General features: G+C 54.4%; 10 protein-coding genes and 1 long non-coding RNA gene across 16 annotated transcripts; 4 read left to right on the forward strand and 7 right to left on the reverse strand.

Annotated features, from left to right (window-relative positions):
* Positions 1-4561: 4561 nt before the first annotated feature.
* Positions 4562-5955, reverse strand: Aurkaip1 (aurora kinase A interacting protein 1). The gene is made up of 4 exons (XM_048350070.1): positions 5828-5955; positions 5523-5600; positions 4839-5278; positions 4562-4738 (listed from the first exon to the last, which is right to left on the reverse strand). The coding sequence occupies exons 2-4, from the start codon at positions 5572-5574 to the stop codon at positions 4637-4639; spliced, it is 594 nt and encodes a 197-aa protein (XP_048206027.1). The 5' UTR covers positions 5575-5600; positions 5828-5955; the 3' UTR covers positions 4562-4636.
* Positions 5956-9434: 3479 nt separating this feature from the next.
* On the reverse strand, positions 9435-22122 carry Ccnl2 (cyclin L2). 6 transcript variants are annotated; one of them, XM_048350066.1, is made up of 11 exons: positions 21379-22122; positions 20912-20986; positions 20574-20683; positions 18218-18338; positions 14350-14414; positions 11857-11956; positions 11561-11665; positions 11332-11473; positions 10357-10465; positions 10184-10276; positions 9435-9964 (listed from the first exon to the last, which is right to left on the reverse strand). In XM_048350066.1, the coding sequence occupies exons 1-11, from the start codon at positions 21664-21666 to the stop codon at positions 9610-9612; spliced, it is 1563 nt and encodes a 520-aa protein (XP_048206023.1). In that variant the 5' UTR covers positions 21667-22122; the 3' UTR covers positions 9435-9609. The 6 variants fall into 6 exon arrangements, with proteins under 6 accessions (XP_048206023.1, XP_048206021.1, XP_048206022.1 ...); XM_048350064.1 differs by having other exon boundaries at positions 10163-10276; XM_048350065.1 differs by having other exon boundaries at positions 10357-10468.
* A 1653-nt stretch (positions 22123-23775) lies between these two features.
* Mrpl20 (mitochondrial ribosomal protein L20) lies at positions 23776-28025 on the reverse strand. Its single transcript, XM_048350071.1, has 4 exons — positions 27893-28025; positions 27699-27809; positions 26276-26353; positions 23776-24142 (listed from the first exon to the last, which is right to left on the reverse strand). Exons 1-4 carry the CDS (start codon positions 27977-27979, stop codon positions 23969-23971), a joined length of 450 nt encoding a protein of 149 aa, XP_048206028.1. The 5' UTR covers positions 27980-28025; the 3' UTR covers positions 23776-23968.
* A 7438-nt stretch (positions 28026-35463) lies between these two features.
* Positions 35464-37520, reverse strand: Ankrd65 (ankyrin repeat domain 65). Its single transcript, XM_048349993.1, has 4 exons — positions 37110-37520; positions 36765-36979; positions 36138-36684; positions 35464-35958 (listed from the first exon to the last, which is right to left on the reverse strand). Exons 1-4 carry the CDS (start codon positions 37140-37142, stop codon positions 35464-35466), a joined length of 1290 nt encoding a protein of 429 aa, XP_048205950.1. The 5' UTR covers positions 37143-37520.
* Positions 37521-42457: 4937 nt separating this feature from the next.
* Tmem88b (transmembrane protein 88B) lies at positions 42458-44583 on the forward strand. Its single transcript, XM_048349805.1, has 2 exons — positions 42458-42886; positions 44323-44583. Exons 1-2 carry the CDS (start codon positions 42611-42613, stop codon positions 44581-44583), a joined length of 537 nt encoding a protein of 178 aa, XP_048205762.1. The 5' UTR covers positions 42458-42610.
* A 9198-nt stretch (positions 44584-53781) lies between these two features.
* Positions 53782-59043, forward strand: Vwa1 (von Willebrand factor A domain containing 1). Its single transcript, XM_048350074.1, has 4 exons — positions 53782-53905; positions 55049-55606; positions 57012-57290; positions 57860-59043. The coding sequence occupies exons 1-4, from the start codon at positions 53830-53832 to the stop codon at positions 58189-58191; spliced, it is 1245 nt and encodes a 414-aa protein (XP_048206031.1). The 5' UTR covers positions 53782-53829; the 3' UTR covers positions 58192-59043.
* A 1780-nt stretch (positions 59044-60823) lies between these two features.
* LOC125354418 (fibril-forming collagen alpha chain-like) lies at positions 60824-65638 on the reverse strand. The gene is made up of 3 exons (XM_048349994.1): positions 65232-65638; positions 64296-65123; positions 60824-60945 (listed from the first exon to the last, which is right to left on the reverse strand). Exons 1-3 carry the CDS (start codon positions 65636-65638, stop codon positions 60870-60872), a joined length of 1311 nt encoding a protein of 436 aa, XP_048205951.1. The 3' UTR covers positions 60824-60869.
* Positions 65575-83842, forward strand: LOC125354465 (ATPase family AAA domain-containing protein 3). Its single transcript, XM_048350073.1, has 16 exons — positions 65575-65841; positions 67353-67429; positions 69504-69605; positions 70145-70204; positions 70915-70984; positions 72917-73082; positions 73241-73310; positions 74376-74531; positions 75535-75591; positions 75857-75982; positions 76185-76309; positions 76932-76983; positions 77687-77757; positions 78536-78703; positions 79659-79767; positions 83257-83842. Exons 1-16 carry the CDS (start codon positions 65637-65639, stop codon positions 83401-83403), a joined length of 1761 nt encoding a protein of 586 aa, XP_048206030.1. The 5' UTR covers positions 65575-65636; the 3' UTR covers positions 83404-83842.
* Positions 83843-83960: 118 nt separating this feature from the next.
* Positions 83961-90318, reverse strand: Tmem240 (transmembrane protein 240). Its single transcript, XM_048350076.1, has 4 exons — positions 90168-90318; positions 89817-89923; positions 86054-86262; positions 83961-84619 (listed from the first exon to the last, which is right to left on the reverse strand). The coding sequence occupies exons 1-4, from the start codon at positions 90222-90224 to the stop codon at positions 84471-84473; spliced, it is 522 nt and encodes a 173-aa protein (XP_048206033.1). The 5' UTR covers positions 90225-90318; the 3' UTR covers positions 83961-84470.
* On the forward strand, positions 87307-97897 carry LOC125354470. Its single transcript, XR_007211492.1, has 2 exons — positions 87307-87436; positions 97868-97897. It is a non-coding gene; the product is annotated as an uncharacterized LOC125354470 (long non-coding RNA).
* On the reverse strand, positions 91394-119104 carry Ssu72 (SSU72 homolog, RNA polymerase II CTD phosphatase). The gene is made up of 5 exons (XM_048350075.1): positions 118800-119104; positions 109149-109292; positions 94040-94179; positions 93235-93353; positions 91394-91696 (listed from the first exon to the last, which is right to left on the reverse strand). The coding sequence occupies exons 1-5, from the start codon at positions 118877-118879 to the stop codon at positions 91595-91597; spliced, it is 585 nt and encodes a 194-aa protein (XP_048206032.1). The 5' UTR covers positions 118880-119104; the 3' UTR covers positions 91394-91594.
* Between the last annotated feature and the right edge of the window lie 15064 nt (positions 119105-134168).

Consider the following 134168-nt stretch of genomic DNA (forward strand, 5'->3'; position numbering starts at 1 on the left):
CCTTTGAGAAATGATGATCACCAGATAGCTTTGGTCCAGGTTGCAGTACCTAACAGGAGGCCGCTGGGAATATTTGACCTCTTCAAAGTGCAGGTAAGTCAGGGAGGGATTGCCAGGGCCAAAGCAAGGCTGGACAGGCTTTCATTTTCCAGTATTAGACTTCCTCAGTTCAGCACTATTATTTCCATGAATGTGTTTCTATGTGCATAAATATTCTTATTGAATGACCATTTTAAGCTTTTGGCTTTCCTTAACTACATGAAAGTTATGTAATACAATGGATACGTCACATTAATGTCATTGCCCAAATTGTCTCTAGTAACAAATAGGTAGCCAGGCACTGGTGGCTCATGCCTGTAATACTAGCTACTCAGAAAGCTGAGGTCTGAGGATCATGGTTCAAAGCCAGCCTGGGCAGGAAAGTCCATGAGCTTCTGTATTGGTCTTGGGGCTTGAACTCAGGGCCTGGGTGCTGTCCCTGAGCCTTTTTGCTAAAAGTTAGCGTCTACAACTTGAGCCAGAGTTCTATTTCTAGCTCATTTTTTAATTTTCTTTTATTTTTTGACCAATTTCATGGACTTTCCCAGCCCAGGCTTGCTTGGAGTTGGGACCCTCAGATATCAGTCTCCCGAGTGGTTAGGATTAGCAGCATGAGCCAGGGGTGCCAAGTCCCTTCCACTCTCGAGGAGTCAATTACGGCTCCCCATGCTGGAGGCTGCCTGATTCTGCCAGTGCAAGGAGCTGGATGCGTGTGTGCGTGTGCCTCAGCTGTGGCACGGGGACACTCCCCTACCTCCATCCAACCCTGTTCTTCCAGCAAAGGATCAAGCTTCCTCTTCCCAGGATCTCCTCCACATGGGGCTGACTACCCTGGTCTAGCTGCAGCTCCCAGACAGTAGAGAAAGGCTTGCTGGAGGCTGAGGCCCTGCTTTGCACAGCCATGTTGCATCCTTTGTGGAGCTTCTGAGCTGGCAGTGTTCTAATTGAAGCATCGGGTGCTGGCTGGCCAAGGCCCCTCTTGAGACCTAGACACTTAAATGAGCACAGACTCAGAGGGGCTCATGAGGCCACAGTACTAAAGCCAGTTGGGCCCCAGAGCCTAGCTTGCCAGAACCTATTGCACTGGCGTCCAGGTGTGATACAGGGGTACACTCATGAGGAAGCCATCATTGAGGCTGCTGGCTCCTAACCTCGGACGCAAGAGGTACATCCCCAGCATCTGCCCCAAACCACTCTCCCCAGCTTTGGCAGAGCCCAACCCTTGACCACCCTAGCAGAGACCAAGGGTAAAGGAGAGCAGAGAATGCACCACATCACACAGGCTGCCTAGCAGGCCTCCACCCTACTGCGCTCGCCCTGCCTCTGCTCAGAGCCAAGGAGAAGGCCTATGTATCTTTTGAGGCCGGCCGGCTGGCAGGCAGGGAGGGAGGAGGCCACATGGGGAAGAGTGGCATGCCTCTTGTGGCCTGGGAGGAGCTGCAGGGATAAAAATAACACCCCAATTCTCTGCTGAGGTCTTGGCTGGGCACAAAGGCTGCTAAGCCACAAGCAGGGTGTGCCTGGCAGGAGGGGGTAGCTCAAGCATCAACCCAGGAGCATGGAGTAAGGACCTCACCAGGGTACTGATTCTCTGTGCTGTAGATTGAGCAGTAGTCAAGCATGGAGGCTCACACCTGTAATCAATCCCAGCTATTCAGGAGGCTGAGATCTGAGGACTGAGGTTCAAAGCCAGCTTGGGCAGGAAAAGCCATGAGACTTTTATCCCCAATTAACCACCAGAAAAACAGAAGTGGTGCTGTGGCTCCAAGTGGTAGAATGCTAGCCTTGAGCAGAAGAGCTCATTGGACAGTGCCCAGGCCTTGAGTTCACCCTCCTGATTAAAATTCTGTCCCCCCATTGTAACTAAACCTTGTCTCCACGTTTCTAGGATCCAGCTAAGAACCCCTGCTCTGGGCCAGGAAGGGGATAACCTGACTACTCAGCAGGTGAAGATCTAGAGGTTTCCCCAGGCCACCTGGGGAAAACCACTAAAGATCTACATCTCAACAAATCAGTAGGAGCTGGCAAATACGCGGAGTAGGATGGCATACACCTATAATCCCAGCCTCCATTGAGGCTGCCACAGGAAAATCAAAGTCCAAGGCCAACCCCAGGAAAAAACAGGAGACACTATCTGAAAGCTAAAACAAGGGAATGGGGAGAGCAGGACTCAAGGGCTGGAGTCGACCCAGTTTTACAGGAAGCGCAAGGCGAGTGACTCTGCCAGCCTGGCATCCTGTTGAAGACAGGGCAAATGGATGGCTCCACATGGGCCTCCTTGCTTAACTGGAGCTCCCGATGGCTTAACACGGCCCCCCATTCCTCCTCCCCCACAGGAAGTGTGGGCTAAGCCACAGGACAGCTCCTATGGCCAGGCTGGGAAGAAATATCAGGAGCAGCTGTCCAGTAGCCAGAGGCCACTGCAAGAGGGCGTGCTCTGCCCGGCCCAGGGGAGGGTCTGCTGCGGAGCCTCTGGCCCAAGGACCTGTCTTGTGTGCTGTGGAGGAAGCCTGGCCCTGGGAAGGGGGCCACAGCTAGGCCCTGTGTGGGAGCTTCCTGCCAGCCGTTCAGGTCCTCATCAACCAAGGTCCAGGAGCTGCCAAGAGCCTAGCTGTCGCCCCCTGGTGGCCACAGTACAGGCACAGCCATAGCTACATCAGCAGCAGCAGCAGATTCCAAACCCGTCTGCATATAGATAGGTGTGAGCCTCACCCTGCTAACACCCTGGGAGTGGGGGTGAGGATGGGGGCTCGGCCTCACACAAGGAACCATGCTCTTTTGAAAACCGCTTACTAATTTATTTACTTGGTACTGATTGCCAAGTTAAGATGGGGACTCCCCTGACTGTTGGAGCCATGTACAGTGTTCAGTGGAACGTTCTGCATTAGAAACTTCTAGGAACTTAAGTGTGCCCCCCTCCCATGTGGCGCCACACCAAGACTACCCAATGTGCAGAACAAGTTCATTGGTTCCTTCCTTCTTGTGCTGGTCCTCAGGCTCAAACTCAGGGTCTCAGGGACTGGGTGCTGTTGCACTGTCTCTGAGCTTTTTTATTTGGGGCTGGTTAGAGATAAGCCTCATAGGCTTTTCTGCCTGGGCTAGCTTTGAACCATGATCCTCAGATTCCAGCTTCCTGAATACCTAGGATTATAGGTGTGAGCCACTGGCACCCAACCCAACATGTTTCTGTAGCAAAAAAAAAAAAGCCTCCCTAGTCCTGATGAGATGGCTTGACCCTAATGAAAGTGACTGCAGCCCTGAGCCCCAAGACATGACTAAATCCCTAATGCACAACTGGGATGTCAGGTCAAAGGGCGAGGTGAGGGGCTGGGAGCGTGGCTTAGCAGTAGAGCGCTTGCCTTGCATGCATGGAGCCCTGGGTCCAATTCCTCAGCGCCCCATAAATGGAAAAACCAGGAAGTGGCGCTGTGGCTCGAGTGGCAGAGTGCTAGCCTTGAGCGAAAGGCAGCCAGGGACAGTGCTCAGGCCCCGAGTCCATGTCCCAGGACTGGCAAAACCAGACACACAGACACACAGAAAGAGCAAGGGGAATGAGAAGGCTATCTGGCATTCCTGGTGCCCCCTGGCCCAGTTACCACAGAGTGCTCAGTGATGCGTTCCTATTAGGAGATGGAGGATGGCAGTGGGGCACAACAGACCACAACCTGGGATCACCTGAGTCTCTGCCTCAAGCTACGGCTCCGAGCCTCTTCACCTCCATGAAAGCACCCTTCTTCATCAAGCCTCAACCCTGAACCTTATAGTTCTCCATGATAGCATTCTGTTTTTTGTTTTGTTTTTTGGCCAGTCCTGGGCCTTGGACTCCGGGCCTGAGCACTGTCCCTGGCTTCTTCCCGCTCAAGGCTAGCACTCTGCCACTTGAGCCACAGCACCGCTTCTGGCCGTTTTCTGTATATGTGGTGCTGGGGAATCGAACCTAGGGCCTCGTGTATCCGAGGCAGGCACTCTTGCCACTAGGCTATATCCCCAGCCCCATTCTGGATCAGCCTCCATCCACTGAGGACCCCAGGATGGGAGACAGAGCCATAAGGAGACAACAGAGGCCAGAAGGCAACTTGGGAAGGCTGACAGCCCCTGTGGCTGGACAGGACTACCACAAGCATATCCACTCAGAGGACATGGTACTTACAGGGCACCTCGTGTACTTCAGGACCTTTCCTTTAACTACTGAGCCCATCCCAACCCCCTCAAACAGAAAACAATTATTTCTCCACCTAATCTGGGAACTCCCTAGTCCCAGTGCCACCCCTGGAAACATTGCCACTTCACACACCAAGGCCTGACTCCGCAGGAATGTGGGACCAGACAGGGACCAGACAGGACAATTCCACAAGGTGGTTGTTCTTCCAGACCCAGCATATCCAGGACAGAGGGTGAAGGTGAACTGGAGCATGAGGCAGGCAAGTAGTCAATCTGCAGCCCTGGGCTCCTAAACCAGAGGCTGGCCTCTACCTCAAGTGCACTCACCCAGGCAGAAGAGGCTCTGGGCCAGCCTGGAACAACTGAGTTCTCCCACATCGTATTAAAACAAGTAACTAGTATCCATGGGGTAGAGCAGGAGAATGTGATCCCAGGCTCATTTATTCTTTCCATAGATCTTGGGGGTCTGCCATCCCTCAGGGGCTTCCTTCAGGCCTGCCTTCACCCAGATGCGCTTCAGGTCTCTCTCAAACTTGATCTGCAAAAGCGAAAGGGTTGACCACCAACTGGTTCTTGACAAAGCTATGTATACTCAGCCATTCTGCACAACCCAGGTCCAAGGAGGAGCCCACACTCACCTGCTTCTGTTTCAGACGTCCTTCCCGAACCTTGCGCCGAAGGAACCGAGACCTCTTGACCAGTTTACGGTATTTGTGGTGGTTCATCTTCCGACGGCGGATCTTCAGAACATTTTTGCACTGCATCGGAGGTGTGTATTTGTCCCCCTGAGAGATTCCCTCCTCCACCTGGCTAGATGGTGGACACTCATACAAGTGGGCGGGAGCCCCAGACACTGGGGCTCCCGCATCAAGTCTGGGGAATAGGTATCTCACAGTCAGCCAACTCTCCAGTGGGCTGATGGCCATCTTCCTGGGAACCAGCAACTCCTCCGGCTCCAGCTGGGCCCCCTTGCCAGGGAGGGAGGCAGCCCTACTTGGGCCTGCTGTCTGCAAGCTGTATGGGGACCAGCAAGCATGGCTGCCCGGCGCCCCTGAGAGAGGCCAGGGCCGACGGCAGCCTGAAGGAAAACAACACCCAGTCACTATCGGTGAGAGCGCAGGAGGGGGCAGGGTCCTCCCGCAGGCCCAGGCAGCACGCCCACCATGGAGGGGAAGACCTGCGTGCGCCTGGTTCCCGGTTAGGACTCCTTGGCAGTACTTGGAAGTGTGTGCGCCCCACGGCGAGGCACTACGGCGGGGGCCGGGCCGGGTCCCGGGGGCGGTCGTGCCCGCACGCCCCCCTCCCCCGCCCCGGCCTCTTACCTGTCCCACGCACCGCTCTGACCAGCTGGGAAGTCAGGCGCGCCAGGAACATGCCGCGGGGGTGGCAGGGCTCAGGCGCTGGAAGAGAGGCGCCGGCCGCCTGGGTCACGCGGCAGCGTCGGGCGGGCCCGGCCGCGCGACTCACCCGCCCTCCAACCCGCCGGCGGCGTCGCCCGCGAGCGACGGCGGGCCCCGGGGCGGGCAGCGCCGCGCGCCGCCGCCCGACCCGGCCCGCCCGACCCCGCAGCCGGCTCCGGCCGCCCGCTGCCGGGCCTGCAGGCCAGAGCCGGGAGACTCGAACTCACCACTCCGCAGCCGCGCCGGGCACTTCCGGTCCGTCCTCCCACCCGCCGGCGCCCGGTCACAGCGCCCCTTGGCGTCCCCGGCTCGGTCACTCGGCGTCGGTATGGACCGGGCCCGGCGAGCAGCGGCTTCCGGCCAGAGGGCCCGCCCCTTCCGCCAAGTCCCCGCTGCGCACGTCCGCTCGGCGTCCGGCCCTCACTGAGGCAAGGGAACCACACTTCCCATGATGCCCAGGGGTTCCCCGTAAGCTCGCGCGGCTTCCGGTGCCGGCGGGGAGGGCCGGACGGCGGCGGCGGCGCCGCCCGGCTGCACGGCCGTGGGCCCGGGAGCCCGGGGGGCCGAGGCTGGGGGCCCCCCTGCCCGCACCGAGGCCCTCTGGAGGACGGGCTTCCCGAGCAGTTAGAGCTTAGCGCCGCACCTCCGGATGGGGACCCGGAGCCGAGTCGGAGGACTCCACCTTCGCCCTGGTGCCTGGTGCAAAGTCGCATCTCCAGGCAGTGTGCACCGTCGTCTTTTTTTTTTTGCCAGTCCTGGGCTTGAACTCAGGGCCTGAGCACTGTCCCTGGCTTCTTTTTGCTCAAGGCTAGCACTCTGCCACTTGAGCCACAGCACCCCCTCTGGCCGTTTTCTGTATATGTGGTGCTGGGGAATCGAACCCAGGACCTCATGTATACGAGGCAGGCACTCTTGCCACTGGCCATACTCCCAGTCCCAATCTGTTAAGTCTTTACAAAGCCTTTTTCTTTTACTTTTCTTTTTTTCCAGTCCTGGGGCTTGGACTCAGGGCCTGAGCACTGTCCCTGGCTTCTTTTTGCTCAAGGCTAGCACTCTGCCACCTGAGCCACAGCGCCACTTCCAGCTTTTTCTGAGTAGTTTTATTGGAGAGAAAGAGTCTCATGGGCTTTCCAGCCCGGGATAGCTTTGAACTGTGAGCCTCAGATCTCAGTGTCCTGAGTAGTTAAGATTACAATGGGCAGGAGCCACCAGTGCCCAGCAAGATAACCATTTTTGTTTTGTTTGGTTGCCAGTCCCGGGGCTTGAACTCAGGGCCTGAGCACTGTCCCTGGCTTCCTTTTTGCTCAAGGCTAGCACTCTACTTCTTGAGCCACAGCGCCACCTCTGGCCGTTTTCTAGATATGTGGTGCTGGGGAATCGAACCCAGGGCCCTCGTCTTTTTCTTTTTTAATCAAAGGAACCTGATAATCTGAAGGAAAGTACACATAGCTGGGTTGGTGGTTCATATCTATTAATGAATCCTAGCTGCTCAGTAGGCTGAGATCTGAGGCTAGTGGCTTGAGGCCAGCTCAGGCAAAAAAGTCCTTGAGTCCTTATCTCAACCAGCCAAAAGGCCAAAGTGGAGGTGTGGCAGAGCAGTAGCCTTGAACAAAATACCACCAAGAGTGTGAGGCCCTGAGATCAGGCCCCGGTATAACACGCACGCACACACACACTTTTATTAGTTTTTTTTTTCCTCCCCAATATATCTACTTGCTGCCAGGAAACTTTAGAAACCTTAACATATCTGGTCCAGAGGTTGGAGGGACATCAGAGGTGGAATGGTCAAGAACTGTAACCAGGGGCTGGGAATGTGGCCTAGTGGTAAAGTGCTTGCCTCATATTCATGAAGCCCTGGGTTCAATTCCCCAGCACCACATATATAGAAAACGGCCAGAGGTGGCGCTGTGGCTCAAGTGGCAGAGTGCTAGCCTTGAGCAAAAAGAAGCCAGGGACCAGTGCTAAGGCCCTGAGTCCAAGCCCCAGGACTGGCAAAAAAAGAAAAAAGAACTGTAACCAGAGCCGAGGAGCCTAGCCAGGTGGGGGAACCTGTTGCTCTTTGTCTCAAACAGCTGGTGGTAGTACTGGAGACGGCTCATGACAGAACCCAGCACAACAGCATCCCACCTCCAGTACTGGGGACGAACTCTGGGCCTGGGCTCTGTCTGAGTTCTACCATTTAAGCCATAGTGTCACTTCCAGTTTTCTGGCTGTTAGTTGGAGATGAGTCTCATGGACTTTCCTGCCTGGGCTGGCTTTGGACTGCAATCCTCAGATCTAGCCTCCTCAGTAGCTAGGACTACAGGCATGAGCCACAAGCACTTGGCTTCATGCTAACTTTTGACAAAACTGACCTTAAACCTGGATCCTGCTATCTCTGCCTCCTGAGTAGCTGGGATTATAGGAATGTGTATCTAGACAAGGGTAAGGGAGGGGCACCAGGGAGAGTTTTCTTAGGCAGCCAGGGTCTAAACATCTCTTGCTGACTGACTACAGGATAGACCACAATTTTGGGCTTATGAATGTGTCATTACATTATAGTGTGAGCTGCCACCAACTGTCACACCTGTCATGTGTGAGGATAGGGAGCCATTAGGCCAGCCCAGAGCAGAGCTGGCAAGGTACCCCAAACTTACCGTCAGCCCCAGCATAGGTTTGCAGTGCTCAGGCAATGGGGATAACAGCCTGCTCAGAGCACCCCTCCCCACCCCCCGTGAGGGGGAATTGGGCTTGGGCAGTAACAGCTCAGGGAAATGTCACAGGTTGCAGCTGTCTCCCACAGGGCTGTAGCAATCTCTTAAGTGCCATGGACGTGAACTGGCTGCAGTACCAAGACATTCCCTAGGGAGTCAGCCTGAGGGTCACAACCATGACACCTGCCCCTCCTCCCAAATACTCCCAAGAATTTCACTGTCCACAGAGCCTCAAATTTTCTGCAGTTGTCCCCAGTCTCCCAGGGTCTGTTTTAGAGATATTGGTATAGTGAGGCACCCACCCACAGTTTCCATCAGGAATAGGAGAAGCCTCGGGCTATCCTTTTCACCTGTCCAACCATTCATGGCCCACCAGAGGGAGGCCTTAGGAGTTCAGCTCCTGGCTGTCCCCACATCCACACACAGATGCCAGGATGTATAAATTACCTTGAGGACATCTGAGCATCAGATTCCACATCCTCAGCACCAAGGGAGCAGCTTTTCACCTCATCTCGGGAAGATGGTTTCAGGCAGGCACAGAGGAACTTAACAATTAAGACTCAACACTTAAACAAGAAGAGACGGCAGACACCCCCCCCAAAACAGCTGAGCTGGCTGTGTATAGTTGCACATGCCAACAAGCAAGCAGAATGATGACCTACACAGCCTCTGAAATCCCAAATATCCTGAGAAGAGAATTATGTTTATTCAACCACGCGAAATGCATATATAGGAAACTTTTCTAGGAGCTGGTGTCCTGCACTCAGCATTGCAGATAAAAATATATGACTTTCAACGCACATCTAAATTCCTTCACATTTAAAAAATCAATTCTCTACACAAGTTCTCAGCTGGCAGAATTCAAGTTCTGGGTTTTCATACATAGCTTTCACTTGCATTAAACACATGTTTATTTACAACATGGATAGAGAATAGGGGCTATTAAGGCCATTTTCTCATTGTGAAACAGTGCAAAATATGTACATAGTACAACCTAATATAGGCAAAGATTCTAAAAATCATCTTTCTGGGCTTAACGTAATTATCAGCATGGGAGTGAAGACACAGCTTGTCAATAGCACCAAGCCACACGGACAGAGATGTGTGTCTTTGCCTTTCCAGTGAGCCACCTGCAGCTGCGGCCGGCCTTCAACCCGCACACCTGTGCACCGTGCCTCAGGCCAGCCCGAAGGGCACTTGCTGCCATCCCCTCAAGGTTCAGTCCAAAGCGCTTCCGGAGAAGCAGTGTGCAAGGGGCCACAGGAGCCAAGGTTAGCTGGATGGGGCGGGTCCACAGTGGCCCCAGGGTCTCTACCTCACCTCCGGTGCCTGCTGTGCCCAGGCTGGTCCCGCTCATAGCGATGACCTGTGCGCTCATACGACTCCAAATGCTCCCGCCGCTCATCTCTGTAGTAATGACTTTTCTTCTTGTACTTTCCAGAATGATCCACCCGCTCCCGTGAACGGCTTCGAGAACGGGATGAGCTCCGGCTTCGAGACGTGTGTGGCTTCTGGGCGGGGTATTTGCAGTCCTTGGCTTTCCGGGAGCCCCTCACCTCAGAGCCTTTAAGGGGAGCACCACGGTGTGCCTGCCTTGGTGGGGAGTCACTGCGGCTCCGAGAACGGCTCTGTGACTTGGACCCTCCGGAGGTAGAGCCGCTATCGCTTTTCCTGTGAAGAAAACAGTGTGTGTATGAGCACATGTGCTGTCTGTCTGTGCAAGCCAAAACCCCCCGTACCAGCAGATAGGGCTGACGCTCAGGGCTCAGATAAAAAGGCCACCCCAGGGTAAGAGCCACTGTCTCAAGGGGTAGCCGTGTCCCCTCCCCCCGTCAAGTAAACACCCTGCCTGCCAGGCCTGAGTCTCACCGGTGAGTCCCAGGCACACACCTCCTCTTAGGAGAAGCAGACTGTGAAGGGGACCTGGAGTAGCTCTGCTCACGGCTCCGGCTACCACTTCGGCTCTCTCGCCCTTTTGGCAAGCTGCAAACAGCAGTAGAACAGTTGCAGACCTGGTGTCTCTAACCACCCAGCAGTCACCTGGGCAACGCTAGGCATCTTACCCATTCACAGGGCTGTCAGCCTTGGCTTTCTTCATGCCCTCCACTTTCCTCTTGGCATTCTTCACAGAAAGTGGAGAAGACTTGCTTCCTTTAACTTCTTTCGGGGATTCTACTGGACCAAATACAATTTTAACAACAACAATCAGAAAACTGCTCCAAGAAGGAATACATTAACAGGGTAGGATAAGCAGCTTCTACACAGTTGAGGGAAACTCAAGCTAATCTATGACTTCCAGCCTGAGGCTCAGAATCTGAACACTCACAAGATAAAGAGAGGCCCTTAGTTCAGATCATTTTTAATTCAAGGACTGGGCACTGAGCATCAGTTAACTGGCATCTAACAATGCAACCTATTATCTAAATTACAGTCTTCATATAATGACAAGCTAACTGGGCAAAAAGGAAAGCAAAAGTATTTAAGAAACTATGATCCTATCACCTGACTTATATGAAGGTAAGTCATCTCTAAAACAATCCCCACCCGCCCCCAAAAGTATGTTTTTCCATTCCTTCCTAATAATAAATATACACAGAAATTTCAAGTATCACTATAGGGTTGCTACAGATCCCAGCACTTGTAGACTGCCCAAACTGCAAACACAACTCTAGGAACAAAAGTGATATGGAGCACGGTGCCAGTGGCTCACGCCTGTCATCCTAGCTACTCCAGGAGGCCGAAATCTAAAGATCACGGTTCAAAGCCAGCCAAGGCAGGAAAGCCTGTGAGACTCTTAACTCCAATTAACCATCAGAAAACCAGAAGTGGTTCTGTGGCTCAAAGTGGTAGGGCACTAATCTTGAGCAAAAGTGCTCAGGGACAGCTTCCAGGCCCTGAGTTCAAGCCCAACAACCAACAAAAACAAAAATGATCCGGAAGACAGACCACACACCCTCCAATAAAAGTTTAGCAGATCAAGACATCCACCTCTGTGGAGAGCAGACTCTAGCCCTGACCCACTCACCCAACTCACTCACCCGGCCTGGGGGCAGGAGAGAGCCCCGTGGCACTGTCCACCACTGGAGTGCCCCCAGGCAGCAGCCCCCTGGCTCTCGCCTTTGTCTCTTCCATGGCATGTCTTCTCTTCTCCACTTCACTTTCCAAATGTGTTAAATCAACCTAAAAAAACAGAATCCACTATTCAGAACCAGGTAATTCTGGCAAAACACAACCTTTAACACATTGTTAAGTGAAAATACACAGAACCTTTTTCCGAGTATAAAGCTGCAGGATTTTTAAGCAGATTTCTTGAATTTCTTCTTCAGTTGCTCCAAACAAGAGAAACCAATGTGGACGATTAGGCAAAGGAATCTGTGGACACAAACATCATCATGTTATACTTTTCTTAACTTCAACAAGACGTTAAGTCCAACAATGGAAAATGGAAACAGGACAATGGAAAACAGCATGCTGGTCACCCAAGCCTGGTACAGATGAGTAAACATTCATCAGAGGACACGGGACCAGACCAGACCACTCCGCAGCAGCAGCAGCACACCAACCTCCAGTGTCCGGGCAGCGAGGTAGATGCAGGCACACGCAATGCTCTCAGGCTGGAAACGCACAAAGACATCGGTGCGGAGGCTGTCGTTCATGTAGTTCCTGAAATCAAGAGCAGGGAGAATTGCCGCACTCGAGGCAACTTCAGGCACCATCTGTTATGCCTAAAGCCACTATTCCTCTATGTGGTCTACTGCTAGGGCTGAGAGCTAGGCAGTACTACAAGTCCCAAGAGTTAATGAAGAAACATTCTAGCTGCTTCCTGAACATAGGACAGAAAAAGAAATTACTGGGGAAAATGCTGGCTGAATGTCAGATAATATGTATTGCTATGAATGGAGAACCAATTTTAACCTTACTTTTCCCTCAACTTTTGGCCTATTATCATGCAAAGCACAATGCCTTAAAAAGAAACACTACTTGGTGGTTAAAATGTACTTGATTAAAGAAATCTAAATGCTCAAGTCCAGAGTGCAGAGAAACATGCAAACTCAAATGAACAGGCTGAGGGCCAGGCCAAGCCTAGCTCGCAGCTGTGAGGCAAGGTGTCCTCCTGCATTCCTCTTCTTCAGAGTGCACGGCCGGGTCCTTCTCCAGATGACTGAGCCGAAGATTTGGTGAGGGAGTCCACTTGGACAAGGGATTGGCCCTTGGGTGTAGTTCAGGTGCATAGGCATGTCATGCAGAGGTCAATACCCCAGGGAGTCCTCTTCTCAGGCTTAGCAAAGAACGTTTCCAAACTGTCCCATTTCAACAAGGAGTCTTAAAATGAACATTCATAAAAGCAGACAGAAGTAAGGAAATACTACAAGTTTCACCACAGTAAGTACATTTAAAATTTCTTATCCTACTTTGATATATATATAATATACGTATATATAAAACATACTTGGAAGTTTTTAAGAAGTTAAAAGGTTTTTAACTACATTTTTAACATTTCCCTTTAGAAACATTTCTCCTAAGTATTGTAAGCTTAAACCAAGTCTATTGTTAGCTTTATCAATATTGCAAAAACAAGACCGTAAGAAAACATCGGAGGGGTTCATACAGCCACGGCCTGGCCTATCCCCATCCGTGCTCGACGGCCCCTGGAGTGAGGCTGCACGGCAGGCAGACGTGGCGTGGGCTTCCCGTCCCCCACTGCCTTTGTCCTAAACAAGGGAACGCTCAAACGCACTCCAAGATGACAAATAAGGAGTCAGTTCTACAGACGCCTTTCAAGAGGCACGGGATCGGGAAGCTCTGGCTCCAGGCGTCACACCGGCGGCCACGACATGGAGAGCAGCCACATGACCAAGAGCCTCTGCACAGATGAAAAGCTCACACGTCAACCCATATCATCATCAGTAACTTTTGTTTCTAATAAAGTCTTCAGTATTCAAATACTGGCAATATATTAACTTTTATGCTCTAAAACAAACCCCTCAAAACGTGTACAAAGACTTATTGCTCTATTTGAAATTACAATATTTAAAAATATCCAAGGAACAATTACAATTTAAAGATGCATACCTTTACTGAAACGAGTCCCACTTAGCTGCTGAAAAGAGCAACTTTGAGACTTAAAATAAGATAATAACCAACAGCCTAAATTCCCATCAGCCAATTTGTCACTTTAGTTCTTAAAGCTTTCCATAGACTTTTTAAAACAAAGGTATTGCATCTTTATTGTACATGTACAGCAGTTTTAAAAGGATGATATTCAAGTGAAGACAGTTATCAATTCTAATGGATACAATTACCAAAGCAGGACAGGATTAACAAGAAGCACAATCGTCAGAGAACCACAAGCAGCAGTCGCCATGACTATACTATCGTACGCATACCACCAGTCTAGAGCCAGCCTTCGGTGGAGAGCCTGCACTGGATTGGCTGAAGAGGCCGCTGTCCCTGCACCAAAGCACTTGGACAGCAGAGGAGAAGTCTTAGTCACTTACCCTCAGAGGCTACCCTTTGATTGAAAGAGTACAGAAAAGAAAAGTCAAAACAGGTTCTCTAAAAGGTATGTCATAGCACCAGACAATTCAGTCAGCAATATGATCCCTACAGACTTAACTGAGGGCTGAGGGCACAAGGACAACAGAACCTCCCATGCCAAAATGTTTCTTAAGGCTCAGTATTACAGGAAAACCCGATCCCCACATTCTCTCACAGGATGCAATTCCCAGGAAATGTAACAGCACTACATCTATGTGAGTACCAGCCACTCCTCCACTTGCCTAGGCCCAGGGGGAAGCCTACTAAGTGGTCTCTATGGTGGTGAGGGGGTGAGAGGAGAGAAATTCAGGGGCAGAGATGGGCCACCTACCGTCATGCCAGTGCCTGTCACTTTGGGAGGCTGCTGGGTATTTACACAGCAAATCATAGGGCACTGGGACAACTCCAGCCCACAACCAAGTCATGGGACTGACTACACACTGCCCAGGTGTCTTGTCTTAAGTAATACATTCCTCACTGCCCTTGCTGGTCTCGTGAAACAAGGAAGATCAACTCACCATGCAGTCTGGACCAGGTGCTGATTACGCTCACACTCTAACACCTGAAGATACATAACGATTATCTGGAAGATAGGGTCAGGCAGTTATTACCAAGAATGTTGAGAGAAAGAAACTCAGATATTGTGGGTTTCCATGCAGCAAAAGAACCTCATGCTACAACCTACGGGAGGCTCCTGGTCACAGCTGCCAGGCAGCTCGGGAGGGGGAGCTTTTGCAATGCAATGTGCCTGCCGTCTGCTTTAACTGTCGCACACTGTGCAACCCAGCCACATTCTTCAGCATGAAAGGCCAGTGTGTACACATGTGCATGTACGTGAATGAATGTGTGTCGTCTGTGCATGGGTGCCTGCGCCAATCCTGGGGCTTGAACTCAGGGCCTGGGAACTGTCTCTGAACTTTGCTTGCTCAAGGCTGGTGGCTACCACTTAAGTCACAGCTCCGCTTCCATCTGTTTGCTGGTAATTAGAGATAAAGAGTCTCATGGACTAACGTAGCTTCAAACCAGAATCCTCAGGTCTCAGTCACTGTCTCACAGCTTGATTTTCATTCTTGTTGCCAATACTTTTTTGCCAGAGATTAGCTTACCATAAGTATCTGTGAATCCCAGCCAACTTAGAATAGGATGTGAAAATGCTCTCAAAAAAGAGAAGCAATTACATCTTTGGTGGAGAATTTCCCAAGAACTTAAATAAATCAGTACCAGAAAGTTTAATAAGGGCTGGGAATGTGGTGTAGTGGTAGAGTGCTTGCCTAGCATGCATGAAGCCTTGGGTTCGATTCTTCAGTACCACATACACAGAAAAAGTCAGAAGTGGTGCTGTGGGGCTGGGAATGTGGCCTAGTGGTAAATTGCTTGCCTTGTATACATGAAGCCCAGGGTTCCATTCCTCAGTACCACATATATAGAAAAAGCCGGAAGTGGTGCTGTGGCTCAAGTGGCAGAGTGCTAGCTTTGAGCAAAAAGAAGCCAGGGACAGTGCTCAGCTCAGGCCCTGAGTTCAGTCCCCAGGACTGGCAACAAAAACAAAAATCAAACAGAAGTGGTGCTGTGACTCAAGTGCTAACTAGCCCTGGGCAAAAACGCGCAGGAACAGTGCCCAGGATGAGTTCAAGCCCCAGGACTGGCCAAAAAAAAAAGCTTAATAAGCAAGAGAAGTTATGAAAAAAAGCCTTTGGGGCTGGGAATATGGCCTAGTGGCAAAAGAGCTCACCTCGTATACATGAAGCCCTGGGTTCGATTCTCCAGCACCACATATCTAGAAAACGGCCAGAAGAGGCGCTGTGGCTCAAGTGGCAGAGTGCTAGCCTTGAGCAAAAAGGAAGCCAGGGACAGTGCTCAGGCCCTGAGTTCAAGCCCCAGGACTGGCCAAAAAAAAAAGAAAAAAAGCCTCTGTTAAGGTTATAAGTACACAGGAATAAACAATCTTTTTAAAACAAAGGCCCCCCCCCCCCCTGCTTCTTTTGGCAGTCCTGGGGCTTGAACTCAGGGCTTTAGCACTGTCCCTGGCTTCTTTTTTGCTCAAGGCTAGCACTCTTCCACTTGAGCCACACTGCCACTTCTGGTGGTTTTCTATATATGTGGTGCTGGGGAATCAAACCTAGGGCTTCAGCACTCTACCACTAAGCCACATTCCCGGCCCTTAAAACAAATTCTTTAGTTAAGCTATGCCATACAAAATTCCCATGAAGCTTTGGGTGAATTCAGTGTACCAGCCACACGCTATATGCTATAAAACTGCTTCAATTCACTTACAAATAAAAGGGTTCATGCCAGGTGCTGGTGGCTCACTCCTATGATCCTATCCACTCAAAAGGATAAGATCTAAGGACCATGGTTTGAAGCCAGCATGGAAAGGAAAGTCCATGAGACTCATATCTCCAATTACCCATCAAAAAGCCAGAAGGGGGCTGGGAATATGGCCTAGTGGCAAGAGCACTTGCCTCCTACACGTGAAGCTCTTGGTTCGATTCCCCAGCACCACTATATGGAAAATGGCCAGAAGGGGCGCTTTGGCTCAAGTGGCAGAGTGCTAGCCTTGAGCGGGAAGAAGCCAGGGACAGTGCTCAGGCCCTGAGTCCAAGGCCCAGGACTGGCCAAAAAAAAAAAGCCAGAAGGGGAGCTGTGGGCACAAATGGTAGAACACTAGCCTTGAACAAAAAGGATCTGGGACAGGACCAGGTCCCAGTTCAAGCCCCAGGAATGACACACAAAAAAAGGGGGTTTAGGGCTAGGAATGTGGCCTAGTGGTATAGTACTTGCCTAGCATGCATGAAAGCCCTGGGTTCGAGTCCTCCATACCAGATAAGCAGAAAAGGCTGAATGTGGCTCTGTGGTTCAAGTGGTAGAGCGCTAGCCTTGAGCATAAAGAAGCTCAGGGATAGTGCTCAGGCCCTGAGTTCAAGTGCCAGGACTGGCCAAAAAAGAAGAGAGGGAGGAGTGTCAGAATTTGTCTAATACCCCAGGAAAGGAAGTGAATCTATTAAGATAAAAAAATACTTATCTGTTAACAAAAAAGTACAATAATATTCAGCAAAATTTTTACAACCTCAATAGTTTTTTAGAAGCCTAAATCTAAAAGATGTTATTTCTCAAACTACTCATGTTACTAAAACTAACAGATGGAGCCAGACATGGTGGTACAAGCCTGCAATCCCAGCATTTAGGAAGTAGAGAAATAAGGATCATAAGGTTGATACTTGGTCTACATACTGAGTTGAAGACCAGACTGAGATACACAGCAAAATATTGTTAAAAAAAAAAAAAGAAACAAAACAAAGAATGCAGGGGGCTGGGAATATGGCTTAGCTGTAGAATGCTTGACTTGCATAAATGAAGCCCTGGGTTTGATTCCTCAGCACCACATAAACAGAAAAGACCAGAAGTGGCGCTGTTGCTCAAGTGGTAGAACACTAGCCTTGAGCTGAAAGGACAGTGCCCTGAAACTGAGTTCAGGACTGGCATTAAAAAAAACAAAACAAAACAAAAAACCTTTAATCCTAGCTACTCAGGAGAGTGAGATCTGAGGATCACAGTCCAAAGCCAGCCCAGAGGGCAGGGCAGGATAGTTTGGGCAGGGCAGGAAAGTCTGTGAGACTCTCTTCTCCAATTAACCACCAGAAAACAAGAAGTGTGGCATGTGGCACTGTGGCTCAAGTGGTAGAGCACCTCAATCTGAAGAGCTAAGGGACAGAACCCAGGCCCAGAGTCAAAGCCCCATGACCAACAACAAAACAAAAACAAAACCCAAAAGAAAAAGCAAGAAATCCTATAACTGAGGAGGCTGAGATCTGTGGATCATGGTTCAAAGCCAGCCTAGACAGGGTAAGTCTGTGAGACTTATCAATTAAGCACAAGAAAACCAGAAGTAGGCTGGGAATATGGCCTAGTGGCAAGAGTGTTTGCCTCGTATACATGAAGCTCTGGGTTCGATTCCCAAGTACCACATATATAGAAAACAGCCAGAAATGGCACTATGACTCAAGTGGCACAGTGCTAGCCTTGAGCAAAAAGAAGCCAGGGACAGTGCTGAGGCCCTGAGTCCAAGGCCCAGGACTGGCAAAAAAAAAAAAAAAAGAAAAAAGAAAAGAAAACCAGAAGTAGAGCTGTGGCTCAAAGTAATAGAGTCCAGGCCCCGAGTTCAAGTCCCACAACCAACAACACCGAAACTGTATTTAGGGACACACACACACACACACACACACACACACGCCAAGTGAAGGATTCCATTTAGATTTCAAGTATCAACAGCAAACCAAGTCAGGGACGCGTTTTAGTCCTGTTCCAGACTTTCACTCACAGCAAGAAGAGAGGAAGCCACAGCTGGAGTGTAGCTTGGGTAGATCCAGACACCAGGCTATAACCCACCTTGTGAGGGTGCTTCACATGGACGCAGAAGCCAAGCTCCTTGAGGACCCGTCTCTCTGCTTTTATGATCTGGTTCTTTAAGTTAACATACTCTTGATCTAGCAGTAGAGGCACAGGTTTCCTGCAAGGATAAACCAGATTCCATAATAACTTCTAAATAGTGAGAACTGGAAGCAAATAGCACAGTACAGATACAACTATTAGGCTCACCTCCTTCAACATGCAAAAGTTCTAGCCTCCAAACTTTTGTGTTAATGGAACTTAAACCTTCCCTCTACCTCCTTTTTCTCATAGATAACATTCTGGTACACAAACGTTACCTCAGGTGGCAGAGGCTCTCAGTATCTCGTTGTGTTAAACACAAGTTTTTAGCCAAGGGCCTGGCTCACATCTGTAATCCTAGCTACTCAGGAGGCTGAGATCTGAGGATCAAGGATTGAAGTCAGCTCTGGTAGGAAGGTCATGAGACTCATCTCCAATTAACCAGCAAAAAGCCAGAAGGGAAGCTGAAGCTGAAGTGCAATCTCTTAGCTTTTTTGCTCAAAGCTCACTTGAGCCACAGCTCCACTTATGGCTTTTTGGTTAATTGGAGATAAGGGTCTCATGGCAGGAAACCTGCCTTGGCTGGCTTTGAACTGCAATGCAATCTTCAGATCTCAGCCTCCTGAGCAGCTAAGATTACAGATGTGAGCCCCAGGAGCATGGCCTAGCAGTGCTCCTAAAAATATGCAGGGATGTTTCTGGCTATCATAGCTGAGGAACAGTGCCTCTGGCTTCTTAGCAAAGAAGCTAGAGATGTTCCCTATACATGGGATGATCACCTCAATAAAGAATCACTCAGAGCTGGGAATATGGCCTAGTGGCAAGAGTGCTTGCCTTGTATGCATGAAGTCCTGGGTTTGATTCCTCAGCACCACATATATAGAAAAAGCTGGAAGTGGTGCTGTGGCTCAAGTGGCAAAGTGCTAGCCTTAAGCAAAAAGAAGCCTGGGACAGTGCTCAGGCCCCGAGTTCAAGGCCCAGGACTGACAAAAAAAAAAAAAAAAGAATCACTCAGATTAATCTCTAAGTAACCATCAAAAAGCTGGAAGTGGAGCTGTGGCTCAAGTGGTAGAGTCCCATCCTTGAGAGGGAAAACTAAGGGACAGCCTGGCATGGAGTTCAAGCCCACAGGCACGAGCATAAGCAGAGAAGAGGGAAAGAAAGAGGGAGAGTGAGGGAGGGAAAGAGAGGGAAAGAAAAGGAGAGAAAGGGCTCGGAGAGGGAAGGGGAAAAGAGAACACGCAAGCATTCACATTGTGCTGGGCATCAGTGACTCATGCCTATAATCCTAGCTACTCAGAAGATCAAAGCTAGCCTGGGCAGAAAAGTCCCTGAGATTCTGCAGCCAGAACTCAGGCCCTCACAGTGCCTCTTTTTGCTTAGAGCTAGAGAGCTTTACCACAAGAGCCACACCTCCACTTCTGGCTCTTTCAGTGATTACCTGGAGATAAGAGTTTCAAAGCTGGGCACCCAAAAATCCCAGATCACACCCAAATCCTAGCTACACTGGAGGCTGAGATATGAGGACCACAGTTTGTAGCAAGCCTAGACAGACTCTTATCTCCAATTAACCACCCAAAACCTGGAAGTGGATCTGTGGCTAAAGCAAGCAGAGCATAAACATGAACATAAAAAGCTCAGCCCAGACCCTGAGACTAAGCCTTATGACTGGCAAAAAAAAGAGGCTCACAGACTTTCCTGCCTTGGCTGATTTCAAACTGTAAACCTCAGATCTCAGCCTCAGGGTAGCAAAGATTAGACATGAGTCATTAGACTCTAGGTCCCAGAAACTCTCATCTCCAATCAATGAACAAAAAGCTAGAAGTTGAGGGCTGGGAATATGGCTCAGTGGTAGAGTGCTTGCTCTGCATACATGAAGCCCTAGATTTGATTCCTCAGTACCACACAAATAGAAAAGGCCAGAAGTGGTGCTGTGACTCAAGTGGTAGAGTGCCAGTTGTTAAGTAAAAAAGCTCACAGTGCCCAGGACCTGAGTTTAAGCCCCATGGACACATGGAGACGACACACAGACACACAGACAGACAGACAGACAGACAGACACACACACACACACACGCACGCACGCGAAAAAGAAAAGGAAAATCTCAATTCCAGAGCAACAATGCCATGGAACTATAGGCCACAGGGCTATGAACTGATGTGGGCAAAAAGTAACTGTGGCAGCAGGAATTGGGGTCACCCTGGGCGTGACAGATCAGTGAGCACCCACAGGTTAAAACCTCACATCACATCCCGAGCTGTCACAAAACCTATATAATGGCTACAGACATGACAACTTTTGAGAAAGACTCACTTTTTCTCTCTCAGATGTCGAAGGCGATGGAACACATTGATGACATCCCGGATTCGTCTTGGAGCCTCTTCTATTTTAGAAGCCAGGTGTACACAGGCCATGGATACATGCTGAAATGTAAACATTGTGGCACAAATGTTCTTCTCTATCCTAAGGGTCTCCACAGGCTGAAGAATTATTAGAAACAAAAGGGAGGAGCAGAGGGAAACGCTTTGGAGCAAGGGAGCTCGGTACAGAGGGTTTCTCAGGCCCCTGGGACACAGCTCGGGTGACTCCAGAGCCAAGCAGAGACCAAGTTTCCTCCCCGTACGTTTCCCTGTGACGAAATGGAGCCCTACCTCCATGGAATGCTTCACGAAGGACTTGGTGTAAAAGAACCGCTGGAACAACACCTGCCCAGTAGCCATGGCCACCTAAACACGGGGAAGTTTCCATCACTTTTGAACGCAGGACTGGAGACTTCCGCAGCTGCAGTCACCGGTAGCCTGGAACTCCTCCCAGGAAAACCCACAACGTTTTCCACGCGTCCCCAAAGTCTCCCTTCCCGCGGCCTCCAGGCCCCGCCCAGTAGGTGGGGAGAAAGCGGAGGCGAGGGAGGGCACCGGCGGCGCCCGGACACCTAGGGCGCGTGTTCAGCTCCAGGTGGGCTGGGGCTCGGGGTGCGAGACGGCTCGGCCCCGAGCGCGGTCCAGCGGGGGCGGGGAGGGAAGCACGTCGGGGGCACGGGCCGGACCGCCAACAAAGGCCCGGCCCTTTCCGGCTGGCCGGCGAGCGGTTACTTCCCGGCTCGCGGGCGCGCACTCACCTGCGGCAGGCGGAGCAGGATGCCGGCCGCCTGGATGAGTTCGCAGCCCACCACGCGGAGGCCCGTCTCCGTGTCGGTGTCGAGGCCGCTCGACATGGACGGCGTGAAGCGCAGCTTGTCGTCGGGCAGCAGGCAGTTCTCCAAGGTGATGAGCACCCCTGAATACAGCTTGTCCCCGATCAGCACTCCCTGCGACCCCGGAGCGGCCACCCCGGAGCACGAGGCGCCGGCGGCCGCCGCGGGGACCGTCGACCCCGGAGCCCCGGTCGCCGCCGCTGCCGCCGCCATTTTGTGCCGCTGACTTTTGGGGGGCCTCTTCCCGGCCGGGCGGCTCCTCGCGACGCTCCCGGCCGGAACCCCACCCCAGGGCTCTATTGGCTGCGCCCTGCCACCCTCTCGATTCCATAGGCTGCTCCGTCCGTCCGTCAGCCAACGTCAGACGCCGACGCCGGAACCCGGCCTGGGAGGGGCGGCTCGTTACCCAGGGGGCTCCGCGGTCTGGACAGGAAGTGCGTCAGCCCCACCTGCCGGAGCGCCGCAGTTACGGGGGTTGCACCGCTGAAGCCCGAGGGTGTTAAAGGTTCGGCCTTGGTGGGGGCTGGGACCACCTTCCCCAGGCGCCAGTTAGCCCGGGTCGCTAATCCTCAACTCTGCCCTAGGCTAGGGATGTTTAGAGTCCTACTCCACCAGCTCCCGCCTCAAAATTCAGCCTACAAGTTGGAGACTACGGGGGTGGTGCTAGCCCAGGAATAGAAGGGGGGGAAACGTTCCACCATGGTTTCTTACAGACCTCTCTTCCTTTGAGTGAAGTGCAGAGGGGGCTAAGCTCTGCTTTCTGTTCCGAGCCATTTGCTAATACGTACTGAACATTTGTGCCCTAGTCAAGTGTTGCCCGTGAAGAGCAGGGAAGGGGACAAGGGATGGTGAGGAGGAGCTTCATAGCAGCGAATGTGGTCAGTGGAAATACACTGGGATCACTGAGGCTAGAGAAGAGAGAATGGGTCAGAGATGCCCAGGAGGTAGATGGTCAGGGCTTGACTGATTCTATACGGGGTTAGGGGTGGGTGTTTATAGTCAACATGAGAACCAAGAATGACTCCTAAGCAGCTGGTGGCACAGAAGAGGTGGTTGTCACCACAGGAGTGTGTGGTACAGCTGGGTTCTCTGAAGCAGGATAAAGCTCTCCAGGGTCAGCAGGGCAAGCAAGCTTGGGCCATGCGTGCATTGTTACATTAGTGTGGATGTCACCAGCAGGCAGAGCCTAGAAAAGCCTAGTGGAATTTTTAAAAATTATTAAGGCATTGAACAGCCAGATCATTGGCTCATACCTGTAATCCTAGCTACTCAGGAAGCTAAGATCTGAGGATCATGGTTCAAAGCCAGCCCAGGCAGGAAAGTCTGTGAGACTTCTATCTCCAAGTAGCCACCAGACTGAGGCACTGTGGCTCAAAGTGGTAGAGTACTAGCCTTGAGCAAAAGACTTCAGTGACAGTGTACTCAGGCCTTGAGTTCAAGTCCCAGTACTGACAAAATAAAAGGCGATGAACAGAGGGGCTACAGTTTCATAAGTCAGGGCCTGGGTCCTTGTCAGTGTCTGCTGAATTTTAATTGCAGACCCAATAGTGGAAGACAAACAGAACAGAACAGAGTGGAGAGAGCAGACTGGAGAACTGGCAAGGGGCACAGAGTTGAGGTACTCAAAAAGGATGGCAAATGAGGTTGAGATTTTGCTCAGTGAAGAGTGCTTTCATCCCCACAAAGTCTAGTCCTTAACACCATCACCAAAAAAGAAAAAAAAAGATGAACGCAACTAAGTCACAAAGAAGGTAAGTAATGATGGTCCTGGCTAGGGGTAGAAGAGGGGGCAATGTCATTATTTACTGCAAGCAAAGGAGTAGACAGGGTTGTAGGAAATGGCTCCTGCTAATGAGCTTAGCAAAAACTTCCTGGCTTTAATGCTTTAACAGAGGTGTGTGTGTTTTTAAAGGCCTCAGATCTGAGTTCATTAACTCTTTAGTTGAGCTAACTTTGGGGCTAGGACAAAGAACATCACCTGCCCGAATGGAGGAGACAGAAACAGGCTAGTTACATAGTGGCTGAAGAGCTGAGCTATGGGGTTCTAGCCATACAAAAAGAGGAGATTGAGGAGGGTAGAGCACAAATCAATCTTGAGCAGGCATAAACAGGAAGGAACTAAGGCATGTTAGTACGCACCAGTAATGTCAAACACTGAAGATGGACAATTGTATGTTCAAAGCCAACTTGGACAGTTCACATGCTCTCAATAACAAAACGAGCAGAAGAACCAAGAGGTAGAATGCTTGTCTTGTAAAATGCTGGCTTCAATTTTTTTTAACACCCCAAAGTGGCATGCACTTAATGCCAGAAAACTCAAACTGAATGCTGCAAAAGGTTTATTTACACAAATGTGTTTAAAAGTTTGATGACTCCATCCCACTGGGAAGACATGATCTTTACTCTCAAACCTGTTAGTAAAATGTAAATAAACAAATTTGACTTTATACATTGACATCATTTGCTTACAGTCACAAGGAGGAAAGAAATCCACTGTGGTCCAGTGCTGCAGCCTTCAGTGGTACTGCACCACTCTGGAAAAGATGCCTTCAGGTTCCTTCCCATCCCCCAAGGCTGCAGCAAACCCTTCCTCCCGCCTTCTTTTGGCCAAAGCAGCTAGAGATTTAAAAGTCTTTGGTTCATAGATGGCCAGGTCTGCGAGTACTTTCCTGTTGAGCTCCACCTGGCACTGGGAAGAGAACAATCTGTAGTCAGCAATAGAAACCACTTTAGTAAAATGCAGGGAGATCTTAGACTGAGCCAGGCAAAAGAATGCAGCTTGATGGCCTGCGGTATAATAGTCTCCTCTGGCTAGTCAAGTAGCCTTAGGATAGTCTGACTGTGTAGAAGTGGGAATCTGGACAAAACAGAATGCTTAAAAATAAATACAGATGGGGAAAAAAGTGCATGAGTGGACTGTCTATAATGGGAAGGGGTACATGGTTCCAGGGCCAGCTCATGCAATACAGACCTTGGTTACGACCAGTGATCATCAACTTGACCAATAGGAAGGATACTTGTCCTGAGCTAACCCTGTATTGTCAATTTGGAGGCACCTGAAGGCACACTAAGGCTGATATAAAAACTATATAGGAAGGGCCGGGAGTTTGGCCTAGTAGTAGAGTGCTTGCCTAACAGGCACAAAGTCCTGGGTTAGATTTCTCGGTACCACTACACAGAAAATGCCAGAAGTGGTGCTGTGGCTCAAGTGGTAGAGCACTAGCCTGGGGGGGGGTGGAGGGGCTACAAGTGAAGTTGTGGCTCAACTGGTAGAATACCAGTCATGAATGATAAAGTTAAGGGATAATACCTAGGCCCTGAGTTGCCCAGGCACACACACAAACAAAAAAATCTTGGAGCTAGGTGCCAGAGGCTGACATCTGTCATCCTAGCTAGTCAGAAAGATGAGACCTGGGGCTGGGGATATGGCCTAGTGGCAAGAGTGCTTGCCTCGTATACATGAGGCCCTGGGTTCAATTTCCCAGCACCACATATACAGAAAATGGCCAGAAGTGGCGCTGTGGCTCAAGTGGCAGAGTGCTAGCCTTGAGGAAAAAGAAGCCAGGGACAGTGCTCAGGCCCTGAGTTCAAGCCCAGGACTGGCCAAAAAAAAAAAAAAGATGAGACCTGGAGGATCTCAACTTGAAGCCAACCCAGGCAGAAGATTCCTTGAGACGCCATCTCCAAAATAACAAGCAAAAAGTTGGGCTGGGGGGCTGGGAATGTGGCTTAGTTGTAAAGTCCTTGCCTAGCGTGCATGAAGCCCCGGGTTGGATTCCTCAGCATCACATAAACAGAAAAAGCTGGAAGTGGTGCTGTGGCTCAAGAGGTAGAGTACTAGTCTTGAGCAGAAAGAAGCCAAGGGGGCTGGGAATATAGCCTAGTGGCAAGAGAGCTTGCCTCATATACATGAAGCCCTGAGTTCAATTCCCCCAGTACCACTTATATGGAAAACGGCCAGAAGTGGCACTGTGGCTCAAGTGGCAGAGTGCTAGCCTTGAGCAAAAGGAAGCCAGGGACAGTGCTCAGGCCCTGAGTTCAAGGCCCAGGACTGGCGCGCAAAAAAAAAGGAAGCCAAGGACAGTGCCCAGGCTGAATTCAAACCTCAAACTGGCAAAAAAAAAAAAAAGGCAGGCTGGGGTTATGATACAAGTAGTAGGTTGCCATGTAAACAAGCAAGCCAAGTGACCACAAAGCCCTGAGTTCAAGCCACAGTACAAAAATCTTACAAAAACAAACAAAACACTACAGGAAGCCAGGCACTGGTGGCTCACATCTGTAATCCTAGCTACTCAAGAGGCTGAGGATCACTGAAGCCAGCCAGGACAGGAAAGTCCAGGAGATTCATCTCCAATTAACTACCAAAAAGCCAGAAGTGGAGCTGTGGCTTAAGTGGTAGAGTGCCAGCCTTGAGTGAAAAAGCTCAGAGACAGCATCTAGGACCTGAGTTCAAGCCCCAATACTAGCAACACACACACACACACACACAGAGCAAGAGAAAAAGTCCATGAGACTCCATTTCCAATTAGCTAAGAAAGCTGGGCGGGAGGTTTGGCACCAGTCTAGAATGGAAGACTCTTAATAAATTCAAACTCTGGTGTCAGCAAGAAGATTGAACTTTGAAATTAAAGCCAAAGTTGTCCACCTTTTTTCCTTAAAAGGAAAACATTAAGCTTCACATCTCACTATCATATATCCTGTTATCCAACATACTGTGCTGCCAGCAGGGCGAGGGAGAAGCGAGCTCCTTGTGTGTGTAAGCTTCTGCCTGATGGGATGGTACCTGTGGGTGCTCAGCACCCTGAGAGGGCCTTCAACATACCTTAATTAAATTGGAAATGAATGCTGGGTACTGTAGGCCGTGTTCCTGGGAGGCAGCTGTAATTCGATTAATCCAGAGCTGGAATAAGAAAACATTGAAATAGCAATGATTTTTATCTTGCTTCTAGCAAAAAGCTTAAAGTAGCCAGATGAAGACAGTTCACACCTATAATCATACCTATTCAGAAGGCTGAGATATGAGGACTACAGTCAAAGCCCAGGCAGGAAAATCTGTGGGACTCTTACCTCTAGTTAACCATCAAAAAGCCAGAAGTAGGGCTGGGGATATAGCCTAGTGGCAAGAGTGCCTGCCTCGGATACACGAGGCCCTAGGTTCGATTCCCCAGCACCACATATACAGAAAACGGCCAGAAGCGGCGCTATGGCTCAAGTGGCAGAGTGCTAGCCTTGAGCGGGAAGAAGCCAGGGACAGTGCTCAGGCCCTGAGTTCAAGGCCCAGGACTGGCCAAAAAAAAAAAAAAAAAAAAAAGCCAGAAGTAGAGCTGTGGCTCAAATGGCAGAGCACTAGTCTTGAGCACAAAAGCTTAAGGACAGCACCCAGGCTGAGTTGAGGCACCAGGACCAGCACAAAAAAGAAAGGATCAGTCTAAACTAAAAAGTGCTGTAAATCAGTACAAAAGTGGGCATTTTCTTCTCAGGCAAACAGGTCTGCAGCACAGACAATAGTAAGCCAATGTTAATGCAGTTCATCTAAGTGAATTCCATCCTAAATAGCAAGTAGGCAGAACTCTACGGAGGTGGAGGCAGAAGGATGCAGTCTGAGGCTAATGTGGGCTATGGACAAAACCCTGTCTTGAGAAAATAAATTTGACATGACAAGCAAAGAAACCATGTTATAAAACATTCCTAAGCAGGAAGAATACAAAGGTGATGGAGATCCTGTGGGAGACCTAACTCAGGTCTAGCAAAAGATCTTCAAGACTGAATTCTCAAAGCTACTGGGATGGGTACTGGCAGAGGGAAGCACGGGGGCGGAAAGACCGTGTGTGTGCTGGCAACCACCACCACCTGCGACTAGAGAGCCGAAGTGATAGAGGACCAGGACGGAGCGATGTCTGGTTTCTGCAGCACGGTAAGCGTGGAATGCCTTGATGTTCAAGCCCATTTTGTTCGTCCCTCGCAAGGATCTCAAGCTTGAGCCTGCCTGAGGATTGCTTCATCCCAATTGAGGGTCCCGACACCAGATCCCCGGGGCTTGGGCTTCGGTCCAGTCGGCGGTGACCCCGGCCTGCGACCGGTCCCGCGTCCTGAGCAGCCCCGCCCCGCCCCGCCCCGAAGGCACAGAACGGAGTGGGAATCCGACTCCCAGCCGGTGCACTGGCGGCCGCAGAGGCGGGCCCCCGCGGGTGCCCCGCACTCGGGCCCGCCGGGGGTGGGGCGGGCGCGGCCGGCGCAGCGCTCACCGTCCTCAGGATCCGCTTCTTCAGCCTGCGGGCCCGCGTGCTCTTCACGAAGGCCCGGGTCACCGCCCGCACGGCCAGCCGGTAGCAGCGGTTCTTTCTCCCCCGGAAGTGCTGTGGGAAGAGACCGGAGAGGAGAGTGAGGCGCGGGGCCGGCGTGCCCCGGGCGCGGTCCCGAGCTCCGCACGCGCGCTCACCCGGGCGTGCTTCAACACCTCCTGGATCCGAAAGTAGCGGTCCGTGAGGCGGTTCCGCAGCCAGAGCCGAGCGGTGAGGAACACCATGGTGTGGGGCTGGCGGCCACGAGTGCTTCCGGGTCAGCGAGCGAGCTTGCCGGGGGCGGGGCGGGAGCCTTGTGCTTCCGGGTCATCGAGCGAGCTTGCCGGGGGCGGGTAAGGCGGGGCGGGAGCCCTGTGTTTCCGGGTCAGCGGGCGCGCAGGCCTGCCGGGGGCGAGGCGGGACGGGAGCCTTGTGCTTCCGGGTCAGCGGGAGCGCAGGCCTGCCGGGGCGCGGTGCCGGCGTCGTGCCTTCCGGACGGCGCCGCGGCGCCCGCTCGCTTGGTTCCGCAGCGGGGCGGGCGGTCCAGCTGCGCCCGGAGATTGCCGGCGAGCTGGCCGTGGTGGCTCGCGCCCGTAATCCTGGCTCCTCGAGCCGCTGAGATCCGAGGATCCCACGCAAGACGTGAAGCACGGGGAGAATGGTGGGAAGAGCTTATGAAAGGGAAAGGTGGGGAACTGTGCAAAGGGCAGCCGTCGGGACCGAGGCTTCAAAGCACCAGTGCTTCCTGTGGCTGAGGAGTATTCGGGTTTAGATTCCCGGACCCGGCCTTCGCTTGGCCCATATTCTTTTTTTTTTTTTTTTTTTTTCGGGCAGAAGACGGAACTTTATTCAGCTGAACTGCTGGCCAGCTGCCAAATCCAAGGCACGAGCCGCGGCGCGAGAGAGACTCACTCCCAGGCAATGCCTTATCTAGGGCGGGGAGGTGTGTCTAGGTGGGGAGGTAGCTGTCTCCAGGGGTGCCAGTTACCTAGGTAACTGGATGGAGATTTAAATAGGGGGAGGGTGGCCGGGGGAGACATCTGCATGGAGCCCTCCCAGAGGTAGACCTTACATTCCAGCCCTCTAATAATTTTATGAAAAAGGGCGCTGATTCTCTCTGGCTACTTCTTGCTGGCAAGGGGCATCAACATTAGGGGTAAAAGGTGGAGATATGGCCCCTCCTGAAGGAGGCAGCAAGCAGCAGCTGTCCCTTGGTGGTAGATTCTTAGATGAAGTCTCCTGATGCCAGGTTTGGGTCTTCAGGTATTTGAGACAGGTGCACCTCAAAGTCAATGTTGGTATAGAAGGGGCAGGAGCAGGAGCCCTTTTTATCCTTGACAGATAAATCCACTGTGGCTGTCCCTGGAGGTGGTCAGCAGAACCTGGGGAGGGACTCTCCATTTAGGATGTAAACCAGATGGATTAAGGGTCTGGAGAAACACTTGATCCCCATGCAAGATCGGGGGAGTGGGGAAGGGGCCTTGATGAGGCTGAGGGAGATGTTGGTCAGCATGTTGGCGTAACATGTGCTTAAGGAAGGTTAGGACAGGAAGGTTGTCTATCAGTGGAGTCTTGGTACTGTCAGGGAAATTACCTAGAAGAAAAGGCCTTCCATACATTAATTCAAAAGGTAGAAAATAGAAAAGTAGGGCTACTGGGAGAGGCTCATAAGCGGGTGAGCAACAGAGGTAACAGTTCTGGCCAGGATTTCTGGAGCTCTAAAGAAAGTTTAGAAAGCTGTGTCTTAATGAGTGCATTCGCTCTCTCAACCTTTCTAGAAGACTGGAAGACGACATTTCTTATGGAATGTGAAGATTCCACTGGATATTTAAAGAGGCTGCCACCTGTTGGGTCACTTTGAAGGTCTTCACCTCCAAAGCAGATTGTTGTCAGATTGAAGTGACCCAGGTAGGCCAAACCTAGGAATCATTTCTTTTGTTAGGACAAAGGCAACAGTGTCAGTAGTCTATGATGTTGTGGGATAGGCCTCAATCTGTCCCCAAAAGGTATCTACCATGGTTAGAAGGTATTTCAACCGCTTCCATCGAGGGATGTGAGTGAAGTCTATTTGCCAGTCTTCCCCTGGAGTATGTCCCCGGGTTGGTGTGTGGGGAATGCACCTGGTCAAAGGCCATCCTGTGGGGGAGGTAAGGGAATATGTGGGGCAGGCTTGGGTAGTGGTCTTTTTTTTGCCAGTCCTGGGACTTGGACTCGGGGCCTGAGCACCATCCCTGGCTTCTACCGCTTGAGCCATAGAGCCACTTCCGGCTTTTTCTATATATGTGGTGCTGAGGAATCGAACCCAGGGCTTCATGTATATGAGACGAGCACTCTACCACTAGGCCATATTCCCAGCAGTAGTGGTCTTTAGTTGGGCAGTTATGCTTGGGCAGTGGAGTAAAGGCTTGAGTCAAGTGGGAGAGAGGCTTGTATCTGATGTGTATGCCTGGTGCACCCAGGAAAGGAAGCTCTCTCCTGGGAAAAGAAGCTATCTGCTGTGTTTCAGGGAGAACAAATCTTCCTCCTAGGGACCGCCATCCCTGTGTTTCCTGGGAAGCTCCCTGATGAGTGAGTTCCTCCAGCTCCTGTGGGGTGTTAGGTTGAACTGGAGGTAATACAGGAAGTAAGGATGCTGGAAGTTGTCTGTGGGCTGCTACCTTTGCCACCCAGTTGGCTTTTGAATTGCCAACTGTGACGGTGTCCAGTCCAGTCTGGTGTCCCCAGCAGTGAATGATGGCTACTTGTTGGGGAAGAGAAGCTGCTTCTAGGAGCTTAAGAATAAGTGAAGCATTAGTAGTGGGGGTCCCTTTTGTAGACAGGCAACCACGCTCCTTCCAGATGGCTGCATGTGAATAGAGAATATGATAGGTATATTTTGAGTCTGAATAAATGTTAATCCTCAAGCCCAGGACTGGCAAAAAAAAAAAGCTGGGGATATGGCCTAGTGGCAAGAGTGCTTGCCTCATAAATGTTTAATCCTCCAACCCTTGGGACTGGGAATATTGGCCCATATTCTTGATGGCCCTGACACTCAGAGTTCTGTATTAAACCCACATTAAATGTGAGCATCCATTGGTTATTTTGAGCTCATCGTCCTTTTCATATTTTTCTTGGCAGGACTCAGGGAATAGGGCCCAGCAAATGCTGGCCCTTAGGCAGGAGCTTACTGCACAAATGCCTATACAGTTAAGAGTAGAGTATGTGCAAGTCCTGCTCACTCATCAGCTCCTGGTGAGGAAGTTGGAGGCTTAAAATAGGAGAGCTAAAGATAATGTAGAATCCTTGAAGGATTCTGTGTCTCCATTGCAACGCTATATAAAAATTACCTTGCCAATGGCTCCTGCCTGTAGTCCCCACTACTCAAAAGGCTGAGATCTGAGGATCATGGTTCGAAGCCAGCTCAGGCAGGAAGATCTTATCTTCAATTTGTCACTAGAAAAGCCAGAAATGGAGCTGTGGCTAAAGTGGTACAGACCAGCCTTGAGCACAAAAGCTCAGGGACAGCCCAGGCCCTGAATTCAAGTCTCAGGATCTCCCTCAGTGGTAGAGCAATTGCCTTGAATAAATTAGGCCCTAGGGGGCTGGGGATATGGCCTAGTGGCAAGAGCACTTGCCTTGTATTCATGAAGCCCTCGGTTCGATTCCCCAGCACCACATATACAGAAAATGGCCAGAAGTGGCCCTGCGGCTCAAGTGGCAGAGTGCTAGCCTTGAGCAAAAAGAAGCCAGGGACAGTGCTTAGGCCCTGAGTCCAAGGCCCAGGACTGGCCAAAAAAAAAAAAAAAAAAAAAATTAGGCCCTAGGTTCAGTCTCCAACAGGACAAAAATTTAAAAATAAAAAATAAATTACCAGGCTGGGAATATGGCCTAGTGGTAGAGTGCTTGCCTCGCATACATGAAGCTCTGGGTTTGATTCTTCAACACCACACATATAGAAAAAGCTGGAAGTAGCAGGTGTGGCTTCAGTGGTAGAGTGCTAGCTAGCCTTGACCAAAAAGAAGCCACGGATAGTGCTCAGGCCCTGAGTTCAAGCCTAGGACTGGCAAAAAATAAAATAATAATTAATTAAAATAAATTATATAATAAAATAAATAATAAAGTTTCTTTCTTTCTTACGTACTAATTGTTCATCCTTCACTTTTATCAGCAACTATGGGGCTTGTAAAACATTGTTTTTGAGGGCTGGGAATATGGCCTAGTGGCAAGAGTGCTTGCCTCCTACACATGAAGCTCTCTGTTTGATTCCCCAGCACCACATATATGGAAAAACAGTCAGAAGGGGCGCTGTGGCTCAGGTGGCAGAGTGCTAGCCTTGAGCGGGAAGAAGCCAGGGACAGTGCTCAGGCCCTGAGTCCAAGGCCCAGGACTGGCCAAAAAAAAATAAACATTGCTTTTGAGACATGGGCTGATTTTAAGATGGCACAATTTTGGCTAGAGTACTTTTGACTCTGGGTAAAAGGGAATATTTGAGTAACCCTAACTACCCGTTGAAGCACATGAGTTTGTAGAAGGTTGCTATGTCAAAGTATCAGATGTAATAAAGTTTTATAACCAGCTTAAAAAATAATAAATTACCTTGAAACTTGGTACATTGAATTTCTTTACTGTAATATAATTTAAACTCATGGCTTGCTAGGCAAGCACTTTTTTGCTTGAATCAAAATTTCAGCCCAGGGGCTGGGAATATGGCCTAGTGGTAAAGTGCTCACCTCGTTTACATGAAACCCTGGGTTTGATTCCTCAGCACCACATATATAGAAAAAAAGCCAGAAGTGGCGCTGTGGCTCGAGGTAGAGTGCTAGCCTTGAGCAAAAAGAAGCCAGGGGCAGTGCTCAGGCCCCGAGTCCAAGCCCCAGAACTAGCAACAAAAGCAAAACAAATAAAATTTCAGCCCATTTTTCTCTAGTTATTGTTATTAATCTGTTATGGCTTGGGTCTCATGCAAGCACATGACATGGTGGCTAGAACTGGAACAGTGAGTGCAGAAAGCTGAGGCCCTTCTCTTTCCACATGGGCTCTTCCTGGGGTTGTTTTGTGGCTGCTGCAGGCAGGCAGGCAGGCAGGCTGTCCAAAGGAAGCTAACCATATTAAAATAGGTCTTTAGGGGCTGGGGATATGGCCTAGTGGCAAGAGTGCTTGCCTCGTATACAGGAGGCCCTGGGTTCAATTCCCTAGCACCACATATACAGAAAATGGCCAGAAGTGGCGCTGCGGCTCAAGTGGCAGAATGCTAGCCTTGAGCGGGAAGAAGCCAGGGACAGTGCTCAGGCCCTGAGTTCAAGGCCCAGGACTGGCCAAAAAAAAAAAAAACAAAAAAAAAAAACAAAAACAAAATAAAATAGGTCTTTAGCTACATCATCACCTTCTGGTCCCACCTTGAAATCACAGGACATTTCTCTGGGCCCAAACAGTTAGTTTCCCAGGCAAAGATGTTGGTGCTGTGGAGGACCGGTGGGTGCAGGGGAGGAGGTAGGAAGTGGCTAGATGCGGGATGTGTGCTCAAGTAAATTATTGTGGCCTAAGAGCCATCCTTCCTTGAGGACATGAGCTGTTACTCCTGCCCTGCTTCCCTCAGTCTCTGGCATCACTTCTCCCATGGGAGTTAAAGTTCTTTCACCCAGAGCATAAGTAGGAGTCATTGTTACTTCTCTTTCCTTCTGTAAATTCAGAGAAAAGACAGAAGTCTTGAACATTAGGAATAGGGCCAAATGTTGAAGGCAAAACTTCCTTGTAGAGAGAAACTTCAGGCCAGTCATTAAAGGGAAATTTCTGAGAGTAAACGAAGAGCTAAACACCAGATTATTGAAATTCAGTAAATAGCAGTGAAACTCAGGAAGAGCCAGGAGACCTGGAATGTGGACCAGTAGGCCCCACAGGCCCAGAACCTGGGAGATGGGGAAAAGACTTGGAATGTGCTCTGGCGGTCAGTTTCAGAAATTGAACAAAGGGAGTGTTTGGAATGTGAGTTTTGCTTTGACAGAAATCATAATTGCTTCCTATAACTGCTAACTGCTAGCTCTGCTCCTATAAATCTTCCTGCTTTCACATGTGGTCATGTACACCACCTGCGTGCGGTTTTTCCCTTTAAAAATCCTGCTGTAGGAAAGCTCCCCGCTAGTGGAGTATGGTCCCTCGGTAATAAAGACTCTTTGCCCTGCTTAGCTGAGTCAGTGATCATATTTACAGGAATCCGGGATACATCACCTTCCCTACATTCAATGAACTCTGCCTACAGATCTTCCCCCACCCATCTACCGGCTTCTCTCTCCGTCACAGATGAGTCCCTTGCATGGGGTACACTCTCCCAACTAACTCAAAGGCTTCTGTTTCCCTGGGAGTAAATTCCATCAGCTTCCCTAACCCTTGGCACAAAGAGGTGTTAACTTGGCATGCTAATCCTTGCTTTTATAAAACGAAGTCTATTCTGTAAAATTATTCTTACAGATACTACCTTAGGGCTGGGAAGGTGGCCTAGTGGTAGAGTGTTTCTCTAGCATGCATGAAACCCTGGGGTCAATTTGTCTGTACCACATACATAGAAAAAGCCGGAAGGGGCACTGTGGCTCAAGTGGTAGCGTGCTAGACTTGAGCAAAAAAGAAGCCAGGGACAGTGCTCAGGCCCTGAGTCCAAGCCCCAGCACTGCCAAAAAGAAAGAAAGAAAGAAAATCTCCTTTGAACAGCATGAGCTTCTACATCCTGTGTGTGTGTTTGTACTGATACTGGAGCTTGAACTCAGGTGCTCAGCACTGAGCATTTTTACTCAAGGTTGACACTACCAGTTGAGCCACAGTTCCACTTCTAATTTTTGCTGACTAATTGAAAATAGTCTCAAGGACTCTCCTGCCTGGACTCATTTTGAATCACGGTCCTCAGCTCTCTCAGCCTGTAGCTAGGATTACAGGTGTGAACCATTGGCATTCAGCAAAGGTAGTCTTTTTTTTTGGCCAGTCCTGGGGCTTGGACTCAGGGCCTGAGTACTGTCCCTGGCTTCTTTTGCTCAAGGCCAGCACTCTGCCAGTGCCCCTTCTGGCTTTTTCTATATATGTGGTGCTGAGAAATCAAACCCAGGGCTTTGTGTATACGAGGCGAGCACTCTTGCCACTAGGCCACATTCCCAGCCCTCAAAGGAGATTTTTGTTGTCTACCTGTTGTAGTAGGGGTTTTCCATATCATAAGCCACACAGGAAGGCACTAGGTTTTAGTCAAGAGGCCAGAAAAGGCCAGGAAAAGGCAAAAAAAAAAAAAAAAAAAAAGGCAGGGCAACTAAACAGCTTGCATTTGCTTGTTAACTCCAGGAGGTGTTGGTGAATAAGAGATTTTCCTGGCTGCTCATACCTGGTCCTGGATGATTTGAGGCAGGAGAATTATCTTAGCCTATGAGAGTTAAAGAAGGAAATCCAGAGTAGGAACTCTGGGTGGAAGGGGAGATATGAATAACTGTGGCCACTCGTTTGGCTCTGTGATTAATGGAAGGCAAAATATACAACTACAAGCTCAGAGAATACCAGCACCCCCGTGGTGGACCATGCGGTTTTAGTCCATTTCTTGCCACAAGGCGACACAACCTTCACCAGAAAGTGTGGCGGAGAGGTGGCTAAGGTGTGATGGGGCCACCCCGGGCTGCGCCACAGGCGCGGGATGTGCTCAAGCCACCGCCTGGTCTCTGCCCCCCCCCCCCCCCAGTGCTTCTCGGCTGATCTCCCTCTACCCGAGCAGGTGGTCTCAGCCTCAAAGAGCAGAGTCCACGGAGGCTTTGCTGTCCTGGCCGTGGAAGCGCAGAGCTGGTGGGGCTGGCTGTGTGCCCTCGTCCATCTCGTGCTCCCCATAGGGGGCCTGAGGTAGGCCCTCCTGGCGGAGCCGGGGCGCTTCGCCCCACTGTGTCCTCAGGGTGGGACTGGCCCCCCGGCGCAGCAGGAGCTGGGTGGTGGGGCTGTGGCCACGCTCCACAGCGAGGTGCAAGGGAGTCTTGTGGAGCCAGCCAGCAGCATTGACCCGGGCCCCGCTGTCCAGGAGGTGGCCCGTCACCTCCACGTGGCCTCCCAGAGCAGCATGATGCAAGGGGGTGAGTCCCAGGGCGTCCCGCGCCTCCACCTCGGCCCCCTGGGCGACGAGCAGCTGGACGACGGGCAGGTGTCCGCCAGCCGCAGCCCTGTGGAGGGCGGAGCGGCGGTTCCGGTCCCTGGCCGCGGGGTCCGCTCCGAGGGCCAGCAGCACCTCCGTGGCCTGCAGCAGCGGAGGAGGAGGAGGAGGAGGAGGAGGAGGAAGGGCCCACCCGGCGAGGGCGGGGCGGGACGCCGCCGCCACGCCCCCTCCGCGCGTCACTTCCTGCCGGGGTGAGGGGGCGGGGCCGGCGTCCTTCCCCGGGCTCCCGCCCCGCCCCCCGGCGAGGGCCGGGCACGCACCTGCCGGCCCCCGCGGCCGGCCGCCAGGCTGAGCGGCGTCGCGCCCGCGCCGTCGCGCGCGTCCACGTGCGCCCCGTGCGCCAGGAGGAGGCGCAGCGCGGCCCCGCGCCCGGCCGCCGCCGCCACCAGCAGGGCGCCGTCCCGCGCCGCCGCGCCGCCGCCGCCGCCGCCCGCCAGCAGCAGCTCCAGCACCGGCAGCCGCTCGCCGGCCGCGGCCCAGTGCACGGCCGTCCAGCCGCGCGCGTCCGCCGCCCGCGGGTCGCAGTCGGGCGCGGCCAGCAGGCGCGCGGCCAGCGGCGCGCGGCCCAGGGCGGCGGCCCAGTGCAGCGGGGTGAGGCCGGCCGCGCACCGCGCCGCCGCGGGGGCCCCGCGCCGCAGCAGCAGCTCGGCCAGCCCCGAGTGCCCGTGCCAGGCGGCCTCGTGCAGCGGCGTGCGCCCCGCCTGGTCCCCCGCGCCCGCCCGCGCTCCCCGGCGCAGCAGCAGGCGCACCAGGGGCGCGTGGCCGCGCAGCACGGCCAGGTGGAGCGGGGTCCGGCCCACGGGGTCTCTGCGGGGAAGCCAGGCCTTAGGGCCGCGGAGGCCCGATGCCCAGGCCCGAGGAGGGGCCCTCGCCCACCCCTGGCTCACCTCTCCTCCAAGCTGGCCCCCTGCCGGAGCAGCTGCGTCACCCGGCCCGGGGGCCCCCACCACACGGCCTGGAGCAGCTGCCCGCCAGCACCGAGGGCGCCGAGCCCCTCCGTGCTGGCCCCGGAGGCCTCCTCGGAGCCCAGCTCCACCCACCTCAGCTCCTGCTCAGACTCCTCCAGGCCCTGCCTGCTGGAGTCCAGCCTCCCGGAGTCCACCTGGAGAGAGCAGGGACTTGCCTCCTCCCCAGAGGCCTCTGGCCCCCCCACCTGTCTGGGGGTCACCATGGAACCACCACCCGGGCCCCCACCAGGAAACCTAGCCGCCTTAGGGGCTTGGCTGTGTTACCCCAAGAGGCTCTGTCTTCGTGCTGGAGGTCATCACCACGAGGATTCTAGCCTGGCCTCATCCAAGTGACTCTCCTGGAGAAACTTCCTGCAGGCTGTGGGGTGCAGTGTTTCATGTGGTGTTTTGCCTGGAGTGGCAGATGGGAGCAGGCAGAGGACTCCTGCTGCCTTGGGGAGGGGGGGAGAGAGCAGGCTGGGGCCACCTGATCCTATTTACCCAGCAATTTAAGGGGTGGCTCTGCCTGGCAGGCAGCAACCCCTTCCCAGGTACCCTTACTCTCCTGCTGTTTGGCCTCTCTCCTGAGAACAAAGGCTGGAGTGGTTGGAAAGGGCAAGCTGGAACATGTCCCTGGATAACAGATCCTCCATCCACCTCACCGCAAGCAGCACAGCCTTCAATGTGTCCCAACTTGTCCCTCCCCCCCCCCCCCACACACACCAGGTGCCAGATAGCCCTCTACGGCTGATTCCAGGCAGCACTGCAAAGGCAAGTTGCGGCTCCTTCCTCTGAAGACATTCATTGCACAAAGTCAGAGATTCACCACAGACACCAGAGACAGAGTGGCTACAGGGTGGTAGGAATAGAAACTCCTGGAGAGCAAGTAGACAGGTCCGTGGGGGCCACGAAAAGCAGGTACCTGGGCAGGAGAGGACAGAGTAGGGCAGGGATGTTTGAGACGGGAGACTCTATCATGTCAGAAGGTAAGAAGGAGACTTGCAGTAGTAAGACTTTCAGACAGAGACCTCAGCTCTGTGCTGAGGGAACGGCTGGGTCTGGGCAGGAAGGGCAAGGTCCTGCCCGCTAATGGCTGTGGCAGCGGCTCCTGTGGCAACCTGGCAGTGACGCAAGGCCAGCCTCCTGGAAGCAGCACAGTGTTGGGGCTGCCAAGGACAAGGTGCCTGGAGGGACCCACCCCCAGGAGGGCAGCCCTTCCACGTGACCCACAGAAGAAGAGGCTCTAGACCAGATCTACGGAGCCCTGCCCACCCCCAGCCCCGACCCTGACTCAAGGATGTCACTCAAGTGACTAGAGGTTGACAGACCAACAGAAGCCCTCTTGCCTCCAATTTTGTTCTAGTTTCCTCTCGGTATTTATTATAACAGTTGCTTAAAAGTTGCTTTTGCTGCTGGAGGTGAGGCTCAGCAGTAGAGTGCCTGCCTGGTAAGGGAGAAGCCTTGAGCTCAAACTCCATACACACACAAAGCTGCTTTTTTTTTTTTCCCCTGTCAGCTGTGAGGCTGGAACTCAGGGCCTGGGTGCTGTCCTTGAGCCTCTCTGTGCTCAAGGCCAGAGCTCTACCAATTGAGCCACAGCACCACTTGTGGTTTTTGAGTGATAAATTGGAGATTAGAGTCTTACAGGGACTTTTCTGCATGGGCTGGCTTGGAACTGCGATCGCAGTCCTCAGATCTCAGCCTCCTGGTTAGCTAGAATTAGAGGCATGAGCCACTGGTGCCTGGCTACAAAGCTGCTTTTGCCAAAAAGCACTGTGCACTTTCTTGGGCCCGGGAATTAAGTAAAAGTAGGAGAAGAGATCATCATCTCAGCCTCTGTAAGAAAAGAAAAAGCAGAAAGGCGAACTCAACAGTCCGACAGATTTTATTTGGGATGAAAGCCTAGGAAGAGCAACTGAGTCTCCCTTCAGCCTAGCCAAAGCGGAAATGAAGTGCCCCCTCCCCACAACTAGAGTCTCTTAAAAAGTGTGGGGGGTGGGGAGTAGGGCTTGAACTCGGGGCTTTTGTGTGCAGTCCTTGAGCTCTTTCACTCAAGGCGAATGCTCTACCACTTCAAGCCACAGCTTTGAAGTGCCAGACTTTGAAGTCAAGCCCCACTTTACCACGTGAACCTGAGATAAGCAGGCCCTGTGTGCAAACCCAGGACAAGCTTATTAGGGCCCAGTCGGTCTAGAACTCTAACCGCTGGGAATGCTTAACTCTGACCACCCCTAGAATGCCTCGAGCCCTGAGCCAATCAGATTTGTACCTGTGTCCTAATCTTGCTTGCTTGAACACCTGATTGTTGTAACTGTTTTTTGCCTTTATAAGCTCTGTGTAATCGCAGCTCAGGGCTGCCTCCTAACCTCCGCTGTGTCGGTGGGTAGGACAAGGCCCGGGCCGTGGCCCCGCTTGAATAAAGTCTTGCCTTGCTATTGTATTTTGGAATGTCTGAGTCTCGGTGGTCTTCTTGGTGGTGGTTTTGTGACTTAGCATAACAGCTTCACTTCTAGTTTCCTGATGGTGAATTCAAATCTCTACAAACTTTTCTGCCAGGGCTGGCTTTGAACCGCAGTCTTCAGGTCTCAGCCTCCAGAGTGGCTAGGATTACAGGCCTGAGCCACCGATGCCTGGCCCTTTAAATGTTAGGCAGAAAAGGTGAAGTCAAGCAGGACAGATGGAAGTGAGGTAGGATAGAATGGAGTAGGAGAGCAATCTTGAACATTTCACGGCTTCAGTTCCAGCTGTGTCTACCAGGGGGATCAGGGTGACATGTCCTTGGTCTCAGGCCTTTTCCAAGACCACCACTGCTTGGTGCTTTTGTTCAGGGGAAGGAGAGGGGAGATGATTCAGCAAGGTTAGCATCAGGGGCAGCAGGACAGTTTTTCAGTTGAAGTTATTTTCCCTCATTAGTATCCATGTCCTTTGTTCTAAGCCATTTGTTTCGTAGGCACCTCAGGATCCAGGTAAGGACAAGACTGATCAGTAACATGCATATGACAGTGGACCAAAACTCTCTCTAAGGCTGGGCCCTGGTGGCTCACACCACCTGTAATCCGAGCTACTCAGGAGGCTGAGGAGGATTGCGGCTTAAAGCCAGGACAGGCAAAGCAGCATATGTAGACTTTTATCCCCAATTAACCAACGTAAGCCACAAATAAAGCTGTGGCTCAAGTGGTATAGAGCCTGCTTTGCGTGCAAAAAGGTAAGGGACAATACTCAAGCCCAGCACAAAAAGAAGGAAGGGGGCTGGGAATGTGGCCTAGTGGTAGAGTGCTTATCTTGTATACATAAAGCCCTGGGTTTGAGGTCTCAGTACCACATATGTAGAAAAAGCCAGAAGTGGTGCTGCCACTCAAGTGGCAGAGTGCTAGCCTTGAGCAAAAAGAAGCCAGGGACAGTGCTCAGGCCCTGAGTCCAAGGCCCAGGACTAGAAAAAAAAAATTTACTGAGAGAGTATATAGTAGGGATAAATAGTAAAGGGATACATTTTCTTCTTGCTGGGTGTCTGGCCTTTTTTTTTTTTTTGGGGGGGGGGGGGGCCAGTCCTGGGGCTTGGACTCAGGGCCTAAGCACTGTCCCTGGCTTCCTTTTGCTCAAGGCTAGCACTCTGCCACCTGAGCCACAGCGCCACTTCTGGCCCTTTCCTATATATGTGGTGCTGGGGAATTGAACCCAGGGCCTCATGTATATGAGGCAAGCACTCTTGCCACTAGGCATATCCCCAGCCCCCCCTTTTTTTTTTGCCAGTCCTGAGGCTTGAACCCAGGCCCTGGGCACTGTCCCTGAGTTTCATTGCTCAAGTCTAGCACTCTACCACTTGAGCACAGCACCACTTCTGGCTTTTTCTGTTGATGTGGTGCTGAGGAATCAAACCCAGGGCTTCATGCATGCTAGGCAAGCACTCTACCACTAAGCCTCATTCCCAGCCCCTCACAACATTTTTTTACCCTGAATTTACTACTGGACTGTACAGACAAGTTGTACAACACACGTTGACTAAGGTGTGCCCAGGTAAACAATTATGTTGTCTCAGCTTCCGTTACTCTCACTGTTCCCTCCTCACACAGCTCCAACAGAAGTCAGCAAGCTGGCAAGCTAGTAAGAGCTGAAAAACGGTACAAGGAAAGTTGAAAGTGATACAGGAAAAGGTGTCACGAGAAATGTCCTACTAACATTAGTAACAATAGTCTCGTCAGTAAAATATATATTAGTTACAAAAGGAGGTGTTCATTGTGACATTTGCATATATGAATAAAATGTACTCCCATCTTAAAAAATATATTTCAAGGAAACTTGACTTGCCCAGTTCACTATATTTAAAATTTCAAACAGTACAAGCAATGTATCCAATGCCTAACGTATGAAACTGTAACCTCTCTGTACATCAGTTTTATAATAAAAACTTAAAAAAAATAAAATAAAGGGCTGGGGATATAGCCTAGTGGCAAGAGTGCCTGCCTCGGATACACGAGGCCCTAGGTTCGATTCCCCAGCACCACATATGCAGAAAACGGCCAGAAGAGGCGCTGTGGCTCAAGTGGCAGAGTGCTAGCCTTGAGCGGGAAGAAGCCAGGGACAGTGCTCAGGCCCTGAGTCCAAGGCCCAGGACTGGCCAAAAAAAATAAATAAATAAAAATAAAATAAAATTTCAATCACCATCCACTATGGTCTGCATACTCTGCTGCTCCCTGTCTTATTCCTTCCCATGTGTTTTGGTGTGTATCATCAACCAAGAATTTAAACTATCTATCAGCAAATATATAACTTTTTTTTATATCTGCAGGACTAGGGTCTGCTTTAGAAAAACTAATTGCTGTGATGTAAACATATAATCCACTGAAAACCTAAACCGTAGACCCTAAGACTCAATGTGATAATATTAAGAAATGGACCTGTACCCTGAGTATTATTGTACATATGTTAATGAAGCTAGGGAAAAAAGGGAAATAACAGCAATGCAGAGACAAAAGGTAAAATGTAAAAATAAAAAATAAAAAAGGTAAAATGTGAACCAATGCAACAGCAATACTTATAAAACGATATGCCCTAATCCAAATGTATAACTCATGTGGGGGGGGTGGAGATGGGGAGGGGAGAAGGAGGGAGAGCAATGAGGAAGGAGGTAACAAGCTTGATAAGAAATGTATTCATTGCCATATGTGTGAAACTGTAACCCCTCTGTACATCACTTTGACAATAAAGAAAAAATAAAAGGTATCACAAGCACTCTACCACTAAGCCACAGGCCCAGCCATAGTTGCTGTTTATTGAATGCCTACTGTGTGCTGGATCCCACACTGCCCCAGTTTCTGTGGAACTTGGGGTCTTCCTGTTCCGATGGGGCTGAGGGGACCCCGTGATGTCCAGGGGACAAGACTGATGGCTGCCCTCTAGATGGCATCTACCGATAGAGCGGTTGTCAAAGTCAAAATGTGTGAAATGAAGTCATTGTATTAGGGAACTGGAAACAGAGGATGGGCCAGAAAGGGGGAGGGCCCCAGTGCCTGGCAGGGGACAGCTATGCCAGGCCTGATCAGGGCACGCAGGGACTGACCACAGGCACCTGTCAGAGAGAGGTCCAGCACAGGACTGGGAAAAGCGAAGCAGGGCTGATCGCCAGCACTGGGCCTGAGGAGACCACGTCTACCATCTAGTGCCTGGGATCCCGGTGTGGTTGAACCTGGAAGGGGTAAAGGATCTTCATAGTCTTGCCTTGGGTGCTGCCTGACCACCGCTGCAAGCCCCCCCACCCGACCGCCCCCCAGGCCTGCTACCAGGACAGCATGAGCGAGCAGGAGAGGGAGACGGAGGAGGATGAGGAAAGTGGCACCTCGGACACAGCACCCATGCTGCCTGGAAGACTTTCCCACTGCCAGGCCTCGGCCTTGACAGGCCCCAGAAGGCCCGGCTTGGCGCCCCCAGGCCTGGGGACCTGGCTGCTGCCCGGCCGAGCCCTGGCTGGGCTCCTGCTCCACCTGCTGTTGCCTGGGACAGTCTTCCTGCTGGTGCTGCTGCCCGCCGCTGCTGTGGTCTATGTGGGATTCCTGTGCCATTCCAGGGTGAGCCCGAGGATCTGGACGGAGGGGGTCTATGGGGCGGGGGATTCCCATGGAGGCCCAGGGGCCCCGGCAGAAGGCCAACTAACCTGCCCCCTTCCATCACCACTCTCCTGCCCCGGAGTCAGGTTGCCCTCCTGGTAGCTTCTCTTCTGCCAGCGCCCCCACAGGCTTCAGCTAGAGAAGGGCTTTTGTGTGCCACCCAGCAAACAGCTGCCTCCCCTCCCTGAGGCAGCCTGTACCAGGGGCCACCAGGGCCGGGGCGAGGCAGGGACAGCAGTGGGGGTCCAGGAAGAGGGCATGAACTCTGTCAGTGTCACCATCCTCACCCTCCCCTCCTTCTCCCCTGCGAACTGGGCTGGGCCTCAGCTGGGCAGAGGAGAACACGGATGCTCCTCGGTCCCTTTCCCGCCGTCCAGGCACGGGAAAGACAAAGTGGCGCTAGCTACTGACCACGGGGCAGGGTTCCACCTCAGCCTCGCACCAGGGAAGGGGCAGGAAAACGGCCTGGGGGAGCCAGGGGCGATCCTCAGAGCCGCTCCTACTGCGGCCACTTGCCATCGGATCCCAGAGCTCCCCGCCCGGCCTCAGCACACCTGGGGCCGCCCCAGCCCAGGCCCCAGCCTCTGCCACCCCAGGACCCTGGTCCACTTCCTCCGGGTTCCTCAGGGTCTCACCCCACACCCCCCTGACCCTCCCCATTCCTCACCAAACCTGCCCCATTCCCCCCCAGACCCGCCCCATTCCTTCCCCAGACCCGCCCCCTTCCTTCCCCAGACCCTCCCCCTTCCTTCCCCAGACCCGCCCCATTCCTCACCAAACCTGCCCCATTCCCCCCCAGACCCGCCCCATTCCCCCAGACCCGCCCCCTTCCTTCCCCAGACCCGCCCCATTCCTCACCAAACCTGCCCCATTCCCCCCCAGACCCGCCCCATTCCCCCCAGACCCGCCCCCTTCCTTCCCCAGACCCGCCCCATTCCTCACCAAACCTGCCCCATTCCCACCCAGACCCGCCCCATTCCCCCAGACCCGCCCCTTCCTTCCCCAGACCCGCCCCATTCCTCACCAAACCTGCCCCATTCCCCCCCAGACCCGCCCCATTCCCCCAGACCCGCCCCCTTCCTTCCCCAGACCCGCCCCATTCCTCACCAAACCTGCCCCATTCCTTCCCCAGACCCGCCCCAACCCCATCTCATCCCCGCCCCATTCCTCCCCCTCACCACCCATCCCCCCCACTACATCACCTCCCCATCAGGTGCGCCTGTCCAGCTGCTCAGTCCACACCCCGCCCCGCCTAACGCCCGCCCGCCCCAAGGCCCGCCCGCCCCCAGGTGCGCCCTGCGCCCGCCCCCAGGTGCACCCGGCCCCGCCCCGCCCAACGCCCGCCCGCCCCCAGGTGCGCCCTGCGCCCGCCCCGCCTAACGCCCGCCCGCCCCCAGGTGCACCCTGCGCCGAGCCCCCGGTGCCGCCCGCTGCTCTCGGACCGGGGCTCCGCCGCCCTCATCGTGCTGGGCTTCCTCTCGCTGCCGCCGCTGCTGGTGCTCGCCTCGGCTGCCCGCGCCCGCCTGGTCCGGCGACTCCGCGCGCTGCTGCCGCCCGCGGCCCGGACCCCAGGACCCCGCCGCCCGCCGGGGCCCGGCGACCCCGGCCCGGGGGACGGCCGCCCGGACGAGGGGGAGCGGCTCTGCGCCTGGGTGTGAGGCCGGGGCCCCGGCGCCACCGCGGGGCTGGGCGCGCGGAGCTCGGGGCGGCCGCGAGGTGGCACCGGCCTCCCCTGCCTGGGAGGGGGGCCCTTCCCGCCGGCTCCCCCGCCGCGCCCTCGGCAAGCGCCGCCCGCGCCCACCTCGGCCCCCCGCGGACACCCGGGTCAGGCCCCGCGCCCACCTCGGCCCCCCGCGGACACCCGGGTCAGGCCCCGCGCCCACCTCGGCCCCCCGCGGACACCCGGGTCAGGCCCCGCGCCCACCTCGGCCCCCCGCGGACACCCGGGTCAGGCCCCGCGCCCACCTCGGCCCCCCCGCGGACACCGGGTCAGGCCCCCACTGACACCCGGGTCAGGCCCCGCGGACACCCGGGTCAGGCCCCCCGCGGACACCCGGGTCAGGCCCCGCGCCCACCTCGGACCCCCACTGACACCCGGGTCAGGCCCCGCGCCCACCTCGGCCCCCCGCGGACACCCGGGTCAGGCCCCGCGCCCACCTCGGACCCCCACTGACACCCGGGTCAGGCCCCGCGCCCACCTCGGACCCCCGCGGACACCCGGGTCAGGCCCCGCGCCCACCTCGGACCCCCACTGACACCCGGGTCAGGCCCCGCGCCCACCTCGGCCCCCCGCGGACACCCGGGTCAGGCCCCGCGCCCACCTCGGACCCCCGCGGACACCCGGGTCAGGCCCCGCGCCCACCTCGGACCCCCACTGACACCCGGGTCAGGCCCCGCGCCCACCTCGGACCCCCACTGACACCCGGGTCAGGCCCCGCGCCCACCTCGGCCCCCCGCGGGCACCCGGGTCAGGCCCCGCGCCCACCTCGGACCCCCACTGACACCCGGGTCAGGCCCCGGTCCCCCGCGGACACCCGGGTCAGGCCCCGCGGATACCTGGGTCAGGCCTCCGCGGACACCTCGGCCCCCCGCGGACACCCGGGTCAGGCCCCGCGCCCACCTCGGCCCCCCGCGGACACCCGGGTCAGGCCCTGTGCCCACCTCGGCCCCCCGCGGACACCCGGGTCAGGCCCCGCACCCACCTCGGACCCCCGTGGACACCGGGTCAGGCCCCCACTGACACCCGGGTCAGGCCCCCGCGGACACCCGGGTCAGGCCCCCGCGGACACCCGGGTCAGGCCCCGCGGACACCCGGGTCAGGCCCCGCGGCCAGGCTAGCTTGGGGAGCGCCGCTCCCGCAGAAGCCCCTTCAATTCCGTCTGGACATTTCAAGATCTCGCCTTGTCCTGGGCTTCCTGCGGTTGATTTATCGGGAGGCGCGGACTCCCCTCAACCCAGGGGCTCACCCCTGCCACGCGCCACGCGCCACGGGTGTGTGGCTTTCTTTCCTTTGTTCAGAGCTTGGGATGGGGTCCGCCCCCCCCGTACCCCCCCCCCCCGCACTGCTAGACAAGCACACTGCCCTAGCGCTTCACCCCCAGGCCCCAGGCCAGGTCTTCACCATCCTCTTTGGTATTTATGATTGTGTTTCCTCCTTCAGACTCATCATGTCCTTTAGCAGTTCTGGAACATTCTCTACCAATACCTCTTGAGTCCCTCATTCTCGACATTCTTTCCCATGTTCCCTAATCTCTTCAATTAATGTGCTTCATATTACATCTCCATCTCCAGGCTCCATTTCAGGAAATCTGTTGTTGTCCTTCCAGTTCACCACAATCCATCCTTTACAGCTACTCACCTTTTAATTTGTTCTTACTATGTTACCATATCTAGAGGATATATTTTTCTTCAGATTTATCTGATACGTTTTGACAGTCTCTTCAGACACTTGCAGTTTGGAAGCCAACTTCAATTTCCTTCCTTCCTTCCTTCCTTTCTTCCTACCTTCCTTCCTTCCTTCCTTTCTTCCTTCCTTCCTTCCTTCCTTCCTTCCTTCCTTCCTTCCTTCCTTCCTTCCTTCCTTCCTTCCTTCCCTCCCTCCCTCCCTCCCTCCCTCCCTGCTCTCCTTCCTCCTCTCCTTCCCTCCCTCCTTTCCTTCCTTCCTCCCTCCCTTCTTTCCTTCTTTTTTGAATTCTCGTTCTTTGCTTTTTTGCTCAAGGCTGTTATACCACATGCACTAAACCTCCACTTCCTTGTTGTTGTTGTTTTTCTTATTAATTGGAGTCTCATGAACTTCAATGCCCAGGCTAGCTTGGAACCATGATCTTCAGATACACCTTCCTAAACAGCCAGGATTAAAGGTGTGAGCTACCAGTGCCTGGCTCAGCTTCAATTTATATCTATACCTATACAGCTACAGATAGACTGATAGTTCTTTTATGTGCTATACCTGATAATTTCAATTTTCTAGTCTGGAAATCTAAATCTGTTAAAATTTGTTATTTCTGCTGACCATCACTAATAGTGTGGAGCCTCTGATAAATCATAATTCTTAACTCCTGTCTGTGCTGATTCCAAGATGAAGCGTCAGCACCTGAGCCCCACTGGTGTCCCTAGAGTCCTGGTTTACTAGCCTTCTGCAGAGTACCCACACATCCCTGACTGCAGTGTGGCTCTCTGGACTTGTGTCTGGGAATTTTCTGCTCTTCCCTCTGCTCCCTACATGATCCTGGGTCATTGCTTACTCTTTTAATTGTTTGGGCTTTTGTAATGTTTAATGGCAGAGGGTGGGACAAATTTACTTTCTTGTAAGCCCAGTGATGTATTAAAAATGTATGTTCAAAGATGTACACAGATGGCTGGGGATATAGCCTAGTGGCAGGAGTGCCTGCCTCGGATACACGAGGCCCTAGGTTCGATTCCCCAGTACCACATATACAGAAAACGGCCAGAAGCGGCGCTGTGGCTCAAGTGGCGGAGTGCTAGCCTTGAGCGGGAAGAAGCCAGGGACAGTGCTCAGGCCCTGGGTTAGTCCAAGGCCCAGTGGCAAAAGTGCTTGCCTCATATACATGAAGCCCTGGGTTCGATTCCTCAGCACCACATATATAGGAAAGGCCAGAAGGGGCGCTGTGGCTCAAATGACAGAGTGCTAGCCTTGAGCAAAATGAAGCCAGGGATGGTGCTCAGGCCCTGAGTCCAAGGCCCAGGACTGGCAAAAAAAAAAAAAAAAAAAGGAACAGATTACATGTAGCAAAAGATATATCACCCAATCTGGAAGGAATTGTTTTACAGTTACTAATCATAGGGGACATAAACACTGTAGACTAGAGTGACAATGTACATTAAGGATAAGATTTCTGTTTATTTTATTTTATATTTCGGTTTTTGAAAAAATAAAGCAAAGGGGGATGAGAGGCTGGGGGGGAGGGAGAAAAATGAGGAAGGGGATATCAGGAATGACAAGAAGTGTATATGTATTCACTACCTTAAGCATGTAACTGCAACCCCTCTGTACATCATCCTGACAATAAAAAAAGAAAAAAAAAATGTGTGCTTGATGTGTGTACTGGTGGCTTACACCTATAATCCTAGCCATACAGGAGGCTGAGATCTGGAAGATTGAGGTTTAAGGCCAGCCCCTTGCATCCTGTCCAAGAGACTCCATCTTCAAAATAATCAACAAAAAGATGGGGCTGGAGGTGTGGCTCAAGTGGTAGAGGGTAAGCCAAACAAGCCTGAGGCCCTGAGTTCAAAACCTGTTGTGTTCATTGTAATTCACTCAGGATCCAGTGGAAGGGAAAACACTTTAAAAAGGAATGTGTTGTTGTTATTGGTTGTGGGGCTTGAACTCAAGGCCTGGGCCCTTTCCCTGAGCATTTTGGCTCAAGGCAAGAGGGACCCCATGTGTGGTTGGGTCAGGTCCAGCAGTTTCTTGGGGCTTTCCAGCCTTCATCTGTGTCAAGCTTTGATGCTTTTCCGGATCAGAGCTGGCCAGTTGCCCAGCTGCCTAGGAGAGCTACTCTCCGGTTAAGGTGGCCTTCCTTCCCCTCCTGCCAGGGCTGGCAGGCCGCCACTAGGGCTGAGGATGAAGAGTCTCCTGGGAAGGCCTTGGCTTGAGGACCTGCCTGGCCCCGACTAGTCAAAACAACAGCTGGGCCTGGTGGGGGCGGGGAGGTGAGTGGACTTCTGGGGGGCGGAGGGGAGTTCTGTCCCAGGCAGCTGCCTAGCTTGTTTCTGGAAAGTGTTCCCCAGCTTCTGGGGCTACCCTGAGGTGGCCTCTGACTGGCCCTGACAGTGTTTGGTGGGGAAAGCACAGATGACTTGCCTCAGCCCATCGGCCCACCTGCTTTGAGAGAAACATTGTAGAATGGGAGGTGAGGCTCAGTGGCAGAGTGCTGGCTTAGTGTGAGGCAGAAGACCAGGGTTTTTTGTTTGATCAGTCCTGGGGCTTGAACCAAGCTACCTGGGTGCTGTCCCTGAGCTCTTTAGCTCAAGGCTAGTGCTCTATCACTTTGAGCCACAGGGCCACTTCCAGTTTCCTGGTGGCTAATTGGAAATTTAAGTCTCATGGACTTTCCTGCCTGGCTGGGTTTGAACTGTGATCTTCAGATCTCAGCCTCATGAGTAGCTAGAATTATAGGCATGAGCCACCAGTGTGTGGCAGAAGACTGGGGTTTGATTCCCACGGCAATACCACACAAAAATAAATGTCTGTGGGGGTCCACAGAAAGGGTCTGTGTTTAGCTCTGGAGAACAGAGCTGGGTCAGAGCACATGTGTGGGAATCCAGAGCTCAAGCCCCAGGACAAGAGGGGGGGGAGAGAGGGGGAGGCGGAGGAGGAGATGACAACTCTGGACTCTAGTAGGTCTTACCCCTCTTTCAGGAGTCCTAGATGACATGTCTTTTTTTGGGGGCGGGGGGAGGTTTTTGTTTGTTTGTTTCAGTCCTGGGCCTTGAACTCAGGGCCTGAGCACTGTCCCTGGCTTCTTTTTTGCTCAAGGCTAGTACTCTGCCACTTGAGCCACAGCGCCACTTCTGGACGTTTTCTGTATATGTGGTGCTGGGGAATTGAACCCACGGCCTCATGTATACGAGGCAAGCACTCTTGCCACTAGGCCACATCCCCAGCCCCTGACATGTCTTTATCTACTCCCATCTGGCCAGCTCCTAGGAAGGGCGAAGGGCTGTGAAATCATGGGAGGGGGCCTGGCCTTCCAGCTACAAGGCACCTCTTCCCCAGGCTTGAGTTACCTAGTGAGCCTTTGTCCAGCCTGCCTTCCTCCTGCGCAGGACCCTACACAGGCTCTACACGTCTGTGTCTCCCATGTTACCCAGCGTGCGCTCCTGACAAAAGCCCCACACCTCAGGGGTGCAGAGCCAAGCTGCTGCGTGGGCCAGCCAAGACCTACAATTTGAGAGATGCAAGTTCTGTTCCAGCGGCTGAGGCCCATTCCCTGTCAGAGGGAATCAAGTGTGAGTTGTGCCTCTGTGTGTGTGTGTGTGTGTGTGACAGAGAGAGAGAGAGAGAGACTGAGAGAGGATGATTGAGTGAACCCTGTCTTATCTGCTTGCCTTACATGGGAAACATTGCCCCCCACCACCACAGGTGAAGAGACTGGGCTCAGAAAGTCCCCCACCTTGTGTGTTCATTCACAAAGTATTTAAGTATTTTCTGGTACATCCTCAGATAGGCCCAGCAAAGAGGGGGGGCCCACTGTGAGGACTACTCTGTCCCACTAGCCTTGGCAGTGACTCTTGTCTTTTTCCTTGGCAGCACTCGAGTTGAACTCAGCACCTTACACTTGCTAGGTAGATGGGCTACCATGTGATCTGTGCTCCCAGGCCTTGGACCTGACCCTTCCTATGCCTATGGGCTGGATACAGGGTGAAAGGCACGGAGACAGGGTGGGTAGGTGGAGTAGGCAGTAGGCCCTGGTTGCTAAAGCCTCTCCTGTCCCTTGGCATGTCCCAGTCCCCACCCTTCCGTCTCATGTGTTTGAGGCCCGGCCAGGGCTGCTGGCTGGACCCTACTTTGGGATGGAGCTGAGGCCTCAGGCCAAGAAGGAGCACCGGTACTCAGCAGGTGGTGGCACCTGCTGGCCGGTGGCGTCTCTGGAGCGCCCAGCCTTCCCTTGATGGCTGCTTGCCTGGGGCTCTCTCTGGAGGCCTGGTGTCAGCTCACCGGCTCCTCGCCTTTGCCTTCTCCCAGCCCTTAGAGTCCCCCTGGCCTCCCTGTGATCTGAACAGGGCACAGCCGCGCCTGCCCTCTCTGAGTCCCAGACTGGCACGCTCACCTCCCAACTCTACCTCTAGGTTTTGGCACCTGCTATAGCCATTGCCTGTCAGGCTCTTCCCTCCTCTAGCTCCTGCCTTGGGCCTGCACTGACGCCCTGGTCCCGCACAGCTTGCACCTCCACAGGAAAAGCAAGCTGCCCTGTCTCTCTGCTAGCATGGTTCTTGGTTGCTCCCCTGCTCCCTTACCAGGTTCCCCTGGGCCCTTGTGTCCCCCAGTGCAAGCGCCAGGATGGGCGGGATGCACACGGTGGGGCCCGGGCTACCCGCTTCACCACGTGTGCCCTCTGTCACCCTCGCTGCCAGGAGACTGGATAGGCGTTAGCTCCCAGGAGGGAGACTGGGTCCCAGATCTCAGAACCAGTCCAGTCCTTGGGCCTAGAGGTGAAGGACCAAGGTTAGAGGTCAAATCCAGAGGACAGGGCTGGGAACAGCAGGAAGGCCCTGAGGACTCTGCTGCCCCTCCGTCCGCTCTGCTGCCGTGGGTGTGCACCCCGTGGGGGCGTTGCCGAGCAGGTTCCGTCCCAGGCACCCTGGCGGCTGCTCCCACCACTTCCTGTTTCTGCGTGCTGCGCAAGTGTGTGGGTTTCCACACACACATCATGGCTGACGCACTGCAGCTCATGAGGGGTGGAGAGGGAGCAGGATGTTCTGCCCTGGGCTGAGGTCAGGAGTTGGGTCAGAGGCCTCTGAAGCTGCCCTTTTCCCTGGGGTTGAACATGACCGCAGCACTCTGGGGACAAAAGGCCCCTTTTCTCTGCAAAAGCCTGACTGTGGAGGAGGGAGCATTCTCCGGGGCTTTGGGTGGGGGCAGGGGTGCCCAGCTGAGAGCTGGCAGAACCCCCCCCATCTGCCTACAGACAGGTGAGGCGGGCCAGCTCAGAGGCAGAACCTTCCAGACCTGAGCTGCTGTGGAGCAGAGGGTGGTCACCGCTTCAAGGAGACCTTCCTTCCTCTGAAGTCTCCCAAGACCAGACCCGGGCTGTGCCCAGGGGCAGAGAACGGTGGCCAGCGTCTCACTGTCTGGCCTGTCCTTTCCTGTGCACACATCTCCATCTCCCCATTCCCTGTGCCTGTCCCGCCAGAGAGGAGGCTTCCGGACCATTCTGTGTGTGCTTCCTCTGGCGTCTGCATCAAGCCCTGCCCTGGCCCTGACCACTGTGCCCCTGGCTGACCTCCACATCCCCTGGGACCTTCTGTCTGCCCACGTCTGTCCTCTGCAGGCTCAAGGAACAGTCCAGAACCGAGGACAAGATGGACAGAGGTCTGCAGCAAGGCTTATGGGGGGAGAGTGCCCCCGGAAGTCAAGCCACAGACGTGACTGGACAGAGCTCAAGACGGGCAGGTGGCTGAGCGCGGCCCGGGCCGGGTGGAGGCTTGGGGCTGCAGTGCCTCTTCATCCCACAGTGAGGTTGGAGGGAGGAGGCCTGAGGCATGCCAAGGAGCCCCGCTCACTTTTTCCAGAAGGGAGGGAAACTTCCCTGTCAGCACAGTGGGGCCAGCGGAGGTGTGACTGGGCCCCAGAGCTGTGAGCAGCCACCCCTAAGGGTGGATCCACCAAGACCCAGCTCCCTGGCTGTTGGCTCGGTGAGGATAGACAGTCTCTTTGGACGTGGGGACCTCCACAGGACCCCAAAGGGTGCTGCCTTGCTCCTGGTCTGAAATCATGATACCCATCCCCTCACAGCTTTCTCGTGCTAGGGCACTGAGGGTCAGGTGAGGCCTCCCCCATTGGGGGGGGGGCGCTGTAGACGTCAGGACTCCACACCCACTGTCCCCTATCAGGCCCAGACAGAAGCACCAAGCAGTTTCTAGTTCGTGCAGAGGCCTGAGGTCTGTGGAGCCCAGCCAGCACCCACTGCCAAGATTCCCGGCCAGGGGGGTGGGGAGCGGTGGCGGGGACACAGTTCTTGCTTGTTCCTTCCCCGGGCTTCTGAAGCATCTCGGCCTCAGCTGTGCCGCTTCCTTTTTTAGTCAAAGCAGCACTCTGGCAGTCCTTGAAGCCCTATGGCGTCCCACCTGCCAGAAAGGGAGGAAGGAAAGCCACGGGGGCCCTCCGTCCTTCCTGCAGAGCATCCTCCTGCACGGGGCGGGAAGGAAGGCAGCCCCTCACCCAACTCCACCTTACACCACAGGGAGGCAGAGAAGGGAAGCGGCCTGCCTGCCCCCGCTGCTGAGAGACAGGAGAGCTGCCATAGGGCCCATTGCGGCCAGCCCTCGGCCCCAGCATGGCCAAGACTACGGCGCCCAGCTCCAGCTCACCAGAGAGCCCCTCCAGTCCTTCTAGGGTCCATTCCTGGCCAATTCAATGATTGCTCACACAGAACCCCAGGTAGAATGGAGACTGCTTCCTCCTTAGACTCCGGCCCCCTCCCAAGGCCCTGTTTTCCACGTTCCACCTTAAGGGTCTTCCAGTCTCTGCATATACATATATGTTATATATATACATACATTATATATATATATATATATGCTGGTTAATGGTTAATTGGATATGAGAGTCTCACAGGTTTTCCTGGCCTGGCTTGGAACCGCGATCCTCAGACCTCAGCCTCCTGAGTAGCTGGGATGACAGGGATGAGCCGCTGTGTCCGGCTCTTGCTTATTTGTTATAGTACTGGGGTTTAGGCTCGGCCCGGCAGGCGTTCTGCCACTCGAGCCACGCCCCGGGCCCCAGTCCTGGTGGGTCGGTCTTGGGGAGGGCCCTCCACCCTGAAGCCAGGGCGCAGCGGGGGCGTGCGTGCGTGTGCGTGTGCGTGCGTGTGCGCGCGCGTGTGCTGGGGGTGCCCTCGCTGTGGCCCCGGGCCCGGCTTTAGGGACCCTCGGCCCACAGAAGCCACAGCGGTAGTGAGTGAGCCGGAGGGGTGGGCACCGCCGGGCGTGTGCCCGTGCGCGTGCGCCCGCGTGGCGCGCCTCGGCCGGAGCCGGGTGTGCCTGCGCGTCCCGGCGCCCGAGTGGGGTCCCGGGAGCCCGGGGCGGGGCCTCGGCCTGCCGGCGGGGCGGGGCCTCGGGGCTGGCGCGGCCCGGGCCCGGGCCCGGCCCCCGCCTCCGCCCCGCCGCCGAGAGCCAGGCCGCCCGAGCCGCCGCCGCGCCGCGCCCGCCCGCCGCGCGCGATGCTGTGCTGGACGGCGGCGCTCGGCCTGGCCCTGAGCCTGCGGCTGGCGCTGGCGCGGAGCGACGCGGAGCGCGGTGAGTGCGGCGGGGCCCGGGGGCGCACGCGGGTCCGGCCGCGGTCCCCACGCGGCCGCCGGGGCGCCGGGACCGAGGGGCGCTCGGGCCGCGCGCGCCCAGGTGCCGACCGACCCGAGCCACGCGGGGCCCGGCGGCCGGCCCGCTCCGCCCTGCGCGCCGGGCGGGTCGGGGACCTCCCTGCCTCAGTTTCCTAACCTTTGGACGAGTCCTCCGTGGGGGGGGGGGCAGGGATGGGATCGCTCCGCCGGGTGGGGGAGATCCCCCCGAGGCCGGGACTGTGGAGACACCCCCGTCGCCTGATGGAGGGGCTGCACCTGAGGCTCAGCGTCTGGAGGGAAGGGAGGTGCACCAGCGGTGGCTGGGCCCTCAGACTGCTGGGAGCCGGGTACAGCCTACTTTCTGGGTCCCGAAGGCGCAGAGGATAGAAACTAAGGGAAGGGTGCCGTCAGGACTGCAGTGTGGCCTCTGGGCTGCTCTGTTTCCTCCATCTCTCCCCTGCTGCACTGTGCCCACTCAGGGACCAGAGGCCGAGCTTGGTGGCTTAACACTAGCCAGAGGTGGCCTCTTACCCCTTGGAGGCCTAGGCCAGGACCCTTGGCCTGACCTGCATGCAGTGTCTTCTGAGGAGAGGGAGAGGGTGGGGGGTTCCAGGGGCTAGCCCCTTTACATATGGGATGGGTGCCAGCCCGGATGCCCTAGATCCATGGCCCAGGTACAGTGGGGCATAGGGCAATGTGGGCTTCTGGCTCAGAACTCCTCCTAGGAGCCTGGTACTGCAGCTCACGCCTGTAATCCTGGCTACTTAGGAGACTTGAGATCTGAGGATCATGGTTTGAAGCCTGTCCAGGCAGGAAAGTCTGTGAGACACTTAGCTCCAATTAACCACCAAAAATAAGCCAGAAGCGGAGCTGTGACTCAAGTGGTAGAATGCTAAGCACAAAAGCTCAAGGATAGTGCCAAGGCCCTAAGTTCAAGTCCCAGGACTGCACCCCCAAAAGACCGCCCCCCAAGTCCATTCTTCAGATCTACTGGCAAGGCAAGGAAGTACTTAAGGAAAGCTCAGGACTTCAGGGTTCTTCCCTGAACCTGAGGCTATTGTGGGCCCACCAGCTAGGACTGAACCCTTCTCCTTTTCCCCAGGCTCCCCAGCAGCAGCCCCCCAGGGGGACCTGTTGTTCCTGTTGGACAGCTCAGCCAGTGTGTCACACTACGAGTTCTCCAGGGTTCGGGAGTTTGTGGGGCAGCTGGTGGCTCCACTACCCATGGGTCCTGGGGCCCTGCGCGCCAGCCTGGTGCACGTGAGCAGCCGGCCATACACCGAGTTCTCCTTCGGCCAGCACGGTTCAGGCCAGGCTGTCCAGGATGCCATTCGTGCGGCAGCCCAACGTATGGGTGACACCAACACAGGCCTGGCCCTGTCTTATGTCAAGGAGCAGCTGTTTGCTGAGGCAGCGGGTGCCCGGCCCGGGGTGCCCAAGGTCCTGGTGTGGGTGACTGACGGGGCCTCCAGCGATCCTGTGGGCCCCCCCATGCAAGAGCTCAAGGACTTAGGTGTCACAGTCTTCATCGTCAGCACTGGCCGAGGCAACTTGTTGGAGCTGTCGGCAGCAGCCTCCGCCCCTGCGGAGAAGCATCTGCGCTTCGTGGATGTGGATGACCTTCGCATCATCACCCAGGAGCTGCAGGCCTCCATCCTGGGTGAGTGGCAAGAAGCGGGGCCCGTGGGTCCAAGCTGTGAGGTGCAGGTGGTGATTTCAGGAAGAACCCAGGGGCTCAGACACCTGAGGGCGCTAGGGGGCGGTGAGTGGACTAACTCCAACTGTGTGCCCTCCTGTTCACCAACACTTGGACTGTGGAGAGGCAGACACAGGCCTGAGTGACTGCTTCTGGGGGCTTGCTGTCATGTGTGGGTCAGGAGACCAAGGATACTTTGTGAGGGGGGGAGGGAGTCCCCCAGCCTAGGGCCTCTGCCAGTAGTAGCATGGGTATATGGTATATGGTGGTTTGCCAGGCTCATCACGCCTGGAAAGGTCAGGTGCCTTCCTCAGAACCCAGGCCCTGCCTGTTCCAAGTGAGGACAGCGGTGGAGGGTCTAGCGCTCCGGGACTGCTGGGGAGGAGGCCACACCAGCGCCGTCCTGTTTCAGCAGCTCAGTAGCACCACACTGGCCTTTTTTTTTTTTTTTTTTCTTTTCCTTCTCCTCCAGCCAGGCCACAGAGGAAGGGCTAGAGGGGAAGGATTTGGTGGTTGGCTAGGCCTACAGTAGCTAAGCCACCACCTCAGGTTTTTACCAAGTCTCCACCTGTGCGTTAGTCACCCTGAGCAGGAAAGGGATGGTCTGTGGGCCAGACAGGGGTGGAGGGTCCTCTTAAGATCTTCCCCAGGGACATCTGACCCCTGTGGCCCTTAGACCCACAACACAGCTGAGCCACGAAAGAGCAAAAGTAAAGGCTGCTTACCTGGATATCACTCAGATGGCTTCATGACACTTGGTGTCAGCGTTCAGGATTCACTTTGGGGCTGTTCTTCACCATCAGACTGAAGCAGCTGGATTTCAGGCCCAGCTGTTCCTGGGGTTGTCACGTCTCCACTACCCTCGGGAGCTTCTCCCAGTGGCCTCCCGTCTCCTGGCTGCAACCTTTGGCTCCTCTCTGCATAAGGGACCCCCAGCAGCAGCACCCCCCCCCACCTGTTGGACAGTTCAGCCAGTGTGTCACACTACGAGTTCTCCAGGGTCCAGGAGAGTCCAGCTGACACCCAATCTGTGCCCCTTGGGATGTAATGCTGAGCCTCCGTTCTGAGACCCCACCGTGGGCCACTGGTCTGGGTGGGGAGAGGATACGACACCATCTCCACAGTTGTAGGTTTGGGGCTTAGTGGGAGGGCCGCACCCCTTCTTCTGCTCTTCCCCCAGCCCAGCCATTAGCATCTGCTTGTCGAAGGTGCCCTTGGCTGGAGCATCCAATGGGCAGAGGGCTCCGCTTGGCCTGCTGAGGGGTGCCCCTCTCCCTGCCCTCCCTGGGTGGGTTGGAGCCCCCGGACTCTGGCTGAGGCCACAGGCGGCTACCCCGGCCCCTGACCCCCGGCCCCACACCGTGCGCAGGCGCCGTGCAGCCGCAGCAACTCCACGCCTCCGAGGTCACGGCGCGTGGCTTCCGCCTGGCCTGGCCCCCGCTGCTGACCGCCGACTCCGGCTATTATGTGGTGGAGCTGGTGCCCAGCGCGGAGCCCGAGGCCGTGAGGCGCCAGCAGCTGCCCGGGGACGCCACGGGCTGGAGCTGGGCCGGCCTCCGCCCGGACACGGACTACGACACGGCGCTGCTGCCCGAGTCCAACGAGCGCCTCCTGGGGCCTCAGCGCCTGCGGGTGCGCACGCTGCCAGGTGCGTGGGGCGCGGGGCGCGGGGCGCGGGGCGCGGGGCGCGGGGCAACGAGCGCCTCCTGGGGCCTCAGCGCCTGCGGGTGCGCACGCTGCCAGGTGCGTGGGGGCGCGGGGCGCGGGGCGGCGGGGCGGCGGGGCGCGGGGCAACGAGCGCCTCCTGGGGCCTCAGCGCCTGCGGGTGCGCACGCTGCCAGGTGCGTGGGGGCGCGGGGCGCGGGGCGGCGGGGCGGCGGGGCGCGGGGCAACGAGCGCCTCCTGGGGCCTCAGCGCCTGCGGGTGCGCACGCTGCCAGGTGCGTGGGGTGCGGGGCGCGGGGCGGCGGGGCGCGGGGCAGCGGGGCAACGAGCGCCTCCTGGGGCCTCAGCGCCTGCGGGTGCGCACGCTGCCAGGTGCGTGGGGCGCGGGGCGCGGGGCGCGGGGCGGCGGGGCAACGAGCGCCTCCTGGGGCCTCAGCGCCTGCGGGTGCGCACGCTGCCAGGTGCGTGGGGCGCGGGGCGGCGGGGCGCGGGGCTCCCCGGCACTCAGCGCCCCCTCTCCCCCTCTCCCCCTCCCCCCCCCCCCCCCCCGCAGACGAGGCCGGCCCCGAGCGCATCGTCATCTCCCACGCCAGGCCCCGCAGCCTCCGCGTGAGCTGGGCCCCGGCGCTGGGCCCCGCCTCGGCGCTCGGCTACCGCGTGCAGCTCGGGCCGCTGCGGGGCGGCGCGGCGCAGCGCGTGGACGTGCCCGCGGGCCACAACAGCACCACGCTGCAGGGCCTGGCTCCGGGCACCGCCTACCTGGTGACCGTGACCGCCGCCTTCCGCTCTGGCCGCGAGAGGGCGATGTCGGCCAAGGCCTGCACGCCCGCCGGGGAGCGCACCCGCGCCCCGCGCCCCGCGCCCCGCGCCGACGCCCGGGGGTGAGCCGCCCGCCCTCCCCTCGGCGCCCTCCTCCCGAGCCCGGGCGGGACGCCTTGCCCAGCGCCAGGCACACGAGTCGGACGGTCAGGGTGCCCGAAGCCAGGTGGGCATCGGACCCGGGACGGAAGCTGGCAGGCGGCCGGCCCACGTGGGACGCCGGGCCTGTGGGCGGCCAGGGCCCGCACGGGTTGGAGGTCTGGGGGCGGGCAGAATGAGGTGGGTGCGGGGCCCCGAAGGCCAGGGCTTCAAGCCTGCAGGAAAGGAAGGGCAGGGCGGGCTGCTGAGGTCGTCTTCCCTAGGCCCTGCCAGCCCGGTGGGCAGTGCCGACTGGACTCGCTGGCCTCCACTTCCTGCCCTGGACTGGCGCGGCCCCAGCTAGCAGCAGCCCCTGGGTCGCAGGGTGCACTTTTTGGAAGGCATGGGACCAGAGTTTAGAGCCAGCAGTGTACCTGGTATTTCCAGGTTCTAAGAGCAGCACTCAAGTGACATCTCCTGCTTCACAATCGGCGGGGAGAGACAGGCGCCCAGGGGGCTCACCCAGTGCTGATGGCTACACCATCACTGCCTACTGCCTGGAGACTTTAGGCAGGGACAGGGAGGACACGGCTGTCCCTCTGGCCCCTGTCCAGGCAGAGCCACTGATCCCAGAATGGCCTACCAAAACTCAAACTCACTTTGCGTTTCTTCCCTACTAACAAGCCAGACCCCAAACTCCAATAAATGAGATATAAAGCCAGCGTGCAGTCTCGCTAGAATACTTTCTTCCTGTCAAAACACTCCAGTCAGTGCCAGTGCCTGTAATCTCAGCTATTCAGGAACCTGAGATTTGGAGATTGAGGTTCAAAGCCAGCTCAGGTAGACAAGTTCAAGAGACTCATTTCCAATTAAGCAACAAAAACCTGGAATTGGAGGTGTGGCTCAAGTGGTAGGGGGAAATAAAAAGAAGCAAAACCTGGGCATGAAGTGGCTCACATCTGCAATCCTAGCTACTCAAGAGGGCCGAGATCCTTAGATCTCAGTGTGAAGCTAGCCAGGGCAGAAGAAATGTCTGTAGGACTATCTTCAGCAAAATGCCAGACTGCAGGTATGGCTCAAGTGGTAGGGTGCCAGCTCTGAGGAAAAATGCAGGGCAAGGGAGGCCCCGACTTCAAACCCTGGTACTGATATGACCCCCGCCCCAACACTCTAGCTCTGGATGGGACAATATGATAATGCCCAGTGTGGGACACCGTGGTGGGCATCACCCCAGCCTTTTTTTTTCTTCAAATTTTTATTATCAAACTGATGTACAGAGAGGTTACAGTTTCATACATTAGGCATTGGATACATTTCTTGTACTGTTTGTTACCTTGTCCCTCATACCCCCCTCCCTCCTCCCCCTTTCCCTCCCCCTTTCCCTCCCCCCCAGGTGTTCAGTTCACTTACACCAAACAGTTTTGCAAGTATTGCTTTTGTAGTTGTTTGTCTTTTTTTACCCTGTGTCTCTCAAATTTGGTATTCCCTTTCAATTTCCTGCATCCAATACCAGTATACACGGTTTCCAATATACTCAGATAAGATTAAAGAGATAGTGTAGGTACAACCACAAGAAGGTGATACAAAAACATCATCAAGGGTCTGGGGATATGGCCTAGTGGCAAGAGCGAGCACTTGCCTTGTATACTTGAAGTCCTGGGTTCGATTCCCCAGCACCACATATACAGAAAAAGGCCAGAAGTGGCGCTGTGGCTCAAGTGGCAGAGTGCTAGCCTTGAGCAAAGAGAAGCCAGGGACAGTGCTCAGTCCCTGAGTCCAAGGCCTAGGACTGGCAAACAAAACAAAACAAAACAAAAACATCATCAATAATAGAACACCCCAGCCTTCTGCAGTTATTCTTTGGACCTAGTCTTTAGGGTGCTGGGGTTCCACCAGCTGCTGTAAGGCAGGGGAAGAGGGCCTGGCTTTGCAGGGCCGACCCCTGACAGTCTGGCTTATCCTCACTGTTCTGAACCACCACATCCACTCCAGCGATAGGCTCTGGCTCCAGCTCATCTCTGCTCATCTCACCCAGAGGCCAGCAGGAAGCAGTTAAGCCGAGGGCCCCAGTGGGGCTAGCCCTGGCCATGCTGACACCCCTGCTGCTGGTCTGCTGGTCAAGCTGAGCTGAGGCATGCTTTGGGGCAGAAGACAGTGCCACGGAGCTGGCAAAGTCACCTGAGCACAAACATCAAGAAAGAAGAGGAGCCTCCTAGTTGCAGGGACGCTTCAGGGCCAGTCCTGAATTGCCACAGTCCTGTCACCTTTCTTTTTTTTTTTTGCCACTCCTGGGCCTTGGACTCAGGGTCAGAGCACTGACTGTCCCTGGCTCCCCCTCCCCCCCCCCCCCCCCCCCCCGTGCTCAAGGCTAGCACTCTGCCACCTGAGCCACAAGCCACCTCTGGCTGTTTTCCATATATGTGGTGCTGGGGAATGGAACCGAGAGCTTCATGTGTAGGAGGCAAGCACTCTTGCCACTAGGCCATATTCCCAGCCCTCCTGTCACCTTTCATGAGCACTGCACCTTGAGGAGCTGCACCGCCTGGCCACAGGAACCTGAGAGCTGGGAGGAGTCCAGCTTCAGAGGCAGGGACAGGCAGCCCAGGCTCACGCCGGGGGCCCGGGGAGGAGGCAGGGATAGACAGCCTTCCTTTCTGCTGAGCTGGTCAGGGTTGAAAGCAGGTCTGCAGATGGGCTGTGGCAATTACAAAGGAGATCAGAACCAACAGGTTCTTTAGGGAGCTAGAAAGGAAGAATAGGATTGGAAGAACCCAGTCAGTGGAGGGAGAGGATTGGCCCCTCACTCCTAAAGCCCAGACCATCACAGGAGGCCAAGACTGCAGACTGCTGGTGTGTGGAGGAGCAGCAAGAGCCTGCTGACGACCGCCGGGGCTCCAGAGCCAGAGGGTCAGGCTTTTTTCTTTTACAAGCGTTGTCCATGGAAGACTATGGGCAGGACTTGTGACTGGCTGCTTAAGTTTTGGTGCTGGGAAGCCTTAGGGCTGAGTGGGGCCACTGGGGGGTTATGGGCCCTACTGGAAGGATACAATTCTGGTGCAACATGCAGCCTACTCAGGTCTAGTCATTGGTGGAGAACCTAGAAATCACACTGCAGGTGAATTCTGGGTGTAAAGTGCTCCACCCACTGTCTGGGGATAGTTATAGAGCCTGATTGGCCTCCAGGTGGGGCTGGAGGCCCTGCTGTCAATTTGCATCTTTAGTCTCTGCAGTCCCTCCTCTAGGTCTTTAATCCTGGAGAGGAAGGGGGCATCTCTCACAGCAAGACATCAGAGAACCTCACACTTGCCAATTAAAAGAAAATGTTTCAGGTAGGAAACACAGCCATGAGCCCCTTTCTTTTCTTTTCTAATTTTCTTTTTTGCCAGTCCTGGGGCTTGGACTCAAGGCCTGAGCACTGTCCCTGGCTTCTTTTTGCTCAAGGCTAGCACTCTGCCATTTGAGCCATAGTGCCATCTTTGGCCTTTTTTATATATGTGGTGCTGAGGAATCGAACCCAGGGCTTCATGTATAGGAGGTAAGCACTCTTGCCACTAGGCCATATTCCCAGCCCAGCTTAATGTCTTTAAAAGAAGCATGTCTTGCCGGGTGCCAGTGGCTCACGCCTGTAATCCTAACTGCTCATGGTGTGGCGATTCAAAGCCAGCCTGGGCAGAAAAGTCCCTGTGAGACTCTTATCTCCAATTAATTCAAAAGCTGGGAGTGGTGCTGTGGCTCCAAGTGGTAGAGTGCTAGTCTTGAGCAAAAAGAGCTCAGGGACAGCACCCAGGCCCTGAGTTGAAAAAACCATGTCTGGCCTAGTGCCAGTGGCTCATGCCTGTAATCCTAGACTTCTCAGGAGGCTGAGATCTGAGGATGGTGGTTCAAAGCCAGTCCAGGCAGGAAACCTTTACCATCAATAAACTACCAAAAAGCTGGAAGTGGCACTAAAAAAAAGTGGCATTGTGGCTTGAGTGACAGAGAGCTAGCATTAGCAAAGAAAGCTCAGGGACAGAACGTAGGTCCTGAGTTCAAGCCCTAGGACTGGCACCAAAAAAAAAAAATGGTGGTGGGGGGAGGACATGTCTATTCTAAATGGTCTTGGATTTCAAATATCAAACCCAAGTGGAGGAAGCCAGTCACAGAGGTTCACACCTGTAATTCTAGCTGCTAGAGAGGCAGAGGTCAGGGATCTCAGGGGTAAGGGATTTTTTTTAGTTTATTGCTATTATAAAGGTGATGTACATCAAGCAATGGGACCACAGTTTGTTCCCCCCCCCTTAGTTGTGGGGGTTGATCTCCAGGCCTGGGCACTGTCCCTGAGCTCTTTTGCTCAAGGTTAGTGCTCTACCACTTTAAGCCACAGCTCCATTTCCTGTTTTTGAGTGTTTAATTTGTGATGAGTCTCACTGGGGACTTTTCTTTCTGGCCTGATTTCAAACTGTGACCCTCATATATCAGCCTCTTGAGTAGCTAAGATTACAGGCATGAGCCACCAGCACCAGGCCTACTCTACTTTTCTCTATTAATGTGGGAGGTGTGTGAAGTCTCTCTATACTGCCCAAGCTGGCCTGGAACAGGTGGGCTCAAGTCATTCTCTGGCCTCAGCCTAACAATTTTGTTTCCGTGTGTGTATGTATGTGTGTGTGTGTGTGTGTGTGTGTGTGTGTGTGTGTGTTTACTGGTTCCTGGGCTTCAACTCAGTTCCTGGGCACTATCTCTTAGCTTTCCCTGCTCAAGGTCAGCATTCTACCACTTGAGCTATAGCTCCCCTTCTGGCCTTTTTGGGGGGGTTAATAGGAGATAAGAGTCTTGTGGACTGCTGCAGGCAGGTCCAGCCTGACCCCATGTCCCCCACACAAAACGTGGCTTTCCTAGCTTCCTAAGGTGGAGGGCCCAGAAGCCTGGAAAGTCCAGTCCTCTGCTCTATGCAACCCCACCAGCCAGAGCACCCTCAGCAGTCTTTGGTGGGTTGATGGTGGGTTTGTAATGCAAGGTAATACACAACCAGGGGCTATAGCAGTTTGAAGATATACCAAGGAAGAGGTGGGGGTTGGTTCTGCAGATCCGCTCATCTGAGCAATCGTTGTAAAGACCTGGCCTGCACCTGCCTCTGTTTCAACCCATGGAGGCCAGCAAGGGGACTCTTAGTGCAGTGAGGCCTGCAGGACTCCAACTCATTCAGATTCCTTGCTGCTGGGTCCAGGAAGGCACAGAATTCTTGAGGGCCATGGTAAAGTTGGTTGATTAGTCCGGATGAAACCTGGGCCCAAGGCTCCAAGTCTAGGAGCCTCAAGTTAGGGTCCAGTCACGACCCCCACATACTAAACAAACACGACGAAAGGCAGGGAAGGGAGATTTATTCAATAGCAGCCCTGGGAAGACAGGACTTCCATACCTGTTCTGCTATCTTGGGAGGTATAAATACTGCTACATAGGAGTGAAAAGGGCAGTGAAAACATTCTCAAAACACCAGTGTGGCCTGGATGTCCATAACCCGGTCTATCCTTTCTGAAGTTCTAGAATTTTTTTTTTTAATCACTTTACTATTGGAAAGAGAATAGGAGCAAGTTGCCTGGCTGGTGATCCCCTGAGCTTTTGGCTGGTTCCTTAAAGACTGTAGGAAGGCTCTGCCTATTTGCCTTTCAGGAGAGATAATGAATTTAACCTTTCCTGGAGATACTTAGTGAATCTAACCTTCCCTGGAGCTACTTGGTGGATTTAATCTTCCCTGGTGATACTTAGTGAATAACCTCTTCTGGAGACACTTGGTGAATAACCTCTTCTGGAGACACTTGGTGAATCTAACCTTTCCTAGTGATACTTAGTGGATCTAACCTTCCCTGGAGCTACTTGGTGGATTTAATCTTCCCTGGTGATACTTAGTGAATAACCTCTTCTGGAGACACTTGGTGAATCTAACCTTTCCTGGTGATACTTAGTGGATCTAACCTTCCCTGGAGCTACTTGGTGGATTTAATCTTCCCTGGTGATACTTAGTGAATAACCTCTTCTGGAGACACTTGGTGAATCTAACCTTTCCTGGTGATACTTAGTGGATCTAACCTTCCCTGGAGATACTAAGTGAATCTAACCTTTCCTGGAGACCCTCGGTGACTGAGCTCTTCTGGAGACCCTCGGTGCCTGAGCTCTTCTGGAGACCCTCGGTGCCTGAGCTCTTCTGGAGACCCTCGGTGACTGAGCTCTTCTGGAGACCCTCGGTGCCTGAGCTCTTCTGGAGACCCTCGGTGCCTGAGCTCTTCTGGAGACCCTCGGTGACTGAGCTCTTCTGGAGACCCTCGGTGACTGAGCTCTTCTGGAGACCCTCGGTGCCTGAGCTCTTCTGGAGACCCTCGGTGCCTGAGCTCTTCTGGAGACCCTCGGTGACTGAGCTCTTCTGGAGACCCTCGGTGCCTGAGCTCTTCTGGAGACCCTCGGTGACTGAGCTCTTCTGGAGACCCTCGGTGACTGAGCTCTTCTGGAGACCCTCGGTGACTGAGCTCTTCTGGAGACCCTCGGTGCCTGAGCTCTTCTGGAGACCCTCGGTGCCTGAGCTCTTCTGGAGACCCTCGGTGCCTGAGCTCTTCTGGAGACCCTCGGTGACTGAGCTCTTCTGGAGACCCTCGGTGCCTGAGCTCTTCTGGAGACCCTCGGTGCCTGAGCTCTTCTGGAGACCCTCGGTGCCTGAGCTCTTCTGGAGACCCTCGGTGACTGAGCTCTTCTGGAGACCCTCGGTGCCTGAGCTCTTCTGGAGACCCTCGGTGCCTGAGCTCTTCTGGAGACCCTCGGTGACTGAGCTCTTCTGGAGACCCTCGGTGACTGAGCTCTTCTGGAGACCCTCGGTGACTGAGCTCTTCTGGAGAGGGCAAAGTGGCTCAGCAGAGAGCAGCTGGGATCGAAGGGCACCGACACAAAGCCGAAGACTCGGTTAATGCACAGGGCCCGGGAAAGGCATCTTTCGGGGTGCTTCTTACACTGGCACGGCCCAGCCGCGGCCTCAACCCGGCCTTCGGGTCTGGAGCTGCGCTCACGCCCTCCGCCTCGCCCGAGGAGGCGACCCCGCTCTCCCCACGCCGGCTGAGGCCTCCCGCGCCCCGCCGCCTGCCCGGCTCCGCGGCCGGACTCCCGGTCGGCGGTGCGGTGGGCCTCGGGCCTCCGCCGCGCCGGGCGGAGCCAGCGCCGCCGGGGCTCGCGCACGCCCCCTCCGGCAAGGGTGTCCGCGTGGGGCCGCCGTAGCCCGGCGCGCCGCGAGCCGGGGCGGCGGTGCTCCCGGCCAATCCGAGGGCGGCGCGCGGCCCGGCCCTCGCGGCTTCCGTCGTCCGGAGGGCGGGGCCGCGCGCCGCGCCTGCGCAGAGCCCCGGCCCCCGGCTCGCGGCGCGTGGCTCCGGTGCGGACCCCGCTGGTCGCTGCGGACGGGGCCTGGCGGCGGCGCGGCCATGTCGTGGCTCTTCGGCATCAACAAGGGCCCCAAGGGCGAAGGCGCGGGGCCGCCGCTGCCCTTGCCGCCCGCGCAGCCCGGGGCGGATGGCGGAGGCGACCGAGGCGTGGGAGACCGGTCGGCGCCCAAGGACAAATGGAGCAACTTCGACCCCACGGGCCTGGAGCGCGCGGCCAAGGCGGCGCGGGAGCTGGAGCACTCGCGTGAGTGCGGCGGGAGTGGGGAAGGGCGGGCTCCAGGGTGGGCCTGGGGGCTGGCTGGGCCGGGGGAGGGCGCACTCTACGGGCGGCCAGGGAGGGCAGGTCCGGGGGGTGGGCAGGTCCGGGGGGTGGGCAGGTCCGGGGGTGGGCAGGTCCGGGCGTGGGGCCTCTGGGTCGGCTGGGGGGGAGGGCGGGCTCCACTGTGGGCCTCGGGCGGGAGGGCCAGGGAGGGCAGGTCCGGGGGGGTGGGCAGGTCCGGGGGTGGGGGCTCTGGGTCGGCTGGGGGAGAGGGCGGGCTCCACTGTGGGTCCTGGGACGGGAGGGCCACGGAGGGTAGGTCCAGGGGGTGGGCAGGTCCGGGGGTGGGGGCTCTGGGTCGGCTGGGGGGGGAGGGCGGGCTCCACTGTGGGCCTCGGGCAGGAGGTCCAGGGGGCTGGGCAGGTCCCGGGGTGGGGGGCTCTGGGTCGGCTTGGGGGGGCAGGGAGGGCAGGTCCGGGGGATGGGCCCACCGTGGGGCTATCCCTTCGCGCCTGGTCTTTTAGCAGAGTGATCCTGTGGCTCTGGGTGACCCCATTTTCCCGGTGGCCTTAGTGGCCCCGGGAGTCTCTCCACGTGTCAAAAGACCCCGGTCCTGACAGCCTTTTGTACCCTCAGCTAGCTGTCCAGACAGAGCACGGCGGTGTGGACGGGGCTGAAGGTATTTTAGAGGTGCAGGTGTCAGGTGCAATTGTCTCAGCCTCGGCAGGAGTGCCCACCGTGTGTTCTTCCACGGGAGGTACACGGAGACGCAGGTCAGATAGGCCATCCACGTACTTTTTTTCTGAAGTAGGGAAGCACATTTGAGAATCGTCTGGTTTCTGAGGAGAACATGGCATGTTTTGCACTTACTACTGAAAGACATTAGTGTTCTAATTGGAACAAGGGTGAGCCACTGGTCAAAAGCCCCAGGAGCCTGAGCCAAGCATCATCACTGGGTAGACCTTCCCTACGCCCAGGTCTTTTTCCCTCAGCCTTCCATTTTCCTATGTCGATGATGATTTATATCAGGATGTAGTTTCTAAGTATTTAAGAGCCTAGATAAATACTGTCTGAAAGAAGAAATTGCTCTCAAATTTTTCAAAGGAAGGCTTGGTGTGAAGAGCTTCCTTGGTTATGGTCAGAGGAGTCCCAGCGCTTGGTGACCCATTCCTGGGAAACACCTGCTATGTTGGCCTTACCTTGTCTCCTGGATGGGTATCTGGTGGCATTTCTCATGGTTCCCTGGGGCTGAGACCCGGGACTCAAGCCAAGATCTCTGTTGATGAGGGAGGGTTCATCTTGTGAGGTCTGGAAAGAATGAGGGTGGGCAGCCAAGGCAGGTTGAAATAGCAGTCCAAGCGTCTCCAGGTTGAGGTGAGGCTGTGGTTTATCAGAAGCCCCTTGTCTTAAGGGTTCTTGCCTACCACCACAGATGTGTCTGTGTTAGCCTCACCCAGTGTCCTAACAGCCTTTCTCTGGACCCCTGTATCCCACAGGCCATGCCAAAGAGGCACTGAGCCTCGCACAGATGCAGGAGCAGACACTGCAGCTGGAACAGCAGTCTAAGCTCAAGGTGAGCTGTGGGAAGGAGGGGGTGCGGCACAGACAGTGGGTCCAGGGCCTGGCTGAGTGCCCGGCTTAGTACCCCAAAGATGGCACTGGATATGTGGCTGAGTGCCCAGCACAGCCAGCTGGGCAGGTTTAGATGAGGGATGTCTTCTGTCTTATTCAGGAATTCCTTACTTTGTTTCTTTGTGCTCAGCCGGACTCTTTCCCCCACATAGGGTCGTGAGAATTTTATTTAGTTGGAAGTGAATTTTTTTTTTTTTGGATCGGTTGTGGGGCTTGAACTCAAGACCTGGGCACTATTCCTGAGCTTCTTTTGCTCAAGGACTTTCTTGCCTGGGTTGGCTTCTAACCTCAATCCTCAGATTTCAGCCTCCTGGGTAGCTCAGATTACAAGCGTGAGCCCTCAGTGCTTGCCAATACATATATAATTTATTCTTTTTTTTTTTTTTGCCAGTCTTAGGGCTTGAACTTAGGACCTGGGCACCACCCCTGAGCTTCTTTTGCTCAAGGCTAACACTGTATCACTTGAGCCACAGCGCCACTTCTGGTTTTCTCTGTTTATATTGCCAGTCCTTGGGCTTGAACTCAGGGCTTGGGTACTGTTCCTGAGCTCTTCAGCTCGAAGCTAGTGGTCTACCACTTTGAGCCACAGTACCACTTCTGGTTTTCTTGTGGTTAATTGGAGATAAGAGTCTTTAGCAGGAAATTGTCTAGTAATAATCAGAATCAGGGCTCTGGTGACTCATACCTATAATGCTACCTACTCAGGAGGTTGAGATCTGAGGATCATTGTTGGAAGCCAACCCAGGCAGGAAAGTCTGTGAGACTCTTATCTCTAGTTAACTACCAAAAAGCTAGAAATGGCCCTGTAGCTCAAAGTGAGAGAGCACTACCCTTGAACAACAAAACAAGATCTGGGACACAATCTAGGCTCTGAGTTCAAGCCCTAGGACCAGCACCAAAAAAAAAAAAAAAAAGTAATCTATTCTGGATTAGCTACTTCCATTACCAAATGTTAATCTGATTAATAAGAAGTTATCAGAACTAAATTTTCTAATTTATTGATAAGCGGTGACCTTACATGCAACAGAGGAGCTGAAAAACCTAGGCAAAGCTAATATTTAACCGAGGATTGGTATTGTATGCTTGTAATCTCAGTGGTTCACCCTTGTTATTCTAGCTACTCGGGAGGCTGAGATATGAGAATTACAGTTGGAAGCCAGCTCTGGCATACAAATCTGTGAGACTTATCTCTAGCCAGCAAAATCCAGAACTGAGCCACACTCCCAGTCCACTGAGTTTATTTTTTATTTTTATTTTTTGCCAGTCCTGGGCCTTGGACTCAGGGCCTGAGCACTGTCCCTGGCTTCTTTCTGCTCAAGGCTAGCACTCTGCCACTTGAGCCACAGTGCCACTTCTGGCAGTTTTCTATATATGTGGTGCTGGGGAATCGAACTCAGGGCTTCATGTGTACGAGGCAAGCACTCTTGCCACTAGGCCGTATTTCCAGCCCCACACTGAGTATTTTTAAGATGTTTCTTACAAAAGAACATTACGTCTGCACAGTACTCTGGAAAAAATGTAAGAGACATGGACAGTTAGTTGTTTCTTCCTGTCTACCCTCACAACATACTAAGAACGAACACTAAGCAAGGTGTTCACAGTAATTACATGGTGGGAGCTTTAAACACCAATGAACAAAAAGCACAGTTCACTTACGCTCTGGGACTCAGAACCCTTGACACCAGTGCTTGCAGAGATTGGGCTCTGTCCTTGGTCTTTCACTTTTGCCACTGTGAGAAGCACAGAAGGGTGTGACCAGCACCCCAGGGTCCCAGTCCTCTGCCCTGGCATCTGAGTTCATTCTGGGCCTTGGCTTTGGTGTAGGTACAGGTGAGAATCTGCTTGGGTATGTGGGAGGTCAGTCCAGGGTACATTTTCAGAAGTGCTCCCAACCCTGCGGGGCCTTTTACACAGACCAGCTGGGCACGGTGTTGGTGCCGCCAGCCTGTGGATGGAGGGAGAGGGTGAGAGAGGCTTTGAGAGGCGCTGGGGCCATCCTGGGCTGTGTTCTGCAGGAGTACGAGGCAGCCGTGGAGCAGCTGAAGAGCGAGCAGATCCGAGTGCAGGCCGAGGAGAGGAGGAAGACCCTGAGTGAAGAGACGAGGCAGCACCAGGCTGTAAGAGCACAGGCGACCTGCGGGGAGTGTGCCTTAGTGCTAGAGTGCTTGTCTAGCACGCATGAAGCCAGCCATGGTTGGATTCCTCAGCACCACATACACATAAAAAGCCAGAAGTGGCGCTGGGACTCAAGTGGTAGAGTGCTAGTCTGGAGCAAAAGAAGCTCAGGGACAGCATCTAGGTCCTGATTTCAAGCTCCAGGACTGGCCAAAAAAAAAAGCGCAGGTGGCTATGCAGAAGGCTAGGAGGGTTGGGGGAGGAGCTCCCGGTCTCTCTGTTACTGCGGATCCACTGGAGGGTTGGGGGAGGAGCTCCCGGTCTCTCTGTTACTGAGGATCCACTGGTGTGAGCATTGTACTGCGCCCTGCTGCACCCTGGATAGACACCGAAGCACACAGAGCCCCTTAGTACCAACCCATTCCACCATGCGTCTCATGTTGGGCCCCACACCTAGTCAAGGCTAGGACCCTACTGGCTTCCAGCCTGTCCAGTGATGTCTCAGGACAAGGAGTGTCCTTTCTGCTCGTTTCCTCCCTAGAGGGCGCAGTACCAGGACAAGCTGGCGAGGCAGCGCTATGAGGACCAGCTGAAGCAGCAGGTGAGCAGGTGCACCTCTGAGCCGCCTGGCCCGTCTTGAGCAGAGGTACCTGTACCAAGCACACGAGGACACGTGGATTGTGTTCTGAACCTAGACCTGGCTTTGGGTAGCTGGATTCCAACAAGCACAACTGTGCATGTGTGCACTCACGGGGCGTGTGCGCACGGGCACGCCTCGGCACCCAGACACGTGCAGCCGTCTCCACGTGCAGTCGCACACACTCCTTCCTTCCTGGCCAGGACGGCGATGGTGGGTTTGCAGCTGCTGTGAGGGTTGTCGCCAGGCGGAGCTCTTGGCTGCCCAGGGAGGTCTGTGGTTGGCTGAGGGCAGAGCCCCAGAGCAGTCCGAGGCCTGGAGGGCTCTCACGGCGGGCGCTTGCCCCTGCAGCACAGGCTCTTTGTCCGCAGTCTGAGTGCTCGTGTGTAGCAGGTGTCACGGCAGGCAAGCACCCGTGCTCTTTAAGGCCGGCGGCTGCGCGGTGGCAGCCGGGGCTGTGCTGGCGGCAGCGCTGGTGGAGCTGCCATGGAGCCGCTGCTGCCCCAGCAGGAGCGCGGCCTGAACATTGCTGGGTCTGGGTGCACCTGCTCTGGGCCCCGTGAGTCCTCAGAATGTCGGGCACCCTTGGGGCGGAAGCGTTTCCTGGCTCCGAGCAGCTTTGTGTTGGTTATCTTTCTGATTTCAAAAGCTTTTCCATTTCTGTGACTTCTCAGCAACTTCTCAACGAGGAGAATTTACGGAAGCAAGAGGAGTCTGTGCAGAAGCAGGAGGCCATGCGTCGAGGTAGGGGCCGTAGGGCGTAGAGGAGGCTTGGGGGCGGGCGAGCCCGCGGGGGTGGTGGTCTGATGAGCCAATGGCTGCTGTCTCAAGGACTGCGCCCGCGGCCTGTGCTCCATCATCCCAGGTTCCAGTGCGCAGGCTCTTTGGTCTGTCTGAGGGGCTCACTCTGGTAGCACCATGAGCTGTGCCCCGTGCACTGCACCCTCAGAGTCCGTAGGGAGTTCCGCGGCTGGTAAATTCCATGCTGACCTCCTTCAGTAGAACATGGGCTCTGCGCTCCTGGGTCACAGTGTGAGCTCGTGCAGGAAGCTCGTGACTTGAGCAGGAAGAACCGTGTATCTGCCCGGGAGGAGGTGGTGCACCTGTGGGGGTGCCACTTCCCAGGGGCAGGGGTCCACTTGATGCTTAGTGCTGATAAACAGAGACACGTGATTGCATTGTGTGGCTTTTCTGGATTTTTTTCTCTCTTTTGGGAAGTGTCCTGGGGCTTGAACTCGGGGCTTTTCACTCAAGGCTAACACTCTACCATACCACTTGAGCCACACAGCTCCCCTTCTGGCTTAACTAGAGATAAGAGTCTCCTAGGCTTGACTGCCAGGGCTGGCTTCTCACAAACAATCCTTAGATCTCAACCTCCTGAGTCGCTGGGATTATAGGTATGAGCAACTGGTGCCCTCCCTTTCTCCCTTCCTTCCCTCCCTCCCTCCCTTCCTTCCTTCCTTCCTTCCTTCCTTCCTTCCTTCCTTCCTTCCTTCCCTTCCTTCCCTCCCTCCCTCCCTCCCTCCCTCCCTCCCTCCCTCCCTTCCAGAAAAGAGGTTTACTTTGCCTTAGGATTCTGGCCCAAGGTCAAGGAGCAACATCTGGTGTTGCCCTTCTTGCTGGCAGACACCTGAAGGAATGCTTCAGAGGAAAAAGAACAAGACCATAGGAAGACTTCTTTTAAAACAGGCCTTCTCTTTCTCTTTCTTTCTGCTGGTCCTGGAGCTTGAACGTAAGGCCTGGAGGCTGTCTCTGAGCCTCTTTGTACTCAAGGATATTAGCTCTACCACCTGAGCCACAATGCCACTTGCAGCTTTTTCTGAGTAGTTTCTGACATGAGTCTCATGGACTTTCCTTCCCAGCTGGCTTGGAACCGTGTCCCTCAGATCTGGGCCTACTGAGTAGCTAGGATTACAGGTGTGAGTGAGCCGCGGGCACCTGGATGGGCTCACTTTCTTTTTTAATGTATGTGTTAGTGCTTGGAGTGTAATTTGTTTCTTAAAACATGTTTTGCTTGGTGCTGGTGGCTCACATCTATAATATTAGCTACTCTGGAAGCTGAGATCTTGAGGACTGAGGGTCAAAGCCAGTCCAAGAATGTAAGTCCAGGGCTGGGGATATGGCCTTAGTGGCAAGAGTGCTTGCCTTGTATACATGAAGCCCTGGGTTCAATTCCCCAGCACCACATATACAGAAAACAGCCAGAGGTGGCGCTGTGGCTCAAGTGGCAGAGTGCTAGCCTTGAGCAAAAAGAAGCCAGGGACAGTGCTCAGGCCCTGAGTCCAAGGCCCAGGACTGGCAAAAAAAACAACAACAACAACAACAACAAAAGAATGTAAGTCCAAGAGACATCTCCAGTTAACCACCAAAGCGTGCAAGTAGAGCTGTATGTAGCTCAAGTGTTAAAAGAGTACCAACTTTGTGTGAAAAGGCTCGGATGGTGCTCAGGCCCTGAGTTCAAACCCTAGGCCAGCACAAAAAGAAAGAAAAGGATGGCCTAGAGCATGGGCTCTGGTTTTAGTGGTTCTCTGTCTGCCAGAAGGGTGGGCCACAAGGTGTGGTGCGCTGGCCTGGACCTGGAGAGCCCCTGGTCCGTGCCTGCATCCGTGCATCCGCATGGGCCGAGGCCAGCACGGTCCAGGCTGAGCTGCACTGGCTCTGTCTTCTCCTGGGCAGCCACTGTGGAGCGGGAAATGGAACTTCGGCATAAGAACGAGATGCTGCGGGTGGAGGCTGAAGCCCGAGCTCGGGCCAGGGCTGACCGGGAGAATGCAGACATTATCCGTGAGCAAATTCGTCTGAAAGCTGCTGAGCACAGACAGACCATTCTGGAATCCATCCGGTGAGGGCACCGTCTGTCTGTGGGGTCAGGGCGGTCAGGCTGAGGCACTGGCACCAAATGGGGTCCGGTCCTTGTGCATGCCAACCTTAACCCTAGACCTCCAGCCAAGGACTGAGGGCCCTTGGGCCCTCCAAACCATGTGGCCATTTCCCCTGCAGGACAGCTGGTGCCTTGTTTGGTGAAGGATTCCGTGCCTTCGTGACAGACTGGGACAAAGTGACAGCGACGGTGCGTACCGCCATGTGTCTGCGGGGTGGGCCGCTCTGTGAGCTTGTCTCCTGCCGATGCCCAACAGGTGCCCTGAGTGGGGGCCAGGCTTGAGCTCCGGCAGCCCCTTCAGGGGAAGTGCTGGTGTTAGCAGCCTGCCTTGAGGCTCAGCAGCCAGAAGAGCACTTTAGGAAAGGTTTAGAGGGGTCAGCTTCTCAGTGCCCTTTGAGAGGACGGCCAGAACTCTCTTGCAGGGCATCTTTGTCAGAGTAGACTCAGTTGACCCTCCAGGGCCAGAGATGGGTCCTTAGGTAGAGCCAGGGAGAGCAGACACATTTTCAGCCTTGGGTGCTCCCTGCCATGTACGAGGACCAGTCTTTTGAGGAAAGTGCTCCATGCCACGGAAGTAGTGGTGTAGGTTAAGTGTGGTGGAGCGCTGGCTTTGAGTGGAGAAAGCTAAACGTGAGGACTTGAGTTTAAGCCCCACTCCCAGCACCAAACAGAAGGGTGCCTGCTGGCTGGCAGGCTGCATTGCTCCTAGCGGTTGGGTCAGAACCCGTGAGGCTTGCACACCGTAGGCCTGTGTACAGCGAGGGCCCACTTTGTGCAGTGTATAGCTAGTACACAGATGCCAGTCCAGTGAGTGTCCCTGGACGCTGCTGTGGTCAGCAGTGGAAAGATAACCCTTCTCTTCTTCCTTTCTAGTTTTCTGTTATTGGAGCTTGAACTTTTTTTTCCCCAAAGACCTGGACACTGTCCCTGAGCTTTTTCACTAAAGGCTAGCTGTGCACCACTTGGGCCACAGCACCACTTCCAGCTTTTGCTGTGTATGTGGTACTGAGGAATCGAACCCGGGGCTTCAGGCATGCTAAGGCAAGCATGCTACCGCTAAGCCACATTCCCGGCCCCCTAGTGACACGTTTTTGACCCATCCCATGACACATGAAAGTGAGCCCAGGAAGGCTGGGGGGTTAGGGACTTGATGGAAGTCCAGGGGGGACATCCCAGGAGGACCCCAGCCGTCCCTCTGCTGTCAGGAATTAGGACAGTGAAGGTACAGCGCAGGCTGCTGTCTCTCTGTCCTAGGTGGCAGGATTGACGATGCTGGCCGTAGGAGTTTATTCTGCCAAGAATGCCACCGCCGTGGCGGGCCGGTACATTGAGGCCCGGCTGGGGAAGCCATCGCTGGTGAGGGAGACCTCCCGCATCTCTGTGTTGGAGGCGCTGAGGCATCCTATTCAGGTACGGCTGCACTGAGGCTCCGGGGCCCACGTCCGTGCCTGGTGTGGTCCCAGGGCGCACACGAGTGGCCTGCACGCTGTTCCCCACAGGCCCACCCGGTCCACCTGTTGGCTCAGGTGTCTTCTTCAGGGCTCCTCTCACATGGGTGTGGATCTGCTGACAGAACTGCTCTCAGCTGTCACCTCAGTGATTCTCAGGCCTGGGCTCCAGTGTGGGTCCTGGTGCCGTGGAGGGCATGAGGAGCTCTTGGTATCTGAGCACCTCACCCTGGTGGGCCTGCTTTCCCACGGGCTGTGGCTGGGTCTCTTCCAGTGCCTCAGTGCAAGGAGTTGAGAAGACACAGGTCAGTAAGGAACTCAGTAAGTCACTGCAAACAGTGGCTCACACTTGTAATCCTAGCTGCTCAGGAGGCTTCGATCTGAGGGTCACAGTTCAAAGCCAGCCCAGGCTGAAAAGTCCCCCAGACTCCAACTAATTATCAAAAAGCCAGAAATGGAGCTGTGGCTCAAGTGGTAGAGTGCTAGCCTTGAGCAAAGAAGCTCAGAGACAGAGCCCAGGCCCTGAGTTCAAGGCCCAGGACTGGGACGCATGTGCCCGAGCATATGGGTGCCCCCCCCCCCACAAGATTAAAGATTACACTTTGAGGCCAGCCTAGGCAAAAAGTGAGGCTTCCAGCCGATTACTGCCCTCCAGAAAATAAACGGCCAGGCATGGTGATGCCAGTTGTGATTCCTGCTACCAAAGGGCGATGTGGACAACCTAACAAGACCACCTCATACAGAGGCAGTTAGACAGCAGAGGCTGCCCAGGCCCCGGGCTCCGCCCCAGCATGAAAAAACACACGAGTCACCCCAAGCCTCAGGGTGGGTGTATTGTGTCCCGGCCCTGACGGCCCTGTGTTGCCGGGTCCTGTCCCGGGGCTCCAGCCGCGTTTTGCTGCAGCTCTGCATCCTGCCAAGCCTGACACGACCCCCACAGTTGAGCAGGTGTCCTCCCCCCGTAGGTCAGCCGCCGTCTGCTCCTCAAACCGCAGGATGCTCTGGAGGGCGTGGTGCTCAGTGTAAGTCGGGCCTCGGGGGCCGAGTGCCGCATGGGGCCTGGGAGGGGATGGGGAGCTGCATTGCGTGTCCTCTGTCTGTAGTGCTGATGGTTGGGGCTCCTGAAACACTTTGCCACCCAAGCTGAACCTGCATGTAGGGGGCCCCGGGCTAGCCCAGACCCCACAAGGACCAGATTGTAGTACAGCCTACAGCAGCATGGGTCTCCCCCAAAGCAGTATGCAGGCGGGGAGCAAGTTCCCCAGACCGAATCCCCTCCCCCTGCAGCCTAGCCTCGAGGCGCGAGTGCGGGATATTGCCATAGCAACGAGGAACACCAAGCGGAACAAAAGCCTCTACCGGAACATCCTCATGTATGGCCCGCCCGGGACGGGCAAAACACTGTTTGCCAAGGTGAGGGCGGGCACCAGGCTGCACGGATGGGTCGGGGTGCTGCTGGGGGTGGGCGCTCTCCGGTCTTCAGGCTCAGGTGCTGCTGTGGACCGAAGGGCCTCGGCTCGTCTTGGGGGGACTGCCCACGCTGCACGGCTGGTGCTGCGGTGGACTTCACGGGGGGGGGGGGGCATCTGCTGACTCCCCGCCCCTTCTTGCCCAGAAACTTGCACTGCATTCAGGCATGGACTACGCCATCATGACAGGCGGGGACGTGGCCCCCATGGGGCGGGAGGGTGTGACTGCCATGCACAAGGTCTTCGACTGGGCCAGCACCAGCCGGCGAGGGTGAGCGTAGCCCCTTGCCTGTGGGCTCTAGCTCTGGGGAGCCATCGCCGCCCTGCCATTTTCCTGCTTTCCTGTCCCCTTGGCCGTGTAGGAGGCCGGAGGCAGCCTCCAGCCTCTGCCAGTGCCTGGGTGGGAGCATCTGCCGGGCTCCAACTGGAGGTTCACATTGAGGGCGGAAGGGCGGTGGGCACAGGCCTGGGGGCAGGCGCGGAGGCACGGGTCGGGCTGCATTCGAGCCTTGGGCTGTGGATGCTTGTATCAGTGCTCCGCATGCAGCTACAGGTGTGCGTGAAGCATTATGGTCATCCCAGCCACACTAACTTTGATGTTCCTCCCCTGTAGTCTTTGCCCTTTTACCGGAGAGGTCCTTGTGACGCCCCCAAGTCCTGGCTGGAGGAGTTGGGTGGGACTTGTCAGGAATGTCCTGTCCAGCTCAGGGCATCAGAGCTGTATTGGCTCTGAGTGTGAGGTCTTGAAGCTCTGGAGGGTGGTCTTACGGGGTGGGTTACGGTGTTAGAATCCCTCCTGGGGCAGCTTCCCCCGGGGGATGTGCCCTGTGCAACCCGCTTCCTGTAGCTGTGCACCCGGGCATCCCTCTGCCCGGCCCCCTTCCTGTTCACAGCCTCCTCCTCTTCGTGGATGAAGCAGACGCTTTCCTCAGGAAGCGAGCCACTGTGAGTATTCAGAAAGCCTTTCTGTCCCAGAGCGGGCTGGGGGTGCAGCCTGGACTCTATCAGCACAGAGGGTGGGGTTAGGGCTGCTCCCTAAGGTTCTGCTTTGCCAATCTTAGGGCTTGAACTCGGCACCTAGGTGCTGTCCTTGAGCTGCTTTTGCTCAAGGCTCTGCCACTTGAGTCATTGCTCTACTTCTGGCTTTTTCTAATTGGCAAATTGGAGATAAGAGTCTCATGGACTTTGCTGCCCCAGCTGGCTTCAACCTATGATCCTGATATCTCAACCTCCTGAGTTTGGTTAACTGGCGATAAGGGTCTCATGGACTTCAAATCATGATCCTCAGATCTCAGCCTCCTGAGTTGCAAGGATTACAGGCCTGAGCCACCGGCACCTGGCTTTTTAAAAGTTTTTTATTTAAAAACAAGTGAAAGAAAGCTGCAGCGTGTTTGGCTGGATTTGGGGGTCTGGTGCTGGGGATTGGCCCGGAGCCTCATGCCTGCTAAGTACGTACTTCACACTAGCCGAGCCTGCCCCTCTGCAGCACATCTGAATTGTCTGGATAGTAATTCTGAGATTTCGAGTGAGCGCTCGTGTTCTGCCCCTGCATAGCCCTCCAACAGCGACCCTTGTACAGTCTTCACCCTTGGCTGTTACAGAACTGCTCTTCAGCTTGTAGACTGATGCCAGAACTTTGTCTGTGCAGGAAAAGATAAGTGAAGACCTCAGGGCTACCCTCAATGCATTCCTACACAGGACGGGCCAACACAGCAGCAAGTAAGGACAGTCCCCCAGCGGCCCCACGCCTGGCCATGGGCCCTTGGCAAGCTGAGCTTCTCCCCAGGCAGCCATCCTCCTGGGTCTTGGGCTTGAGGCCCAGCCTGAAGGCGTTGGGGTCTTCCCCCCTGAACCAGGTTGCCATTCCTGGGCTACACATCCTGCGAGCAGCCTGAGCCACTGGCCCTCGCCTGGCCACCAGGTTGCACGTCCCTGCGTGTCCCTTGGCTTGGAGTGGTCTTTGTGCCTGTGGGGGAGGAGAGCTGGTGCTCTTGACCGCTGAGGCTGCCCTGCGCAGAGGTCCTTGAGGGGCACCGGCAGCCTGGGCCGCCTCGGGCAAGTTTGTGTTTGCTGGGAGCTGATCGGGAACAGGTTGTGGGTTTGGGCTTTGCATAGGGCAGAGGCCTTCAGGCCTTGGAGAGCTTTCCTGGGCTTCCAGCCCTTCAGGTCTCTGGCCTGACACTCTTCTCTTCCAAACACCTCAGTCCTGTCCCAGCTGCGGACACCAGGGCCGGACCTAGAGATGTTGCCGCTTTGATCCTGGACCTTGCCCTTGGGCTGGGCAGGCAAGAGTGGCGGTTCTTGTGTGGGTTTTCCAGGTTAAAGGACTGCTCATTGCTGGAACTACAGCCCTGTAGAAGAGTGCTTACCCAGTGCCCGGAGCCTGGGCCCCACAAAACGACCGAAACGGCCATGTTAGATTTGTGTAGCATGGTTCTCTGAGGACCCTGAGGTGCCTGTGCTGCGTTGGGCCCTCAGCCTGCCTTTCTGGCTGCAGGTTTATGCTGGTTCTGGCCAGTAACCAGCCTGAGCAGTTTGACTGGGCCATCAACGACCGCATCGACGAGATGGTCTGCTTCGCCCTGCCGGGGCAGGAGGAGCGGGAGCGTCTGGTGAGAATGTATTTTGACAAGTATGTTCTTAAGCCGGCCACAGAAGGAAAGCAGTAAGTGCCCAGCCCCTACCTGGACATCCCACCTGGCCGTTGCAGCCAGCTCGCGGGGGGGAGGGGGGTGGCACCCCTTTCCCCGGGCCTGGGGCCACCTGCGTGGGCTCCAGGCTGTGGCAGAGGCCTCTCCGTGGTTGGAGCCCTCCAGCCTGTCCTGTTCCTCACCTGGGGACAGTGGCCAGCCTGTCCTCCGGGCTCTTCCGCCTACTGACTCTCCCATGATGTGACCGCCTGGTTTGAGGGAGCCCTTGAGCCCTGGGGTGGGTTAGGGAAGTGCCATTGCTGAGTTCACAGGGAGCCCCTCGGGTTGGGGGTGGGTGGTTACCACTGCCCCCTCGACTGAGCGGCCCGAGCTGCTCGGAGGGCCTGCCACACGGAGGGCAGCACGGGAGGAGGCCTGGGTTGGGAGCGCCTGTGCGCGCTCTGGTTCTGGCCAGGAAGCAGCCAGGCGCTGCTGTGTGCAGGCTGGGCCTGAATGCCTCCGGCCAGCAGATGCTGCTCTGGTTCCCACTGTCCGGGAGACCCAGGCTGCATAGCACCTAGGTCTGCACCCCTCTGTGTCCCGACCAGTCCTCCTGCTGCCCCTCGCTGCTCTCTGTTGTTCCCGCTGTGTACCAGGGAGCGCCAGTCCCCACCTCGCGCTTCATCTCCCCTCCAGATCCTGCCTGCTCAGTTGCTGGCTGAAGATCTCACTGGCATTGGCTGCTGATGTCCATGTGGGACTGGGTCTTAAGGGTGTAGTTCCCACTGCCTGGGTCCCAGGGGCCCACCAGATGCCCAGAGGAGGAGGAGGAGGAAGGCGCAGGGAGGCAGGCGGATCTGGCCTCTGGCCAGAGCTGTGCGGCTCCTAGGGTGGCCGGCAGCATCGGGCTCCGTGCCGGAGCCTGGTCTTGTTTCCTCTCTTGTGGAGCTGTAGCCACTCCAGGTGCCACTTGGGAACTCTTCCCCCCAGGCGCCTGAAGCTGGCCCAGTTTGACTACGGGAAGAAGTGCTCCCAGATTGCCCGGCTGACAGAGGGCATGTCAGGCCGAGAGATCGCCCAGCTCGCCATAGCATGGCAGGTGAGTGGAGACTTGGGGCTCCGCCAGGCCTGAGGGCCTGCAGGCTTGTCTCCTGGGGTTTCTGTTGAAGGGTGTCTGGTGGCAGGATGGGGCACGAATGCTGGGAGTTGGCGATCCCTTCTGGCCCAGATCCAAGGTGCCACCTCAGTCGATGCCTGGTAGATACGGGGCGGGGGGGCGCTCATGGGGCTTTCCCACCTCAGTCGATGCCTGGTAGATACGGGGGGGGCCTCCCCGGGCTTTCCCACCTCAGTCGATGCTTGGTAGATACGTGGGGGGGGGCCTCCCCGGGCTTTCCCACCTCAGTCGATGCCTGGTAGATATGGGGCGGGGGGGAAGCTCACCGGGCTTTCCCACCCCAGTCGATGCCTGGTATGTTGGCTGGCACTTGGGGGGGCTCCCCGGGCTTTCCCACCTCAGTCGATGCCTGGTAGATACGGGGGGGGGGGGGGCTCCCCGGGCATTCCCACCTCAGTCGATGCCTGGTAGATACGGGGCGGGGGGGGGCTCCCCGGGCTTTCCCACCTCAGTGGATGCCTGGTAGATACGGGGGGGGGGGCTCCCCGGGCTTTCCCACCTCAGTTGATGCCTGGTAGATACGGGCGGGGGGGGGGGCTCCCCGGGCTTTCCCACCTCAGTCGATGCCTGGTAGATACGGGGGGGGGGCTCACGGGGCTTTCCCACCTCAGTCGATGCCTGGTAGATACGGGGGGGGGGGGTGGCTCGCCTGGGCTGTCAGGCAGTGGTCGCTGAGCGTGGAGCTCCTGGCCCGGATGCAATGTGCAGCGTCAAGCCTGTTCCGTGTGAATAGAACACCTGTTTTGAGGTGTTTGGCTTTTTAGGGCAAGCTGACTGGTGTGTAGGAGCACAGGACAAACACGGGAATTTTGTCTTTTCTAGACGAGGCAAGAGCACACTGGCTCAAAGCACAGAAAGCAAGAGTGGCCGTTTTGTCTGAAGTGGCCTGGCAGGTACAGGGCCCACTGCCGGGGCCCTCCACACACACAGGGCTAGCGTAGTTGTATCCAGGAGCTTACGTTCGCTTACGTTCCTAAGGAAAGCCGTCTTGGGTGGGGGGTGCCGCCATCAACACCTGGTGTCTGGGACCTGCTGTCCAAGGCCAAGGGTTGCTGGTCCACTTGCCCGTCACAGTGCTTTTAAATGAGTGCATATTGCGTTCATTAAGTAGATGTCTCCTCTGCTTTGCACTCGATGCTAGGGACCTAGGGATGGTGATAGAATGGGTTGGTTTATCTGCACCTCTGGGTGGCCAGCTGAGGACTCTGGTCTGGTCTGGTAAGAGCTGAGGTTTATTTAGCAAAGGGTAGTGGGCTGCAAGAAAGTCTCAAGAAAGTGTGTGTCCTCTCACCTGTAAGGCTACACAATCGGCTCATCACCGTGAGCCCGCCCAGCAGAGCTCCCTCTGGCTCTCGAGCGTCTCGGGGGCAGGAGATGGTACTTCCCTCTCCACGTGCACCAGCCGGAGCGGACAGGTCTCCAAGGGCTGGGCCAGGAGAGCTGGAGCCACGGGAGCCCGCGCACGCTCCGGGGTGGGGAGGACGCCGGAGCTCCAGCACCCACTCCTGGGGGAGAGCGAAGGCCGGCCCTCGCTTGCCCTCGGGGGGGCGGGCACTGCGGCCCCCGCATGTGCTCCTCGGGCCCTGCCGTCGCCCAGCACTTGTCGGGCTCAGTGCTTTGGTTTCCCTCCTGTCGGTGGCGCCTGTGGGGCCCTGGTGGGCTCCACTCCCCTTCCCGCCCTGCGGTGCGCCCTCAGTCCTAGTAGGTTGAGGCTGAAACCTCCAACCTCGCTTCTGCAGTCGCCCTCCCTTTTCTTCATCCCAAGTCTTAACGCCTGACCACCTGGACAGGGCGGTTCCGTGCCTTAACGATCCAGGCCCACCGCGGTGCGGCGGTCACACCTGGCGCCCACCTCCAGAGCTGTCTGCATCCCAGATTCTTAGATGGAAGGCCTCGGCCCCTCGGGCCCTGGTTCCGGCCCACCTCGCCCTGTGCCCTTGAGCAGGCCAAGCCGCCCCGGTGCGCCAGGCCCTCCCGGGTGTGGCTGGTACTGGCCGTTCCTCCCATCTTCAGCCCATCATGTTGGGACCAGTCTGCTCACACCTTTTTTTGTTCATGGACATGCCAACGACGGTGCTGTGAGCTTGTGGCAAAGTGCTGCTTGATTCCATTTTCAGTTATTTCTGTGCGTTCCCTGACGTGGAGTGGCTGGTGTTCCCAGATACACATGCATGCCCATTTATTCCCTACTTTTTGATAGCCACCTTAGTTGTAGTGGGTAAGTGGTATACAGGACGTCTGGATATTAAACCCCCAACATGGGCTGTGAGTATAGCTCAGGTAGAGTGCTTGCCTAGCGCGTACCACTTAAAAACTCAGAAGTGGCGCTGTGGCATGGCTCAAGTGGCAGTGCTAGTCTTGAGCCACAGTGCCTCTTCTGGCCTTTTCTGTATATGTGGTGCTGAGGAATGGAACGTAGGGCCTCACGTATACGAGACGAGCACTCTTGCCACTAGGCCGTATTCCCAGCCCCTCTTTCTTTTCTTTTTGGTCAGTCATGGGACTTGAACTTAAGGCCTGGGTGCTTTCCTTGAACTTCTGTGTTCAAAGCTACCAGTGTACCACTTTAAGTCACAGTGCCACTTAGGCTTTTCTGGTGGTGAACTAGATGAGTCTCGGGGACTTTTCTGCTTTGACTGGCTGCCTTTGAACCTGGCTCCTCAGGCCTCAGCCTTCTGAGTAGCTAGGATTATAGGTGTGAGCCACCAGTACCTGGCCTTTGAGATATACAGATAGGGATATTTTTTAGCGTGAACTGATAGCATAAAGCTTTACTTCCTTCTAGTTTAGATGGCTTTTTGGTAGAACTGGGGTTTGAACTCCCTAGGCAAACGTCTACATGCTTGAGCCATCCACCAGCCCTTTGACTTCAGTTTTTGCTCCAGCCAGCCTAACAGGCACATTTGCCTGTGTATGTCTCCCAGATGTCTGGGGTTGCAGATGTTTGCCCCCATGCCCACAGTGGGTTGAGATGGGACCTGTGCACTCTGCTTAGGGCCCAGCATTGGGCTGTGATCCCCTGGTCTCCTGGCTGGACCTCAGGTGTGGGCCCTGGCCTGGTCATCGGAGTGATGGGTTGGGGGGGGGGGGCGGCGCTATGAGGGGCAGAGGCCCCAGGTGACCCAAACCACTGAGGTGTCTGCGGAGGAGGAGACTTGGCTGCAGCCCAGGACCACCCGTCAGGATTTCCACCTCCTGCTCGGGGACCAGCCAGTGGGATTGCAGGGGCCTATTTTCAAGCGCCAGTACCCTGGAAATGACTAAGCTCGGCATTGGGAGGCTGCACCAGGCAAGGCCGCCCTTGGCCGCGTGTCCCCGCCTGTGTGGGCGACCTGCAAGGCGTGGGCCTGCGGTGGGGAGGGCCCCCCTTGAGCCCGGGTAGCCGCCCTCAGCGCCCCCTGTTCCTGGCAGGCCATGGCGTATGCCTCTGAGGACGGAGTCCTCACGGAAGACATGATGAGTGCCCGTGTCCAGGATGCCGTCCAGCAGCACCAGCAGAAGATGCAGTGGTTGAGGGCAGAGGCACCCAGTGAGCCCCGAGAGCTGCTGCCCCACTGACACCACAGCACGGGCTGGGCCTGGACGCCTCACGCGTTGGGCGCGCCCTCCTCCCTTCCTGCCCTCCTTAAGCCTGAGGGTGTGGGTGCATTGACTCCGCTCATGCGACCCTCGGTTGGCGGGAGGGACAGCCTCCTTTGAGCCCCCAGGACTGGGGGAGGGCGGGGGCGGTGTGGCCCTGCCCAGGTCCAGGCCCGCGGTGACAGTACTGCCCTGGGTGAGCTGTCGGTTTGTGCTGGCAGTCCAGGGCCTACAGGAACCGGATGAGGACAGACCCCGCGCCGCCTGCACTAGTGCCGAGAATGAGCCAGAACCCCTCCTGGTGGGGCGGGTCTGAGGTTGGCGACTGGCCGTGGTGTCCGGTGCTCAGGAGCTGCTGCCCTGGCCTTGGGAGCTGGGCCTTTTTCTCTAGCACCTAATAAAGCTGACTGAGCCCTTGGTGGTTGTGTCTGGCGGCTGGTGTGCGGGCAGACTAGGGGGACTGTGTGGCCCTGCTGTTGGGTGATGGACGAGGCGGAGGCTGGAGCTTTCTGGAGAATTTACTGGCCAGGCAGAGTGGGCTTCACAGTGAGGCTGGGACGCCCGGGGCCACCGGGTCCTTCCTGCTGCCGAGGGCCCGCCCCTCCACGCCCCCCCTCCTGCCCCCACGCCCCTGCCCCATGCACATGCTCCCGTGTGCAGATGGGCACAGACCCTGGTGCCGCTCCCTTCCGGATGCACAGGAAACAGCGTTCTGTCAGATGAGACCGCAGGCTGGCGCGCGCCAGGCCGGGCCCGTCCCTGCCGAGGACCCCTGAGCAGCCTGCCACGGCGTCCTGCCCACCACAACGTCAGGCGGCCGCCCCGGAGGCCTGGGGCCGGCCCAGCCCCACCCCAGCCCCCACCCGACCCCCTTTATAAAAAGAAGAGGAGACAGCACCTTCCACTGGACTTGCCCACTGGCCACCGCCCAGCTGGCCACCGCCCAGGACACACTGGGCTCACGGCCGCAGTCCCGTCTTGCCAGTTGGGTGTCCACGAGGTCCCTTTTGCATCTGCACAGTGGCCCCACGAGTCCCGTGCGCGGCTCACAGGTGCCGCGGGCTGGGGTGGCCGTTGTGGTAAAGCTTCTGCTTCACGTGCACCATGTTCCCTGCAGGCTCCTCGAACGGCCTGTGTGGCCTCCGGCCCAACTCCCGCAGGCTGCACAGCCTCGGCAGCCAGGTCCACGAGCCGTCTGGGGGGGTGGGGGGGAGGAAACAGGGTGGTCAGGCGGCTGGGCTGCATGTGGGGGGGTACAGGGTGGGCAGGCGACTGGGTCATGGGGGGGTACAGGGTGGGCAGGCGACTGGGCCGCGGGGGGGGTACAGGGTGGGCAGGCGGCTGGGCTGCATGTGGGGGGGGTACAGGGTGGGCAGGCGACTGGGTCATGGGGGGGTACAGGGTGGGCAGGCGGCTGGGCTGCATGTGGGGGGGGTACAGGGTGGGCAGGCGGCTGGGCCGCGGGGGGGGGTACAGGGTGGGCAGGCGGCTGGACCGTGGGGGGGGGTACAGGGTGGGCAGGCGGCTGGGCTGCATGTGGGGGGGGTACAGGGTGGGCAGGCGACTGGGCCGCAGGGGGGGGGGTACAGGGTGGGCAGGCGGCTGGGCCGCGGGGGGGGTACAGGGTGGTCAGGCGGCTGGGCCGTGGGGGGGGGTACAAGGTGGGCAGGCGGCTGGGCCGCGCGTGGGGGGGGTACAGGGTGGGCAGGCGGCTGGGCCGCGGGGGGGGGGTACAGGGTGGGCAGGCGGCTGGGTCATGGGGGGGTACAGGGTGGGCAGGCGACTGGGCCGCAGGGGGGGGGTACAGGGTGGGCAGGCGGCTGGGCCATGGGGGCGGTGATGGTACAGGGTGGGCAGGCGGCTGGGCCGCAGGGGGGGGGTACAGGGTGGGCAGGCGGCTGGGCCGCGGGGGGTACAGGGTTGGCAGGCGGCTGGGCCGCGGGGTGGGGTACAGGGTGGGCAGGCGGCTGGGCCGCAGGGGGGGGGTACAGGGTGGGCAGGCGGCTGGACCGTGGGGTGGGGTACAGGGTGGGCAGGCGGCTGGGCCGCAGGGGGGGGTACAGGGTGGGCAGGCGGCTGGGCCGCGGGGGGTACAGGGTTGGCAGGCGGCTGGGCCGCGGGGTGGGGTACAGGGTGGGCAGGCGGCTGGGCCGCGGGGGGGGGGTACAGGGTGGGCAGGCGGCTGGGTCATGGGGGGGTACAGGGTGGGCAGGCGGCTGGACCGTGGGGTGGGGTACAGGGTGGGCAGGCGGCTGGGCCGGGGGGGGGTACAGGGTGGGCAGGCGGCTGGGCCGCGGGGGGGGTACAAGGTGGGCAGGCGGCTGGGCCGCGCGTGGGGGGGGGTACAGGGTGGGCAGGTGGCTGGGTCATGGGGGGGTACAGGGTGGGCAGGCGGCTGGGCCGCGCGTGGGGGGGGTACAGGGTGGGCAGGCGGCTGGGCCGCGCGTGGGGGGGGTACAGGGTGGGCAGGCGGCTGGACCGTGGGGGGGGGTACAGGGTGGGCAGGCGGCTGGGCTGCATGTGGGGGGGGTACAGGGTGGGCAGGCGACTGGGCCGCAGGGGGGGGGGTACAGGGTGGGCAGGCGGCTGGGCCGCGCGTGGGGGGGGTCGCTGCAGACACCGCACTCACCGTAGCGCCGGCCGGCCCTCCAGGCCCGTACGGCGCAGTGCAGGACGCCGTCCATCCACACCAGGAACCAGCTGATGCAGAAGCCCAGCAGCAGCCCCAGCATGAGATCGATCTCCTGCTTGGTCACATTGTCCGTCACAAAGTAGTTCTCCGAAGCGTCCACCACCGACTGGTCCCCGTCGTATGGGATCACGTAGTGGATGTGGTGCCTGCGGGCGGCAGGGCGGGCTGGCACCTCTCCCGCCCACCCGGTGCCCTGGGAAGGTCTTTGAAGCAGCCCGGGCACCTGGCAGGAGAGCTGCCAGGCCGAGTGGAGGCTTTGGCCGGGAGACTAGGAGCGAGCTCTAGGGAAACAGCCGGGCTGACTGCGGTACGGGGCTGTGCGTGACTCCTCCCTCCTTCCGCAGAGCCACCTGCTGGGCTTTGGGGCCGGCCGAGCCGCCAGCCAGCGTCCACCCTGCCTGGCTCCCATCGCCTGCCTCCACCGAGCCTCTGGCCTCGGCCTCACTGTGCTGGGACTCTGCCCAGCGCCCGTTCTCTTTCCTGTTCAACGCCTATCACAGCCCATGTGTCCGCTGCCCACTCACTGTTCCGAGTATAGATGGTATCCTAGCTAGCCAAGGCAAAGCACCATGGGCTCCGAGCCCCTCCGGATCCCAGCACCCATCAGGGCCCTGGCCGCCCCGCCTCCGGCCGCACAGGCCCACTTGGCCTCTGGGCTTTCTCCCTGGCTCTCAGGTCTTGCCAGGCACCAGCCAGGACGGCCTTCCAGCCCTGCAGTGCCGGGTGAGTGGCCGGCGGAGGGTCAGTCGGCTCCGAGAGGCAGTAGATTCTAGATTCCCCTGGACAGCGAGGGGGAGGGGAGCCACTGCCCTGGGTTCGTGGCGGTACCCCTGTGGGCAGCTCTCTCCACTGCTCCCCCACCCCCATCTCTGTGGGAGCACTAGCTGCCCCCCCCCCATGTCTCCATGTGGGATATAGACACCTCAAACAGGATGAAAATAGCTCTTCTCTCCCCAGACCTCCTCCTTTGCTTCCCGCTCCTCCTCTCCCCCCAGACCGCCTCCCCCTCCCCCTCCTCCCCTTGGTGCCAGGGTGGCGCCTCCCCTCACTCACATGAAAGCCGCCTGAGCCATGGGCCCCCGTGCTGAGGTGCAAGGACCCGGAGGGCCCGTGGCGATGCCTTCTGTTTTGCTTTTCTGCTGGTCCTGGTGCTTGAGCTCAGGGCCTGGGCACTGTCCCTGAGCCTCAAGGCTAGTGGTCGACCACTTGAGCCACAGCGCCACTTCTGGCTTTTTCTGTGTATGTGGTACTAAGGAGTGGAACCCAGGGCTTCATGCATGCTAGGCCAGCACCCTAACGCCAAGCCACAGTCCCAGTCCTGTGGATTCCTTCCTCCTCCCCCAGGGGTTGGGGACCTCGAACCAACTCAAGCCAGTGGGTGCATTGTGCCCATGACTGACACTTGGCAGCTGTCCCTCAATTCCAGCAGCTGTCCGGCCAGCTGTGGGCACACCGAGGGCACCCCACCGCCCTTGGAGCCCGCCAGCTTCATCAGTGTGGCATCCCAACGTGCTCTGAGGTGGCGGGACAGGAAACTTGAAGATCATGTATCAGGGAAGAGGAAGGGCCACAGGTGCGCTGCCGGAAAGGCCACCCCCGAGGGGTCTCAGGGCTCCGGGGGCCCGGGGTCATGACTTTGCCTCCACTGCCGGCCTGGGTACCCGCACTGCAGCCTCCTCCTAAGTCTGAGTGCAGTCACGCAGGTAGGAGCTCAGAGGTCCCAGACACAAGCGGAAGGCGATGAACATGTGCACACATGCTGGAGGTGTGCGCATACATGTGTCCTGCCTGTGCCACACATGCTCCATGTATCCACCGGAGGCGCGAGGCCTGCCATGCATACACGCGGGCCACATGCGCAGACCACTGTGTATATGCTGCGAACACAGGTCCCAGGAGCCCCGCAGATGTGTGTTCACCCAGCCACCCTCCGCCGGATGTGATGTCACGTGCACAAATCGATGCACACAGATGCCGCTTGGTGTCGTGTGTGCTTCTGAGCATCCATTTACAAACGTGCCTCCCATATAAAGTTCTAGGAATAGGCATGTACGAGGCAGACACATGTATACACATTCTGCAGGCAGTATGTACATGAGTGGCGTGTGTTGTGGCAATGTGTGTACATGATGTATACACAGATGCCCCATGTGCAAACCTAAGTCTACACACGGTCACTGTGCCCGCACAGACATTCTGACATTTCCCCAAGCACACAGGGCTGTATATTGATTTATATATATGTACTCTGCATACACATATATGTTGCCAATATACAAGAGTACTTTGTACAGTGAGTTTACATACCCAGTATGTAGAGCTGTGTACAAAGCACATACATGTACACACACACGCAGAAACTCTGTGTCCACAGCAGGTGTAGCACTCCATGTTTCTGTGTCCACAGGCCTGGTGCCCAGGTGCCTGGTCCCCAGACGAGCACGCAGAGCCTGGACGCTGCGAGCGAGGTCCCCCCATGCCGGGAAACGCACTAGAACTGGCAGCCTTTGGTGGGCCGCCTCGGCAGATCGACATGGTCACAGCGCAATGGCCCACACCACACGTGGACGTGTGAATAACCCACAGCTAAGGCGCGGAGTTGGGGGCGGCGCTAGGCCCCAAAGCCCACCCTGAGCCGGGCCAGTGGTGCGTCACGTGCCTTTCCTGAACCTTCCGCCAGACGGTGTGCGGCAGGCAGGAGCATGGGCTGTGGGTAAGCTCCCCTGCCGTGCCCGGCACGGGAGGGCACCGGGCACCGGCTCAGTCTGCGCTAAGGCCTGTGCTCTCTCAACACACCTGCTCACAACCACAGGCAGGAACGCTTTCAGGAGCCATGCAACTGCCCCAATACACACGCGTGCATACGTACACACGCGCTCTGCGCCCATGTGTGCAGAGCCCTTGGAGCAGGACTTGGAGGCAGGGGTGAGGAACAGGTGCCCCCATCCTTGTCTCGCCTCGTGACCTTAGACAAATCTACCTCCTAAAGCCTCTGTCCGCTCCCTTCTGGTAGGGTCACCCCACGAGTGTCTTTGGAATGAGTGCATGCACGCACGCACTGGGTACGCACATGTATATGCACAGACGGTACACACATGCGCGGCTCATGAGAAGATGTTTATTTTGTACATGGACATACAAACATGCATGGCCAAGGAGACTCCATCACTACACATGCACAAAAGGGAGAGGCGGCCTGGTGGGTGTGGCTAGGCTCACTATGACCTTGAGCGGCCCCGCCCACCCCGGCTGCCGTTTCTCTGCTCTGTAGGGGGGGGGGATGGTGGCAGATGCCCCTAAAGACAGGCCCTTCTCACCTTGCCCTCGTGCACTTGCCTGCCTTGAGCTCACAGGTAAGTCCACAGACACACAGCGGGAGGAGAAGCCAGACTGCAGGCCAGCCTCTCCTGCTCCGGGACTGACCCCTCCTGCGGGAGGCCGGGCCTCCGCCGTGGCCCCCACGGGGGGCAGCTGCCCGCCCGCGGCCGGGCCCCCGCGGCCACTCCCTGGCCTGCCTCCTTCGGGGGGCCGGGGGTCGGGCTCGGGTTGGCCTCCCCGGCCGAGGGCTGCGCGCCAGCCCCTCCCCCAGCACGGCCGGCGGCGGCCCCCACCGTCCCCCGCGGCGTCCGGCTCGCGGGGACGCGGGCCCCGCCGCACGTGTGCGCTCACGCGTGTCGGGCCGGGGCCGGGGCGCACTCACCGACCACAGTTGCAGTGGCAGACGCGGTCTTCGCCCCGCAGGTGCGGGAGGATGTAGTTGTGGAACCGGTCCAGCAGCGCGTTCATGTCCATCAAGCACGCGATGGCCTGGAAGAGCCCATGACCGGTCAGCGCGAGCGGCGGGCCGGGCCGCGGGGGGCGCGGGGCGGGGAGCGCGCGGCGGGCGGGGCGCGCGGCGGGGCGGCGGGGCGCGCCGAGGGGCTGCGCCGGGGGCCGCGGCCGGCGGGCCGGGCGCCGGAAGCCGCGGAGGGCGGGCGGTAAACAAGGCGCGGGGTGGGGGAGGCGCGCGGGCGGCGGGCGCCGGTGGCGCGCGCCGAGCCCCTCCGCTCACCATCACGATCGACGCCCCCAGAATCATGAAGATCATGGTGTTCGCGCTCATGGGCATCGGGCGGGGCCGGGCCGGGCCGGAGCGCCGCCCCCCGGCCCCGGCGCCCCCCCGGCCCCGGCCCGATGCTGAGCCTCCGCCGCCGCCGCGGAGGTCAGCGCTCGCCGGACGCGCCGCCGTGGGCCCCGGAGCGGACGCGGGCGCGGGCGCGGGCGGGACCGGCGGGGCCGCGGCGGGGGTCTCGCGCGTGCCGCCGGCTGCGCGCCGATGCGCTCCGCCCTCGGGTCCTCCCGGCGCCCGGCTCGGCGCGGACGGCACCGCGGCCCCTCCCTCCCTCCCTCCTTCCCTCCCTCCCTCCCTCTCCGCGCGCTCCGCTCCCGTCCCCTCCCTCCCTCCCTCCCTCGCTCGCCCGCTCGCTCCCTCCTCCCCGGGTCTCCGCCCCCCTCCCCCGGTCTCCACCCCCGCCCCGCCGGCCCGCGCCGCGCCAGCCCGGGTCGCGCCTGTGGGCTCTCACCCCACGGACGCGGGCCGGGCCCTCCGGCGACCTCGCCGCCCCTCGCCCCTCGCCCTTCCAGCGCGGCTGGAGGCGGCGCCGAGCAGGGCCGGGCAGGACCGGAAAGGCCGGGCCGGGACAGCCCGGCTCCGCGCCGGGGCCGGGCCTACAAGGTCAGAGGAGGCGGGCGTCCCGAGGTAGGCCGGGAGGCGGGGTGAGGGAGCCAGGGCCCCGCAGACGGGTGACGGGGTGACCAGCAGGGCCACCGGACCCAGGCCACTCTGAAGGGACAATAAGCCCAGGGCTAAGGGCGCCCGGTCCGCTCGCTCCACGACCCGGGCACCATGTCACCCGGAGCAAGGCTGCTTGGGGGACAGCCTCGATACCCAGGGCCCTGCCTGCCCCCAACGGGAAGCGACTGCAGGGGGGCAAGATGCCGCCCAGCGCCGGCTCCGGGGCGCGGCCTCAAGGGGCACTGCAGGGCCGGGCGCACCGGCCAGCGAGACCGCGACGGGAGCGCACACACACGCGCGCACACTCACACGCGCGCGCACACACGAGAGAGACCGCCAGCCAGGTACTCAGGACAAAGCACAGCAACCAGCAGCATGTCTTTATTGGGTGACTCTAGGCTCCTTAATAAGATACACCATTGCTTTAAGTACTTGTACAATTCAGAATTTGGGTCCAAACGGGCCAATGGCAGACGCTCGCTGGGGGCTCATGTGGTAAAACCGTCTTTTTTGGTTAAAGAAAAGTGGGGCTGAAAAGAATGGTTTTTAACTGGCCTTTGTGTGTACTTCTCATTGTCGTATGTACATGACAGGATGGACCACCACAGTCCACCCACACATCACCAGGGTAAGAACGAGTACAGTGAAGGAAACACGTTAACTAAGGGGCTTCAGATGGCTCCGCAGGAGGCACCGAGGGCGGCTCAGTAGAAGCACACCGTGTGCAGGAAGGCTCGGCCACTCTTCTCCTCGAACTCCTGCAGCAGCTCATCAATCTCATTTTCCATGTCCTCCGTGTGCTGGATCTGAAAGATCACAGGGTCCTGAGACACTGCCCCACATGCAGCCTACCCCCCGCCCCCAGGCCTTCAGGACAGGCCCCAGGCCTGCTCGTGGCCCCTCGGCGGAAGATGGTCCAGGCATCCACTGACCACAACAGAACCCCACGCTGGGAGTGGCAGAGTCAGATGTGGAGGGGGCCCCGGATATCCGGGAGATAGAAACAGGTACAGAAGACCCCCATCCATCAGTGCTGTCTGTAGCTTGCAAGTGAATGAAGTGGGGCACAACAAAGGTCCAGGCACTTGCCCAATGCCAACGAGTTGCTGTGGGCCACCCTAGGCACGGAGGGGCGCCGGGCAGCACGCCCAGCCTCCCTCCAAGTTGAGAGCCTCAGATGCAGCCAGGCTCGCCCATGTCCCAAGAGCACCCACGGCGGAGTGAAGCAGGCTGGGTACTGAGTAGTCCCTGGCCCCTTGAGCCCAGTCCTGCCTGGCACACTGCCTCCCAACAAGTAGTCAAACACACCTCCAGACCATGGGGCCCAACCTATATGGCAGGAACATCACCTGGACCTGTCTTTAGCCTTTCTCCTGGGTAGCAGCCAGCAACTGCTGAAGCTTTAGCAGCCACATTGGACCCTAACGCACTGGTGATGAAAGGACTCAGGTGTCCCCCCGCCCCCCGCTCCCCTCCTCCCAAGTAATCAGGTCTGCCTACCTACTGCTCCCATTTCATCCTACTGATAAGTCACTATTTACATTGTTTCTGTCCCTACAGGTCAGCTGGTTGTCCATGAAGAAGAGGCCACCCTCGGGGCCAGCTGACCTAAACACAGATCCCAAGGGACAGAGCAGGACAAGGCACCGGGTACTTTCATAGCATACTGGCAGTGAGTATGGCCATGTCAGTGGCCACACAGGCCAGATGCCCCGACTGACAAATCCAGAGGCCCAGCAGGACAGACACTGTCCCAGGGCCTTAGGCTGGCCACTGCTTTTGCTGCTGTCTCCCACCAGAAGCACTGGGCAGAGCTGGGAGATTGTGGTGGACAAGCCACTAGTGCCTACACCCCTGTCAGATGAACCAAAGCACCAGGACAGGTTCTGTTGGTGTCTTTTTTTTTTTTTTTTTGCTCAAGGCTAGCACTCTACCACTTGAGCCACAGCGCCACTTCCAGCTTTTTCTGTGTATGTGGTACTGAGGAATCAAACCCAAGGCTTCGTGCATGCTAGGCAAGCACTCTACTGCTAAGCCACATTCTCAGCCCGTTGGTATTTTTGTGCTAGTCCTGGGGCTTAAACTCATTGCTCTGTCCTCTTGCTTGGCCTAGAATTTTTGTTTCAATTGTTCATTTGGCAGATGAGTGTTTGAACTCAGGAAGACAGGTGTTCTACCTCCAGCCCTGCCAGCAGGGGTTAAGCTGAAGCCACGAGGTAGACGCTTACCCGTGCGCATGCCTCTGCCTTTACTAACACTTGGGTGTGTGAATGACCCAGATGTGGGCTGCTGCAAAGGCTGGGCCCGCCCGCCTTCCGCAGGGTCCTCCATGCTGTGTACTCACACACTGGCACAGCTCACAGATGAGAAAGGCCCCGAGGGTGGCCTCTTCATGGTTGTCCTGGATGTCCACATTGACCACATGGACTGGCTGGCAAGTCTCCTGCTCTCTGGAGTTCAGATCTGATTGGGACAAAGGAACACAAATGGGGGGTGGGGGTGGAGCCCAGCCTCTCCCCTGCCCCAACTGCCCAGGCTGTTCCTGTACTCTGGGGATTCAAGCCCCCATTAGGCCTGAGGCTCCTCCTCTGAGGAAACCTCAATGAACTACACCTATCACAAGCCACCCTTAGCCATCCAGCTCCGAAGGTGACGCTTGCTTTAACATCGGCAGCACGACAGGGGCTTGAACTCGGGGCCTGGGTGCTGTCTACCACTTGAGCCACAATCCCACTTCCAGCTTTTCTGGTAGTTAGAGATGAGTCTCACGGATTTCCTGCCCAAGCTGGCATTGAATCCTGTTCCTCAGGCCACAGCCTATTGGGTAGCTAGGATTACAGGTGGGAACCCAGCTCAACAGCACTTTCCACACAGGGCCGATGTCCCCACACACAAGTCACTTGGCAAGTTGTGGCCCTGAAGGTCACAAGGCCAGCAGCTGGCACAAGTGGTGTAGTAGAGTAGAAAGATCTGGAACATCTGTTCTTCCAAGGCCCTAAACTCACAGGTGTCCAGGCAGGCCGGGGTGGGCTGAGGACCCACGCACAGCCTCCCCTCCCCAACAGAGCCAGCAGCCCTCCCAGCCCTGTGCGAAGCGCAGCAGCCCGGCAGTGCACAGGCAGCTCTGGCAGTTTGCTCTGTATTCTCACCTTCCACCACCTGGTCATAGACTCTCTCTTCACAAGTGAGTATCAAATCGAACAGGTCCTTGCAGTTCTGGAACCTTTCTGGTCGGGGCTTGATTCTCTTATTTCTGTCCAACATATGTAAAATGCCATTCTGCGTATAGCTGTACACTGGGAGTCAAGGAGCTTTAGGTAAAACAGCTTTTTTTTTTTCTTCTCAATACTAGCACTCTACCTCGAGTCACAGCACCACTTCTAGCTTTTTCTATGTATGTGGTGCTGAAGCATCGAACCCAGGGCTTCACGTATGTGAGGCAAGCACTCTACCACTAGGCCACATTCCCAGCCCCAATAAAACAGCTTTGTTCACTACTGTAAGCTGGCCCCAGCCCTTCCCGTCATCACGGGCTGCAGGGGAGGACCACGGCTGCCCCTCAAGCCAGGCAAGCACACACACCCGGCAGCCAGTGACCCAAGGGAGGCGGCGCAGCGACTGGATTTCTGCTGAGCGGTTCCGTTCCAGGCAGTTCTCGTGTTCTCTGTTGTACTGCCGTCCTTCCCCGAGTTGTCCTTTATCCCTTTACTACTGTGTGTGTCCTGGGGTTAGGTACTTAAGCTTAGTGCTCAAGGCTAGTACCTATACGATTTAAAGCATAGCTCCACTTCTGGCTTTTTGAGTAGTTTATTAGAAGAGTCTCATAGACAGGCTGGGAATGTGGCTTAGCGGTAGAGTGCTTTCTTAGTACTTTTTCCTTAGTACCACATAAACAGAAGAAGCCAGAAGTGCACTATAGCTCAAGTGATAGAGCCCCAGGCCCTGAGTTCAAGCCCCAGGACGGGGGCGGGGGGGGGGGCGGCGGGAAGTCTCATGGACTTCCTTGCTGGGGCTGGCTTTGAATCACAATTCTCCAATCTCAGCTTCCTGAGTTAGGATTACAGGCACGAGCCACTAGCGCTCAACTCTTTCTGCCTCATCCAAGGCCGGTATAAAGTGTCAGCTCCCTCTGAAATTACAACCTGAGAGCAAGGACATATCCAGCTCAGCAAAAGCAGGTATGGGTTTCTTAAGGGAAACTACAGCAGCAATGTAAAAGCAAGGAGGCAAGGTGGCCCGCAGAAGCTGCTGTCACTAACTGGGGAGGGGGGCATCTGGCACCAGTGGAGCTCAGGAGAGGAGCCAGCGGGCTGGTGCGTGAGGCCCCGCAGTCTGAGGAGCCACCCGACGACAGAGGTCCACTAGAGCTCACCCTCCAGAGAAAGGCTCAGCGTCTCAGCGCTCCTCTGAGCCCTTCTGGACAGTGAGGGACGGGCAATCCGTAAAATCTGTTGTAGGGAAACCAGACCATTTATGATTTTTTTGGTGCTGGGGAGAGAACATAGTGTCTTGTGCCTTCTAGGTACACACTCTACTGATGACCAACAAGGTCAACCTTCCCTGGATTTAGGAATTCTATGTTTTAACAGTTTATTTGAATAAGCTCATATTACTTTAAATATATATAGTTCCTATGTTCCATACAGTAGAAAAAGCTTTTAGAATATATTTAGGTTGTCAATCTAAGCAGGTTCAGGTTCACGTGCCCAAGGGTTGCCGGGCATTTCTGGTTCCTGCATCGTTAGCTGACCAGGGCCCCAGCTCTGGACAGGTCCCATCTGCGCTGTGCACGGGAGGACAGGGCCGGCCGGCACACCCTTTTCCTAGAGTGGAGACTGTCAAAGGCTGAGAAAGAATGAAGATCAGGGGAAAGTGAGTTTAAGCAGGTCCTGGCGGGAGGAGTGCAGAGCAGCTGCGGAGGTCAAACCGAGCTCCTCCTGTGGGGTCCTGGTCAAGGTTCTGCCACCGCCACCCTCCCTGGCTCAGGGAGGACAGAGCTCTGAGGCTGGCCATCCAACAAGCATGGCTCTGCTCATTTCCCAACACTTCTCAATAAGACTCACATAACCGCCGAAGATGTGGTCAGGTCAAGGAGAGAGCCTGAGATACCAAGTTCAAGGTCCAGTTTCAGACAGAAAGGTCCATGTAACCAAAGTGTGAAGGAGAAAGCCTTAGGAAATGGGACTGTGTGCTGGCAAGGAAGACCTGTGGAGGGAGTGTCTGACCAAAGGTCAAACTTGAATTTCCCTTTCACATTACACAGGCGCAGTCAAAGTACAGTGAGACTGCAAAGAAGCACAGCCAGGTACAGGTGAGAGAAACTCAGCACAGCCAAAGACTTTATTAAAATGAAAGTGAGGCACAGGCTGACAAATCTGTGTCACCAAGAGCCGTGCAGGGAGAAGACAGCAGAGCCTATGAGCTGGTGGAGGAAGCTCCTGGAAGTATCTGTCCTAGAATGACATCTGACTGACCAGGCACCGGTCTCGGCTCCTGTGGCTCCTCTAAGGAGAGGTTGGGGAGTAAGCCAGTGGACACACAGGCCCCAGAGGCCTAAGCCAGGTGGGAAGCCAGGATAGCAAGAGACCCCATCTTGTACTTGCTACCATACCGGCAGTGTTCAGGGTCCCCAAAGTGTGCCCAGACCCAGTCACCAAAAACCTTAGAGACCTCTACCACATGCATCTGCTGTAGGCTGGAGACAGCCTGCATCTGAATGATCGCAGCAGAGAAACAGCCAAGAGGCAAAGGCAGGAACATCAAGCATTCTAGAAGCTTTCCTACAGTGAACACTTTTCCAAGATCCCACAAGCAGGCTGGGAAGACTGACTCAGAGGACAACAGAGGAGGCCTAGGGTGAGACTAGGGTGGATTCTCCAGGACAGCCAACACTACCTGTGTGCTTTGAACACTAAATGATATGGAAGAGAGAAGTAGGGGAACAAGAACAAAGCTGCAATTCAAGATGATCCTTAAAAAGAACAATCAGGGCTGGGTGCCAGTGGCTCACACCTGTAATCTTAACTACTCAGGAGGATGAGATCTGAGGAATGCAGTTCAAAGCAGGCCTGAGCAGGAAAGTCCATGGCACTCCAATTAACCACCAAAAGGCTGTAAGAACTGTGGCTCAAGTGGTAGAGCAGTAGCTTTGAGCACAAAAGCTCAGGGATAGTGCCCAGGTCCTGAGTTCAAGCCTGGACAGAGCCAGCACCAAACAACAACAAAAAGAACAGCCATGGGGCTGGGAATGTGGCTTAGTGGTAGAGTACCTGCCTTGCATACACGGAGCCCTAGGTTTGATACTTTAGCACCACATATATAGAAAATGCCAGAAGCCGCACTGTGGCTTCAGTGGGTAGAATGCTAGCCTTGGGCAAAAAAGAAGCCAGGGACAGTGCTCAGACTCGGAGTGCAACCCTTAGGACTGGCAAAAAAAACAACAAAAAAGAACAGCCACAAAGCTGGTACCGGTGGCTCAGACCTGTAATCCTAGCTACTCTGGAGGCTAGGATCTTAGAATCAGAGCTCAAAGCCAGCCTGGAGAGCAAAGTTTGTCACACACACACATAACACACAAACACACACACGTGCGCGTGCCCAAAGAAGAGCTGTGGCTCAAGTAGTAGAGTACTAGCTGTAAGCAAAAAAACTGAGATAGTACACAGGCCTTGAGTTAAAGCCTGAGGACTGGCACCCCACCCGTATCCCCCAAAGCGTGAGTGAGTCATGGGAGGAGATAGTAGTCACTTAGGCCAGGCACTGGCACTGAGACTCAAGAGGCTCAGATTTGTAAATTGTGGCGCCAAGCCAGCCAAGCCAGACAAATCGACTCTTCAAAAAGCTAAAAATGAAGATGAGGCTCAAGTGGCAGAACACCAGTCTAGAGTTAAAAAAAAAAGGCCAAGGGATGCCAGGCTCATGCCCTCAGGAGGCTAAGATCTAAGGATCACACTTCAGAGCCAGCCCAGGCAGGAAAGTCCATGAGACTCTTATCTCCAATTAACCACCCAAAAACGAAGTGGTGCTCTGGCTCAAAGTGGTTGAATGCTAGCCTTGAGCTAAAAAGCACAGAGACAACACCCAGGCTCTGAATTCAACCCCCATTATCACTAAAAAAAAAGCCACTTGGTCTATCTAAAGGAAGCCAGCCCATGTATGCCTCTTGTCAGTACCTCTTCATTTTTATTTAGATTGGTCATTGGGCTTGAACGCAATCCCTGGGTCCTGAGCTCTTTTGCTCACTCAAGGTTAGTGCTCTACCACTTTGAGCCACAGCACCATCTCTGGCTTTCTGGTAGTTAATTAGCGATAAATCTCATGGACTTTCCTGCCTTGGCTGGCTTGGAACCATAATCCTCAGTAGCTAGGATTATAGGTGTGAGCCACCAGCACCCTCAATGCTTCTTTCTTTACTCCACTCAACCACCATCATGCTTCACACTCTACAACACCCCATTCAAGAGAATATGGCCTAGTGGCAACAGTGCTTGCCTTGTAGACATGAAGCCCTGGGTTTGATTCCTCAGCACCACATATATAGAAAACGGCCAGAAGTGGCGCTGTGGCTCAAGAAGTAGAGTGCTAGCCTTGAGCAAAAAGAAGCCAGGGACAGTGCTCAGGCCGAGTCCAAGGCCCAGGACTGGCAAAATAAATAAATAAATAAATAAATAAATAAAATCCAAATACTTTCATGGAGGGGTACTGGGGTCTGAACTCAGGGCTCTGTGCTTGGTAGACATGTGCATGGCCAGTGTCCACCTAACGTGTGCAGGGTGATGTGCCTTGACAGCCTGACATGCCAACTCTGCCAAACAGAACCAGCAGCTTCTTGTTCACTTTGTTGAATACTGTCATTAGAAGTTTCAACCAAACGCAAGTAAAGCTCCAAAGCAGAATTCTAAGCCAAAAACATGATTAAGCCATAAAGCACGATTAAGTCAGACCTTTGGAATGTATTCCAAAGGTCTGACTTAATCATGCTTCAACAAATCCTGGGCTCGGTGGCAACACCACTGGCATTAGTACTAGGTCTCCATAAACACGGGCCTGTGAGTTACAAGGACAGACTCCAGTTGAGAAGAGCTAGTCAAGCTTCTCTACGGAAAACTACAGACAACTTAATGTTAAACGGACATGAAGACCCAAGAAAATGCTGGAACCTAGACTCTCACATGCTCACTACAGGACTGATAACCAGGACCTAGTATCTCAGAGCAGGGCACTCCACAACATACCTCCCTGAGAACAGTGTGGGGTACAGAAGGGCACAAGGAGTTTGAGGTTGGTGAGTGCTACACAGTAAGCTCCAGGAGAGCACAGCCACATAGCAAATCCTCCTCTCAATTGGCCCCATGACTCCTCCCAAAAAAGATGAACACTGAACCAGAAATTGTGTGTCTATGTGCTGATTCTGGGTCTTGAACTTGGGGGCTAAACATCATGCCTGACTTTTTCTCTGAAAGCTGGCACTCTAGCACTTGAGTCACAGCTCTACACTTGGCTTTTAATTGGAGATCATAGTCTCACAGACTTTTCTAACCATCTGGCCTCAACCCATGATCTCAAGATCCAGTCTCTTGGCTGGGAATGTGGCTAAGCAGAAGAGTGCTTGCCTAGCATGCATGAAGCCCTGGGTTCGATTCCTCAGCACCACATACACAGAAAGAGCCAGAAGTGGCGCTGCAGCTCAAGGTAGAGTGCTTAAGCCTTGAGCAAAAAGAAGCCACAGACAGTGCTCAGGACCTGAGTCCAAACCCCAGGACAAAAAAAAAAAAACAAAACAAACCCAGTCTCCTGAGTAGTTAGGAATACAGGTGTTAGCCACCAATGCAAAAAAACCAAGCTTACTCTCTAACTTTTCTTGAGAACAAGTCCTAACTCATGATGAACTAGTCTCAATACCAAGCCATCATAAATGGTTCAAACCCAGATTAATGATAAACACTATAGAGTATGGAGAGCTAAGCTGCTCTGAATGTCACAGCTGTTTCCGGACAGCACTTGTAGCCACTCTTGTCACACTGACATAGGGGCAAACACCAGGCATCTACCATTAAGGCATCCTACCAGACTGACATTGGGGCAAACACCAGGCATCTAGCATCAAGGCATCCTACCAGCTGGGAGAGGTTTGCACTCAGTCCCTTGAGGCTTTGGCTGAACTGGGCTGGCCACTGCAGGAGACTAGCTGCACACTTATCAGCATGGATTGTTTCCTCCCTAGGAAATTCTAGTTACTTGGAGATTCAAAGAAAGGTAACAGGCATCTTACCAAACACCTGAGGTTCTTGTTTATTTTTACTGCCAGTCATATGGAGAGCACTGTCCCTTAGCTTTTTGTTCAAGGCTAGCAGTCCACCACTTGAGCCACAGCTCTACTTCTGGCTTTTTGGTAGTTAGAGGAAAGGTTTTCTCATAGACGTTCCTCCCTAGTCTGGCTTTCAACTGTGATCCTTAACTCTCAGCCTCCTGGGCAGCCAGGATTATAGGCATGAGGCACTGGTGCTGCCTGCCAGGCTGCAACTGAATTTTCGAAGATATTTTTTAAAAAAATTTTCCAGGCTGGGAATGTGGCTTAGTGGTAGAGTGCTTACTTAGCCTTCATGAAGGACCCTGGGTTCAATTCCTTGGTACCACATAAACAAGTCACTAAACAAATCAGTTTTTAAAAAATGCCAAGACATCTATGATGACAGGAAGACAACACAGCCCAAGTTGGCCAGTAAGTAGGACCCTCACCTGACAGCCTCAGGCACTCAACTGGAGGACGTCACAATGCTGCCTGCGTAGAACTCAGCTGTCTGCAAAAAAGGGCATCTCATCTCCAAGAGCCAGGGACCCCCGACAAGCCTATAAGAGGACACTGCCAGGGACCACCTGGGCCATGTCAGCGTCAAATGGGAAGGTAGCATGGGCTAAGAAAACGAAACTAACTGGGCACTGGAGGCTCACGCCTGTAATCCTAGCTGCTCAGGAGGGTGATATATGAGGATCATGGTTCAAAGCCAGCCCAGGCAAGAAAGTCCATGAGACTCTTATCTCCAATTAACCACCAGAAAACTGAAAGTGGCGCTGTGGCTCAAAGTGGCAGAGGGCTAGCCTTGAGCAAAAAAGCACAGGGACAGAGTCCAGGCCCCTGAGTTCAAGCCTCAAGACCAAAAACAAAAACTGTGTGCAGGGGAAACAAGGATGCAGTAAAGCATGGGAAGGCTCAGAGCTCAAGGTCAGATACTTCTTTTCAATTTTTTGTCAGTCCTTTTGCTCAAGGCAAGAGCTCTACCACTTGGGCCACAGTGCCACTTCCAGCTTTTTTGAGTAATTTACTGGAGATAAAGAGTGCCACAGAACTTCTTGCCTATGATACTGGCTTCAAACAATAATCCTTAGATCTCGGCCTCCTGGGTAGGTAGTGTCATGTCCAAGTCGCTCTTCAGTAGGACTACAGGTAAGAGCACCCAGCACCCAGCTGAGGCCAGGTACTTCTGTGAGAAGGCTTGGGACCACTACCAAAGCACAGGCTGAGTATGAACTGGATTGCAAAAGAACCTAGTTACTGCCAAGATGCTGACATTACCTCAAACCTGCACACTGGCACACTAAGCCACGTCGATAAGCCGTGCTGAGCCGGGCTGGTGCCTTACACCTGAATCCTAGCTACTCACAAAGTTAAGATCTGAGAATCACAATTCAAAGCCAGCCCAGGCAGAAAAGTCTTAAGAGATTTCTTATCTCCAATTAAATAGGAAAAAAACAAAAACAACAAAAAAAAAAAACCAGCCAGAAATGGAGACATGACTCAAGCAATGTCCTGAGTTCAAGACCAGTACTGGCACAAAAAACAAACCAAAAGATGAGAAATAAGGGCCCAAGCAGGCTTGGCTGGAGCGTGGCAGCACAGGTGCTGGGAAGGGAAAACTAGAGCCACTACATTTAGACTGAAAGTGTTCTCTGGAGGTAGCAGTCTGGACACTGCCAGCTCTTTTTGTCCTCACCAGTTGAAAACAAGAGGAAAATGAGCATGGCTTGAAACAAGAATTTGGCAAGGCTCTAATAAAGGAAAACTTTCCAGAAAAGTCCCACTGGTCCTAGTTAACCTGTTAAAGCACGGAGAGAGACCCTCACTCCAAGCTGCTCCGTTCACCCCCAGTCCTGGGAGCTATAGGACTAAGGCCATCTGCAGTTCCACACACCCTTTTCACCTTTTACCCCAAGATGGAAAGATGTATACAATGAACTGGAAACAACTGGCTAGCCCAAGATCTAGAAGATAAATGAGACTAATATGAACGCATGAAGAGCAAAGAAATAATCTACTATCTAGAGACGATCAAAAAAGATACAGAGCAAGGCACTGGTAGTACACACTTGTCATCTCAGCTCTGTGGGAAGCTGAGATCAGGTCAGAATTCCAGGTGGGCATGGGCAGAAAAGCTCCAGAGATCCTATATCAGGGAGAAGAGTGTGACAGCACACACCACTGAGCCTAAAACAGGCAGCCTGGGCAGTGGTTCAGGCCTTGGCTGGGATTTCTTGGGCAAGAAGCAAGACTATCTCAAAACCAGCTCAAAAAGATGGTCGGACCATGGCTCTGGAGAACCTGGCTAGCAATACAAAGCTTTAAGCTTAAACTCTAATACTGGGCTGGGAATGTGGCTTAGTGGTAGAGTGCTTGCCTAGCATGCATGAAGCCCTGGGTTTGATTCCTCAGTACCACGTAACAGAAAAAGTGGCGCTGTGGCTCAAGTGGTAGAGCACTAGCACTACCACAGGACAGTGCCCAAGCCCTAATGTCAAGTTACAGGACTGGCAAAAACAAACAAACAAACAAAAAAAACCCAGAAACTTAATACTGTGAGAGGGGAAGACAGGCTGGAGGCTCAGTCTCCAGCAATGCACCTAAGTTAGGTCCCAGAAGTGTTCTATTCCTATTTTAAACGAAAGGCTGGCAAACTGGGTCACACTATGAAAACTGTACTAACAGCTAGGTGCTAGTGGTTCATGACAGTTATCCTAGGATACTGAAATATGAGGACTGGGGTTCAAAGCAAACCCAGGAGAAAAAAAAAATCCCAAAAGCTGAAAATAGAAGTGAGAGTGCAAGGCATGAGTGAAAAAAGCTAAGAGACAGCAGGGCATTGACAGCTCATACCTACAATCTTACCTACTCAGGACCTATGGATCACAGTTCAACGCTAACGCCAACAGGAAAATTCATGACATTTTATCTCCAAACCACCAAAAAGAAACAGAGCTATGGTCAAGTGGTGAAACACTAGCCTTAAGAACAAAAGCTTAGGGACAGTGCTATGCTGAGTTCAAACCCTAGGACCAGATGAAAGCATGAGTATGCGTGCGTACACGCACCTGCATGTGCGCGCACACACACATCCACAAAACCAATGGGCACCAGTGGGTCATATTTGCAATCCTAGCCACTTAGGAGGCTGAGAACTGAGGATCACGGTTCAAAACCAACCTGAGCAAAATCCATGACTCTTATCACAAACTACCAAAAAGCAAGACGTGGAGCTGTGGCTTAAGTGCAGAATGCTAGACTTGAGCAGGGACAGTGCCCAGGCCTGGCACAAAAGGAGAAAATGGAGGAAAGAGGATGGGGAGAGGAGGAAAAGAATCCATTGCAAAGTTAGGGTGTGGCTCGGTGCAGTTGTTTGCCTAGACTGTGCGAGGCCTTGGTTCCATCTCAAGAACTACCGCAGGGCTGGGAATATGGCCTAGTGGCAAGAGAGCTTGCCTCATATACATGAAGCCCTGGGTTCAATTCACCAGTACCACATATATGGAAAACGGCCAGAAGTGGCGCTGTGGCTCAAGTGGCAGAGTGCTAGCCTTGGGCAAAAGGAAGCCAGGGACAGTGCTCAGGCCCTGAGTCCAAGGCCCAGGACTGGCAAAAAAAAAAAAAAAAGAAAAGAAAAAGAAAGAAAGAACTACCGCAAATAAGAGTTCGTCACATAACTAAGAATCAAGGCCTGTATGTTTCAAGTGGTGCATTAGGTGGTACATGATTCTTTATTAAGACTGCCCCAACCTGTGGGCCTAGATGATCCCTCTACCTCAGCCTCTCCAGGAGCTGGGATTGCAAGTGTGTCTCTACTGCCCTGGCTTAGAAGGTACTTCTTGTATGTCCATGGATATATCAGTTAAATTTAGACTTCCAGGATAATGTATGAAAAAGTCAACTCAGCCAGGTGCTGGTGGCTCATGCCTGTAATCCTAGCTCCTCCGAAGGCTGAGATCTGAGGATCATGGTTCAAGGCCAGCCCAGGCAGTAAAGTCTGAGACTCTTGGCTCCAATTAACCACCAAAAAACTGGAAGTGGTGCTGTGACACAAACACTAGCCTTGAGCAAAAGAGCTCAGGGACCACACCCAAGCCTCGAGTTTAAGTCCCATGACCACCCCCCAAATAAAACTCCCAAAAGGAAAAGAAAAATGGTGAAAATGCTAAACCAGCCAGGCTAAATTTCTCAGCAGGAGGCATAGAAAACAAGCAGTTTAGCTTTACTTCAAGAAGGTTTTTATCCCACTGTTACAAACCCAGCCTCACCCACAAAGAAATTCCCAAAGGCAAGGGTCCACAGGAACAGCAGAGCTTCAGCCCCACTTCTGCTTATGGAAATCAAAAATCAAAACAGCGGGCTCGCAATGTGCCTTAAGTACTAACTAGCCTTGAGCAAGAAGCAGCTCAGGGACAGTGGCCAGGGCCTGAGTTCAAGCCCCAGGACTGGCCAAAAAAAAAAAAAGAAATCAAAACAGGCAGGTGCCAGTAGCTCATGCCTGTAATCCTAGTTACTTAGGAGGATGACATCTGAGGATGGCAGCTGGAAGCCAGCCCAGGCAGGAAAATCTGTGGAACTCTCATCTCCAAAAAACTACTAAAAAACTGGAAATAGGGCTGGGGATATGGCCTAGTGGCAAGAGTACTTGCCTCCCATACATGAAGTCCTAGGTTCGATTCCCCAGCCAGAAGGGGCGCTGTGGCTCAAGTGGCAGAGTGCTAGCCTTGACCAAAGCCAGGGACAGTGCTCAGGCCCTGAGTCCAAGGCCCAGGACTGGCAAAAAAAAAAAAAAAACAACAAACAATAAAAAACTGGAAATAGAGCTTCAGCTCAAGTGGTAGAGCACTAGTCGTTAGCCAAAAAAAAAAAAAAAAAAAAAAAAAAAAAAGCATCAGTGGGGCTGGGAATATGGCTTAGTGGCAAGAGTGCTTGCCTTGTATACATGAAGCCCTGGGTTTGATTCCCCAGCACATATACAGAAAAAGCCCAAAGTGGTGCTGTGCTCAAGTGGCAGAATGCTAGCCTTGAGCAAAAAGGAGCCAGGGACAGTGCTCAGGCTCTGAGTCCAAGCCCCAGGACTGGCAAAAAACATAACAAAACAAAAAAAGTCTCAGGGTCAGTGCCCAGGCTCTGAGTTCACAAACAATAATAATAATAAAAACCCACCTATTTATAGCTACGGATTTAAGAAGCAGTTCCTGACTTACAATGGGTCCATTTCCAATGGTAGAAAAGTGAAAGGCAGTACTTTGAGTTGGACTTGCTAAATGTGGCTTAATATCTGAAGATGCTGTGCTAGCTGTCTCTTCCAGTCAGTTCCACACCCCCAATAGGAAATCGCCAACACCATATGGCTAAGTTGTAGGTCAGGTTTATCAAGCCTACAGCATTTGTGTGTGTGTGTGTGTGTATGTGTGTGTGTGTGTGTACACGTACACACACACACACCCCCAATCACATCATTTTCCCCCTCAGAAATGTGAGCACTTCACAGAATGCTATTTTATACTTCTGGGTTCTATCTTAAAATACCCTCTATCTTTCTACTTCTGTATATTATTCTGTTAAGACTTTGGAAGTATGGCTCAAAGGGTATAGGGTAAACCTTGAGTGAAAAACCTAAGGAAAAGAGCTGAGTGCTGGTGGCTCATGGCTAAAATCCTAGCTATGCAGGAGGCTGAGACCTGCGGGTCACAATTCAAAGCCAGTCTGGGCAGGAGTTTCTACATGAGACTTTCACCTCCACAAACATCAAACATCTAACACTCAAGTGGTAGAGCAGTCACTAGCCTAGAGTGAAAAGCTAGGAGACACAGCCCTGGCCCCGAGTTTAAACCCCAAAACTGGCACATACACAAAAAGTCTCAATCCTCAGTTTTTGTGTTTGGTGCAGGAACTGGGATTGAACTCAGCCTTGCACTTTTCCTTAAGATAGACACAGGCTTCTTTCTATCTGCATCCATCTGCTTGTCTTGGTCTATAGACCAAGTCTATAGACTGAAAATGTTATATATATCCAGTGGCACTGGGTAGAGACAAGAATAGGTTTCTAACCTGTTTCAGAGCTACCTATGCTGAAGCTGGAGTGTCAGTTCTTATAAAAGGTGGTAAGGGGAGCTGGATGTCAGTAGCTCATGCCTGTAATCCTACTTAAAAGGCAGAGATCTGAGGTTCAAGGTTGGAAGCAAGCAGAGTCCATGAGACAAGCAGGAAATGGAGCTCAGGTCAAATGTTAGAGTATTAGCCTTGAGCAAAAAAAAAAAAAAAAGAAAAAAAAAGCTCAGGTATAGCACCGACCCTTAGATCAAGCCCCAGGACCGGCACATGTACACCCATACCCAAACCCACACCCACAAAGTGGAAAGTGCCACCTCTGTGACAATCTAATATAGTTTAATTTGATTAAATAAGGGAGTGTGAACATTTACATTGTTTTTATTTCTCATGGAGTAACCACAACTTAAAAATTGGATGGTGCTGGGCTGGGAATGTGGCTTAGTGGTAGAGTGCTTGCCTAGCATGCATGAAGCCTTGGGTTCAATTCCTCAGTACCACATAAACAGAAAAAGCCATAACTGGCGCTGTGGTTCAAGTGGTGGAGTGCTAGCCTCGAGCAAAAGAAGCTCAGGGACAGTGCTCAGGCCCAGAGTTCATGCTCCAGGACTGGCCAGAAATAAATAAAAATTGGATGGTGCTAAAGCAGAGGAAAGCTTAACAGCACACAGGCTTTAATATAACATAATAAAACACTCAACTTGGGGCTAAGAGAAGTACTCAGCCTCAAATTGGAGGTGTCAGAAAGATTTGGTGGTTCTGCTTTCCTGTGAAGCTAAGGAAGGGGCAGGATGCTTCGATCAGATGTTGATTTAAATAAAGAACCATTCTGAGACACTATTTAGTCACCTTCCTTAGTCAAGAATGTGAGCAAAGTATACCCCACTGTGCCTGACAAGCAAGGGCACAGCTCAGCTGACAACTTGTCAGAAACTCTGTGCCAACTGCAGGTTCCAGGCCTTCGAAGCAGGGACTGGCAGACAGCTCTTAGACCCCTGGGAGGGCCCAAGACTGGGTCCCAGACACCAGGCACTCTACAGTGCCCTATACTCCCAGTACACCCTACAGTCCAGGCTGTACTACTACAGCAGTGACCCAAATTTCTGTCCTATGTCCCCAATGATAGCCTTCTAGCTGCAGTTGAGGACAGGACAGACAATGAAGTAACCACCAGGATTTATATTTGCTAGAAACACTTGTGGCCCTCTCAGCTACCTATCTATGTGAATAAACATTTCCAGCATATTACTGCCTATCTTTCTTTTAGTGCTGGTTCTGAGGCTTAAATTCAAGTCTTGCACTTTTCTTTTTTTTTGGCCAGTCCTGGGGCTTGGACTCAGGGCCTGAGCACTGTCCCTGGCTTCTTTTTGCTCAAGGTACTCTAGCACTCTAACACTTGAGCCACAGTGTCACTTCCAGCTTTTTCTGTTTATGTGGTGCCGAAGAATTGAACCCAGGGCTTTGTGCATGCTAGGAAAGCACTCTACTACTAAGCCACATTGCCACATTCCCAGACCAGTTATTTCTTTTAAATATTAATCAGACTTGACCTTGAACCCGAGGATTCATGCAATCCTCCCTCAGTCGCCCTAGTAGCTAGCACTACAAGTGTGGAGTACTAAATCTGTCTTAGCTGGACACTGGTGGCTCATGCCTGTAATCTAAGCTACTCAGGAGGGATCACAGTTGGAAGTCAGTTCAAGTACCAAAGTCCCTGAAACTTTAATCTTCAATTAACCACCAAAAAGCCACAAGTGGAACTGTAGCACAAACGGCAGAGTGCTAGCCTTGAGCACGAACGCTTAGGGACAGCACGCAAGCCCTGAGTTCAAACCTCACGACAAAGGGAAAAAAACAACTTAGATTACTAAAAATTGCAAAAGTGACCATGTGAACTCTTCTGAGTATGATGATGGGGGTGAGCGGGTTACACTCATTTGCTTAGAATATGCTTAGGCTCCATTCTAACAACTACAAAGCACTCGTCTCTTTTGCCAATCCTGGGGCTTGAACACTATCCCTTAGTGTCTTTGTGCTCAAGACTAGCACTCTACCACTTGAGCCACAGTGCCACTTCGGCCTTTTCTGTTTATGTGGTACTGAGGAAGAGAACCCGGGGCTTCATGCATGCTAGGCAAGCACTCTACTGCTAAGCCACATTCAAGGCTGCACCCATTGTTTTTGTGTTTTGTTTTTTTTAAAGGAGGTCTGTAAGTTTTGTTTTGCTGTGTGATTTTTTGTTTTTGTAGAGTTGGGGATTGAGGCTAAGGCCTCAAATTTACATGGAACATATGCTCATTTGGCATTGCATTCCTGGGAACTTTATAAGGGGTGATTATGAAATAAGAACCCAGGGTGTTGATTAGCTTAACACAGACTGGCACCACATTTATCAAACCTGTTTTAAAAGTACCTTTTCCTTTCACATGAATGTGAAGTAGCAGATGGAGACTGTGATGTCTTCTCCTGAAATGAAATTCTCTCAAGACTGTTTCTAACATGTTTCCTTTTAGCAAGTAGGATTTACTTCATCTGGCTCAAGTCAGAGATGTGTGTCAGTGAATGCAAACATTTGACTTCCCCCAGAGGAAGGAGCAGGGAGGTCCTGGAGTATGAAGAGCACTGTCCCCTGTGACTGCTAATCCCCGTTAAGCTCTCTTAGTATGGGAGGGCCTTCCACCTAACCATGTCAAGGTAGCTTTCCCATTTCTATCTACAAGCATACTCTCAGATGGCCACTGCCATGAGCAAGTGGATCCAGCCCAAAGAGATGTTGTCACCACTCCACACCTCCTGCATCCTCTTCACCCAAAAAGCCTCCCTGCAAGGTGGAGTCAGAGCAACCACCCTCACAAACCACACCTGCCAGAAGACTACCCTGGGGTTCTTTAGGGGGAAGCCATGGATACAGTTCTTTGTCTTTCCTGAGAAGATCATTGTACATCTGGTCATATGTGGTTTTGAAATCATAGACATTGGGCTTGTCTGGTGCTGGTCCTGGAAGCTTCACATGAGTTCCTGTACCAAAGGAACGTACGCTGAATCCTCGCTTGCTGGAAGACACAAAAGAGAAACATCATTCAAGGTGTATTCACAGGAGGAGAAATGGGAATAGACTGATAAAACTACTTTTTGGGCAGTAATAAGGTTTGAATTTGGTCTTCCTAGGCAAGTGCTCTACCATTTGAGCCATCTCTTGGCCTTGATGCAAACAATTTCAGCAAGTATAACTGTTCTATTTTCATGCATGCACATAAAGTACTTTGCCCAGGCTGGGCATTGGTGGCTCAAATCCTGTAATACTACTCAGGAGGCTGAGATCTACGCATCACAGTTCGAAGGCGGTCAAGGCAGCAAAGTTCATTAGACATTTATCTCCAATTAACCCCCTCCCCCCCAAAAAAGAGCCAGAAGTGAAGCTCTGGCTCAAGTAATGAACACCAGCCTTGAGTGAAAAATGTCAAAGGAAAGTGCCCAAGCTCTAAGGTCACTTCAAACATTTATCCTCATTTGTCTTCTCCACTGGCATCCTCCCTCTTGCTGGTACCGGCCCTCTATCATAGCCTGTCCTGCCATTCAATTCTTCAAGCATATATTTATTTTATAAAAATGTTTCCACAGTTTAACCCAAATTTGCAATAAAATCCAATGGCATAACATGACCAGATGACAATAAAATCCTTACTTTAAAATTTTTATATATAACCTGTGTCATGATGTCATGATACAAAGACTGAAGTTAATTTTTAGGGCAAGATCGCCATAGAACTATTATTTTGAATTGGCACATTTAAAATCTGAATAATCTACTTAGATTTTACTTGAAAAACTTCTGGAAAACTCTTGTTCAGAATCACAGATTAGGGCTGGGAATATGGCCTCGTGGCAAGAGTGCTTGACTCATATACATGAAGCCCTGGCTTCAATTCCCCAGCACAACATATATAGAAAATGGCCAGAGGTGGCGCTGTGGCTCAAGTGGCAGAGTGCTAGCCTTGAGCAAAAAGAAGACAGGGACGGCCCTGAGCTCAAGGCCCAGGACTGGCAAAAAAAAACAAAACAGAATCACAGATTATAGAGTCAATAATTTTATAGTAATCAGTCCTTGTACTAAGTATGAAAATGGCAATCCTAGAATTTTATGTACACAAGTAGTTCATTTTAAAATTTGAGTAGCTGTAGCTATGTATATACATATGTACATATATATATACATAGCTATGCATAGAATATTTGATATTCTGCAAAAGTATGTGAATAATATAAATATATTGGGCTGGGAATATAGCCTAGTGGCAAGAGTGCTTGCCTCATATACACAAAGCCCTGGTTTGATTCCCTAGCACCACATATATAGAAAACGGCCAGAAGTGGCGCTGTGGTTCAAGTGGCAGAGTGCAAGACGAGAAGAAGCAAGCCAGGGACAGTGCTCAGGCCCTGAGTTGAAGGCCCAGGACTGGCAAAAATAAAAATAAATTAAAAAAAACCACAAATAATGTTTCCACCTGTAATGCACATGTACATGTATTATAATTTAGGTTAATCTCATCTCTTGTGCTTTCCTCATGCCGCCATTCTCCAGCAACTTTCAGTAAATGTTATCCTCATTCACAGACCCCATGTATTACAATGTATCTTGTTATTACATCATTATCATTTTCTCTCTTTTTTTTTTTTTTTGCCAGTCCTGGGCCTTGGACTCAGGGCCTGAGCACTGTCCCTGGCTTCTTTTTGCTCAAGGCTAGCTTGAGCCACAGCGCCACTTCTGGCCATTTTCTGTATATGTGGTGCTGGGGAATCGAACCCAGGGCTTCAGGTATACAAGGCAAGCACTCTTGCCACTAGGCCATATCCCCAGCCCTATCATTTTCTTTTCTGCTGTCCTCTCACATCCTCTCTACCCATGTTGATTTTACAGAACATGTTTTTAAATTTCCTTTTATTTTTTGTGGGGTGGTGGTGGTGGACTAGGGTTTGAACTCAAGGCCTTGTACTTGCTTAGCTTTGCTTGCTCAGCTGGCACTCTTACAGAATCTACCATTGCAAGGCCACTATATGGAACCACTATAAATGTTTGTAGCTGTTACTCTAAACAGAAAAGGCTGACATGACCATGGAACACTTTCATCATCTGATCCCTGTCATGGCCTTCTGTTTGATTCAGTTTTGCAGGATTACTAAGAAACTGAAGCAGGGCTGGGAATATGGCCTAGTGGTAGAGTGCTTGCCTTGTATACATGAAGCCCTGGGTTCCGTGCCTGAGCACCACATATACAGAAAAGGCCAGAGGTGGTGCTGTGGCTCAAGTGGCAGAGTGCTAGCCTTGAGCAAGAAGAAGCCAGGGACAGTGCTCAGGCCCTGAGTCCAAGGGCCAGGACTGGCAAAAAAAAAAAAGAAAGAAACTGAAGCAGCCCCTTTTCCAAGGCTGGCAGTCCTCACTAGGAAATGGTCCTTGCACTTTCTAATGCCCTGTGACACCATGTGGATGACCCAGACTTGCCAACTGACAACAGCCACAATAACTGCCCAGAGACATTTTGGTCCTGAGGACTCTGATCAAATGTGTTTCCAAGGAACCGGGAAAGTGCCGAGGAGCAGCCCATATGATCCTACTGAGCCCACATGTGCTGAGAAGCCCATGGCCATGATCTCAAGACACAGATACTAGAGTTATACTAACAACTGTCCAATCATCACTGACCACAATTTGTCACAACACAGTGCACACTAAAGACTTTAGTTTGGTGTAAGACTTGGGTTCTTTTAAACTCGGTGCATTAAAAAAAGTACAAATCTAAAACGTGACTAAGGCTAGAGGTGGCAGAGTGCCTGCCTATCATTTACAAGGCCCTGAGTTCAAACACCAGTGTTACCAAAAGAAGGGGAAAAAAAATGTCTAATACAACTCTCATCCATTTTATATTCATAAAATATAAAAATTTCAGCTTCTGATGAAACTATACCCCCCCCTTTTTTGGGGAGTATATGCATATCCTAGGTCTTGAACTCAGGGCCTGATGGTCAGATCTCAGCATCCTGAGTAGCAAGTTTACAAATGTGAGCACAACACCTCAGTGCACCTTGAATTCTATCCAACTTTATCACAGGCTGGCACCCAAACAGGATTTAAGTACTGTACTATTAAGGACTAGGAGTATGGCTCAAACAGAGCACCAGTGGTAAGCAACAGTGTGAGACCCTAAGTTCAGCATAGCATTAAATCAATTCCGTTTAACTAATTGATGCTAATTTTTTAAAAAAAGTATGTGTGTGGGAAGACTACTGCTAAAGGTTTTCTGTGTTTTGTATTTTGTTGCTGTTTATTCTGACTGAGGAAGGTGTCTGGTCTGGAATTCCAAACATGGCAATCCTCCCTGCCTTCTGAGTGTTGGGAACAGGTATGTAGTACCACACCAAATCTTTAGTCTTTATTTCTTATTTAAATACAGGTTATTTAGCAATATCTGGAAACATTTTTTGGCTGTCACAACTTGAGGGGGGAGCTACTGAAAATAAGTTGCTTATCATTCTGATATGCAAAGTCTCCTCCATGTCTCATTCAGCCCAAATGTCAGGAAGCACCACTATAATAGTAATGTGAGCCAGGTGCTGGTGGCTCACACCTGCAATCCTAGCTACTCAGGAACTGAGATCTGAGGATCGAGGCTCAAAGCCAGCTTGGGTAGGAAAGTCTGTGAGACTCTTATGTCCAATTAACCACCAGAAAACCAAAGTAGCACTGTGGCTCAAGTGGTAGAGTGCAGGCCTTGAGCTGAAGAGCTCAGGGAACAGCACCTAGGCCATGAGTTCAAGACTCATGACCGACAAAAAAAATTTTAAATAGTAATGTGACTAATAATCTCACAGAAAGGACAAAGGCATGAACATAAAGCTCAAAAATGATTTATGCACATAAAGCAGCTCAATTTCACTAAAAAGAGAAAAATACAACATGCAAATAGTGTTCCCTCACCTACCACATTTAAAAAACACAACAGGCAGGGAGCTGGGAATGTAGCATAGTGGTACAATGCTTGCCTAGCGTGCATGAAGCCCTGGGTTCAATTCCTCAGTACCATCTAAACAGAAAAAGACAGAAGTGGCGCTGTGGCTCAAGTGGTAGAATGCTAGCCTTTAGCAAAAGAAAGTCAAGGGACAGTGGCCAGGCCCTGAGTTCAGGCAAAACTTTGTGAAACCCCATCTGAAAGAACAGAAAACAGTGCAATGTGAGGCAACTGGCATCCCAGTACATAGGAAGCATAAATGTAAGTCACAGTCCAAGTCAGCGTGAGCAAAAAGATTCTATTTGAAAAGTTACAAAGCAAAAAGGATTTGGAGTATAGTTCAAGTAGCAGAATTCTTGCCTGATACAAAGCTCTAAGTTCATTACTGGGGCTGGGAATATGGCCTAGTAGCAAAGTGCTTGCCTAGTATACATGAAGCTCTGGGTTCAATTCCTCAGCACCACATATATAGAAAGAGCCGGAAGTGGTGCTGTGGCTCAAGAGGTAGATAGAGTACTAGCCTTGAGCTAAAGAGACTCTCATGTCCAATTAACCACCAAAAGGCCAGAAGCAGAGCTGTGGTTCAAGTGGTAGAGCCCTAGCCTTGAGCAAAAAAGGGAGTGTGCCCAGGCCCTTAGTTCAAGCATCAGGACTGGCACGCACGCACGCACGCGCACACACACAACACACACAAAACAAAAAATGGGAACCAAGGGTGGGGTGCAAAAGTGTCATCTTAGCACTTCCTATGGTAAGGAAAGAGAATGAGTTCTAGGCCAGCCTGAGCCACTAAGTGAGTCTGCGGAAGAATATAGCTCAAAGGCCTGCTATGGGCTACTCCCTCTCCCTGCTATGTTCACTGTATCCCCACCTCACATACATCAGCAACAAAAACTATCTGGTAGGTGGTAAAGAAATAGCTTTATGTCAGGGGTAGGATGAGTAAGACTTATTCATTGCTGGTAAACATGTGGTTCACTCTCCATAGCCATTCAGAGTAGACCACAAAAGCCAACAACGGAGCTGGGGTGGCTCATACATATAATTCTAGCTACTCAGGAGGCCAAGATCTGAGAATCACAGTTCAAAGCCAGGCTAGGTAGGAAAGTCTGTGAAACTCTTATCCCCAATCAACAAGCTGGAAATTAAAACTATGGCTCAAGTGACAGAGCACCAGTCTTGAATACAAAAGCCCAAGGACAGTATTCAGGCCCTGAGTTCAAGACCGAAGACCAACTCACACACTCACACACACACACACACACACACAGCCAACAACCAAAGTGTCCAAGCCCAACTCTCTCACTCTCACACACACACAAAGCCAACAACCTGAATGTCCATAGCACAGAAAATAAATAACCCTCACACTACATGTACCCACCATGTTGACATCTGCTGCAAAGGGCAAAAGTCATTTTTTTTTCCTATCAGTAGTGGAACTTAAACTCAGGGCCTTGTACTCTTCCTTGACTTTTTTGCTCAAGGTGGCTCTCCCACCAGTTTAGCCACATCTACACTTTTTTTTTTGGCCAGTCCTGGGCCTTGGACTCAGGGCCTGAGCACTGTCCCTGGCTTCTTCTTGCTCAAGGCTAGCACTCTGCCACTTGAGCCACAGCGCCACTTCTGGCCATTTTCTGTGTATGTGGTGCTGGGGAATCGAACCCAGGGCTTCAGGCTACGAGGCAAGTACTCTTGCCACTGGGCCATATTCCCAGCCCCCACACTTCTGCTTTTTGATGATTAACTGGAAATAAATCTTGGATTTCCAGTGCTGGTGGCCAAGTTTCTTTACAAATATTAAAAACTGCCAGAGCTGGGCATCAGTTGCTCACACGTGTAGTCCTTTCTGTGAGACTCCAATTAACAACCAGAAAACCAGAAGCGGCGCTGTGGCTTAGGTGATAGAGCTTTGAGCTAAAGAGGTCGAGCACAGCGCCCAGGGCTAGAGTTCAAGCCCCACGACCCACAAAAAAGAAAAAACCTGCCAGGTGCCTGTGGCTCACACCTGTAATCCTAGCTTTAGAGCTCTGAGGATAGTAATTTGAAGCCAGCCCAGGAGGAAAGTCCTTGAAAATCATCTCCAATTATCCACCGAAGCTGGAAGCAGAGCTGTAGCTCAAGTGGTAAAGCACTAATTAACCTTGAGCACAAAAGCTTAGGGACAGTGCCAAGGCCCTGATTTCAAGCCCCAACACCAGCAGAAAAAAGGAGAGAGAGAGAGAAAGAAATAAGATCTGAATTGATGGAGAGGTATACCATGCTCATGGCTTTAAAAAAAAAAAAAAAGGAAAAGACCAGAGTACTTGGTAGCACAAGGCCTTGGGTTCTACTACCAACACCCCAGTCCCTCCAGCCTGACAAATTTATGAGAAAACTGATAAGTGGGTAACAGAAAGCATTTAACAAAGGTACGCACAGGACCGACTCCTAAGCTTGATTTCTCCTAGCCAGGATGGGACTTACGCAGCTTTATGCTCATTCCAAGATCATACTGACCAGTTATCATTGGAAAGTTGATATGGATTTCAGAAATCTATTATTTTTTGCCAGTCCTAGGGCTTGAACTCAGGGCCTGGGCACTGTCCCCGGGCTTCCAGACTTTTCTCAGGAAAATTGGACCCAGGAATTGGACCCATGCATGCTAGGCAAGCACTACCACGTAGCCACTATTCCCAGCCCCTACGTATTTTCTAGTGAGACTTTTCAGAAGGAATTATTCTGTCCCTTCCTCCCTCCCACACCACCTCTGGTGCTGAAACTTGGCTTTTTGTTCTTTTCAGCCTTTTCAACCATGGATGACTTCCTACCACTTGACCAACCATGCCTCCACTTCCAGCACTTTACTAGCTAATTGGAGATTAAAGTGTTAGATTTATATACCTGGGTTGGCTTCAAACCTTTATCTCCATCTTCAGGTATCAGCCTCTAAAATAGCCAAGATTATAACCATGTGCCACTAACACCTAGCACATCTTTTTGGGGTGTTGGGGGAAGTTCTGGGGTTTAAACTCAGGGGTTCAGGTTTGTAGGCTTCTTAGGCTAGTAGTGCTCTACCACTTGAACCACATATCCATATTACCGTTAATGTGAACTTTAACAGGGAACAGATCTGCCAAACATAAGAAATTTAGGAGTGGGGGAATGAAGGAGGTAACAAGTTGGAAAAGAAATGTACTGCCTTACATATGAAACTGTAAACACCCTCTGTACTTCAACATTAAAGAAAAAAAATTTAGAGGGGCTGGGAATGTGGCCTAGTGGTAGAGTGCTTGCCTAGCATGCATAAGGCCCTGGGTTCAATTCCTCAGCACCACATAAACAGAAAAAGCCACAAGTAGGCATTGTGGCTCAAGTGGTAGAGTGCTAGCCAAGAACAGGGATAGTGCTCAGACCCTGAGTCCAAGCCCTAGGACTGGCCCCCCCAAAAAAGAAAAATTAGAAATTAAGGAGCCTTGTCCTGGGGTTGGACACTCGCACACATGTGGGTGCATGAGTGTGTTAGTAGCATGCTGCCAAGACCTTGGGTTTAATCTCAAGGGGAAAGAAATTCAGGTACAACATGAACATCGAACATACCCATGTTATATATTAATTCCATCTGACTCTACTCTGCATCTACTTCTTGCGAGACATGAGATGACAAAACAGGTACAAGCACATACAAGAATTTATTTCCACTTGGTGATTACTCAGAATCTTCTCTACCACCACTGTACCTTTCCAGAGGTGCTTTGCCAGTTGTCAGCAGTAAGCAAGAACTTATCTTCAGGGCTGGGAATGTGGTTTTAGTGGTAGACTGCTTGCCTAGCATGCATGAAGCCCTGGGTTCCATTCCTCAGTACCACATAAACAGAAAAAAACAGAAGTGGCACTGTGGTTCACGTGGTAGAGTGCTATCCTTGAGCAAAAGAAGTCAGGGACAGTGCTCAGGCCCTGAGTTCAAGCCCCGTGACTGGCAAAAAAAATAACAATAAAAAACAAATTTTTTTTGGCCAGTCTTGGAGCTTGGACTCAGGGCCTGAGCACTGTCCCTGACTTCTTTTTTGCTCAGGGCTAGCACTCTACCACTTGAGCCACAGCGCCACTTCTGGCCATTTTCTGTATATGTGGTGCTGGGGAATCGAACCCAGGTCTTCATCTATAGGAGGCAAGCACTCTTACCACTAGGCCATATCCCCAGCCCCAATAAAAAATTTTTAAAAGATTTAAAATTTGTTTTCTTTGGGTAATTTTCCAAAGGCAAAAACCTTGCATTCTTTTGTTTTAAATGTATAAGGATTCTACTGGTATGTTTAACACACGAATGTGTTCATTTACTTTTTTGTTTTGGTTGGCCATGGGACTTGAACTCTGGGCATGGGCACTGTCCAGAGGTGTTAGCTCAAGGCTAGCACTCGACCACTTGAGTCATAGCCACCACTTCCGGTTTTCTGGTGGTTAATTGGAGATAAGTCTCACAGACTTCTCCTGCCTAGGCTGGCTTTGAACCATGATCCTCAGATCTCAACCTCCTGTGTATATAAAATTATTACAGATGTGAGCCAGCAGATCCTGGCACTATTTACTTATTTATGTATTTTTGGTGCTTGTCCTGTGACTTGAAGTCAGGGCATGAGCACTGTCCCTGGCTTCTTTTTGTGGGAGGCTAGCACTCTGCCACTTGAGCCACAAGAAGTGGCCTTTTTGCATATATGTGGTGCTGAGGAATCGAACCCAGGGCAGGTCACTCTTGCCACTAGGCCATATTCCCCGCCCCTAAAACAATAATTTTTTAAAAAGCAAAAAAGAGTAACGAAATCTGAACTACTACCACTTAAACAAATTCGTATGTGTTGCAGAAATTACTGACTGGAGGTCTTGGGGGACTAGGCGGGGAGATGGTTATTTACGTGTTTTCGTGTTTTGTTTTTTTTTTGCCAGTCCTGGGGCCTGGACTCGGGGCCTGAGCACTGTCCCTGGCTTCTTTGTGCACGAGGCTAGCACTCTACCTCTTGAGCCACATCGCCACTTCCGGCTTTTTTCTGTATATGTGGTGCTGGGGAATCGAACCCAGGGCTTCATGTATGCGAGGCAAGCACTCTACACTAGGCCACCTGCCCAGCCCCTATTTACGTGATTCTTGCGGGCGCGAACAGTAGAAAATGCGGAGATTACAGACACTGCCTTATTTTCAGACGCGTTGCATCTAGAGACGTCGTGGTGCGAGCTGTTCAGGGAATGTGGAAGGGCGTCCTGGAAAAGCCCGACCTGGCTGGTGGCTGCCCGGCACGCGGAGGCCACCAGCTTTCACACGCACGACAAGCCGGCGACAGAGCTGCGGGAGGCCCCGACTCCGGTTCCGGGGACGCTCGGGTTCCGGGTCCCGAGCCGGGCTCCCGCGGTGCCCACCCCGGGTGAGGGCGCCGCGCTCTGGGGTCTCGGTCCCGAGGCCTGGGCGCCCGTGCGCCGGCGCGACCCTCGGGCCCCCTCCGCGAGGGCCCGGCCGGCGCCCCGGCCCAGCCGAGGGACCCGCGAGGAGAACCGGGGAGAGGGCCCCAGCGGAACCCCCGCTACCTGAGGATGTTGTGGGCCTCCATGCTCCGGTTCTGGTTACTCGAGCACACCACCGCCACCCGCAGCGGCGACGACGGCATGACGGCGGCCGCAAGGTCCCCCGCCGCGGCCTGAGCTCCCACCAACCCGCGGCCTTCCGCCGCCCGCCGCAGCAGCAAGATGGCGGCCACCGGAAGTCGACCACGCGGAAGTGGAGACGCGGCGACGGGCGGGACGGCCGCCCGGCCGCCTCCGGGGCACGAGGACTTCCCCGGGAGCCGCCGCGCCGCGGTGCGCGGGAGTGGGCCGCGAGGCGACGCCGAGCCTTTTCGCGCGTGGGAAGCCGGGACCCGCGCCCCTCGCGGCGCCGCGCGCCCGGTCGCCGCCGGCGTCTGACGTCACAACCCCTGCGCCGGCTCCGACCGGACGCGGGCTGCGGCGCGCCGGCGCCGGGGACTCGCCGCCGTTGCTGGGGTAACGCGCCCGACGTCGCGCCTGCGCCGTGGGTGGTGCGGGTCTCGGGGCGAGTCGGGTTTGAGGCTTCTCCTGGGCCTGAGCGGAATCGCCGGCTTTCTCAGCACCTCCCGCCTTGTCTCCGCGCTAGGGCGACCCTCACCCCCTGACCCGCCGTCCTTCCCCCCGCGGCGAGCTACTCGGGGGCGGGAGGGGGGGGCGCCCAGAACTGGGGATCCCGGGTCCGAGCCAGCCCAGGCAGGACAGTCTGTGAGACTCTCCTCCCCGACTAGCTAGCCAGGAAAAAAGCGGGGAGTGGAACTGTGTGGCTCAGGTGACACCAGTCTGGAGTGGAAAAGCTCACAAGCCCCCGAAACCTTTATTTAATTTTTTTTTTAATCAGTGGCCGAGTGCTAGCCTTGAACAACAACAAAAGCACAGGGACAGTACCCAGACCCAGGCCCTGGCCCTGAGTTCAAGCCCCACGACCAACACCGCCCCCCCCCCCAAAAAAAAAACCCTACCAAACGTAGTTTGGCGCTGGGAGTGAATAGATGTGCATCTATACTACCAGCTATCGAAGGAGGTAAGCTCTGAGGATCAAGGGTTGATAGCCTGCTGGGGCTGACAAATCGGTGAGCCTTGCTCCCCCTTCTCCCCTCCCCCCCCATCCTGGGGCTTGAACTCTGGGCCTGGGCACTGTCCCAGAACCTTTGTGCTCAAGGCTAGCCCTCTGTCACTTGAGCCACAGGTCCACCTCCAGATTTTCCTGAGGAGTTTATTGGAGATAAGAGTCTCATGGACTTGGTTACCCTGGCTGGCTTTGAATGGGAATTCTCAGATCTCATCCTCCTGAGTAGATAAGATTACAGGTGTGAGCCACTGGCACCTGGCTAAATCTCTCTCTCTTTCTTTTTTTTTTTTTTTTTTTACCAGTCCTGACTTGAATTCAGGGCTTGGGCACTGTCCCTGAGCTTACTTTTCTCATGGCTAGCACTCTACCACTTGAGCCACAGTGCCACTTGCAGCTTTTTCTGTTTATGTGGTAATGAGGAGCCAACCCCAGGGCTTTCATGCAAACATCTTACCACTAAGCTACATTCCCAGCACAATCTGAGTCTTATCTGCAATTTACCACACACACACAACACCAACAACAACAAAAAAAGCTGACATGACAATGTGGCCCAAGTGGTAGTGCACCAACTGTCGATTTACTAAGTTTAAAACCCTGAGTTCAGGGCTGGGAATGTGGTCTAGTGGTAAAGTGCTCGCCTTGTATACATGAAGCCCTGGGTTCGATTCTCCAGCACCACATATATAGAAAAAGCTAGAGTGGCACTGTGGTTCAAGTGGCAGAGTACTAGCCTTGAGCAGGAAGAAGCCAAGGACAGTACTGAGGCCCTGAGTCCAAGGCCCAGGACTGGCAAACAATTAAAAAAAAAAAAGGACCCTGAGTTCAAGCTTTATTACTGGCATGTGTGCATGCCCCCACAACTGTACAAAATGATACAGAAAAAGATGAAAAAATGAGCTAGGTGTTCAGCTGAGTTTTTGTCCTTGGAGTCCCCAGAGAGTTGGCTTTTGAATTCTAACCAGTTGTCACAAACTATCTTTGCTTGAGCCCTGAGATCTTTCTTTCTTTTTGCTAGTCCTGGAGCTTGAACTCAGGTGTTGGGCACTGTCCCTGAGCTACTTTTGCTCAAGGATAGCAGCACTCTAGCACGTGAGCCACAGTGCCACTTCCCGCTTTTTCTGTTTATATAGTACTGAAGAATCAAACCCAGGGCTTCATGCATGCTAAGCAAGCACTCTACCACTAAGCCACATTCTCAGCCCAGATTTTTCTTTTTCTTCTTTTGCCTTGTGGAATTCCCGCACATTTGTGCCCCAATTAGCACTAAGCTGCAGATTTCCAAAATTCTTTCTGTAATAGGGCTTGTCAAACTTCACTGTCTAGTTTACTCTTTGCTTCTATAACTCCATTTTGTTTTTGTGACTCCATCTTAAAGGGCTGCACCCCCACTCATGAGACTAGCTCCTTATAGTTTGACATTTAAAGATATATGTAGTCATTGTTCCTTTCTGTTCTTAGGCAGCAACCATCATAACAGGTTGTGAAAATGATCATAGTAATGAGCTGTAAAAATGGTAGTAGTGGTTATAGAAATGCCATGGTAACTGTCATGTTACCCCACTCATAATTGCTTACAGCACTGTGTTTAGCTTTTGTAACTTTACACTTGGCTTGCACCTGCAGGAGAGAACCATTAGGAACTTTTACCCATGAGCAAGTAAGGAGGGGGGGCTTTCTGCTTTGAAAGGGGACATGAGACCAGACTTGGCACTGCACTTTTTGGGCACCTTACTGCCCAGTGTCTAACCCTGGCCTGTAATAAAGACTTTCTTCTGTCTGTACTCTGTGTCTGGGTGGTCTCTCCTGATAGTCTTCCCCTCAACACTTCAGGCTCTGTCCTGCGGATTCCCTGCAGACCTAGCTCCATCAGACTCCGCTCTGAAAACTCCATGGACCGTGAGCCAGAAATCACAGGCCTTGCCTCATGCATATCCTTTGTTGCCTTAGTTCCAGTGTATTGGCTCCTTCAGGGACTCCCTGTGGTTTTAGTTGTTTTAGTGGCTTCATTTGACTGGAAGCAGAAGTCTCAATTTTTTTAAAGGTAAGAGGTAGAAAACTTTGTATAAGCATGAAGAGTACAATACTAACAGGAATGTAATAATGCTGTAGGATACAGACCAACAGAACAGCCCCCAAATAGATCCATGTACAGGTGAGAATGCAGTATGTAAGAGGAGTGATGGAGCTCTGAAGATGGATGGGCTGTCTTTGTGCCCTGCATTAGCAAAATTGGTTTCCTGTATGGATATAACATGGGACTCCATATTCCATAGGTGACTTCTAGAAAAATTAAAAGACCCAAATATGAAATGCTAAAATCAAGGCCAACCAAGAAAAGTGTAGGAGGCTATTTTCCTATTATTTGCACGTGCAAAGATTCCCCACCCCACGTCACGGTGCTGGGTCTCACTTGGCTCCACTCAAGGCTGATGCTCTACCACTTGAATCACACTTCCATTTTATTTTGTTTTTTGCCAGTCCTGGGCCTTGAACTCAGGGCCTGAGAACTGTCCCTGGCTTATTTTTGCTCAAGGCTAGCACTCTGCCACTTGAGCCACAGCACCACTCCTGGCCTTTTCTATATGTGTGGGGCTGAGGAATCGAACCCAGGGCTTCGTGTATACGAGGCAAGCACTTTACCACTAGGCCGTATTCCCAGCCCCCACACTTCCATTTTTATTAGTGATAGTCTCCTGGACTTTTCTGCCAAGGCTGACTTTGATCCTCCTGAGAAGCTAGGATTGCAGGTGTGAACCACTGGCACTCACCTCAAAAATTTTAAGATCTCTCCCAAACATATAAACTATATATATAGTTGATAATGTTAATAGCAGAGGAGCAAATATCTGGAACTTCATTATTCAATACAGTACTCAAGAACAGCAGAGGGTTGGGAATGTGGCTTAGCTGGAGTGCTCACCTAGCATGCATGTAGCTTGACTCCGCACCACATAAACAGAAAAGGCCGGAAGGGGCACTGTGGCTCAAGTGGTAGCGTGCTAGTCTTGAGCAAAAGCAGCTCAGGGATAATACCCAGACCCTGAGTAAGAGAAGGACAGGGAAGGCTAGATGGAGAAGGAACAGGGCCTCTAGGAGGCTGTGGGATAGAGGCGGACCAGGTTCAGAGCCACCTTGGCCCTGGGAGGATGGAGGGACCAGCCTCAGGTGGTCCCTTGGGGGAAGTAGTTTATGGGAATGATCATGAACTTAAAGGCAGGCTGTTGCTGGGTGCTGGTGGCTCACACTGTAATCCTAGCTACTGAGGAAGCTGAGATCTGTGGCTTGCAGTTCAAATCCAATAAGGGCAGCAGTCCGTGAGACTCCAATGAACCACTGAAAAGCCAGAAGTGGTGCTGTGGCTCACGTGGCAGAGTGCTAGCCTTGAGTAAAAAGAAGCCAGGGACAGTGCTCAGGCCCTGAGTTCAAGACCCAGGACTGGCAACAAAAACAACACAACAAAATGGGCTGTGTGGTCCAAACCTGGAGCCCAACTGTATGTACCCAAGGGCTGGAAGCTAGGACTGTGTCTGGGGCTCCCTGCTTTTGCAGGTTGAAGATACCTTAACACTCCACAGGAGCCCAGGTAGGAGGTAGCTGGACCTGGAACACCCCTGCTTCTGTTCCAGCTGTCTAGACAGACGGCACCTATCCCGCCCTCCTCCCCCCCCCCCCATGAGTCAGTCACTCCGCAGAGCTGACTCACTGCCTTCCTGGTGTTTCTTCCCCAGGGTGAGAGATGCTCCAGGATGTCCCAAGGACAGTCCGGGTCGGGAGGGTGTGCAGGATTCAATACAGGCTACAGAATCCTTGGCTCTTCTCCCCACCACCCCCAATCCTAACTCCCACCTCTACCACTGCACAGAGAGGCCCCAGTCTGAGGAAGGACACCTCCTGGAACAGCCTAATTGCTGCTTGTCACAGCTAAACTAGGTCACTGTGAGCCTGGGCTATTTCTAACCCAAGCAAATGCCACCCCTCCGCCTCCACTCAAGACAGCTGGCCCCCCAAAGAGCAGCTTTCCTAAGGTCTGAGGGTGGACAGAGAAGCTATGAATGCACTTTCCTCTTGCCAGTTGGTAGACCAGCGCACCAACTGGGGCTGACGGTTCAGGGCTAGCCACTGGACAGAGGCGTTACGGCAGCCGAATCCACCTTCCCCTCCCACTACCCAAATAAACACACAAGGCTTGTTTTTGGTCTGAGAATGAGGGACATTTAGATATTGGTGCCAGGTTTGCAGCTGACCAGAGCCACATGGGCAGGCAGAGCAAAGACAGAGAGGTAGGGTGTGGGGGCTGCAGGGCCCCAACCAGGGCCCAAGAGGACAGTGGTTGCTGGAGTGAGGATCTAGGTTTAGCCACAGCGACCCAGAGGGGCCAGGGTCAAGTCCAGTGCTCAGAGCTAGGAGCTCAGAGTCAGACAGTGCCAGACTCTTGCAGGTGCCCCGCCTCACCAGGCTGTAACCTCAGCCAGGCGCTCCATCTGCCAGGAGGTGGGCAAAGCCAGCCTCTGTCATTCATAGCGAGTGGGTGGGCAGCATCTCAGGTTAGATCCGGGGTTAGATCTCCAACTCCCAATAAGAAGAAGGCTGGGGTAGGCAGTTACTCACACTGTGACTTGGCTGAGCTTGGGGTGCAGACCACAGTGCACTGTCAGGCTGCCCAGTGCTGGCCGCTCTCAGGCTCTCAGGATCCAGGGCCGTCCTCCCAACCACCTGCCCCCATCTCCACAGAAATCCCTACTCCGAGCAATACGGGCAAAAGGAAAGAGGGAACCTGGTCCTGCAGCTTCACGCCCTCCCCCCACCCCCCATCCACCATCCACGGAGCAGTCAAATGCCGGACTCGCTACACAGTGGCTCTGGGCTTGTCAGATGCCCGCGTAGGAAGACACCATAGGGCCTGTGTATCCTTGCCCTGGATCCTGCAAAGCTCAAAGAGGGGGTGCCCCTGGCCAGAAGCATGCACAAGCCAGCCAGTCTCAGGGCCCTGGCCCCCCCCCCGCCCCCTCCCCGTTCCCTCCCCAGACAGCAGAGGGAGGGTGGTTGGCTCCCGCAGTGGGTCGGAGATTCTAAGGCACAACGCTAACCTAAGCCCACTGGGGTAGGGTGGGGGGGAAGACAGGCTCCAGGGACCCAGCCCCACCCTGCAAAGCACGAAGTGCCCAGGCCCAGGCTACAGCCCCGCTCTGACGACGTGGCGCAGGATGGAGGTTCCAAGCATCGTTCCAGGAGCCCAGGGCTCTGCCTCTGGGGCCCGTGCGTCCCGGCCCCCTTTGGTGAGCGGGCGGGAGACCCCTGGCGCCACACCCTCCGGCCCGGGCCCCTCGGGGCCCCGGTGGGCCGCAGTCTAGGCAGGCGGAGGCGGCCCGGCTGGGGCCCGCGTCGTCTCCAGCAGGCCCTCCGCGGGGATCCTAGAGGGGCGCGGGGCGCGGGCGGGCGGAGGGCCCGGGGTGGGGGGGGGGTCTCCGGCGGGCGGCGGCGGGCGGCGTCAGGCCTGCCGGCGCCGGCTGGGCCGGCGGAAGGTGGGGCGCATGAGGTTCTCGGTGATGTAGGCCACCAGCAAGCAGATGACCACGAGCATGACGCAGATGGAGCCGCCGACGGCCGTCATGGCCACCACGATGTCCTGCATGGCGGCGGGCTCGGCGGTGAACTCCACGCACTGGGCGGGGTCGGGCGGCGGCGGCGGCGCGGCGGCGGAGGGCGCGGCGGCGGGGGGCGCGGCGGCGGCGGAGGGCGCGGGCGCGGCGGCGGCGGAGGGCGGCGGCGGCCCCGCGGGGGGCCCCGGGCCCGGGCCCCGCAGCGGCCGCACGCACACGCGGTAGCGCACGCCGTCGTGCACGGCCGGCAGCAGGTAGTCGCGGCAGGCGGCGCCCAGCAGCACGCGCTCGCAGGGGAAGCGCGCGTGGGCGCCGCGCCACGAGCAGGTGAGCGCGAAGGCGCGCGCGCGGGCGGGCGCGGGCCGCCACTGCAGCAGCACGCTGCGGTTGCGCAGGACGTGGGCGCGCAGGGCGCCGCCGGCCGCCTCCCGCGTCGCGCAGCCGGGCGCCTGGCAGCGGAAGCCGCGCGCGGGGCTGCGGAAGCACAGCCGCCCGCCGCCGGGCCCCGCGCCCTCGGGCAGCACCTTGTAGGGGCACCAGGGCGCGTCGGCGGCCGGCTCCCAGCCCGGCGGCGGCGGCGGCGGCGGCGTCGGGGCGGCGGCGGGCGGCGGCGGCGCGCGGGCGGCCACCACCAGCGCCAGCAGCAGCAGCGGCGGCGGCGGCCGCGGCGGGGCGCGCATCCTGCGGCTGGGCCGGCGCGCGGGGCGCGGGGCGCGGGGCGCGGGGCGCGGGCGCGGCTGTGGGTCACGCGGGCCGCGCCGCCCTCCGCCGCCGCCCCGACCTCGCCGGCACCGCGCCCTCCGCCGCCGCCGCCGGTGCCGCCGCCGCCCCGACGCGCCCCGAGCGCCCGGGACCCGCGGCGGAGGCGGGGCCGCCCCGGCCCGCCCCCTTAACCCCTGCGCGGCCGCAGCCCTGCGGGCCGGTCGGCGGGGACCGGGCTCCGGCCGACGGGGCGGGCCGGGGCGGCCCCGAGCCCCTCTCCCCGGCCCGGCCCGGCCCCTCCGCCGCACCGGGAGGGCAGCGGGCACGGACTTGTCCTGCGCTCCTCCATCTTTGGGAAGAAAGCCCGAGCTGAGGGGGCAGAGGTCACACAGACCTCTACTCCCCCCCCCCCCCCCCGTGCCTCGTGGTGGGCGAAGGGTTAAGGCTGGGCTAGCCCAGCCCCTAGGCGAGCCCATTAGAAACACTGGGTAAGCAGCACCTCGGGGTGAGAGGAGGAGGACCCATCCACGGGTCTCCCTTTTAGGGCCAGGGCACAGCTGGCCAGGCCGGCCTGCCCTCACTAGAAATGAAGGGGAGCCCCCCAGGCCGGCCTGCCCTCACTAGAAATGAAGGGGAGCCCCCCAGGCCGGCCTGCCCTCACTAGAAATGAAGGGGAGCCCCCCAGGCTGCCTGCCCTCACTAGAAATGAAGGGGAGCCCCCCCACACCTGCCCTCACTAGAAATGAAGGGGAGCCCCCCCAGGGCTGCATGCACTCACTAGAAATGAAGAGGAGCCCCCCCAGGCCTGCCTGCCCTCACTAGAAATGAAGGGGAGCCCCCCAGGCCTGCCTGCCCTCACTAGAAATGAAGGGGAGCCCCCCAGGCCGGCCTGCCCTCACCAGAAATGAAGGGGAGCCCCCCCACACCTGCCCTCACTAGAAATGAAGGGGAGCCCCCCAGGCTGCCTGCCCTCACTAGAAATGAAGGGGAGCCCCCCACACCTGCCCTCACTAGAAATGAAGGGGAGCCCCCCAGGCTGCCTGCCCTCACTAGAAATGAAGGGGAGCCCCCCCCCCCCCCCGCTGCCTGCCCTCACTAGAATTGAAGGGGACCCCTCCCTCCCTCAGGGCTGGGGACCACAGAGCTAAGCAGGGAAGTGAGGAGAGGTCTCTGCCAGGTGACTTGTGGACTAGAGACCTGCTAACCCAGATTTGAGCACCAGCACTGAGCCCTTGGTCCCAGCAGGACCTCTGGACAGTCATAGCGTCAGACCTCCCCTGTCCCTCCCTTACTAACTCATGATCATTCTGGAAAACCCATGTCAGCACTGGATTTCAGTGTCTCTGCCAGAGCCTGAGGCCATGGGTCAGAAAACACACATGTACACTCAGAAGATCCAGTACACCCCTTCACTGGGATCGGAGGGCCCTGATCCCAACACCAGTTTCTCAGAACTTCAGGTGTCTGGACCTAGTGGGAAAGGACTGGGGACACAAGCTTTAAAAGAGCGCTCCCCAACCCTTCCTCCCACTTCCATCTTTCTCCTTGGAAGGGCAAGCCCTGGGTTCCCACTCTTGTCCCAGCTTTGTGAGAAGGCTCAAAGTGGGTGGGAATATGGCCTAGTGGCAAGAGTGCTTGACTCGTATACATGAAGCCCTGGGTTCGATTCCCCAGCACCACATATACAGAAAACGGCCAGAGGTGGCGCTGTGGCTCAGGTGGCAGAGTGCTAGCCTTGAGCAAAAAGAAGCCAGGGACAGTGCTTAGGCCCTGAGTCCAAGGCCCAGGACTGGCAAAAAAAAGGGGGGGGCTCCAAATGACAGCAGACAAGGGCCCCATCCAGCCTGCCCCATCCAGTCTCTAGTGGCAGCCCAGGCTTCTGCAGCCCTTTAACCCCTAGGCATGGGGCACAGACAAGTGAGTAGAACAGGACACAGGACACGAACAGGACACAGGTGATGCCACACCACGGTGGGGCTGTGGGAAAGAGCAGGTTTTTCCATCAAGAACAAAGTGTCCTGTGCATTGATATTTCCTGCAGTTATCTTAGTTTCTACTTCAATTGTAACTGTTCTCTGTATTGTTTGTGACCAGCCAGCCTCTATTAGACCATTTACAGTTACGAAAGTCCTCACATGGGTGTCTGTTCTTGAGATTACATTCAGGGCATGTGTCTATGGCTCAAAGGTACATGGATATGCTCAGCCACCTGAATCATACATGGTCCTTGGAACTGGAGGCCCAAAGCTCTAGAAGTTACAGTGAGAAAACCTACTTTTCAGAAGCGCTATAAAAAGGAGGGAATATAATTTAAATTTGAATGCTGACTCCGGGATGCTGGTAGCTCACACTTGTCCTGAGATCTGAAAATCGTGGTTTCAAGCCAGTCTGGGCCGGAAAGTCTGTGAGACTCTTAACTCCAATCAACCACGAGAAAACCGGAAGTAGAGCTGTGGCTCAAAGTGGAAGAACACTAGCTTTGAGCAAAAGAGCTCACAGACAATGCCCAGGCCCTGGGTTCAAGCACCACGACCACCACCAACATCAATAATTGCCCTAAAACATACCCTTCTACTGTCTTAGACTTGCTGGTGGGTTGTGTTCCGGCAGTTTGGGTAGGTCTTTGCAAACTTCTTCCAGCGGGGCTGACAGTGCCACCTGCTGGACACCTATATACATGGCGTATAACCAGGCTGAGTCCGGAGCGCTGGCTGATAGGTTTTTGGGGGAGGAGCAGAGCTCCGGTGGGGAATTGAGGGCAAGTCACATGACTTTTTTCCAAAGTAGGAAAGTTCTATATGGTCTTCCTTCCTTCCTTCCTTCTTTCTTTCTTTTTGCCAGTCCTGGGCCTTGAGCTCAGGGCCTGAGCACTGTCCCTGGCTTCTTTTACTCAAGTCTAGCACTCTGCCACTTGAGCCACAGCACCACTTCCAGCCTTTTCTGTTTATGTGGTGCTGAGGAATTGAACCCAGGGCTTCATGCATGGGAGACAAGCACTCTACCACTAGGCCATATTCCCAGTTCCCCCTTTTTTCTTTTGGTGTTGTAATATGGAGGTCGGATCTTGCCAGCCCCATCACTGGCTGTTGAAGGGTTTCAGATTGACTCCATCTCAGATTAGTTAAAGAGAGCAGAAGCTGACTCCATCTTCAGTAAGATCTCCCCCACTCTATCACAGTGAAGGGGCTCTGGCCAGTCAGTATAGTTGTTTTTTTTTTTGGCCAGTCCTGGGCCTTGGACTCAGGGCCTGAGCACCGTCCCTGGCTTTGTTGTGCCAAGTCGCAAGACCACTCCCAAGAAGACCACCGAGATTTAGACACTCCGAAATGCAAAAGCAAGGCAAGGCTTTATTTAACGAGCTGCCAACTCGGGCCTCGTCCTACCCACCGACACAGCGGAGGTTAGGAGGGAGCCCCGAGCTGTGATTACACAGGGCTTATAAAGGCAAAGAACAAGGTTACAACAATCAGCTGTGCAAGCAAGATTAGAACACAGGTACAAATCTGATTGGCTCAGGGTTCGATTCTAAAATGGGGTTCATGTGGTGGGGCCTGACTTCAAAGTCTGGCACCTCATTTCCCCCTTTTTCTTATTGGTACCTTGGGAGCCAATCATGGCTCCATTCTGTCCATTTCAATGGCTTTCATGTCTAGGGGATGATATAGAGATAAGGCATGGGCCAATAGGGCCCAAAGTAGTAACCAAAGCCTGCCCTCAGCTTCCCAAAAACAACTGCTGGGGAACTGATCTCTGATGACTTAAAAAATCCCTACATTACCTTTGCAGGTCTTTAACAGATAAGGACACAATCTCAGTTCTACAAGCTTTCTTTCCTAAACAGATGTATCAGCTTAAAATTCTTACTGCCAGTCAGAGCTTTGAGTAAATGCGGGGGGTTGAGATTTTAATCTATCCTCTCATTTGACAAACTTCCCCTTACTAACCACTATCACAGATGACTGGCAAGTTCCTGCCCAGTAGACAGACATGGGCATTGGAAAGGCATGCTTATGAACTATTCTTCTAGGACTTCCCGGCTTTGATTAACTTTTGAAAGGCCAAATAGGAGTGACTCTAGGATCTGACACCATCTCTGCCATCCAAGCAGTGGCTTACTGCCTCTGGATGCTCCATCACTTTTGTCCCAGGAGAAGTGACTTCCCACTGGACTTGGACTCAGGGCCTGAGCGCTGTCCCTCAGCTCTCCAGCTCAAGGCTAGCACCCTACCACTTTGAGCTCCACACCACTCCGTTCCCAGCACTCTGCTGGCTGATTAGAGACAAGTCTCTCACAGGGACCTTTCTTTGCCCCGGCTGGCTTCGAACCGCAGATTTCAGATCAGAGAGTCTTACAAAAGGCCACTTTACTCCAATTAGAGGCAACAAGGTGGTCCACACAGAAGTAGTTTTTAAGCATGCTCTTACCTGGAACTTATTAAATGTCAGTATTAGATCTTGACAAACTTGTAGGAATCACTTGTGCTTCTCTGTGGGCCTGCTGGAAACTGTTACAAAAAACCTACAAAGAAGCTGGAATGGCAATTAAACATTTTGGTAGCCATAATTCTCCTTTTCTCACTTTTGCAATAATTATTTAGGACGATTTTACTTCCAAATTTCTTATCTAGAAATGTATTCTTGATTTCCAAAGCCTTTCTAACACTAACACAGCACTTTAGCTTTTATCTGCATCGGAAAAACTGAAGCTCACAGGCAATCTGAAACCAGGTGCCACCCTTTGCTTACGGGCTGCTTGTTTCAAAAAGAGCCTCTTTTTTTTTTTTCTTCAGTCCCAGTTACTGCATGGCATGAAGACCTTTGAATTTAAATTTAGTTTTGCATCATACTGCAGTCTTGAACATGTTCACACTCACACATGCACACACACATACATTTTCAAAAGATCTTAAAGCGCGCTGAATAAGCATCGGCCGTACATTTTAAGACAAAAACCTTTAACAAATGATTTTAGCATTCTCCAGCCTCATTTTCCAGGGCTTGATAGTTTTAGTAAAACATTTTTAGTCTTAGTAAAACATTTTAGCGCACCAAACAATTTTCTGCTTAAGAAGGCTGGGTGGGGGTCCCCCTAGAGTTCTTTCTGTGGACACTCACACTCTGATTGTGAACCATCGCCTGTACATCTTTCCAATGAGCTATGCAGGTTTGACACAAAAGAGACTGTTAGACTTACAAACAACACAGAGACGACAGCGCAGCATGGTGAGGTCACTCCCTGCCACCTGTGGGTGGCTTGGGCTGGCCCTACATCCACCCCGTCGGCGGCTGCGGGTCAGGACTTGGACTTGGGGCTGATGCGTCCGTGTCCTGGGCTGTCGGCGCCGGCGAGTTGACTGGGCAGGACCCTCCGGAGCGGAGGGCACAGATGAAACATTTTCCTCAGAGTCCTCCTCTTGTAGAGTTAACTGGGATGGGGAGTATGGAGCGGGAAACATTTCCTCCTCCGTGCTTCCTCCCTATGTCAAAGCTCCCTCAATTTCCTCAAAGGTGGACCATTCTGACTTGCACAGGGTGATCCACTTTTCCTTTTTAAGGGCCACACCTTGGTTCTGAGCTATCTCCTTAACCTCCCTCCAGTGAGCTAGGATCAAGTCTAGGGGGCTAGATGGAGGTCCTCAAGATAGAACGTTATCCATAGCTCTGATCAGAAGTTCAGTCCAAAAGGCTACAAAAAACAAAACAATAAAAAAGGAGGAAAACACACAGGCCTGAGAACAAGAAAAGCTACGAGTTGATCTCCCAAGCTGGCCCACAACCTCCTACAAGGGTGCAGAAGGAGTGGACCCGAGTTACGAGTTGGAGATCTCCCAAGTTGGCCCACAACCTCCTGCCAGGGTACAGGAGGAGTGGACCCAAGTTGGCCCACAACCTCCTGCCAGATAAGCAGAAGGAGCAGACCCAAGTACAAGGTGGGCGGGTTGAGTCTCGTTTAGGAGGCCCGCCTGGTCAGTTCCAGCCAAAAACCAAACTGACTCGCGCCCTACAAGTATAAGCAAAAGCAAAACAGACAGACAAATTACAGGACAAGACAAATGAACAGCGCTGTTTCCTTACCTTCGGAGTCTGGGATCTCGGGGTCTCTGGGGCTATCCCGGACGAAACCCCAAATGTTGTGCCAAGTCGCAAGACCACTCCCAAGAAGACCACCGAGATTCAGACACTCCGAAATGCAAAAGCAAGGCAAGGCTTTATTTAACGAGCTGCCAACTCGGGCCTCGTCCTACCCACCGACACAGCGGAGGTTAGGAGGGAGCCCCGAGCTGTGATTACACAGGGCTTATAAAGGCAAAGAACAAGGTTACAACAATCAGCTGTGCAAGCAAGATTAGAATACAGGTACAAATCTGATTGGCTCAGGGTTCGATTCTAAAGTGGGGTTCATGTGGTGGGGCCTGACTTCAAAGTCTGGCACCTCAGCTTCTTCCCTCTGAAGGCTAGCACTCTGCCACCTGAGCCACAGCGCCCCTTCTGGCCGTTTTCCATATAGGTGGTGCTGGGGAATCGAACCCAGGGCTTCATGTGTAGGAGGCAAGCACTCTTGCCACTAGGCCATATTCCCAGCCCCCAGTCAGTATAGTTTTTACTTCCCCAATAAATCCATCTTTTTGCTTGAGACTGTCTCTGAGTGGTGGACTCTTGGAGGGATGGGGGATTCCCCCACTCGAACCCCATTACATTGTGCTCTCCTCCCTTGGGGGGACCCCTTACAGTGTCAGTATCCATCTGGGTGCTGAGGGCTCATGCCAGTAATTCTAGCTACTCAAGAGGCTGAGATCTTAGGATTATGGTTCAAAGTCAGCCCAGGCAGGAAAGTCTGTGAGACTTTTTTTTTTTTGGCCAGTCTTGGGGCTTGAACTCAGGACCTGAGCACTGTCCCTGGCTTCCTTGTGCTCAATGCTAGCACTCTGCCACTTGAGCTGAGGTGCCAGACTTTGAAGTCAGGCCCCACCATGTGAACCCCATTTTAGAATTGAACCCTGAGCCAATCAGATTTGTACCTGTGTTCTAATCTTGCTTGCACAGCTGATTGTTGTAACCTTGTTCTTTGCCTTTATAAGCCCTGTGTAATCACAGCTTGGGGCTTCCTCCTAACCTCCGCTGTGTCGGTGGGTAGGACGAGGCCCGAGTTGGCAGCTCGTTAAATAAAGCCTTGCCTTGCTTTTGCATTTCGGAGTGTCTGAATCTCGGTGGTCTTCTTGGGGGTGGTCTTGCGACTTGGCACAATAGAGCCACAGCGCCACTTCTGGCTTTTCCTATATATGTGGTGCTGAGGAATCGAACCCAGGGCTTCATGTATATGAGACAAGCACTAGGCCATATTCCCGTCCCTGTGAGACTCTTATCTACAATTAATCACCAGAAAACCAGAAGTGGCTCTGTGGCTCAAGTGTTAGAGCACTAGCCTTGAGCTGAAGAGCTCAAGGACCACGCCTAGGCCCAGCCAGAGTTCAAGCCCCATGACTGACAGTGTGTGTGTGTGTGTTTGTGTTTGTGTGTGAGTGTGAAAGAGAGAGAGAGAGAGAGGCTGAAATCTGAAGATTGTGATTGAAAAAAAAAGTTCAAAGGGCTCCATCACTGATTAACCAGAAAAACAAGAAAAGAAACAATTGGATGGGAAGTGTGGCTCAAATGATAGATTTGGCATCAGTCGTGAGCAAAAAAGCTGAGAGCGTGAGGTCCTGAGTTCAAGCCCAAGTACTGGAAAGACAAGAACAATCAAATGTATTAAATGTATGCATTTTGAAGACATAGTTGGATGTATTTTGACAAATGTGTGCATCTGTATCATCATGTGCCACTCTGTGTAAACATTTTCTGGCTCACAAGGTCCTGAGCTGCTCCACTGCCGTAGCTGCGGTTTTGCCTGGCCTAGACGTTTGTGTGAAAGGAATTGTGTCCTGGTCTGTGCCTGGCTCTGTCCTCCTGGCCCGTTGACTTAGACTCTTCTGTGTTCTCCATTTCAGTAGTTCCCTTCTT

This window comes from Perognathus longimembris, chromosome 7, assembly GCF_023159225.1.
Source record: "Perognathus longimembris pacificus isolate PPM17 chromosome 7, ASM2315922v1, whole genome shotgun sequence".
NCBI classification, from domain to species: Eukaryota; Metazoa; Chordata; class Mammalia; order Rodentia; family Heteromyidae; genus Perognathus; species Perognathus longimembris.

Excerpts from the sequence above, each read along its gene's own strand:
- Aurkaip1 (XM_048350070.1), bottom strand. The coding sequence starts at position 5,574 with ATGTTCCTGGCGCGCCTGACTTCCCAGCTGGTCAGAGCGGTGCGTGGG. Across the intron at positions 5,279-5,522 it reads CAGAGCGGTGCGTGGGACAG|GCTGCCGTCGGCCCTGGCCT; the intron begins GTAAGAGGCCGG and ends GTTTTCCTTCAG. Across the intron at positions 4,739-4,838 it reads GACGTCTGAAACAGAAGCAG|ATCAAGTTTGAGAGAGACCT; the intron begins GTGAGTGTGGGC and ends TCGCTTTTGCAG.
- Ccnl2 (XM_048350063.1), bottom strand. The coding sequence starts at position 21,666 with ATGGCGGCGGCAGCGGCGGCGACCGGGGCTCCGGGGTCGACGGTCCCC. Across the intron at positions 20,684-20,911 it reads TCGTGAAGCATTCCATGGAG|CATGTATCCATGGCCTGTGT; the intron begins GTAGGGCTCCAT and ends TTTACATTTCAG. Across the intron at positions 14,415-18,217 it reads ATGTGAAGCACCCTCACAAG|ATAATCGTTATGTATCTTCA; the intron begins GTGGGTTATAGC and ends CCTATCTTCCAG.
- Mrpl20 (XM_048350071.1), bottom strand. The coding sequence starts at position 27,979 with ATGGTGTTCCTCACCGCTCGGCTCTGGCTGCGGAACCGCCTCACGGAC. Across the intron at positions 27,810-27,892 it reads AGGTGTTGAAGCACGCCCGG|CACTTCCGGGGGAGAAAGAA; the intron begins GTGAGCGCGCGT and ends CTCTTCCCACAG. Across the intron at positions 26,354-27,698 it reads AGAAGCGGATCCTGAGGACG|CTCTGGATTAATCGAATTAC; the intron begins GTGAGCGCTGCG and ends TTCTTATTCCAG.
- Ankrd65 (XM_048349993.1), bottom strand. The coding sequence starts at position 37,142 with ATGACCTCCAGCACGAAGACAGAGCCTCTTGGG. Across the intron at positions 36,980-37,109 it reads CGAAGACAGAGCCTCTTGGG|GTGGACTCCGGGAGGCTGGA; the intron begins GTAACACAGCCA and ends TGCTCTCTCCAG. Across the intron at positions 35,959-36,137 it reads CCGGCCGCGGGGGCCGGCAG|GCCACGGAGGTGCTGCTGGC; the intron begins GTGCGTGCCCGG and ends CCGCTGCTGCAG.
- Tmem88b (XM_048349805.1), top strand. The coding sequence starts at position 42,611 with ATGAGCGAGCAGGAGAGGGAGACGGAGGAGGATGAGGAAAGTGGCACC. Across the intron at positions 42,887-44,322 it reads GATTCCTGTGCCATTCCAGG|GTGCACCCTGCGCCGAGCCC; the intron begins GTGAGCCCGAGG and ends GCCCGCCCCCAG.
- Vwa1 (XM_048350074.1), top strand. The coding sequence starts at position 53,830 with ATGCTGTGCTGGACGGCGGCGCTCGGCCTGGCCCTGAGCCTGCGGCTG. Across the intron at positions 55,607-57,011 it reads GCTGCAGGCCTCCATCCTGG|GCGCCGTGCAGCCGCAGCAA; the intron begins GTGAGTGGCAAG and ends CACCGTGCGCAG. Across the intron at positions 57,291-57,859 it reads GCGGGTGCGCACGCTGCCAG|ACGAGGCCGGCCCCGAGCGC; the intron begins GTGCGTGGGGCG and ends CCCCCCCCGCAG.
- LOC125354465 (XM_048350073.1), top strand. The coding sequence starts at position 65,637 with ATGTCGTGGCTCTTCGGCATCAACAAGGGCCCCAAGGGCGAAGGCGCG. Across the intron at positions 67,430-69,503 it reads AACAGCAGTCTAAGCTCAAG|GAGTACGAGGCAGCCGTGGA; the intron begins GTGAGCTGTGGG and ends TGTGTTCTGCAG. Across the intron at positions 76,984-77,686 it reads TCCTCAGGAAGCGAGCCACT|GAAAAGATAAGTGAAGACCT; the intron begins GTGAGTATTCAG and ends TTGTCTGTGCAG.
- LOC125354418 (XM_048349994.1), bottom strand. The coding sequence starts at position 65,638 with ATGGCCGCGCCGCCGCCAGGCCCCGTCCGCAGCGACCAGCGGGGTCCG. Across the intron at positions 65,124-65,231 it reads CCTCGGGCGAGGCGGAGGGC|TCTTCGGCTTTGTGTCGGTG; the intron begins GTGAGCGCAGCT and ends GCATTAACCGAG. Across the intron at positions 60,946-64,295 it reads ACCGAGGGTCTCCAGGAAAG|CTCCCTAAAGAACCTGTTGG; the intron begins GTTAGATTCACT and ends CTTCCTTTCTAG.
- Tmem240 (XM_048350076.1), bottom strand. The coding sequence starts at position 90,224 with ATGCCCATGAGCGCGAACACCATGATCTTCATGATTCTGGGGGCGTCG. Across the intron at positions 89,924-90,167 it reads TGGGGGCGTCGATCGTGATG|GCCATCGCGTGCTTGATGGA; the intron begins GTGAGCGGAGGG and ends GGGCTCTTCCAG. Across the intron at positions 86,263-89,816 it reads TGCCACTGCAACTGTGGTCG|GCACCACATCCACTACGTGA; the intron begins GTGAGTGCGCCC and ends TGCCGCCCGCAG.
- Ssu72 (XM_048350075.1), bottom strand. The coding sequence starts at position 118,879 with ATGCCGTCGTCGCCGCTGCGGGTGGCGGTGGTGTGCTCGAGTAACCAG. Across the intron at positions 109,293-118,799 it reads GAGGCCCACAACATCCTCAG|CAAGCGAGGATTCAGCGTAC; the intron begins GTAGCGGGGGTT and ends TGTGTCTTCCAG. Across the intron at positions 94,180-109,148 it reads CTCAGGAAAGACAAAGAACT|CTATACGCAGAATGGCATTT; the intron begins GTATCCATGGCT and ends CCCAGTGTACAG.